The sequence below is a fragment of the Lampetra planeri genome, chromosome 72 (genome assembly GCF_965212315.1).
Source record: "Lampetra planeri chromosome 72, kcLamPlan1.2.h2, whole genome shotgun sequence".
Lineage (NCBI taxonomy): Eukaryota > Metazoa > Chordata > Hyperoartia > Petromyzontiformes > Petromyzontidae > Lampetra > Lampetra planeri.
This window is the reverse complement of record NC_136177.1, coordinates 2,190,701-2,333,748: the sequence shown is the minus strand read 5'-3', so window position 1 is coordinate 2,333,748 and position 143,048 is coordinate 2,190,701. Positions and strand designations below refer to the sequence as shown.

The following is a 143,048-nucleotide window of genomic DNA, read 5'->3' as shown; positions in this document are numbered from 1 at the left end:
CATCACGGCTTCTGCTTGGCCCTCGGCGGTCACCTGATGCGGGCCGGCCCCGCCCTCTGCTCCCACTGTCGCGATGGCGGGAAATTTGACTGCGAGCCACGTCGAAGTGGCGGGAAACGGCGCTGCACGTCGGCCGCCGTCGTCCCACGCAGCTTCTCCAGCCCCCAACTGCGTGATCTCCTCCAACGTGGCCGCCGCAGCGTAGAGCAGCTCCGCCAGGTGGGAGTGAGCCAGCCGAAGTCCCTCGGCCGACGCTCCCCATCCTTCCTGTCATTGCGGCGCGGGTGTACTCGGCCCCGGCTGCTCGGATCCGACTTCGGCCATCTCTGGTGCCGAGTCGGCCGAGGTGTCCTCCATCTCCGGCTCCCTGGTACGAGTCGTCCCTCGTGTGTCCATCGTTGAACGATCACTTCTGACCCCAGATGTAGTAAGTTGCAGGAGGCTCGGACGACGTAGTTGGAGGCATACTTATTTATTAATACCAACTTATGTACAGCGACGGGAATACACAGCACTTGAAGGGGTATCGGCCCCTTCACCCGTCTAACAGGGAGACCCAATGGCTAACCCCGCTAACCTACGCCCGGGTCCTCCACTATGGAGCTAGGGGAGGCTACCTATCCCAGCCCTAGTCAAGCTGGGATCCCGGCACCCTGAGTCTCCAGACCCGCTCTTATAAGAACGTCAGTATGGGCTCTCGGGGCCACGCCACCGGCTTGCCCTGGTCGGTCCTGACAAGGACAGCGAGCCAGGGGAGCTCCGGGGCCTATTCTAGCTGGTCTTCACTCTTCGCTGGTTTAAGCTAACACTCGACCTCGAGCCCTCCGGCTCACCAGCTTTTATATCAATCGGCCCCCGGGGGGGGGGGGGGGGGCGTGGGGGATGCAGGTGCGGACGTCGGTGTGAGCACCTCCTCTGTGTACGGCCCTAACCACGCCCGTTGTGTTTGTTACCCATCCGTGGCCATACATCTTTACAATTACACCTCTACAGAAGCACACCGTTTTTTTCTGTTTTGTCACAGCCGGGACGGCTGTTCTTTTTTACATGGGGGAGGGTGATGTAGTGATTGTAGCGTCACTATTGTGTACACACGCACACGTGTGACGTCACTATGCCGGGAGCGTCACTACCACGTGGGTCTACACACACACACGACGTCATCCCGACTGGAGGTGGGAATGACATCCGGGCTGGTTCTGAACTCGGAAGGATAAGGGGGTGGTGTGAGGTCGTGGCACGCTCTGTGATCCCGGCTGGACACGTGACCGGATCCCAGTGGGGGACCGGGGGCCCAGGGGGCACCTCGGGGGGCACGTGGGCAGCAGGGGGGCTTCGAGAGGGTTCTCGAAGGGAGGCGTGGCCGGGGTGGGGCCCGGGCACGCCGAGGCCCATATAAGTAGCCTCCTCACGAGGTTCGAGGCTGCCCATGCCTAGAATGAAAATGCATCGTGAAGACGCCAAGAAGAGTCAAGCCTCCAGTCAGCGGACCTGCCAGTAGCCCACCTGGCTGGGTCACGCTAGAGTAGCTGAGAGTTAGAGAAGTGTGTGTTAGCTAGAGTACGTCGTTGGCCACCACCCTATGTGTAATGTACTGTGTTATAATACTTACTGTTCTAATAAATGAGTGTTGCCTCCCAAGAAGTGTGTGCACCTAAATTGAATCCACTACGCATACATATTTCCTGTTTGTTTTATTAGTCATGAAAAATGTGGGTGTCTGAAATTGATGTGGTCCAAGAAGTGGCCTCCTAGCATTGAACCACTTCTTGGACCACATCAATTCCAGACACCCATCCATCAAATTCACCATGGAAGTGGAGAAAGATGGTAAACTACCATTCTTAGATATTCTGTTTGAGAGGAGAACTGACGGATCCTTTGGACATTCTGTCTACAGGAAAGCCACCCACACAGATTCCTATTTGAAACCAGATTCCCACCACCACCCATCTCAAAAGAATTATCTCATCAAAACGCTATACCACAGAGCTCATGGCATATCTGACCAACACCACCTGGCCAGTGAATTAAGGCATGTACATCGGGCCCTCAGGATGAACGGATACTCTGACCGCACCATCCACCAAGCTGTTTCTCCCACCATACAGAAACAGCTACTTGAAACTCCGATCAAATCCATCACGTTGCCATACATAGCAGGCGTGACCAAGAAGATCTCCAAAATTCTGATCCAAGTCCGATTCAGTACAGTACATAAAATCCGTGATTTAAATTCCATCTATGAAAGATGTCATTCCTAACTTACAATACCCTGGAGTCTACAAACTGAGTTGCAGCTGTGGTGATTGTTACATTGGAGAAATGAAACGTCATATGTCTGATCGTGTCCGCGAGCACAAGTCAGATTTGAAACACTGCAAAACTGATTCTTCCGCCGTTGCCGATCATTGCTACAACGCTGTGGGCTCTCATGAAATTGTCTTTTCCGAGACCAAGGTACTCTGCAAGCCTCCTGGCTACTATGAAAGGTTTGTACACGAGGCCATCCAAATATATAAAAACAGACATAATTTCAACCGTGATGGGTACAAACGTTCGTAATCATTGGAAAGATGTTATTAACCATGCAAAAAAGATTTAACTACACATTTGGGCCATCTTATTTGACAGGCACTATTCTTTAGTTACCATACATTTTCTTCTTCTTTTTTCACACACTGGTTTCCTGCTTTAAGTTTTACCACACATATTTGGCAAATCTAGAATTAATCCCAGCAACGTAGCAAAGGGATGTTTCATCTACATAACAAAGGCTCAGTCCCATTTACAGCAGCCGAACCTTTACAGCAGCCGCAACTTAACTCTTGGAACCTTCCAATTAAACCAGTCTACACAATAAAGGCTCATAACTAGCAGCGTGCTTCAGCCGCACCAACCTCATAATAATAATATCCAGGGGCCTGCTTTGGCTCCTCCCACCCTCAACCAGTATATATACAAGGACGGTTCACTTGGAATTTCTTACTTGATACAGCAATCGTGCTGTGACGGTTCCACCTGAAGACGGAAGCTTGTGTTGCCTCCGAAACGTCGTGATTTATTATTATTTTTATTTTACTTTTATTAATTTTTATTTTCTACCTACGTGACTTTACTGAAAAAACCTAAGAATATGAATCCTTGCAGTCACGAAAGCTTCAAATCTAGAATGATTGAAATAATATTATATTGTAGGAATTAATAGAAAAAGTAATTAAATCCATCTGAAAAACTAATTCCAGAGTGGACGGCACGAGATAAAAAATATTGGAAGGAACTTAAAAAATAAATGCACGAGCTAAACAAACGTGGAGGGGAAAATACCAGCGTAGACAAAATCCAATTGGATTCTGGCCAGACAACATCGGTGGCACGTGATAGCCGATCGGTTATGGATTGCGAAACATCAATTTCGCTACCACCACAGCAGGTACTAGGATCGACGCAAGTCACAACGGTCTCCTCGTGTTCACCTCCACGCGCACGTGGCAGGGATCACCAGCAGCGGTGAAGTGGAGCGCAGCACTGTCCCTCGCGATGAAGAAGCCGCAGTCCCCCTGCACAGACTCCACATCCACGGCCTCATACTGCACCGCTGGAGACATCAAGAACAAAGTTAGAAAAACCTGCATTTGGACGGATTGCGCACCACAAGTTCATATGGGCAGCGTGACAAGGAGAACAAAGTATGGTGCCAGCATCAACTCGAATAAGAAGTCTCCAGGAAACAGGATCCTCAATACACTGCTGGAGTTACGGTACTCCCAAACCTGTACAACGACCTCGTCTAATAGCTGCTAGTAAATAAGGCTGCGTGTCAGATTTAGCGACAACATCTCCCAAGCCGACAACGGAGGACTTGTGGGAAATGCCGACGATGCGAGTAGAAAACGAGAGTGACAGGAGTCACCAGGTTCAGTTTATAACAGAAGGTACCACCTTGTATGAAATGTTCCAATGAAAGAAAGGGAGAGCCCATTGCGTATGCAAGCAAAAAGGAGGCATTGATAAATAAGGAATTCAACCGTTTAGTAAACACATGCACCATTAGAACCTCGTTTGCCAGTAGCAAAATTTGATGATAATTGGCTCCAAGTAAAGCCGTCTCGGGTGTGGACCAATCAATTTCAAGGACAGTGCATACATTATCAGAGTTATGTTTTTGTTTGCATTCCGACGGCAGGTATTGTGGTCAATGCAAACATGACTATTTGTAAAAAACAAAGTGTCACTATGAGATCTCTTTTACCAGTGGCAAAATATAATGGTAGGTTTTTACCCTTTTAACTGGTACAAAACTGACACCTTTATTCAAGACATCATGTTTGCAATGACCACAACACAAGTAGTCAATAAAGCAAACAAAAAGAAGCAACTCTGATAAGGATAATAATATGCACTGTCCTTGAAGTTGATTAGCCCACACCCGAGACGGCTTTCTTTAGAGCCTAGTCCCCATTGGTGTAGGACCAGATGACACCAGAAGGCGTACAACTCAAAAACAGTGCAATATCAGAGTATTGAGAGTTCGGGGTAAACATTTACACTATGAGATCTCTTTTACCAGTGGCAAAATATAATGGTAGGTTTTTACCCTTTTTCACTGGTACAAAACTGACACCTTTATTCAAGGCATCATGTTTGCAATGACCACAACACAAGTAGTCATAAAGGAAACAAAAAGAAGCAACTCTGATAAGGATAATAATATGCACTGTCCTTGAAGTTGATTAGCCCACACCCGAGACGGCTTTCTTTAGAGCCTAGTCCCCATTGGTGTAGGGCCAGATGACACCAGAAGGCGTACAACTCAAAAACAGTGCAATATCAGAGTATTGAGAGTTCGGGGTAAACATTTACACTATGAGATCTCTTTTACCAGTGGCAAATATAATGGTAGGTTTTTACCCTTTTAACTGGTACAAAACTGACACCTTTATTCAAGGCATCATGTTTGCAATGACCACAACACAAGTAGTCAATAAAGCAAACAAAAAGAAGCAACTTTGATAAGGATAATAATATGCACTGTCCTTGAAGTTGATTAGCCCACACCCGAGACGGCTTTCTTTAGAGCCTAGTCTCCATTGGTGTAGGGCCAGCTGACACCAGAAGGCGTACAATACTCTGATATTGCACTGTTTTTGAGTTGTACGCCTTCTGGTGTCATCTGGTCCTACACCAATGGGGACTAGGCTCTAAAGAAAGCCGTCTCGGGTGTGGGCTAATCAACTTCAAGGACAGTGCATATTATTATCCTTATCAGAGTTGCTTCTTTTTGTTTGCTTTATTGACTACTTGTGTTGTGGTCATTGCAAACATGATGCCTTGAATAAAGGTGTCAGTTTTGTACCAGTTAAAAGGGTAAAAACCTACCATTATATTTTGCCACTGGTAAAAGAGATCTCATAGTGTAAATGTTTACCCCGAACTCTCAATACTCTGATATTGCACTGTTTTTGAGTTGTACGCCTTCTGGTGTCATCTGGCCCTACACCAATGGGGACTAGGCTCTAAAGAAAGCCGTCTCGGGTGTGGGCTAATCAACTTCAAGGACAGTGCATATTATTATCCTTATCAGAGTTGCTTCTTTTTGTTTGCTTTATTGACTACTTGTGTTGTGGTCATTGCAAACATGATGCCTTGAATAAAGGTGTCAGTTTTGTACCAGTTAAAAGGGTAAAAACCTACCATTATATTTTGCCACTGGTAAAAGAGATCTCATAGTGTGAATGTTTACCCCGAACTCTCAATACTCTGATATTGCACTGTTTTTGAGTTGTACGCCTTCTGGTGTCATCTGGCCCTACACCAATGGGGACTAGGCTCTAAAGAAAGCCGTCTCGGGTGTGGGCTAATCAACTTCAAGGACAGTGCATATTATTATCCTTATCAGAGTTGCTTCTTTTTATTTGCTTTATTGACTACTTGTGTTGTGGTCATTGCAAACATGATGCCTTGAATAAAGGTGTCAGTTTTGTACCAGTTAAAAGGGTAAAAACCTACCATTATATTTTGCCACTGGTAAAAGAGATCTCATAGTGTAAATGTTTACCCCGAACTCTCAATACTCTGATATTGCACTGTTTTTGAGTTGTACGCCTTCTGGTGTCATCTGGCCCTACACCAATGGGGACTAGGCTCTAAAGAAAGCCGTCTCGGGTGTGGGCTAATCAACTTCAAGGACAGTGCATATTATTATCCTTATCAGAGTTGCTTCTTTTTGTTTGCTTTATTGACTACTTGTGTTGTGGTCATTGCAAACATGATGCCTTGAATAAAGGTGTCAGTTTTGTACCAGTTAAAAGGGTAAAAACCTACCATTATATTTTGCCACTGGTAAAAGAGATCTCATAGTGTGAATGTTTACCCCGAACTCTCAATACTCTGATATTGCACTGTTTTTGAGTTGTACGCCTTCTGGTGTCATCTGGCCCTACACCAATGGGGACTAGGCTCTAAAGAAAGCCGTCTCGGGTGTGGGCTAATCAACTTCAAGGACAGTGCATATTATTATCCTTATCAGAGTTGCTTCTTTTTGTTTGCTTTATTGACTACTTGTGTTGTGGTCATTGCAAACATGATGCCTTGAATAAAGGTGTCAGTTTTGTACCAGTTAAAAGGGTAAAAACCTACCATTATATTTTGCCACTGGTAAAAGAGATCTCATAGTGTAAATGTTTACACCGAACTCTCAATACTCTGATATTGCACTGTTTTTGAGTTGTACGCCTTCTGGTGTCATCTGGCCCTACACCAATGGGGACTAGGCTCTAAAGAAAGCCGTCTCGGGTGTGGGCTAATCAACTTCAAGGACAGTGCATATTATTTTCCTTATCAGAGTTGCTTCTTTTTGTTTGCTTTATTGACTACTTGTGTTGTGGTCATTGCAAACATGATGCCTTGAATAAAGGTGTCAGTTTTGTACCAGTTAAAAGGGTAAAAACCTACCATTAAACAAAGTGTCAGTTTTGCTGCCAGATAAAAGGGTAAACAAACAATTGTCATAAACACACGCGGTTATCCTATCGAAAAATAAGGGTTGATTATTGTCGTCTGCTGTATTAGACTAGTTGAAATAAACCCAATACACTATCATGCTTTGAACCAAAGATTCTTAAATTTCCCATCTTTCATGCGAATTACATTTCACAACACAGAGTTAACCAAAAAACTCAAAATCGACGCCGAAGAGGAAAAACTGCAGAGGTCAGAGCGCATCGAAAACGAAGCAGTTGGGACCAAACAAGTGGCCAGATAATCTCAGCCCCGAATCAATTTGATAGTATCCGTGAAAAGCATCATATAGTCAATCATACAATGGATCAAGATGGTCAATTACGTCATCACGATTTAAGTGAAAGTTCGTGGACTCACTCCGTACAAAGACACATAGTCACTGTGAGAGGAGCTGCTCCATCCCACAGAAAAACCCGGGTAGAGGAGATGCATTGCTTCAGCAGACCTGGGGGGAGGCAGTTCAGAAGTTGAGACGTCAACATCAACTACACCTTATGGAGCAATTAAAACACAGCCCGTGACAGTTGCCGGGTGGGCGTACATCAGTCCCTTCACTTTTCTGTGCACACAAGTCTGTAAGGTGTTGTGTGTTGTTCTTATTTGGCGCAAAGTCAAAAGGCACGTGCACGACTCGACAATATGAACCTCATACCAGGGATCGTCAGCCTGCAGCTTCGAAGCCGCTGGTTGAAACATGATATTTTGGTAGTAGACCCCTGCATTAGACTCTTGAAATTGTAGTAGAAAGTTGCCAAGGTAGATCCTGATGAATGCAAATTATCAAGGCGAGTGGAAAGGAACAAGGTCATGAGAATTTTGCACGCGAGTGTTACGTATAGTCGTGCGCAGTCAAACCTTGTACATTTATCTCAGGAGTAACTGACAAATTAGCCCGTGTTTTGCAAAAGCAAAACATTACAGTAAGATTTGGTACAGTACACAAAATTCAACAACTAGTAACGTGCACTAAAGACGAATTACCTAAATTATCAACAGAAGGTGTATATCGGATTAATTGTGTATGTGGCAGATGCTATATTGGACAGACAGGGCGTAACGTTAGTGTAAGACTAAAAGAACACCAGATAAATATTAAACTATCGCAAACACAACTGTCGGCAGTGGCAGAACATGCATGCCAACAGGGACACTCAATTGATTTTGACAACGTTGAAGTGTTGTGTAAAACTAGTTACTACTGGCAAAGACTAATTAGAGAATCCGTTGAAATTGAGAGAAACAGAAATAACTTTAATCGCTCAGACAGCTACAGGCTTAGTGCGGCCTGGAAGCGTATTATTAAATAAGATACATTACAATTCCTTAGAAGGGAAACAAACACTAACTGATTACTAATGTAGCATAATCACAATAAAACACATTCCAAATAATTACTAATCTACAACTCGAATCGTAACAAATACCTGATTACTAATCAAGTATATAATTACAATAACCCCCCCCCTCAAATCTTTGCCCCTGATGAGTTAATGAGTTAATGATGACGTCACCCAGCTGCTGCTCTATATAAGAACGGGAGACACAGCAGAGCCTCACCATTCTGGCGAATTGCCCGATGAGAAGGGCCACGGCCGCGGCTGGTTTGTATCTACTGTGTCTCTGCTGGTGTCGTGTCTAGTCTCGGCTCCCTGGCTGCCTAGCCAGTGGCAGCCTCGCAGGCCCGCGGGGCCATGGCGACCAAGCGATCCGGGGTGGTGAGCCAAGAGGCGGAGGATGGTGCGATGAGTCGGCCTGGAGGAGGGAGACCCGCAGAGGAAAGGGACGAGGCGCGAGCGTCGACCTCGAGGCGAGCGGAGGAGGACGCCTGGTGGCAGCGGGCGAGGAAGGGAGAGGAGCCGACGAGGAGTGGGATGGTGTCGGCCAGCCCAGGAGAGGAGGCGGAGGAAGCACCGAGCTCGGCGGGCCTGCAGGCGCAAGGTGCCCAAAGCGACGCTGTCCAGGCAAGTCCTGGACCTGTGGGGGCAGGGCGACCCCAGGAGCGCGCAGGGCGGTGGCGCGGAGGTTCGGCAGGGAACTTCACCCCGCTACACGCTAAGAGGCATAACTGCGTGCGGGTGTCCTTTAAGGAGGACGTGCCAGAGGAGGTCACGATCGACAGACCGAGGTTCGTGCGGTCAGTGATGGTCGAAACTCTGAAGGTGGATCCGGCAGATCTGTTTTGCTTGATAGCCTTGCCAGGTGGCAGGGCTTTTGACGTGAGCTTTAAGACAAGCAACTTACTGCAGCGTTTTATGACTTTGTTCGAGGAGAAGGCGGGGGAACGGCCACTGTCACTGCTGAAGCTCCAACTGCTCTCTGAGCTCGATACAAAAGTGGTCACCATATTTTTGTACAACGAAGCTCTGCCAGACCACGACGTCGAGGTGTGGCTGAGGCAGCACTGCCTGGTGCTTTCGGACAGTAAGCGGGTCCAAGACTCGTTAGGGATCTGGACGGGCGCCAGGCAATGGCGAGTGAGGTTGGGAACGGCAGAAGGGGCTCTGCAACACATCCCGAGCGCCCTGAACATTGGTGGCAATAGGGGCTACGTGGTGTATGCGGGGCAGCCGAAGCTCTGCAGGCGATGTGGGGGGAGTGGCCATCTGGCTGCAGCGTGCGAGGCACGGATATGTTACCGATGCAAGGCACGGGACCACGTTGTGGCAGAATGCTGCGCCCCGGCATTGTGCAACCTATGTGGGAATAAAGACCACCTGTACAGGGACTGCCCGCTGTCATACGCAAATAAGGTCCGCGCACATAGGAGCAGGGTGTCGGATGGAGAAGGGGAGGTGGCCGAGGACGGGCTGAAGCCAACGCAGCCCGGCGGGAAGATGGAGGACGGGGGTGGAGAGGTGGGCAGGCAGGGTACGCCACTGCAGGACGAGAGGGAGGAGGGGGAGATGACATCGGAGGAAGACGCGGATCCCACTGGGCGGCAGGTGGAGCACCCTGGGGACAAGGACGAGGAGCCCGTGGGAAAACCCCCCGACCCAACGGTGGTTGACTGGGCGGAGGCGGTGGAGGCGGGGGAAGACGGAGAGGAGCAGCAGAGGGAGAGCACCAGGAGGGAGAAATTCAAGAGGGTGGTGAAAAGGAAGCAGAAAGCGCCGCGTGGCCCAGCGAGGTCGACCCGCAAACGGGACCTGGAGGCAACAGACTCCTCGATAGACGCGAGGTCGTCGGAAGATGGTGCTGTGGCGGCTAAGACCAACCAGGGAAGAGGGCTGCCCAAGGAGCCTAGGAGAGGGGAACAATTGCAGGGATTGGCTGACACAAACCTGTATGAACTATTGGACGACGGGTCTGGGTAGGGAGAGACAATTCTGGGTATGGACCTTACCGTAGCATCAGTAAACGTGAGGGGAATGTGGGGCAGGGCTAGGAGGGGGGCCATTCTACATTATCTACGGTCCCTGAAAAAGGACGTTTACTTTTTACAGGAGTGCCACTTGCCATACTCCCTTGGTCGAGAGGATCTGGCTAGGGACTGGGAGGGACACTGCTTCTGGTCCGGAAGCAATGTTAATAGGTGCTCAGGAGTGGTTATCCTCCTAGGTAGAAAGAACATAGAGGTGCAGGAGGCCCGAGAAGTGGTCCCGGGACGACTCCACTATGTCGATGTTGCATATGGTGGGGCGGCGGTCCGGCTGATCAATGTGTACGCCCCCACAGGCTCTACGGAACGTGTGGAGTTGCTAGAGAACGTGGCAGCCTTGCTGCTAACACGAAGACACATCGTCATGGGGGGTGATTTGAATTGCCCTCTAACCCTGGCGGACACGCGGCCAGTCGCCGGATGTCGAAAGTTGGACCCCTCCTCTAGGAGGCTGGGGGCTTTGGTTGGAGATTTTGATTTGATTGACGCTTACCGGTCGTTACACCCAAAGCGACCAGGGTTCACGTGGTCGAGTTGTTTGGGAACCGCACACTCGAGGATTGATTTCCTCTTTGTCTCTGCCAAGGTTAAAGTGGAGGGAGTGGAAAACGAACCTTTCTCTTTTTCTGACCATAAGATGATAGCGGGGGGGCTCAGAATCCCAGATGGGCTGAGGTTGGGAAGGGGAATCTGGCGCATGAACTCGGGACTGCTGGAGGACAAAAAGGTGGTGGAGGAATTTGTCAGGCAGTACGAGGAATGGAGGAGCCTGCGGTGCTGCTTTGGCACGATAGCTGAATGGTGGGGAATGGTGAAGGGGCGAATTAAGTCCTTTTTCCAGTCCCAGAGTAGAAGGAGGAGCGTAGGGGTTGAGTTGCGGGGATTGAATGAGAGATTGGAGGGAGCATATAAACTGATGGAACTGGGATTCCCCGTCATGGGAGAAATAAAGCAACTAAAAGATAGGATCTCTGCGGTGTGGGAGAAGCAGGCCGCGCAACTTGCATTCAGGGCTCGGGTGAAGGCGGTCGAGGAGGGTGAGCGTTGCACGCGTTTTTTCTTTAAGAAGTGCAGGAAAGCAGACAACACAATCCGAGAATTGGTTTGTCCCAGGTTAGGTAGACTCAAGAACACAGAGGGGATAACGGAGGCCGCCAGGGGTTACTACAAGGAATTGTACAGGAGCAGGCCGTCAGATGAGGGGGCGCGGAGCACACTGCTAGGGGGGGTAGATAGGGTTATTGAGGCTCCAGAGGAGATAAACAAGCATATCCAGAGGGCAGAATTGGATGAGGTGGTGGGGGGATTACGTCGGCACAGTGCACCAGGTTTAGATGGGATACCGGCCGAATTCTATGTTACGTTTTGGAGTACCCTCAGGGACGACATGTGGCAGATGTATAAGGAAATTACGGAGGAAGGCCCTGTGCCAGATTAAATGACTAGAGGGGTCATAACCCTTATATACAAGGGGAAGGGGGAGCGCAGCGACCTCGGGAGCTGGCGCCCGATCACCCTGCTGAACACCGATTATAAAATCCTGGCCAAAGTTATCGCGGCGCGTCTGGGGAAGGTGGTGGGGGAGGTGGTGGGGTCGGACCAGAAGTGTGCGGTTCCGGGCAGGCGGATATCCGATACCCTCGTTCTGTTGAGGGAGGTGGTGGAAACCACTGTGGAGAGGGGTAATTCATTGGGTCTACTCAGTTTGGATCAGGAGAAGGCATTTGATAGCATCTCGCACGATTATTTGTTCGCGGTTTTGAGGCAAATGGGGGTGGGGAAACAGCTTATAGACTGGATAGGGAAGCTATATCATAAGCTCACAGGTAGCCTGCTAATAAATGGAGTCCTCTCGGAAGGGTTTCCAATTGGGTCCGGTGTGCGGCAGGGGTGCCCGATGTCGCCGGTGTTATTCATAATGTGCGTGGAGCCTTTTTCCCAGGCTGTCAGGGGAAGTCGGCTGATTAGAGGGGTGAGCATGCCAGGGTGTGCGGAACCAGCAAAAATTGCAACGTATATGGACGATGTTGTCATTTTCTGTGGGAATGTTGCTTCAGTATGGGAGGCCCTAAGACTTGCGGATAGATTATTTTTGGCCTCAGGATTAAAGGTGAATGTAAGCAAAAGTGAGCTGCTGATATTCGGTGACCCCAGGTTATTTGAGGGCCGCCCGCCAGGTATAACGGTCCAGGGTGAGGGTATCAAAATCTTAGGAGTCACGTTCTATAGGGAGGACTCGGCGACTAAGAATTGGCGGGGAAAAGAGTGCATGGTGAGAGGCAGGCTGGCTGGTTGGGCAGACAGGCGCCTTTCAATGGAAGGTAGAGTGTTAGTTTTGAGGGTGGAAATCCTCCCGGTACTCATCTACCTGGCTTACGTGTTCCCGCCAGGGGCGCAAATGGCAAAAAGGTTGGAGCGCCTGTTTTTCAAGTTCATCTGGGGGGGAGGGATGGACCGAGTGAAGAGAGAAACAATGTACAAACGTGCTGAGAACGGTGGGAGGGGAGCCCCGAATGTCGTGTGTATCCTTAACACGATTTTTGTCTGTAATACGCTGCGACTATATTTCTCCAATGGGCTCCAGGTGAAAGCCTCATATTATGTTCGGTATAGACTGGCGTGGCTCCTGAGACGGCTAAGCATGGCGTCGTTGCCGCGCAGCACCCCCCTGGCTTGGCCTCAAGGGTGGTTGTGCACCGCGGTAAATGAATACATCACGAAGTATGAGCTGGACCGGACGCGGGGGTCGTGGGTTCCCAGGGAAGTCCTGGCGGAAATGTCGAAAAAGGAGGTCTGCACAGAGGTGCCAGGTGCTCGGGGTACCCGGGCACGACAAATTTGGGAAAACGTAGCATCGGCAGCCCTGACAAAAAGGCAGCGGGACTTATCCTGGCTGGCCGCATGGGACAGGCTGGAGTGCAGACTATTTATGTGCTCCCGCAGATTGGCCCGCTCACCTGATTGCCCGAGAGGCTGCGGCCTGGGAGAGAGCGCTGCTCATGCCCTCGTACAGTGCCCATTTGCCCAGGAGGTGTGGGAGTTAAGCCGACCCCTGCTGTCCCATTTTTGCCCCGTAAAGGCCACAGCGCCTAATATGATTTGGGGGATGTTCAGGCAGAGAGCGGGCGGGGTCTGGGCTCAGGCATGGGCCGTCATAGGTGCCGTAAAAGAGGCCCTGTGGATGGCGCGCCAGAAACTGATTAAGGGCGCCTATATGTCGCCGCCCGAGGTGTGCCGACTGGCCAGGGGCCTTTTGGAAAGGGTGGTGGCGGTGGAGCGGGCGACAGCGGGCGGAGCAGCCACGGGCGCGAAGTGGCGGTGGCCGCTGCCCAAGTGCGGGATGGGCTAATTCGAAACGACCCCCCCCCCCTTTCGAGAATGAGTGGATGAACGCACCCCCCCCCTTTTTTTGCGACGGTGAATTTTTGGTTTTTTCTGAGTGAAGGGTGTGAAAGAGGAACTTGATCGCGGCGTAGCTCGGTGCGTCGGCAGTGAAGGGGATCCCCTGTTCCCGTTACGTTTGTGTGGTTTTTCCGGGCCTTTTGGCTGTACAAAGCAGAGGCCTGCTCCCGCTTGAAAGGAAATAAAAACCTTAAATCACGGTGCCTCTGTGTCTCTGCTGGTGTCGTGCCAAGTCTCGGCTCCCTGGCCGCCTGGCCAGTGGCAGCCTCGCAGGCCCTCGGGGGCATGGCGACCAAGCGCTCTGGGGTGGTGAGCCAAGGTGAGCGGGCCGGGTTGGCTGCTGCAGAGGCGGAGGATGGTGAGGTGGGACTGCCTGGAGGAGGGAGACCTGCAGAGGAGAGGGACGAGGCGCGAGCGTCGACTTCGAGGCGAGCGGAGGAGGACACCTGGTGGCAGCGGGCGAGGAAGGGAGAGGAGCCGACGAGGAGTGGAATGGTGTCGACCAGCCCAGGAGAGGAGGCGGAGGAAGCACCGAGCTCGGCGGGCCTGCAGGCGCAGGGTGCCCAAAGCGACGCTGTCCAGGCAAGTCCTGGACCTGTGGGGGCAGGGCGGCCCCAGGAGCGCACAGGGCGGTGGCGCGGAGGATCGGGGGGGAACTTCACCCCGATACACGCCAAGCGGCACAATTGTTTACGGATGTCCTTCAAAGAGGACGTGCCAGAGGAAGTCACTATCGACAGACCGAGGTTCGTGCGGTCTGTGATGATAGAAACTCTGCGAGTGGATCCTGCGGATCTGTTTTGTTTGATTGCCCTGCCGGGTGGCCGGGCTTTTGACGTGAGGTTCAAGACAAGTAACTTGCTGCAACGCTTTATGACTTTGTTCGAGGAGAAGGCAGGGGAGAGGCCACTGTCACTGCTTAAGCTCCAACTGCTCTCCGAGCTAGACACAAAAATTGTCACCGTGTTTTTGTATAATGAGACTCTGCCAGACCACGACGTCGAGGTGTGGCTGAGGAAGCACTGCCTGGTGCTTTCGGACAGTAAACGGGTCCAAGACTCTTTATGGATCTGGACGGGCGCCAGACAATGGCGAGTGAGGTTGAGAACGGCAGAAGGGGCTCTGCAACACATCCCGAGCGCCCTGAACATTGGTGGCAATAGGGGCTACGTGGTGTACGCGGGGCAGCCGAAGCTCTGCAGGCGATGTGGGGGAAGCGGCCATCTGGCTGCAGCGTGCGAGGCACGGATATGTTTCCGATGCAAGGCACGGGACCATGTTGTGACAGAATGCTGCGCGCCGGCATTGTGCAACCTATGCGGGAATAAAGACCACCTGTACAGGGACTGCCCGCTGTCGTACGCAAACAAGGTCCGCGCACATATGAGCAGGGTGGCGGATGGAGAAGGGGAGGTGGCCGAGGACGGGCTGAAGCCAACGCAGCCCGGCGGGAAGATGGAGGACGGGGGTGGAGAGGTGGGCAGGCAGGGTACGCCACTGCAGGATGGGAGGGAGGAGGGGGAGATGACGTCGGAGGAAGACGCGGATCCCACGGGCCGACAGGTGGAGCACCCCGGGGACAAGGACGAGGAGCCCGTGGGAAAACCCCCCGACCCAACGGTGGTTGACTGGGCGGAGGCGGTAGAGGCGGGGGAGGACGGAGAGGAGCAGCAGAGGGAGAGCACCAGGAGAGAGAAATTCAAGAAGGTGGTGAAAAGGAAGCGGAAAGCGCCGCGTGGCCCAGCGAGGACGACCCGCAAACAGGACCTGGAGGCAACAGACTCCTCGATGGACGCGAGGTCGTCGGAAGATGGTGCCGTGGCGGCTAAGACCAACCAGGGAAGAGGGCTGCCCAAGGAGCCTAGGAGAGCGGAACAGTTGCAGGGATTGGCTGACACAAACCTGTACGAACTATTGGACGACGAGCCTGGGTAGGGAGAGGCAATTCTGGGTATGGACCTCACGGTAGCATCAGTAAACGTGAGGGGAATGTGGGGCAGGTCCCTGAAAAAGGACGTTTACTTTTTACAGAAGTGCGACTTGCCATACTCCCTTGGTCGAGAGGATCTGGCTAGGGACTGGGAGGGACACTGCTTCTGGTCCGGAAGCAATGTTAATAGGTGCTCAGGAGTGGTTATCCTCCTAGGTAGAAATAACAGAGGTGCAGGAGGCCCGAGAAGTGGTCCCGGGACGACTCCACTATGTCGATGTTGCATATGGTGGGGCGGTCCGGCTGATCAATGTGTACGCCCCCACAGGCTCTCTGGAAAGTGTGGAGTTGCTAGAGAACGTGGCAGCCTTGCTGCTAACACGAAGGCACATCGTCATGGGGGGTGATTTTAATTGCCCGCTAACCCTGGCGGACACGCTGCCAGTCGCCGGATGTCGAAAGTTGGACCCCTTCTCTAGGAGGCTGGGGGCTTTGGTTGAAGATTTTGATTTGATTGATTCTTACTGGTCATTACACCCAAAGCGACCAGGGTTCACGTGGTCGAGTTGTTTGGGAACCTCACACTCGAGGATTGATTTCCTCTTTGTCTCTGCCAAGGTTAAGGTGGAGAGGGTGTAAAACGAACCTTTCTCTTTTTCCAACCATAAGATGATAGCTGGGGGGCTCAGAATCCCTGATGGGCTGAGGTTGGGAAGGGAAATCTGGCGCATGAACTCGGGACTGCTGGAGGACAAAAAGGTGGTGGAGGAATTTGTCAGGCAGTACGAGGAATGGAGGAGCCTGCGGTGCTGCTTTGGCACGATAGCTGAATGGTGGGGAATGGTGAAGGGGCCAATTAAGACCTTTTTCCAGTCCCAGAGCAGAAGGAGGAGCGTAGGGGTTGCGTTGCGGGGATTGAATGAGAGATTGGAGGGAGCATATAAACTGATGGAACTGGGATTCCCCGTCATGGGAGAAATAAAGCAACTAAAAGATAGGATCTCTGCGGTGTGGGAGAAGCAGGCCGCGCAACTTGCTTTCAGGGCTCGGGTGAAGGCGGTCGAGGAAGGTGAGCGTTGCACGCGTTTTTTCTTCAAGAAATGCAGGAAAGCGGACAACACAATCCGAGAATTGGTATGTCCCAGGTTAGGTAGACTCAAGCACACAGAGGAGATAACGGAGGCTGCCAGGGGTTACTTCAAGGAATTGTACAGGAGTAGGCCGTCAGACGAAGGGGCGCGGAGCACACTGCTGGGGGGGGGGGGGTAGATAGGGTTATTGGGACTCTAGAAGAGATGAACAAGCATATCCAGAGAGCAGCATTGGATGAGGTGGTGGGGGGATTACGTCGGCACAGAGCACCAGGGGTAGATGGGATACCGGCTGAATTCTATGTTTTGGGATACCGTCAGAGACATGTGGCAGATGTATAAGGAAATTACGGAGGAAGGCCCTGTGCCAGATTCAATGACAAGAGGGGTCATAACCCTTGTATACAAGGGGAAGGGGCAGCGCAGTGACCTCGGGAGCTGGCGCCCGATCACCCTGCTGAACACCGATTATAAAATCCTGGCCAAAGTTATCGCGGCGCGACTGGGGAAGGTGGTGGGGGAGGTGGTGGGGTCTGACCAGAAGTGTGCGGTTCCGGGCAGGCAGATATCCGATAACCTCGTTCTGTTGACGGAGGTGGTGGAAACCACTGTGGAGAGGGGTAATTCATTGGGACTACTCAATTTGGATCAGGAGAAGGCATTTGATAGCATCTCGCACGATTATTTGTTCGCGGTTTTGAGGCGAATGGGGGTGGGGAAACAGCTTATTGACTGGATAAGGAAACTATATCATAAGCTCACAGGTAGCCTGCTAATAAATGGAGTCCTCTCGGAAGGGTTTCCAATTGGGTCCGGTGTGCGGCAGGGGTGCCCGATGTCGCCGGTGTTATTCATAATGTGCATGGAGCCTTTTGCCCAGGCTGTCAGGGGAAGCCGGCTGATTATAGGGGTGAGCATGCCAGGGTGTGCGGAACCAGCAAAAATTGCAACGTATATGGACGATGTTGTCATTTTCTGTGGGAATGTTGCTTCGGTATGGGAGGCCCTAGGACTTGCGGATAGATTATTTTTGGCCTCAGGATTAAAGGTGAATGTAAGCAAAAGTGAGTTGCTGATATTCGGTGACCCCAGGTTATTTGAGGGCCGCCCGCCAGGTATAACGGTCCTGGTGGAGGGTATCAAAATCTTAAGAGTCACGTTCTATAGGGAGGACTCTGCGGCTAAGAATTGGCGGGGAAAAGAGTGCATGGTGAGAGGCAGGCTGGCTGGTTGGGCAGACAGGTGCCTTTCAATGGAAGGTAGAATGTTGGTCTTGAGGGTGGAAATCCTCCCGGTATTTATCTACTTGGCCTACGTGTTCCCGCCGGGGGCGCAAATGGCAAAAAGGTTGGAGCGCCTGTTCTTCAATTTCTGGGGGGGAGGGATGGACCGAGTGAAGAGAGAAACAATGTACAAACGTGCCGAGAACGGTGGGAGGGGGGCCCCGAATGTCGCGTGCATCTTCGACACGATTTTTGTCTGTAATACGCTGCGACTATATTTCTCCAATGGGCTCCAGGTGAAAGCCTCGTATTATGTTCTGTACAGACTGGCGTGGCTCCTGAGGCGGCTAAGCATGGCGTCATTGCCGCGCGGCACCCCCCTGGCTTGGCCTCAGGGGTGGTTGTGCACCGCGGTAAATGAATACATCACGAAGTACGAGCCGGACCGGGCACGGGGGTCATGGGTTCCCAGGGAAGTCCTGGCGGAAATGTCGAAAAAGGAGGTCTGCACAGAGGTGCCAGGTGCTCGGGGTACCCGGGCCCGACAAATTTGGGAAAATGTAGCATCGGCAGCCCTGACGAAAAGGCAGCGGGACTTATCCTGGCTGGCCGCATGGGACAGGCTGGAGTGCAGACTATTTATGTGCTCCCGCAGATTGGCCCGCTCACCTGATTGCCCGAGAGGCTGCGGCCTGGGAGAGAGCGCTGCTCATGCCCTCGTACAGTGCCCATTTGCCCAGGAGGTGTGGGAGTTAAGTCGACCCCTGCTGTCCCATTTTTGCCCCGTAAAGGCCACAGCGCCTAATATGATTTGGGGGATGTTCAGGCAGAGGGCGGGTGGGGTCTGGGCTCAGGCATGGGCCGTCATAGGTGCCGTAAAAGAGGCCCTGTGGACGGCGCGCCAGAAGCTGATTAAGGGCGTCTATATGTCGCCTCCCGAGGTATACCGACTAGCCAGGGGGCTGTTAGAGAGGGTGATGGAGGTGGAGCGGGCGACAACGGGCAGAGCAGCCACAAACGCGAAGTGGCGATGGCCGCCACCCAAGTGCGGGATAGGCTGAATTCGAAACGACCCCCCCCCCCCCTCGACGAGAATGGGTGGATGAACGTACCCCCCCCCCCTTCCTCCGTTGCGACGGTGACTTCTTGTTTTTTCTGAGTAGAGGGTGTGAAAGAGGGGAACTCGATCGCGGCGTACTCGGTGCTTCGGCTGTAAAAAGGATCCCCTGTTCCCGTTACGTTCATGTGGTTTTTCCGGTCTTTTGCTGTTATTTTGGCTGTACAAGGCAGAGGCCTGCTCTTGATTGAAAGGAAATAAAAACCTTAAATCGCAATTACCAGCGAAACGTCGTACTCAAATTGTAAATGTTGTGGTTTCACGCTTCAACACACGGTGGGCTAAAGCAGTGAACTATTTGTCTTTTGTCAACGTGACGCTTTTTTACCGATTGGCCGTGTCGGGTGGTGGAGGGTTACGACACTTATAAATAACGCGATCTAAACCCAAAAACGTTGATTATGAACAATATTGGTTGCGAAAGCCTACGTGCTAAACAAACCTGTACAATTCACTTTTTTAAGTAAAGTTGCAAGGGCCGTGCCAATCAGTCAAGCCATATTTTTTGATAGTTATTATCGTAAAAAAAGGAACGTGCAAGGGAGAGTTAATGTCCCCGAACGCCCCCTTTTCCATGCGCTGGAGGATTATTAATTACCCACGTGCCGGCCCCATGCCCAGCGGCAGCCATCACGTCCAGTCACGTGACCGCTCCGGCGGCAGGCGCACAACAAATTCACCCCCCCCCCCCACAACTCATCCAGGCAGCGCTCTTGTTGGCAACTCGTGTCCGCCGGTAACGCTTTTCCAGTTCACGAGAGACGCTGCCATTATAGTCTTGTGCATGGCGGTGTCCATACACACGATAGCGGTATTGAGAAGAATGCGCGATGTGGTTGTCATGTGGCGACAGCAGCAGCAGCGCCCTCTACCACTCGGCTCCCCCAGCGTCCGCGGTCCCAGTGACTGGCGAAGCCTCGCGTGGACGGAGCCCAGGCAGAGGAAGCTGCGGGGAGCACGAGACACGTGACCGCCAAGACGAGAGAACGCAGGGGGAGAATAGAGGCAAACACCCCCCCCCCATCCCACAAAAAAATGAAATGGCCAGTAGTGATTGGAGTTGGTGCGAACAGCGCCACGCAATGCCATCTTTGTAACCCCAACCACCCACAATGGTGCAAGCGAGACATTTCAGGAGCGCACTTCCACATTTTTATCTCAATGCATTTCTCCACGCAGGTCCGTTACCCAAAGCGATATGGTCAGGAGCAAGAGAAGGACTCGCAGAGCCGCCATCGTAAAACAAATCATCGGCTGCGTCGCTTCCCTAAGGCCATGTACCCCTTTTATATGGAGAGCCCTCAGCGATCCCGAACCAGATTGGATCCGATCCGCCCACGCATTGCCTCATCAGTGATATTTTATCAGAGCAGATCGACTCACTCATTCCTATCAGTAGAGGTTTGCGCGATCTCGGCGCACGTGCATGGATAGGAGCTGCACCGTAAATCACGCGGCACGTACGCAGGAGGAGTTAATTGGCTCATTACTGAAACTGAATGAGGCCGCGCGCAGATAAAAGCCCCGAGTCGGGACAGTTGCTGCGTTGGCTCTGCTGGTGCCGTGCTAAGTCTCGGGTTTTGTTGTCCTTGCGATGGAGACCACGAGGGCTTTGTTTGCTGTCTTGGGGTTGTTATGTCTTGCCTCTGGTGAGTGGAGTTTGGTCGAAAGATGCTTTTACAAACATGTTTATTCGTCGTCCAATTCAACTGCCGTGTTTATTAATGTGAACACCATAACATACCGGTACTAACGATGGGTTTGTGAGTGTGGCGTGGTGGTTAATTTACTGTTCTATATACCTGAACACGAATTTGCGTCCTGGTAATGGTTTGCCCTAATTCAACCCGTACTGATCTGTATGGTCAAACTGATGAACGCAATGTGCGAGACTTGGTCCAGTAGTGGATTGCCAAAATTTATTCTCAACCTGTCGTAACGCGTGTATACATTTATTGAGGTAATACTGCGGAATTTGGACCCTAGTATTAGCAGCTCCGTGTGGATGATTGTGACTCGCGTCTCAGACTTTTTAAGGCTTCACTGACCACCTGTGTCAGTTTGGGTAACTCTCGCGTCTCGTCCCGTGCGGCACCGCCAGCTGCAGTGGCCACCTCCGCCACGGTGAGTGTGGTGTGTGACGAGGCGACGCTCACGCTGACCGTGAGCAGGGACCTGTTCGGCACGGGTCACCTGGCCCAGGCGAGTGACCTGTCCCTGGGAGTGCCAGCCTGCCCCGTCACTGGGAGCGACGCCCTTGCTGGGACGGTGACGTTCCTCTACGCACTGGAAAGCTGTGGCAGCAGCCTCCAGGTAACTGACTGCTAATGCTGCTGTAACATAATCTGCGCAGTCCAACTGCCATATTTTTTCGCCGAGTGTAGATGCAGAACTAAAATTCCGCATTCGAGTCGAGCCAATCTTCTTCAATAACAGCGGGGTGTATCACTTTGAAGTCCCCTTGGTATTTGTAGATCGGTTATTGCATTATTATGTTAAGGTCTGTTCTGGATGACCAGTCGTACATTAGAGCGTTTTATAATTCCATAATACATCCGGAATCTGCATCTGCCGTGGTTTTATATGGTGGACATGAGCTAGGTAAATTATTTAAACCATGGAACTGCTGCATTGGGTCTTCCACCAAGGTGTTTGAGCATGTTTTTTTTACTTCCACTAGTATTGCAATGGGTAAAAAACCCCACGTCTTCCCCTCTCCTTAGATGAGTGCAGAGCTGCTTTCTTACGAGAACTACCTCTACTACCGCCCCACGTCCAACACGGGCATTATCCGCACAAACTACGTCGCCGTGCCGGTCGTTTGCCGCTATCCCAGGCGAGTTCACGAGCAGTCTCTTGTTGACATTTGCTTAATTTTGAAGTCCAGCTAAACTGCTTGCAATTCTACCACTGTCTTTACAAACTACGTGCCGTTTCGTGTGCTTTAGCTTTGCGAGGCCTGAATTGCAATAAAGCCAAAATAACAGCGAGTTAAATTTCGATTTAAAGCTTTCGTGACTGCAGGGATTCATCTTCTTGGTTCTTTCGGTAAAGTCACGTAGAAGGGAAGTAATAAAATAATAAAAATAAAACATAATAAAACAATTCTCACGACGTTTCGGCCACAACGCAAGCAGCCATCCTCAGGCGAAGAATGAAACACCCCAAGCTTGGAGCGTATATTTAAGCTGGGTTAGAGGGGGGGGAGGTGGGAAGAAGAGCGCCTAAACAAAATAATTTGCATATCAAGAGGAATTCAGCATATGGAAAATGCGTAGGAGGTGGGCGGGGGGGGTTCCAAATCAATACTATGCCCGTGCATTATGCAGGATTAGCAGCATCAAAGGGGGGGGGGGAAGGGGGGGAGCATTAACAAAGGAAAGGAATGTTAATAGTATGTAGCTGTAGTTACTAAACAACCACGTAAAAAACTACAGTATAAACTGCATGACAAACTAAAGTATAAACTACATAGCATCATCAGTAAACTTACTATACTCTACAATAAGCTGAGTTACTAACAGTAAGTAATACATGAAAAATTCTACGTTGTAAAAAATTATATAATATGCTTCCATCTAAACTTTATTCTCTTACATCACACGCGTCTATACCGTACTATATACTTCCATAGGCAAAACCAACATTAAATTACATACTGTATTGCTATAAACCACCCTATACCTTATACATTTTTAATATAACACTATGTATTATTCTACCCACCCTAATGTGTATCAAAATGGTTTATTACGTCCTTCCAGTGATTGCTAAGCCAGAATCCATCTTCTCGGTTAAAATTGTCTCTGTGTTTGTAAATGTGGATCGCCTCATGTACGAATCTCTCATGATAGCCAGATGGCTTGCAGAGAACCTCTGTCTTGGAGAAGTCAATGTCATGTGAGCCCACTGAGTTGTAACAGTGATCTGCCACGGCTGAGGTGTTTGTCCTACAGTGTTTCAGGTCAGCTTTATGTTCACGGATGCGGTCCGAGACATGTCGTTTGGTTTCCCCAATGTAACTGCTACCACAGAGGCAACTTAGTTTGTAGACACCAGGGTACTGTATGTCTGGAACCACATCTTTTACAGACGGTACCAGATCACGGATTTTATGTACTGTGTTGAATCGGACCTGGATCTTGTGTTTAATCAGGATTTTGGAGATCTTTTTTGTGACCCCAGCAATGTAGGGTAAGGTGATGGTCTTGAAAGGCTCCTCAACAGGATCTTTCTTGGTGGTTGGAGTGATGGCTTTGCGGATTGTGTAGTCGGAGTAACCATTAGCCTTAAGAGCTTGGCGTACGTGTTTGAGTTCACTGGAAATGTGTTCATGGTCGGAGATGCATTGGGCTCTATGATATAGAGTCTTGATGAGAGAATTCTTCTGGGATGGATGGTGGTGGGAATCCGGTTTTAGATAAGCATCCGTGTGGGTGGCTTTCCTGTAGACAGAGTGGCTCATTGAACCATCAGGTCTCCTTTTGATTAGGACATCCAAAAAGGGTAGCTTGCCATCATTTTCGACTTCCATGGTGAATCTGATGGCTGGGTGTATGGAATTGATATGGTCGAGAACTTGGTCTAGAGCAGGCCGGCCATGTGGCCAGATGACAAAAGTGTCGTCTACGTATCTCTTCCATAAGGTCGGGCGTAGAGTCGCAGTCTGGATGGCGTCCGTCTCAAATTTCTCCATGAAGATGTTGGCTACAACCGGAGATAAGGGGGAGCCCATTGGGGTGCCCTCAATTTGCTTGTAGAAGGTTCCTTAACCAATACATACTTCACCTGGAATGGAACCTTCTACAAGCAAATTGAGGGCACCCCAATGGGCTCCCCCTTATCTCCGGTTGTAGCCAACATCTTCATGGAGAAATTTGAGACGGACGCCATCCAGACTGCGACTCTACGCCCGACCTTATGGAAGAGATACGTAGACGACACTTTTGTCATCTGGCCACATGGCCGGCCTGCTCTAGACCAATTTCTCGACCATATCAATTCCATACACCCAGCCATCAGATTCACCATGGAAGTCGAAAAAGATGGCAAGCTACCCTTTTTGGATGTCCTAATTAAAAGGAGACCTGATGGTTCAATGAGCCATTCTGTCTACAGGAAAGCCACCCACACGGATGCTTATCTAAAACCGGATTCCCACCACCATCCATCCCAGAAGAATTCTCTCATCAAGACTCTATATCATAGAGCCCAATGCATCTCCGACCATGAACACATTTCCAGTGAACTCAAACACGTACGCCAAGCTCTTAAGGCTAATGGTTACTCCGACTACACAATCCGCAAAGCCATCACTCCAACCACCAAGAAAGATCCTGTTGAGGAGCCTTTCAAGACCATCACCTTACCCTACATTGCTGGGGTCACAAAAAAGATCTCCAAAATCCTGATTAAACACAAGATCCAGGTCCGATTCAACACAGTACATAAAATCCGTGATCTGGTACCGTCTGTAAAAGATGTGGTTCCAGACATACAGTACCCTGGTGTCTACAAACTAAGTTGCCTCTGTGGTAGCAGTTACATTGGGGAAACCAAACGACATGTCTCGGACCGCATCCGTGAACATAAAGCTGACCTGAAACACTGTAGGACAAACACCTCAGCCGTGGCAGATCACTGTTACAACTCAGTGGGCTCACATGACATTGACTTCTCCAAGACAGAGGTTCTCTGCAAGCCATCTGGCTATCATGAGAGATTCGTACATGAGGCGATCCACATTTACAAACACAGAGACAATTTTAACCGAGAAGATGGATTCTGGCTTAGCAATCACTGGAAGGACGTAATAAACCATTTTGATACACATTAGGGTGGGTAGAATAATACATAGTGTTATATTAAAAATGTATAAGGTATAGGGTGGTTTATAGCAATACAGTATGTAATTTAATGTTGGTTTTGCCTATGGAAGTATATAGTACGGTATAGACGCGTGTGATGTAAGAGAATAAAGTTTAGATGGAAGCATATTATATAATTTTTTACAACGTAGAATTTTTCATGTATTACTTACTGTTAGTAACTCAGCTTATTGTAGAGTATAGTAAGTTTACTGATGATGCTATGTAGTTTATACTTTAGTTTGTCATGCAGTTTATACTGTAGTTTTTTACGTGGTTGTTTAGTAACTACAGCTACATACTATTAACATTCCTTTCCTTTGTTAATGCTCCCCCCCTTCCCCCCCCCCCTTTGATGCTGCTAATCCTGCATAATGCACGGGCATAGTATTGATTTGGAACCCCCCCCGCCCACCTCCTACGCATTTTCCATATGCTGAATTCCTCTTGATATGCAAATTATTTTGTTTAGGCGCTCTTCTTCCCACCTCCCCCCCCTCTAACCCAGCTTAAATATACGCTCCAAGCTTGGGGTGTTTCATTCTTCGCCTGAGGATGGCTGCTTGCGTTGTGGCCGAAACGTCGTGAGAATTGTTTTATTATGTTTTATTTTTATTATTTTATTACTTCCCTTCTACGTGACTTTACCGAAAGAACCAAGAAGATGAACAGCGAGTTAATCCACCGATGAAAGGTCTCCCTGTGCTGTCTGTCGTGGGGGTTTTTTGGTGCCAACTTTACTGATGGGTTCACATCAAGCTCCTGTATCGCGTGGCCTGCCTCAAACGTCCTGCCTTGCAAGTGTCCACGCCTGAAGTGGTGCATGCCTTGCATACTGTGAACCCCGGTCCCCTTAATTATACTCCATTGCATAGCATTCATTGCACCAAGTCTCCTACTTAATCTTATTTGGTCCTCGTCGGATATAAGTCTTGCACGTTGCGATGTTAAATACTCTGAAAATATCGTTATGTATATCTTCGCTTGTCTACTCCTTGCAAGATTATGTTAACAGCATTGCAATAAGAATCTGGTCACAATTAGTGCTGTTGAGCATCGCCCACTTCTGCTCGTTTATCGAGAATGTGTGCCTGATCTCCGCTTCACTGCAGGAAGGGGAACGTGTCCAGCAATGCCATCAAACCCACATGGATTCCCTTCAGCAGCGCCAAGGTTATGCAGCAGCAGCTGAGCTTCACGCTGAGGCTCATGACCGGTCAGTGGTGATGTGAGGACGTTGATTGCCTATTATGCACATGGCTACTACCAGGATGGCAGTTTAGACTATAAACCCTTCAAGATATTTGCTTGGTATTGAAGAATATGCCCGAGGTCCCTAAACTTTATCCGAGTTTTAAGAATAGGTTTTCCCCTGTTTGGCAACGGGTGTTAGAATGTTAAAACGCCAAACTAAACCCTTTTTACAAGGCATCATGTCTGCATTAACCACAATCCTTGGTCGGAATGCAAACACACTCTAATATATGCATTGTCTTGGAAACTGGTCCTCACCAAACGGCTTTTTTTCCAGTTTTCTTTGTTTGCATTCCGACCACAAATAGTGGTAAATGCACAGGATTCCTTGTAAAAGGTTTTAGGTTGGTGTTTTAACATCTTAACACCTGTTGCCAGAAAAAAGGAAAACCAATTCTCACATTTTGGTACTGACAAAGGAGGTCCCATGATTTATCTGGGATTCTTCCACAAGCAGTGGTGTCTTGCATCACGGCAGATGGGGAGCGTACGTTCCCAGGAAGTTACTGTTTTTTGATGCTAATGTTGGTCACGTGACCAGGAAGTGACGATGTTAGATTTCCACTGTACCACGCGGGCGTCAGCCATTACACAGATAAGTCAAGATGGCGGCACGCATCGCATCTCAGTGAGACCACAGCCGCACTTGTCCATTGTGGGAGCTTAAGAAGCATTATCTGTAAGTTGTTTATATTCCTATAATATTGGAAATGCTGTTGTAATGTTGGAATGACCGTTATAGCAATGTAAATGCCTTTTTGGTGCCGTTAAGTTGTTGTAGTAAATACGAGGCCTAGTTAGTAACGAAGCCTGTGACTTTCCTTATTGTGGATGTTACTTGTGATTTAGTAGGTCGAGTCAGACTTGTGCCTATGTTGCGATCCTGAGAGTGATGACGAAGTATCTCATCCACAGTTTAGTATTAAGTGTAATGCTGTACATTTGGGGTGCAGTGGGATGAATACACGATGTGCCTTTATGCAACACAACAGCTTGTGCCTTTGTCTAGTTGTTCAGGGGTAATGTGGGGGCCTGGTCCTTCCAGGATCTATTGTTATCTGAGACAATGGTCTGATGCTGTGGTGTTCCTTGTGTGGGTGTTTCCGAATTATAACAGATGCTGTATCTGTTTTCTCACCAGTTTTACCTGTTACAATCAATAAATGACGATCGGAGTTGGCCGGTCATCCTGGCTCCGAGGGTTTATTGAACACATGGTTATCTACTCGACTAGCGGTGCAACGCAGCGCACGGCGAGGCCGAGATAAGTGGTGTGAGCAAGCCCTTTCCTAGCTGTGCTCTTAGTCTGCACTCGGCCGTGGCAATTGTGTTTTGAAGTTGTCTAATTGTTTTTTTTGTATTGAAGACGACTGGAGTGTGGCGCGACCTTCCACCGTATACCAGCTGGGCCAGACTCTGCATGTCGAGGCAAGCGTGCAGACACTGAACCACGTTCCACTCAGGATCTTCGTGGTCAGCTGCTTTGCAACCCCGGTTCTGGACAGGAACTCTCCACTCGGCTACCAAATAATTTCTAACTCTGGGTGAGATTTCCCTCTCCTAATCCCACCTGATGAATGTGTATGCTCCTTGTGAAGGTGGCATTCCACTGCTTGAGTATATAACATCCTGACGTTGAAATGCCGCTGAATCTTGCTCTGATGTGTATAGTTAATGCTTTTTATCACGTGGTGTCTGTCGGTACACTACTGATGAGAGATGTGGTCAATGTGCGTTATTGGTGACTGCTTTGGTTTGCGGGTGGGAGGAGCCCCTTAAGAGGTGGGCTCGGTGCAGTATTATATACTTCTGCTGGCCTGCCCTATTAAAAAGCCACGTGTCATACGTCTACGGTGTCTGTGCAGGTGTCTGGTGGATGGCAAAGTCTCGTATGATGCTCACCTTACTTCTGCCTTCCTGCTCCGGCAAAGTGACAGCGTCCTTCGCTTCTTCATAGATTCCTTCCGCTTCCTTGCGACATTGACCAACAATGGCGATCAGGTGATCCGTTGACATGCAGGCCTCTACAGAAACCTCCTTTAGCCACATGGTAGGCAGTGTGGTTGTGTAAGAACCCATCTTTCTCTTCTCGGTCCAGGTTTTTGTCTTCTGCCAGCTGAAGGTTGCAGATGTTGCTGCATCTCCAACGGCTGTCAATAAAGCTTGCACCTACAGCCCCTCGGCTGCATACAGGTTGGTCTGCTTCCTTGCATTGCCCAGCAAATTGTTTTTCAGTGTCTTCCATCCAATAGCTCAATCCATGCCTTGCATGCATGTGCTCGACAAAGATCCCTGAGACGTGACTTCGGTTTCTAGCGGCAACTGGTTTTACAACATTTCCTGTGCAGTTCCACGGGTCTGCTCTTGATAATTGTTTTTTTTACCCTTCTATCTGGCAACAAAACTGACACCTTTTTTTACAAGGAGTCATGTTTGCATTTACTGCAATACCTGCAGTCATAATACAAACAAAATACATAACTCTAATGTGCACTGTCCTTGAAGTTGATTGGTCCACACCTGAGACAGCTTTCCTTAGAGCCTAGTCTCTCATGGGTTAGACCAGATGACGCCAAAAGGCGCACAACTCCAAGACAATGCACCATCAGAGTATGAGCTCGGTAAGTATTTACACCATGGGAACCTCATTTGCCAGTAAAAAAAATATTTTTCCTGGGCAAATGTGTGGACCAATCAACTTCAAGGACGGTGCACATTATCAGAGTTATGTCTTTTGTTTGTATTATGACTGCAGGTATTGCGATCTATGCAAACATGACTCCTTGTAAAAAGGTGTTGGTTTTGTTGCCAGATAGAAGGGTAAAAAACCAATTATCATATTTTTTACTGGCAAATGAGGTTCCCAGGGTCTGCTCTTGTTTAGATGTAGTCGGGTGGTTATTGGTCATAGCCTGCACTTGTCTTGCGTTTAGCAACAAGTGTAGAAGCCTGCATGAGACATCCGTAATTCGTTTGAGCTCATTTTGAAAAGTCTCCGAGCCTGGTAGCAGAGTTCAAATCTCTCGTGGCTAAATTCAGGCGCATCAACTGAGCCGCGCCTTCGTATATGTTTGTGCAATGCAGGTGGGTCTCTGCTGATGGCTCGGACTCGGTGTGCAGCTGCTGCGAGTCTACGTGCCCCAGTGGAAGAAGGCGCAGGGATGTGGCAGCAGTGACTGGTGAGTACATCCGTCGTAATCGGACATTTAGTCTTATACAAGAGACCCTTGAATATCAAGCGAGTGAAGTTCTTGGAAAGTGTCAGAAAAGCCAAACTGCGACGTTCACTATGTAAGCCTTGCCTAAATAATGGTGTTGGGTGGCAATCAAAAGTGGGAGGCATCACGATTTAAATAAGTACTGTAATGTGCCAAGTAAACTAAACAGAACTTATTTCGATTCTAAGCTTTTGTGACTGCAGGGATTCATATTCTTGGTTCTTTCAGTAAAGTCACGTGGAAGGGAAATAATGCAGAACACTAATTCGCATCAGGTGTGTATGGGCTTAAGCCTGGGCATTCGCCACATTACAAATCTGGTTCTCTCACTCAGGACCGTCGTATGCGGTGGAAGATGTGATGCTGGGCCCCATCGTAATTGCCAAGCCCTTCTCAGATGGTGCTGAGCCAAGCAGCCCTGCAAAACAGCAGCAGCCACGGGTTTCTACATCTGCATCCAAAGGTAATTCTACCAGATTATTTCATTGCACATTTTTTCCAGTCTCGGGGTTAAAATTTCTCATACTTCGATACTGGCAAAAAGGTCCCATGATGTATCTGCTCGCCCAGGGATATAAATGCTCTGATGCATGGATTGTCTTTGTACTGTTCGCCTTTTGGCGTTTTCTGGGTTGACTCTGACCAGGCCATAAAGAAGGTTGTCTCTGTAGACAATCCGTTTCAAAGACGATGCCTATATAAAAGGAGCATGTTAACCAAAAGTGCGCGAGGTTAATGCAGACTTCATTCCTTTGCAAAAGGTATCAATTTGGTATGCATATATTAACACCTGTTTTATTGCCGGAGAGTAAAACCTCTTTTCGTACCATCTCATTCAATTAAGGCTAAACCAGGACGTCCATGAGGCAATGACACTCAGGTTGACCTTGGATTGGCAGTCTGTAATACTTGATCTCTATATGGAACTTGATGCAATTTGGGGAGAACGCGATTTGTGTCTCGAAGTCTGGTTTCTTCCTCCTTTGAAAGGGCCTATGACATCCAACTACAACCCCCTTCCCCAATAACTAGTTGAAAAGGTACAAAACGCGGATATTAAAGCAGTGCCCTGAAGGTATGCCCAACAGATTGCCATGATCCTCCTTGAATGTCCTTTGGTCGTCAGATGTAAATATGTTCAAGATGGCAAGCTGTTTAACAGACATAGTATGATATTTGTGATTGGTTTTTAATAACATAAAATGTGTGACATGCGGACCAAAACTCGTCCACTATTCAATGGCAAACCTTGGTGAGTGACATATTTGAACAGTACGCTTTTCACACCTTGACCAAATACTTGAATAGGTCAAATGCCCCCACAACCTCCGGCATGTGGAAACCCTAGCTCAACGGCTCCACAGTTACCCACCAGCCCATTCTCGCAATTGTTTTTTTACAGGCGCTGTTCCCGTCCTTGGTCTGGGAGTGGCTGCACTGGTGATGGCTGTCGCAGCAAGCGCCACGGTGGCTTTGTTTGTTTCGAAAAGGCGTCGCACGACTCCTTCAAATTGATTGGAAACGAGTTTCTGATCTTCTGTTGCTTTGCTTAACCTATGAAAATAAAACTCTGGTGCATTACTTTTCTGGTCTTGTGGGGGCTTTGCTTGGTGTTGAGCACTTTGTATAACCAACATCACCCAGTTAATGAGGGGGGAGTATGGAAACGATTAGGTGGTCTCCAATTCATCCGTTGCAGGACTAGTGGGATGTACCTAATATAGGCAAATGTTGTTATTTGAACATTCCCAATTGTCCTAACTGGCAGTCATTCTTTGTCATGTACAATGGCGCAGTTGAACAATTTCACGTAAGAAATGCCTTCCTATGCCACTTTGATCTACCATAAAAATGGCCCCAGAAGTTTACAACCGTGCCAGTAATTGGGCATTGTTGGTACATTACAAAGACGGTCAAGGTGCAACAACCGTGCAAGGAAAAGTAGCCTTTAATATTGTACTTAAGCTGACGGTTGGCGTTTTACATGTGGAAAATTGTTTCCAGAGTGCCCACAGCCTTAAATCAAAATATGTATTCATCCTCGTGACATGAGCTCTGAAACTCTGTCCATTGGATGCATGTCAAAGTTACAACAACCAACAATACAAACTATGGGAGTGCATAGTATCTTGAAGGTACATAAATTACACTATACAAAGTATATACTTTCAAATGGCATGAATACACCAATTTCCATGCTTGGGCAAGTTGGTCCCAGACCAGAGAAAAGTCCCTTGCTAAAACTTAACTCCTTACATGAGTAAGGATGAAGTTACAAATCCCGTTTGCCAGTGGAATTGGCACTGAATTCGGATATGTTTTTAATGTCTAATTTACAACGTCAAGGTTCCAACACGGCACTACAAAGGCTTTGTTACATGCTCTTTGGATGGGTAGATACAGTGATTGTTAACCTGAGGTGCATTCGCCCTCTGGGTTTGCAAGATGCCCCTTTATTTATCTTGCACTAGTGGCAAGTACCTGGCATTGCCCGGGTGAAAAATATCTTTCAAAACTTATTTTAAAAACCTTGCATATACACACAGCTACTAAGGTATTGTGAAACCCCGGTGTGCCGTATGTACATTTCTCCACCAACAAAATTATAAGAAGCTTGCAAAAGTCCAAAAAGTTGTAGATATTGTGGGGTAAATAGTTGATGTAAAAGGTTTACGAATCTTCTTGGTTCTTTCGGTAAAGTCACGTAGAAGGGAAGTATTAAAATAATAAAAATAATCCCTTCTACGTGACTTTACCGAAAGAACCAAGAAGATGAATCCCTGCAGTCACGAAAGCTTTAAATCGAGGTTTACGAATATTGTGGACACCCCCCCCCCCCCTCCCCAAAGAAATATCTTTACCCCCGCGTAGGTATACATACCTACACACACTACATACAACACAGGAAGTAGTACTATTGACTCTTTAGTTGTATCTACTGACTGTACAATAGTAGCTACTGACTGGAGTATTATTTACTGATTGTATTAACGACTGACTACTAGTATCTACTGGGCCTACAGTCGTATCTACGGACTCTAGTAGTAACAACTAACTGTATAGTAGTATCCACTGACTATAGTAACTAATAACTCTATAGCAGTATCTACTCACTAACGTAGTATCTACTGACTCCACTAACTACTCACCGTAGTGGTATCTACTGACTATAGTATATACCGACTGTAGCAGTATTGACAGACTGTAGTGGTATATACTGACTATTTTAAGATCTACTAACACTATAGCCGTATCTACCAACTCGATAGCGGTATCTACTATCACTACAGCAGTGCATACCGACTGTGGTGGTACCTGCTTTCACTAGAGCAGTGCATACTTACTGTGGTGGTACATGCTATGATTACAGCAGTGCATACTGTGGTGGAACCTGCTTTCACTACAGCAGTGCATACTGTGGTGGTACGTGCTATGATTACAGCAGTGGATACTGATTGTGGTGGGTGCAGGGAGCTCTGGGTAGAGGTAGTGCCTTTGTTTTCTAGTAGCTGCACTCAATTTTTGAGTGGACGGAAACACTGCTCTTCATCCATCTCCTAAATCTCTGACGTCTGTCTCCTAGTGCCACACCCCGGTAAACCGCTTCAGCTGGCGGGCTAAACGATGTGAGGGGGTGATGTCAACACTGCATTGCTGGGCGAATGAACTCCCACGACGGAGTCACCGGCCAGGGCAGAAGGGTCTCGTTAGGACCCAACGGCCAAGTGTTCGGGACTAAGGCGTGCCACTTCGTTACTGTGGACTGCGGCTGTGGCCTACCAGCTATGGTTTGAAATAGCAGGGAAGGTGGATCTCTTCAGCCTTGGAAGGCCGTCTACCTAGGTCCTAGGAGAAGGAAACTCTGATGTAAAACCTATGGCCCGAGGACCTCGCTGTCACCGTCCCAGCTTGCTAGGCCATGGCAGAAGAACCCCGGGTTTAAAGGGTGGGGTCAGTTCTGCGCACACTGCACTCCACTTGAAAGCTCCTTTGCGCAGGCAAGAAGGAAATCTTCACGTCTACTCCCCCCTGGTCTCACTAAGTCCTGTAGCGATGGGAAAGGGGCGAACTCGGCAGGTGTAAGATGACGCTGGCAGCCGCGGTCTCAATCCTGCATGCAGGCGGTTCAGGCGCTAGCGGTCGTCTGATGATGACCTGGAGACGACATCATCACCCGGCAGCACCCTGAGCGACCAAGCAGCATTTTCTAGGGACAGCACTGCTTGCTCCACATGGAGAGGGGCCTAGAAAAGGTGGCCTAAACAAAGCTCGTCTTCTCCTCCCTTAGTTGGCTTACCGCGGTCAACGGGCATCTTCATATGCGGTCGAACTATATCAAAGAATCAACGGCGCATCCCACTCGCCTTAAAAGGTGGGAAATGACTCAAACTCGCATGTTGGAACATCAGAACCATGCTAGGACTCAGCTGACAACACTCGACCTGAGCGACGATCTGCTTTAATTGCACACGAACTCGCTCGGCTGGATGTTGACATCGCTGCCCTCAGCGAAATCCGCTTTTCAGAGGAAGGCAGTTTGAGGGAGCATGGCGCAGGTTAAACTCTCTACTGGTCAGGCAAACCAGCGACAGAGAGACGCCGTTCAGGTGTCGGCTTCATGATCAGGGACTCTATCGCTACCAAGCTTGCAAGCCTGCCAACTGTCCACTCTGACCGCATCATCTCAATGCGTCTACCACTTCGTGACCAGCAACACGCAACACTGTTCAGTGTGTACGCTCCAACTCTCCAGGCAGATACCGCTGACAAAGACAAGTTTTACTCAGACCTACGCAGCCTTCTGCAGGATATCCCAGCTGACGACAAGATTGTCATCCTTGGCGACTTCAACGCCAGAGTGGGCAGAGACTCGGAAACCTGGAAAGGCGTACTTGGAAGGCACGGTGTGGGCAGCTGCAACGACAATGGACGCTTGTTACTTGAACTCTGCGCGGAACAGCAGCTTTCCATTACCAACACCATCTTACAGCAGAAAGACAGTCTGAAGACAACCTGGATACATCCTCGGTCAAAACATTGGCATCTCATAGACTACATCCTAGTGCGCCAGCGTGACCTAAAAGATGTCTTTCACACCAGAGTAATGCCCAGCGCCGAGTGTCATACAGACCACCGTCTTGTCCGCTGCAAACTCAGCTTCCACTTTAAGCCCAGACCAAGGAAAGGAGGCGCCCCGAGGAAGAAGCTCAAAGTCTGCAGCCTTCAGTCTGCCGCGGTCAAAGCAGCTTTCCAGACAAGCCTAGGATCTAGGCTAGAGGAACCGAGCTGCCTAGCAGACTCGCTTCCGGTTCCTGAAGTGCTGTGGGACCACATCAAAACTGTTGTTCTGCAAACATCTGAAGATACCCTCGGATTCTCCACGAAGAAAAACAGAGATTGGTTCGATGAGAAAAACTTAGAAGTCCAGGAGCTGCTGTCAAAGAAGAGATCAGCACACCAGGCCCACCTGGGCCAAACATCCTGCCCGCACAAAAAATCAGCCTTCTGCCTGAAATGCAGCACCCTCCAGCGCAAGCTTCGAGAAATTCAAAACGAGTGGTGGACCAACCTCGCAGTAAAAACTCAAGTTTGTGCTGATACCGGCGACTACAGGGGATTCTACGAAGCTCTTAAAGCAGTATATGGCCCCTCGTACCAAATCCTGAACCCCTGCGGAGTGCAGACGGGAAAGAACTGCTCACCGAAAAGTACTCAATCCTGAACCGCTGGTCTGAGCACTTCTACACGCTCTTCAATGCTCGCCGCTCAGTCCAAAAACCAGCGATTGACCGCATCCCACAACAACCAGTGAAAACCGAACTGGATTTGGCACCAACATTACAAGAGACTGAGGAAGCCATTAAACAGCTGAAGAGTGGTAAAGCTGCAGGAGTTGATGGCATCCCTTCTGTAGTATGGAAGAACGGAGGCCCAGCACTGCACACCAAACTCCATGAATTATTCGTCTGCTGCTGGGAGCAGGGTAAACTCCCTCAAGATCTCAAAGATGCAGTCATCATCACCCTGTACAAGAACAAAGGGGAGAAATCAGACTGTTCCGATTATCGTGGCATAACACTTCTGTCCGTCGCCGGCAAAATCCTCGCAAGAGTACTGCTGAATAGACTGGTACCCGCAATAGCTGAAGATCACCTCCCAGAGACCCAGTGTGGCTTCAGAGCCAACCGGGGAACCACAAACATGGTGTTTGTCCTGAGGCAGATTCAGGAGAAGTGCCGGGAGCAAAACAAAGCGCTGTACGTCACCTTTGTGGACCTGACAAAAGCGTTTGACACCGTGAGCAGGCAGGGACTTTGGAAAATCCTGTAAAAGCTAGGCTGCCCACCAAAGTTCCTCACCATGATCGTCCAGCTTCATGAAGACCAGCTTGGACAAGTCAGACATAGCAACAATCTCTCGCAGCCCTTCCCTATTGCAAACGGCGTGAAACAGGGCTGTGTTGTTGCTCCCACGCTGTTTACCATTTTGTTCAGCATGATGCTCCAGCAGGCCACAGAGGACCTCGACGACGCTGATGGCACATACATCCGTTTTCGTCTCGACGGGAGCGTGATCAACCTCAGGCGTTTGCAGGCCCACACAAAGACCATGGAGCAACTGATCAGGGAGCTGCTGTTTGCTGACGATGCCGCCCTCCTTGCTCACAGAGGCAGCTATGCAGCGAATTACGTCCTGTTTCGCGAAAACAGCTCAGATCTTCGGTCTTGAAGTCAACCTGAGGAAGACTGAAGTTCTTCATCACCCCGCACCCCATGAGGAGCACCATCCACCAAGCATCTTCATTGAACAAACAGAACTGAAAGCTGTCCACCAGTTCAGCTACTTGGGGTGCGTGATCTCGTCTGACGCCAAGATCGACAACGAAGTCGACAACAGGCTGGCCAAGGCAAACAGTGCATTCGGCAGACTATACAATCGTGTCTGGAACAACAGCAACCTTAAAAGAAACACGAAGGTCAACGTCTACAAAGCTGTTGTGCTGACCACTCTCCTGTATGGCGCTGAGTCCTGGGTCACGTACCGTCGTCACCTGAGTGTCCTCGAGCGTTTCCATCAGCGCTGCCTCCGCACAATCTTCAATATTCACTGGAGTGACGTCGTCACCAACACTGAAGTCCTCGAGTCAGCGGAGGTCATCAGCATCGAGGCCATGGTCCTCAAGATACAGCTTCGTTGGGCAGGGCACATCGCCAGGATGGAGAACCACCGCTTAACTAAGATTGTGCTGTATGGGGAACTGTCCTCTGGCCATTGCGACATAGGGGCACCACGAAAGCGATACAAAGACTCCCTGAAGAAGTCCCTCACTGTTTGCTGCATCGATCACCGTCAGTGGGCAACACAAGCAGCTGATCGCAACTCCTGGCGGCACACAGTCCACCAGGCCACCTCCTTCATCGAAAATACCCGCAGGGCCCGTATGGAGGACAAAAGAAGAAGGAGGAACAACTATGATCCCTCAGCACCCATCCCAGATCAGACCTATACTTGCAGCCGTTGTGGCAGGACCTGCTTGTCCCGCATAGGCCTCGTCAGCCACCAGAGTGGCTGCAGAAGACGTGGATGTCCTTCCTAGATCTTCGTTCGCGAAGCCAAGCCATGAAGGTGATGACTGATTGTGGTGGTACCTGCTTTCACGACAGCAGTGCATACTGACTGTGGTGGTTCCTGCTATGATTACAGCGGTACATACTGCTGTGGCGGTACCTGCTATGATTACAGCAGTGCATACTGCTGTGGTGGGACCTGCTATGATTACAGCAGTGCATACTGACTGTGGTGGTACCTGCTATGATTAGAGCAGTGCATACTGACTGTGGTGGTACCTGCTATGATTACAGCAGTGCATACTGACTGTGGTGGTACCTGCTTTCACGACAGCAGTGCATACTGACTGTGGTGGTTCCTGCTATGATTACAGCAGTACATACTGCTGTGGCGGTACCTGCTATGATTACAGCAGTGCATACTGCTGTGGTGGGACCTGCTATGATTACAGCAGTGCATACTGACTGTGGTGGTACCTGCTATGATTAGAGCAGTGCATACTGACTGTGGTGGTACCTGCTATGATTACAGCAGTGCATACTGACTGTGGTGGTACCTGCTTTCACGACAGCAATGCATACTGACTGTGGTGGTTCCTTTAATGATTACAGTGGTGCATACTGACTGTGGTGGTACCTGCTATGACAACAGCAGTGCATACTGACTGTGGTGGTACCTGCTATGATTACAGCAGTGCATACTGCTGCGGTGATACCAGCAATGATTACAGCAGTGCATACTGCTGTGGTGGTACCTGTTATTACAGCAGTGCATACTGCTGTGGTGGTACCTGCTATGATTACAACAGTAGAAGCAGCTGTGGTGATACCTGCTATGATTAAAGCAGTGCATACTGACTGTGGTGGTACCTGCTATGATTACAGCAGTGCATACTGACTGTGATGGTACCTGCTATGATTACAGCAGTGCATACTGACTGTGGTGGTATCTGCTATGATTACAGCAGTGCATACCGACTGTGGTGGTACCTGCTATGATAACAGCAGTGCATACTGACTGTGATGATACCTGCTATGATTACAGCAGTGCATACTGACTGGTGGTACCTGCTATGATTACTGCAGGGCATACTGACTGTGGTGGTACCTGCTATGACTACAGCAGTGGAAACAGCTATGGTGGTACCTGGTATGATGACAGCATGACATACCGACTGTGGTGGTAACTGCTATGATGACAGCAGTACATACGGTGGTGGTACCTGCTATGATGACAGCAGTACATACCGAGTGTGGTGGTACCTGCTATGATGACAGCAGTACATACCGACTGTGGTGGTAACTGGTATGTTGACAGCAGTACATACCGACTGTGGTGGTACCTGATATGATGACAACAGTACATACTGTGGTGGTACCTGCTATAATGACAGCAGTACATACCGAGTATGGTGGTACCTGCTATGATGACAGCAGTACATACTGTGGTGGTGGTACCTGCTATAATGACAGTAATACATACCGAGTGTGGTGGTTCCTGCTATGATTACAGCAGTGCATACTGACTGTGGTGGTACCTGCTATGATTACAGCAGTGCATACCGACTGTGGTGGTACCTGCTATGATAACAGCATTGCATACTGACTGTGATGATACCTGCAATGATTACAGCAGTGCATACTGACTGGTGGTACCTGCTATGACTACAGCAGTGCATACTGACTGTGGTGGTACCTGCTATGACTACAGCAGTGGAAACAGCTATGGTGGTACCTGGTATGATGACAGCATGACATACCGACTGTGGTGGTAACTGCTATGATGACAGCATTACATACTGTGGTGGTGGTGCCTGCTATGATGACAGCAGTACATACGGTGGTGGTACCTGCTATGATGACAGCAGTACATACCGAGTGTGGTGGTAACTGCTATGATGACAGCAGTACATACCGACTGTGGTGGTAACTGGTATGATGACAGCAGTACATACTGACTGTGGTGGTACCTGATATGATCACAGCAGTACATACTGTGATGGTGGTACCTGCTATGATGACAGCAATACATACCGAGTGTGGTGGTGCCTGCTATGATGACAACAGTACATACTGTGGTGGTACCTGCTATCATGACAGCAGTACATACTGTGGTGGTACCTGCTATAATGACAGCAGTACATACCGAGTATGGTGGTACCTGCTATGATGACAGCAGTACATACTGTGGTGGTGGTACCTGCTATAATGACAATAATAAATACCGAGTGTGGTGGTACCTGCTATGATGACAGCAGTACATATTGTGGTGGCACCTGCTATGATTACAGCAGTGCATGCTGACTGTAGTTGTACCTGCTACTTTACTTAAAAACCAGGCTACAGTCTGCATTATAGACTGCCAGTACACTAACCCAGCTTAATAACTATCTGTACAGTCTACATTATAGACTGCCAGTACACTCGCCCAGCTTAATAACCAGGCTACAGTCTGCATTATAGACTGCCAGTACACTCACCCAGCTTAATAACAATTTGTACAGTCTACATTACTGACTGCCAGTACACTAACCCAGCTTAATAACGATTTGTACAGTCTACATTATAGACTGCCAGTACACTCACCCAGCTTAATAACTAGGCTACAGTCTACATTAAAGACTGTCAGTACACTCATTCAGCTTAATAACCAGGCTACAGTCTACATTACTGACTGCCAGTACACTCACCCAGCTTAATAACCAGGCTACAGTCTGGATTATAGACTGCAAATACGCTCACCCAGCTTAATAACCAGGCTACAGTCTGCATTATAGACTGCCAGTACACTCACCCAGCTTAATAACTATTTGTACAGTCTACATCATAGACTGCCAGTACACTCACCCAGCTTAATAACCAGGCTACAGTCTACATTATAGACTGTCAGTCTACTCACTCAGCTTAATAACCAGGCTACAGTCTACATTACTGACTGCCAGTACACTCACCCAGCTTAATAACCAGGCTACAGTCTGGATTATAGACTGCCAATACGCTCACCCAGCTTAATAACCAGGCTACAGTCTGCATTATAGACTGCCAGTACACTCACCCAGCTTAATAACTATTTGTACAGTCTACATCATAGACTGCCAGTACACTCACCCAGCTTAATAACCAGGCTACAGTCTACATTATGGACTGTCAGTCTACTCACTCAGCTTAATAACCAGGCTACAGTCTACATTACTGACTGCCAGTACACTCACCCAGCTTAATAACCAGGCTACAGTCTACATTATAGACTGCCAGTACGCTCACCCAGCTTAATAACCAGGCTACAGTCTGCATTATAGACTGCCAGTACGCTCACCCAACTTAATAACTATTTGTACAGTTTGCATTATAGACTGCCAGTACACTCACCCAGCTTAATAACCAGGCTACAGTCTACATTATAGACTGCCAGTACACTCGCTTTACTTAATAACCAGGCTACAGTCTACATTACTGACTGCCAGTACACTCACCCAGCTTAATAACTATTTGTACAGTCTACATTTAAAGAATCGATTCTTGGCGCGCTCGGGTTTAATTAGTAATTACGGAGTTTTATTTTCATTGGTATGTTATGTTTTTAAGTTTTCAAATATATTTTCTCCCGGGCAACGCTGGGTATATCGACTCTATAGCACAAAATCCTCGCCTGACAAGAGTGGGGTGTCGAGGCATAATATCATGCAGAGCCTCCGGCCTCGCCTAGATTGCCCAGCCGGGCGAGGCTGGGCCGCAACCCCCCCCCCCCCGCGCTACAATAATACTGTATAATCGCTATAATTGTATTATCTACCGACCCTATAATAGTAATTGCACACAATAGGGTGGGGGGGGAGATGACGTGAAACTTTGATGTATTTACCTCAGCGTCGCGTGTTAATGCGTGTGCATATTTTTAACGCGAGTGAGAAATGGCGTCCACCCTGCAGAGACAGCGTGCTGCCCGTTGCCAGGGGGCAACCCTCAGTCAGCGTTTCGTGCATGTGCAACGGCATGCTTTGTCGCGCGCTGGTCCGCAAAATTAAATAAATTAAGAGAAATCGCACTAAATCTATAATTAAACCGCTTTAAAGTTTAGAGACGAAAAAACGGAAATGCATATTCCCACCGCGGGGCTCGGGGCGTGCATCCTGGCAAAACATTTTCTCGGTAAACCCCACGGTCCGAGAGCCAAATACCCCGCAAGCGAGCGTACGCAGACAGACGGACGGACGGAAAAAAATGCCTTTTATAGGTTAGAAGAAGAGAAGATAAGTAGGGTACATGAGCAGGCAACAGATTGAGGGGTTTGGGGGCAGAGTAAGATCTGCGGAGGCGACGGGAGAGCTCGGGGGAGAGAGAGGTGGGAGGTTGCCAATGCAGCAAAAATGCCAATGAAGCAACAATGCCAATGCAGCAGCAATGCCAAACGCTGTGGATGCGGGGGGGGGGGGGGAAATTAATCTGTTTTTCCGAGTTAATATTCTTGGTTCTTTCGGTAAAGACACTTAGAAGGGAAACAATAAAACAATTATTAAATAAAGCAATTTTGTTACTTATATATACTTTATTATTATTTCATTGTTTCCCTTCTACGTGACCTTACCGAAAGAACCAAGAATATTAATCCCTGCAGTCACGAAAGCTTTAAAGAAAAAAATTATTGTTACGTTTAATGTTATGTCAGAAACACTCAATCTGGGGTTTCCACTTGATTGGGTCAAACGTGGGCCTACATTTTGCCCATTCCTGAGCAGTTAGCTTCAAAACATAAGCAAACAAAGGCGTATTACTTTTTACGCAGTTTTAACAAGACTATAGGAATGATAGAGATGGGTTTTTTGGCAGTGCGGCACGGCCTCGTTGTAGTCTGAAATTTAATGTCAAGAGGCAGGCACCTCAATTCACCCTCGTCAAGTGCTGCTGGCACCGGAGTGCACTTGAGGAGTGCGACGCTGGGCTGGCTGCAGCAGGGCGAGAGCTGCAGCCTGACGCCAAATGGAAGCCCGGCCTCGCCTGAAAAAAGCAAGCGAGGCGCCATCTTCCAGGAGCCGGTTTCAAACATCTTTATTTTATACTAACAGGAAGTACCCCTTCTTTGCCTTGGGAAAATATATATATTTTAAAACTTGTCTTCTCTCAAAAAACATAACATTTACATACAAACACTAAGCTAATATAGAAGAGCTTCCAGAAGGCCTGAATAAAAAAAGTTAATGAAAGTGGGGGGTAAAAACTCTTTTTCAAACAGGTGTCCAAAAATTGTCGACCCACCCCCCTCCCACTCAATTTTATTTAAATTTTGTAGGCATAAATACCTATGCACCCTACATGCAATAGGATCAGTAGTATTTACCGACTTTAGAGTAATAACTCCTGACTCTATAGAAGTATCTACTGACTCTAAAGTCGTATTTCATGACTCTACAGAAGTATCTCCTGACTATAGTAGTATCTACTGACTATAGTAGTATCTACTGACTATAGTGCTATCTACTGATTCTACAGCAGTATCTACTTACTCTACAGTCGTATCTACTGCCTATGGGTTGGTGGTTGTCTCAAACACCAGGGTGATGCGATGCGCCGAGTGCAGTAATTATGATGAGCGTAGGTGCATGCCCACTTGCTTGCTTACCTGCCTGCTGCTCTGCTTGCATGCTCGCTTGCTTGCTGTGTTTTGCTACCTGTGCTGCCAAATTCTGCTGATGGCTAGCCATCATGGTGAAACAGGAAACCGAGTGCGTAAGTTTTGCTTGCCAGTACAGAGCCTTTCCATCACCAAGACTCCTACTATGCCTCCCCGTTGGCAGCCCATGGAAACTGGTGTCCCACGACACCAGACCAAATCAGTAGGGGATCTTGGAGCTGCAGTGGTCCCCAGAGGCATCTACAACTTGCGAACCACTGCCCCACTGCCTTATGGGTAAGCTTTGGTGATGGGGAAAAACTCTGACTCCAAATCTGTGGTGGGGACCTGCAACGGCGGTATTCAGCAAATCAAATCTCCGATTGTCCCCTATAGCTCCGGCCAGATGAAGGTCATCGTGAGTTCCTCATGCCACCTCAGTCTGTTTGGCTTGACTGAAGATGGTGAGCGTATGGACTGCGCACCCCTACCCTCACCTTAATCCACTCCTAGTGCAGGCTTCTTGATCCAACCACCCAGCCCCCACCCCGTGTTTTTAAGCGCTGTGGTGATAGCAAATAGCGGAAGGTGCAGGTCAAGAATGTGACTGGAGTATCTATCCATACTCTGCACATAGACGGCGATGGAGTGTAGGTCGCTGATATACGGGTGGGCCAGTATGTCTCTTTGGCAGCTTCCATCGTTTCTGAACAGCCCCGCACTGCTCATCCCTAATGGGAAAGGACCTAGAAAATGTGATCTAAAAATGATCGGTTTCACTCACTCTGGGTGTTTAGCCGCTACCACCGGAGCATCCCATTCAGTGTCCGAAACTCAAGGAAATCCAAAACTTGTTTACCCCTTAAAGATGCTTCATGGAACGTCCGCACCCTCCTGGACTCTTGACGAAAAAAAACGACAGACCGCATAGGACAGCCCTCATGGTCCATGAAGTCAGAGAATACAACATCGATATTGTAGCGCTTAGTGAAACCCTCTTACATAGAGAAGACTCTCTCACAGAGGTTTGTGAGGGCTACACCCTCTTCTGGAACGGTGATCCAGAAGATGCTCGCCACCTCCAAGATGTGGGTTTTGCTGTGCAAACCTCAATCATCAAATGCGTCGCTGAATTCCCTGTTTGCATTAGTGAGGGAATGATGATGTGGCGAATTCCCTTGGCGGGGGGCAGTCTGCCACACTCATCAGTGATTATGGGCCGACACTGTACGCAGACAATGATGCCAAGGAGGCTTTCGACAAAGCTCTCATCACTGCCATTAAAAACACACTGCGTACCGACAAGCTATTCCTCATGGGAGACTTAAATGTCAGGGTGGGCTCGGAATACCAGATCTGTGACCGTGTACTAAGCCGACATGGGCTGGATAAGCAGAACAGCAACGGGCTGCGGCTACTTTCCCTATGCTCCGAAGAACACCCTGTTCCAGTTGAAGCACAAACACAAGAACTCATGGCAACACTCCTGCTCTAAACACTGGCACCTGGTAGATTACATCATCATCCATCAGTGCGACCACAAGGAGGTGCTAATATCCCGAGCTATGCGTCAAGTGGAATATTGGACTGATCACCGTATGATCAGAGCCAAGTTCCGCGTTGAGATCCGTCCACGCCATCCAAGGAAGGCCCCAAATAAGAGACTGAACTGTAATGCTCTATAACATCCAGTTGTCACAAAAAAACTTCCCCCAACTCTCTCGACCCAAACAACACATGGATTGAGTTGCACACATTCATCCGAGAGGCAGCCTCCGAATCAGACTGGGTACACAAAAAGCATCACTAAGACTGATTTGAGGCGAACGCTGCCAACATCCACACACTACTACAGATCAAATGCCAAGCCCATAGCATGTTTTCTCGTTAACAAAATGGCCACCAAGTCTTTAGCGCCAGAGAACCTCCCGTCAACACTAAGCAACCGTTTGCATTGCTCGAGGCAACCACGCATGTGCAGATGCGTGTTGTGGCTCAGTTATCATTAATATCATCGTACATTGTAGCTTGATTTACTTCATATTGGACCAAGGATACAAACAAATAGCGAATGTTCATTCTGGGACTGAGTTTGTTGGCTTTGTGTACCTTGTTGAAATGTAAACAAGTTTGTTTAAAGTGTTATAAGGCAGACGATGACGTTTAGGCAGAGGGAGTGCGCGTATATGGGTGCTATAGACATTAATACAGGTAGGAACAGTTCCACACTGCCGACCAGGGATTGGCTCGGTCTTGCATAGCCACGCCCTCGATTTGTATTTCATAAAACGCTTCGGTCGGGCTCAGCACCACATGACACGCCGCCCCACGTAGCTTGCGCCGCGTGACACGGATCGCACGAATGCGCTATCCAACCAAGTTCCTACCAGCTCACTCCGAAGTAACTTGTTATTGCAAATGTTATACTGGTAGGAACGAAGTGAACCAGCCTACAATAGATTATATCGTCCGTCCGTCCGATGTCCGATTAGGTGTAGCAACATCGCCCCCTACTGCAAACACTTGGCAGGACCCTACAAAAACCTTTAGACTCAGTGAGGCTTTCCTGGCTAAACAAGTAATAATACATTATGTTTATATTCTTTGGTTATTCGTTCCTACCAGCCCACCCCGCAGGGACCTGTTCAGTTCAGGACAAAGTAACTTTATACCATGACATTTCAGGCAATAGGTCACGTAGATGTTTCGTGTGTTTTTTTACTTTAACAGGTATGACTTAAAAGGAACATTCAAATCGCCCCATGCGTCATCATGTCAGCTATTATGCAGGATTGAGCAAGTCCAGGAGAAATGGTCTTTACAGGTTGTCCGTCCTTCATACAGTTCGAGGAAGTTGAGGAGAAACGCCAAGGTAGAAGGGAGGAGGTCAATGATTTCCAGGCCGTGTTTGAGGCAAACTGTCTTCCTAACATCTTCTTGGTTCTTTCGGTAAAGTCACGTAGAAGGGAAGTAATAAAATAATACAAATAAAACATAATAAAATCAAATAATTCTCACGACGTTTCGGCTACAACGCAAGCAGCCGTCTTCAGGTGAAGAATGAGACACTGCCAAGCTAGGAGCTTATATACAAGCTGAGTTGGAGGTGGAAGAAGAGAGCCTTAACAAAAGAATGTGCATATCAAGAGGAATTTAGCATATTCATGGGAAATGCGTAGGAGGTGGGCGGGGGGGTTTCAAAGTCCTATTATGCCCATGCATTATGCAGGATCAGCAGCACCAAAGGGAGGGGGGTAGCATTAACAAAGGGAGGGCATGTTAATAGTATGTAGAAGCAATGAAACATGTGAATGGGAAAACGGTGGCAGGAGATCCGCAGCGGAGCAAATAATGCATTCCCTGTGGAGAACACAAGATACACAGTTAATGCAAGTGAGTGGACTGCGGTCTGAAAGTCACCATAAACGTGAACAACAATCAGTTAAGATCCGAAGTGGTTTATTACGTCCTTCCAATGATTGCTGAGCCAGAATCCATCTTCTCAGTTGAAATTGTCTCTGTGTTTGTATATGTGGATCGCCTCATGAACGAATCTCTCATGGTAGCCAGATGGCTTGCAGAGAACCTCTGTCTTGGAGAAGTCAATGTCATGTGAACCCACTGAATTGTAACAGTGATCTGCCACGGCTGAGGTGTTTGTCCTACCGTGTTTCAGGTCAGCTTTGTGTTCACGGATGCGGTCCGAGACATTTCGTTTGGTTTCTTCAATGTAACTGCTACCATCTTCTTGGTTCTTTCTTTACCAAAAGAACCAAGAAGATGAATCCCTGCAGTCACGAAAGCTTTAAATCGAAATTTAACCGCCTCTACGGGGAGGGTTTCCACATAACTTTGAGATCCTTCAACAAGCTCCGGGATAAGAAGGCTCAGCTAATCGAGTCTCTCACCTTTCTGAAGAGATGCCGCGACTCTAAGGTAATACCAAACGCATTTACACTAACATCTGCTGCTGTAACTTCTTCTAATGCAAAAAGAATTCTGTCTAGTACTAGCTTAGCTCTTATCTCAGAGAAAATCAGACTTTCGCGCACCGAACTAGATCAGTTAGACAAGACACTCTACAAATCACACTTATCTTTGAGTGCAACAATGTCCACATCGGATTGGGAACATGTAGATAAAATGACTGCCTCTTCGGCTGCTGCTATGTCGACTAAATGTAAGGACAACTTGATTTCCAAATTCAACCGCCTCTCAAACAAGAAACCGGACCCACACATTGAAAAGCTAGATGTTAACAAAGTCGTAATTAATCGCAGTAACAGTTCTATTTCTGAAGGTCTGAAATCCGTTCTAGCTAAAGGACTAAACTTTGCAGTCACACCTAGACACATACCAGTTAATGATATCATTGCTAGAGTAGATGTAGCTCTCAAGGGCCTGAGTCACATCGCTGCAGACGTAGCAAGATCTGAAATCTCTGCAACCCTCAAAAACGCTAAGATGCCAGATAGTAACATCAGCAAAGATGAGCGCTTTGAATTAGCTCAATTAAAAAAGAGGGACGACATTGTCATCCTCTCAGCCGACAAAGGCAATGCCACTGTCATCATGGACAAAACAGAATACAACACCAAAATCCAAGAACTACTCAACGATGGCAGCTATTCAAAAATAAAAAGAGACCCCACTAACAGCCTCGTCACCAAAACCAACAAAATCATTTTTGCTTCAACCGCATTAATTGATCAGACCAAACAGTTCTCGTTGAAACCTTCTGCAGCCAGGCCACCAAGATTGTACGGCTTGCCAAAGATACATAAAGAAGATACACCGCTTCGTCCCATTGTCTCTACTATCAACTCCCCCACTTACAAACTGGCTCGTTTTTTGTCTGAAATCCTACGGCCTTTCACTGGAAAAACCACCTCTGCGGTACAAAACTCTACTGACCTGGTATCGACAATCAAGGGGATTTCCCTGTCCCCAGACGACCTGCTTGTCAGTTTTGATGTGGTTTCCTTGTTCACCAAGGTTCCTGTGCCTGACACCATCGCAATCATTGAAGACTTGGTTCATCAAGGACTGAATACTGGGGTACCCCCCTGGTGAGACACTGCTTAACCAATACATACTTCACCTGGAATGGAACCTTCTACAAGCAAACTGAGGGCACCCCAATGGGCTCCCCCCTATCTCCGGTTGTAGCCAACATTTTCATGGAGAAATTTGAGATTGACGCCATCCAGACTGCCACTCTACACCCGACCTTATGGAAGAGGTACGTAGATGACACTTTTGTCATCTGGCCACATGGCCGGCCTGCTCTAGACCAATTTCTCGACCACATCAATTCCATACACCCAGCCATCAGATTCACCATGGAAGTCGAAAAAGATGGCAAGCTACCCTTTTTGGATGTCCTAATTAAAAGGAGACCTGATGGTTCAATGAGCCATTCTGTCTACAGGAAAGCCACCCATACGGATGCCTACCTAAAACCGGATTCCCACCACCATCCATCCCAGAAGAACTCCCTCATCAAGACTCTATACCATAGAGCCCAATGCATCTCCGACCAGGAACACATTGCCAGTGAACTCAAACACGTACGCCAAGCTCTTAAGGCTAATGGTTACTCCGACTACACTATCCGCAAGGCCATCACTCCAACCGTCAAGAAGGATCCTGCTGAGGAGCCTTTCAAAACCACCACCTTACCCTACATTGCTGGGGTCACAAAAAAGATCTCCAAAATCCTGATTAAACACAAGATTCAGGTACGATTCAACACAGCACATAAAATCCGTGATCTGGTTCCGTCTGTAAAAGACGTGGTTCCAGACATACAGTACCCTGGCGTCTACAAACTAAGTTGCCTCTGTGGTAGCAGTTACATTGGAGAAACCAAACGACATGTCTCGGACCGCATCCGTGAACACAAAGCTGACCTGAAACACGGTAGGACAAACACCTCAGCCGTGGCAGATCACTGTTACAATTCAGTAGGTTCACATGACAGACTTCTCCAAGACAGAGGTTCTCTGCAAGCCATCTGGCTACCATGAGAGATTCGTTCATGAGGCGATCCACATATACAAACACAGAGACAATTTCAACCGAGAAGATGGATTCTGGCTCAGCAATCATTGGAAGGACGTAATAAACCACTTCGGATCTTAACTGATTGTTGTTCACGTTTATGGTGACTTTCAGACCGCAGGCCACTCACTTGCATTAACTGTGTATCTTGTGTTCTCCACAGGGAATGCATTATTTGCTCCGCTGCGGATCGCCTGCAGCCGTTTTCCCATTCACATGTTTCATTGCTGCTACATACTATTAACATGCCCTCCCTTTGTTAATGCTACCCCCCTCCCTTTGGTGCAGCTGATCCTGCATAATGCATGGGCATAATAGGACTTTGAAACCCCCCCCCCCCCGCCCACCTCCTACGCATTTCCCATGAATATGCTAAATTCCTCTTGACATGCACATTCTTTTGTCAAGGCTCTCTTCTTCTACCTCCAACTCAGCTTATATATAAGCTCCTAGCTTGGTAGTGTCTCATTCTTCACCTGAAGACGGCTGCTTGCGTTGTAGCCAAAACGTCGTGAGAATTATTTAATTTTATTATGTTTTATTTTTATTATTTTATTACTTCCCTTCTACGTGACTTTACCGAAAGAACCAAAAAGATGAATCCCTGCAGTCACGAAAGCTTTAAATCGAAATGTCTTCCTAACAGCCGAGTTTTCCAGGCAGATGGTTTAACACAGGTCCCAGAGTTCAGGTAGTTGTAGACAGGAGACTCCGGGGCTATCAGCGTGTGTGGTGGTCAAACCCAAGAAATTATACGTTGAGGAACCGAGTGGAGGTAGAGTTTATCCAGCATTCACCCCAATGCAGATAGACGGATGCGTCACTGCTTCAAACCCCAGGGATCTGAAGACCACAAAGAATGTCTAGTCAAGCCTCCATTCGCATTGTGGTTGTCTTTTCCAGGGGAAGAGCACTTTTGGCAATGTAGACAGACGCTTTGTAATGCTACAACCAAGGTCAACCCAACCTTTACTTAAAGCTAGTTAAAGTTGGCATTCCGTTTTTCCCCCCTTGCCCCACACATTCTTGATGTTCCTTTGAAACAGTTTGTTAGTGCGACGGAAAAAGGTCTCTCGAACATAATGTCCACATTTGCGTGTTTGGGGAAAAAGGATTCATTAGGTCATAAATTTAAGTAACCTGGATTCAGATTCTTTAAGCATGGCAAGGTGCTCTTGTTTGAAGCCAATGGCCTAAACCTTGGTACACGTTGCTGCTATCGAGGGACTTGCCTTGGGGAGGAAACGTGGCCAAATGCAGCACTAATACTTCCTACATAGTGCACACAATCCTCGTAAAAAGGTCAAAACAGCAGTAGCGGATTTCAGAATTTTATTTTTGACAATGGTCAGCAAGACATGCAAGTGCCAGCAATCACAAGTAGTCATCAATAGCCACTCCCGTCAAGCGCCACAGCCCGGCTCCTGCGCCTCCGGACGGCAATGGCAGCAGACAGGAGAGCAATGACGGCTGTGGCAATGACGAGGAGAAAGGACAGAGTCCCAGCCGAGGCCCACGATGAGGAGGGAGCCTCCAGCAACAGCAGAGCAGCGTCGTTAACAGGCGCTTCTTCAAAGAGCACGGGGCCCTGCAGCGACACCACGTGCTTTTCTACCACGCTGGAAGCGTCAGAGATTGCGTTGCGCTCTGGAACAACAGAAATCGGTCGATGACCACTGGCCCATACGAAAGCACATCATATGCTGCAGGTCAAGTTCCCCAGAAAATCAAACGACTAGGTAATTATGGCATGCACGGGTTGTCAAACCAGTCTGCAAAGGTCACAGCAAATGCACTCTAAATATAAACGATAACATAGCAACATTAAAGCCCCTTCGTCCTGACAAATCGTTACTCTGCGAGGCTTTTCTGGGTAAACAAGCACAAGATATTCAATAGGTCGCGGTGGTGCTCACGGTAGCGCCTGGTCTGTCCACACTGCCGATTGCACTCGGTGACGAAGTTGGGGCTGGAGCTGTCGCACACCACGATAGAGCAGTGCAGGTAAACCTGTGGCAGACAGAATGCATCGCTCCGGTAAGTAAAGTTTCCCCATGTTTTTAGGTAGTCCTTTTGCCCTCTCCAGTTGTACACCGTAAACGTCATCCCTCCATGGTGACCTGGTTTTTAATGGATGGAAAGAATCGGGCACTCACGAGGTCACGGGTGGTGCTGCGGTCAGAGTTCATGAAGGCGAAGGCCTGGAGTGCCAGACGCTTGTAGTGAGAAGGCAGTGGCAGGTCAGCAACACCAGGGAAGAACACACTGCAACAAGGAGACTGCACGGGGCAGCTGCACAGGAAAAGGTGCCGTTTACCCTCAATTCAAAGCAGATTGAATGCACGCATCTTTATTGAAATCTGCACGCAAGGATGAAGGTCAGCTTTAGTCAAGACATGCTCACGACTAGCAAGGCAGCCCAAATGCCAATATGCAGTGCATCCGTGCAATGCAACCATCATTGCATGTAGTCGGGCCTTGTACAAACCACCAGCTCTGGGAGGCAGAGGGTGGCTGTGTTAACATCAAGAACAACCCAAGGAGCGGAGGATATCGACATTTGGGGATGGCACTGCAATCTTGCTTAGACGCCAGTACTTGATAGTCACCATTCCACAAACCGTTGTCATTGCTTGGGGACGTAATTAGCACAACTCTGCTTACGTGGGAGAAGAAAAAGAGACAACCAATGCCTCAAACCAGGTTGCCTCTGCAGGCCCTGCTGTGGCAGTGAGAGAGCACTACCCCACCCAGCCTCACCCATCCACCACAAGCTTCCACTGCGTGCGGTCGGTGGCATCTGCCGTGGGCGTGGCCCAGCAGTCCTTCAGGAAGAGCACCAGCGTGGGGTCAGAGCGGTGCAGCAGTGACGCCTGCACGTAGAGCGGCGTTCCCAGATGCGTTACCAGCGGGTACTGCCAGGGCTGGTACGGCGTGGTGTAGGAGTTGTCTGGCAGTGTGCAGACATGGTTCACAAGGCATGTGGATTAGTGATGTAAAGGACCTGTTTAGAGCACATTGGATAAGGCAAAGCACAAATCCCCCAAAACGTGCGCATTACTTTTGAATTGAACTATTGCACATCTCAACATGTTCCTGGCATAAACCGTGGTTTATATTTCATTTGTATTTTCAGAATATAATGCTGTGACCCTCACCTACATACGGTGTTATACAACGGCATCTCTAAATGTCTGTAGATGTTGTAAGGGGCACGTTTTCACACGGAGGGATGGGAATCGGGTGCTAACAGTTGGCCAAGTTCAAGTCCTATTTTTAGCCAATTGGTAACCAATGAAGCTATTGATAACAATTCGTTCAAGCAATTGTGACCTGACAAATGAGGCTAGGAAAGCCAGTCCAATTGCCCTGTAAGCAATGCCCTCAAGGATACCGTTTTGATTGATAGGGGCCATTGTCATTCCGTTCAATGTCGGCCCCACACCAACATGGTTTTAAGCTAATAGCTGCTAGATCAAAACCTCAGCAGAAATTAGCATTTGAAGTTACACGTCGTTCTAGTTCCCTTATGGCCAATTATGAACAGTTGGCAGGTTTACAATACTGGTAGCACAGCCTAGCACGTCATCCGTTTGCATTTCAAGTCCAGCAGCCATGCCGATTAATGTTGCAGATGCATTCAAAAAGCGCATGCAGCCTGCATCAGGCGAAATTAAACCAGGGCTGAGCTGCTAGCTCCGCAAAGGATAAAATAAGCACGACTTACAGCTGGCTTCGAGGCAGAGCTAATACAGAGAATACCGACTCAAGCCTTCCCTGGGCAGAGCAACATCACAACCCGTGTTCCCTTGAAGTGCCATTTGTCCGCTCAGCTGCACAGGGTGTGGGAGGGCAGTACTCACCAGTGAAGACCTGGAGCAGCAGGGAGAGGGGCCCAGTGGCTGTGGCTGGAGGTGGCGGTGGGAGAGTGCTCACCTGCACTCCAATCTGCAGGTCTCCACTTCCAAGGAAGCGGCATTGAAGAACCATCCTGGTAAACAAACACCACCCATCAAAAGGTCATGCACAACGTCCTCACGGCAGCAAGAGATTGCAGGAGCCACACACAGCAGACAGGGTGCTTTGCAGTCGTACCAGTCAAGGGACAACTTTGGTTAATACCGTGTTTAAATTAGCCATAAACCATATTCCTCCTACTTCAGGCGATGTTAAAAAGATCCTGTGACGAAGAAGTTGCCCTTGTGCGTTGAATGTCCCAATTTGAAAATTAAATCGTTGAATATGGAAGCAGATTGGTCATGGTTCTGCAGGGAAATGCTGCAAATATTTCCTGTTTCGGTGACAGTGGCCATCGATTGGGGTGGGTCTCTCCTCTGCAATCTCGTGCTTGACCCTCATGAGCACAGCACGTGCAGAGGGGTGGTGGCAGTGCTTACTTGTACGTGGACGACTTGGTGATGGCGACGTTTCCATCGACGCAGAGCTCTCGCTCGGAGACCAACATTAACTCGTACACGAGCTCCTGTCCACTCCACTGGTCACAACAAAAAGTAGTTTACACAACGATACTTCCATTGCGTGATCAAGCAGAAGACTAATAACTGGTACTGTCAAAGAGTCCAAATTAGATATTAGGATCCTCCTAAATTCTGCTTTGACACGCAATCAGTGACCACGCTGTTCTTTATCAACTTGTGCATGATTGTACTCGGGTAGTTGTACATCGTGAAGGGTCCGATGTAGCACTTCAACAAGGCCAAACAACAACCATCAGGATGGCGGCAGGGCAAAGCAGAGTCCAGGAGCCCATTACCTGTACAGTGGCACCACACGCTGCCATGGGTATGTCAAAGACTGCAAGGTCTGCAGACACCAGCACGGGGCTGCACTGCGCACTGCTACTGCCAGTCAGATGCACGGTGCTCAGGTCCAGCGGTGGAGACGTTAGGTTCCGAGACACAGGCACCACAAAGCGCCCATCTGTGGTGCACACTGGGTGGAGCATGGTGGGAGGGTAATGGAGAGTTCGGTGAATCACGAAAGATGCCCTATGTAGCCCGTGGTGATGCAACAAGTTCAGAGAACCAGCACAGCAGGATGCTGCTGTGCAAACATTGAACCTCGCAGTAAGAGCCTAGTTTAGGTAGTAAATTATGGAATCTCTGTTTTGAGTCAGCTACGTACCAGCTTCACTGTAGAAGCAGCGGCGTTGAGTGGGGTCGAAGCAGCAGCCACCCTGTGCACAGACGTCCGCGCTCGGGACACTCTGCACAGAGTTGCATGGGAAGTTCCTGCTCTGACCAGAGCACGTGGCGATCTCTAAAAAACAGGAGCACAACAGGTCATCGTACAAAACGACACGTACTTAAATACAAGTCATCGTTTGAGCCACGTGTCAAGTATGTGAATGAATGTTGCTTGGCACATGACAAAATCACCCGGGCAACACACCCAATCTCAGAAGCGGAGCAGGGTTGAGTGTACAAGCAAAGATGGGCAAACAGTGCTCACTGGCTGTAAAAGGCTATGGCAGTGCAGCACAATGTGTTGTATTGCAGGTCAGTGCTACTCAACCTTTGCCAACAAGGAGCGGCGTTGTAAAGCATGGTCAAATTAACCCTCAAGACCCAGGGCCGCACCAACCAGCAGTGCATTAGGAAAACGCGTTTATAATGGTGCAATTATTGCAATCAGCCATTGGGGGGGGGGTTAGTGCATCGGAAAAGGAGTCCAGCTGCAAGTTTGTCCAGTAAAAGCCAAGGGCATGAAACGCATTTGCATGAAATGCAAAAGCACCAGGAGAGATGATCTGGGTCGATACAAAAAGGCAGCCGTTGACCCAGCAGACCCATTCTAGAGCACCAAGTCAGAGGTAGTGCAGTCTGTGGGTCCGATTAGCAGTCAAGTCAATGGCACTAACCTCCAGCCCTCGCAGATCTAAGGTTCTCAGGGCAGTCGATGGTGAAAGCCCAGACGAGCCCATTCAGCCCCTGCCGCATCTCCTGCAGCTCCACCTGGATCTTCCTCCTGCCGTCCTGGGGAAATCAGCAGGCCTCAAAATCGGACTCGGGGGACAGTGCTCCAGGAAGGCTCAAATACAATCAGATTTCGTGCATTCTTAAGGTTTGGGTGAGGTCAGGTTAATGACAAGTAAAACTGTCAATAGGAAACACGCCACCACCTGCCACCCAAATTATGACAGGCAGACCCCGCACGTGGGGGTTGCATTCCTGGGTCCGAAATAACTTTCCCAGTTTAACCCTTGTTATTGTACAAATGGATGCTGCGTTCTACGTGTAATACATTTTCCATATTGACCTTGCCACAAAACTTCCATTACTCTTCCCACAAAACAACCGTACTCACAAATTCTCACCCTTTACACGGGCATCACGATCCCTGGGCAGATAGTCCATTGTGTCAACTACACATTTATTATTAGTTTCCACTTTCATGTCTTGTGCAAGTAACCTCAAGTAGTGCAGTCTTTCTGGCACAAAGCTCGTATGTTGGTTAGGTCTGCCAAAAGTTAAATTTTCTTGTTGTAGATAATACATGTGCAATATTTTTCTTACATCTACGTTAGTGCCTTACAAGCCAGCTTGGATAGAGACTCTGCAGCAACATAGTGCTGCTTATTCTAAACCAAGCAAACTGCTCCGATTTCCATTGAATAGTACTGCGAAAGCTGCATCCATTGGCAGGCGTGAAATACATTAACTGAACGCTTGTTTTGCAGTGTTTTTGTGCGATGGAAACAGTTAACTGTTCACACATTGCCTCTATTAAGGTGACCACTTGGGTGACATGCACGTCTAGATGGCAAATCCTTTACCGTCAAGCACAGGAAGAACGATTATGCTAGAGATAAGACCGAGGAGACTGAGAATAAAGAAACAAGCAATGCAAGGCGAGGCAAGGACATGGGCAAGAAAGGATACTTAGGAATGGCTGGAAGAGTAATGTAGCAACATGGCATAGAGTGAACAAGAGCACAAATGCAAAGCGCAAACAAAAGGTAAACTGATTAAAAAAAACAAGGATGGCAAGATCTTGATAACAAGACATATGGAATGAGCACTGCATCGATTGTACAGGGATACCAGTCGAGAGAGCTGCTGTATAAACTAGAAACAAAGTCGATACCACCGAGGGATGATCGAAATAATTACATTTTGTAGGAATAAATAGAAAAAGCAATAAAAACTAATTCCAGGTTGGACGGCATGAGCTAAAAAAAACAATATTGGAAGAGACTTTAAAAAATAAATGTACAAGCCAAGCAAACGTGGAGGGAAAAATACCAGAGTAGACAAAATTCAATTCGATTCTGGCCAGACAACATCGGTGGCACGTGATGGTCGATTGGTTATGGATTGCAAAACATCAATTTCGCTACTGGCACAGCAGTCCCAGCGGGTACTAGGATCGACGCAAGTCAACGGTCTCCTCGTGTTCACCTCCACGCGCACGTGGCAGGCATCACCAGCAGCAGTGAAGTGGAGCGCAGCACCGTCCCTCGCGATGGAGAAGCCGCACTCCTCCTGCACAGACTCCACATCCACGGCCTCATTCCGCACCGCTGGAGACAAAGAACAAAGTTAGAAAAATATGCATCTGGATTGCGCACCACAAGTTCATGTGGGTAGCGTGACTGCAAGAGAACAACAAAGTATGGTGTCAGCGTCAACGCGAATAGGAAGTCTCCACAGTACCAGGAACGTCTCCAGGACACAGGATACTCAATACACTGCTGGAGTTACGGTACTCCCAAGCATGCACAACGACCTGCGTGTCAGATTTAGCGACAAGAGCGCCCAAGTCGACAACGGAGGACTTCCGGTGGGAAATTACGTACGTTGCAAGTAGAGAACCAGAGTCTGACAGGCGTCACCAGGTTCAGGTTATAACAGAAGGTACCACCTTGCATGAAATGTTCCAATGAAAGGAAGGGCCTATTGCGTAGGCATTGATAAGGTATTCAACTGTTTAGTAAACACATGTACCATTGGAACCTTGTTTGCCAGTAGCAAAATATGATAATTGGGTCTAAGGAAAGCCGTCTCGGGTGTGGACCAATCAATTTCAAGGACAGTGCATACATTATCAGAGTTATGTTTTTGTTTGCATTCCGACTGCAGGTTAAATGGTCAATGCAAACATAACTCCTTGTAAAAAAAAAGTGTCAGTTTTGTTGCCAGATAAAAGGGTAAAAAACGAATTGTCAAAAACACCACGCATTTATCCTATGGAAAAATAAGGGTTGATTATTGTCGTCTGCTGTATTAGACTAGTTGAAATGAACCCAATACAATATCATGCTTTGAAACAAAGATTCTTAAATTTCCCATCGTTCATAATAATTACATTTCACAATGGAGAGTGAACCAAAAAACCTAAAAAGCGACACTGAATAGGAAAAACTGCAGAGGTCAGAACGCATCGAAAACGAAGCAGTTGGGACCAAAACAAGTGGCCAGAGAATCTCAGCCCTGAATCAAGTTGCTAGGATCCTTGAGAAGCTTGATATATTCAATCATGCAATGGATCAATATGGTTAATTATGTCATCACGATTGAAGTGAAAGCTCGTGGACTCACTCCGTACAAAGACACGGTAATCACTGTCAGAGGAGCTGCGCCATCCCACAGAGAAACCCAGAGTGGAGGACAGGCATTGCTTCAGTAGACCTGGGGGAGGCAGTTCAGAAGTTGAGACGTCAACATCAACTACACCTTAGGGAGCAATTAAAAACACAGCCCGTGCCGGTTGCTGGGTGGGCGCACATCAGTCACTTACCTTTTCTGTGCACACAAGTCTGTAAGGTGTTGCAGTGTTCTAATTTGGCGCAAATTAAAAAAAGGCACGTGCACGACTCGACAGTATGAACCTCATACCAGGGATCGTCAACCTGCAGCTTCGAAGCCACAGGTTGAAACATGATATTTTGGTTGTAGACCCCTGCATTAGATTCTTGAAATTGTAGTGGAAAGTTGCCAAGGTAGATCCTGATAAATGCAAATTATCAACGCGAGTGTACAGTTCGTTGTTACTACAATGGAAAGGAACAAGGCCATGATGATTTTGCCACGTGAGTGTTACGTATAGTCATGTGCTGTCCAAGTTGTACAACTCACTATTTTAAGTACAGTTTCAAGAGCCGTACCAATCAGTCAAAAGCCGTATTTTTCGAAAGGGTTATTATTGTAAAAAGAAACGTGCAAGGGAGTTAATGTCCCTCCCTGAACGCCCCCTTTTCCATGCGCTGGAGGATTATTAATTATCCCCATGCCGGCCCCGTACCCAGCAGCAATCATGTCGCGTCACGTGACTGCTGCAGCGCACAATACAGGCACCCCCACTTCGTCCAGGCAGCGCTCTTGTGGGCAACTCATTTCGCCGGTAACGGTTTTCCAGTTCACCGAGAGACGCCGCCCTTCTAGTCTTGCGCACGGCGGTGTCTGTACACACGAGGTGGTATTGAGCGAATGCGCGATGTGGTTTTGTGGCGGCAGTAGCGCCCCCTACCACTCGGCTCCCCCAGCGTCCGCGGTCCCAGCGACTGGCGAAGCCTCGCGAGGACGGAGCCCAGGCAGAGGAAGCTGTTGGGAGCACGAGACACGTGATCGCCAAGACCAGAGGACGCAGGGAAAGAGGAGAGGCAAACACACCCGCCGCCCCCCCCCCGCCTTCCAAAAATAAAATAATATTAAGTGGCCAGTAGCGATTTTAGGGAGCACCTATTCAAGGCCAGCACGGTGCACGATGGATGGAGTTCGTGTGAACAGCGCCACGCAATGCCACCTATGGAACCCTTACCACCCACAAATGGTGTAAGCGAGACATTTCAGGACCGCACCTCCACATTTTTATCTCAATGCATTTCTCCATGCAGTTCAGTTACCCAGAGCGATATGGATACGCTCGCTCTTACAAACGTACAAATGACTTCATTATCCAGAGATGTTGAGTAACATCCCTGAAAACCACTCAGCACGCTCCTCCACCTCCTCACCTGGTCAGGAGCAGTAGAAGAACTCGCATGGTCGCCATCGTAAAACAAATCGGCTGCGTCGCCTCCTTTAGGCCACGGCCCCCTTTTATATGGAGAGCCCTCAGCGATCCCGATCCAGATTGGATCAGATCCACCCACGCATTGTCTCATCAGCGAGATTGTATCAGAGCAGATCCACTCACTGATTGTCTCATCAGTAGAGTTTGCTTGATCTCGGCATACGTGCATGGATTGGAGCAGCACCGCAATCACGCGGCACGTACGCAGGAGGATTTAATTGGCTCATTACTGAAACTGAATGAGGCCGGGCGCAGATAAAAGCCTCGAGTCGGGACAGTAGCAGCGTTGGCTCTGCTGGTGCCGTGCTAAGTCTCGGTTTTTGTTGTCCTTGCGATGGAGACCACGAGGGCTTTGTTTGCGGTCTTGGGGTTGTTATGTCTTGCCTCTGGTGAGTGCAGTTTGGTCGAAAGATGCCTTTATGAGCTTGTAGTTTTGTTGTTCAATGCAACTACCGTGTTGACTGATGTGAACGCCATAATATACCCGCACTGACCATGGGTTTGGTAGTGTGGCGTGGTGGTTAATTCACTGTTCTATATACCTGAACACTAATTTGCGTCCCGGTAATGTTAACATCGGCGACAAGTGTGTAGACCTGGGCTTTGCCCTAAATCGGCCCGTTCTGATCTGTATGGTCAAACTGACGACCGCAATGTGCGAGACTTGATCCAGTAGTGGATTGCCAAAACTCATTCTTAACCTGTCGTAACGCGTGTATAAATTTATTGAGGTGCTACTGGGGAATTCGAACCCTAGTATTAGTAGCTCCGTGTGCATGATTGTGACTCGCGCCTCAGACTTTGCATGGCTTCACTGACCACCTGTGTCACTTTGGGTAACTCTCGCGTCTCGTCCCGTGCGGAACCGCCAGTTGCAGTGGCCACCACGGTGAGTGTGGTGTGTGACGAGGCGACGCTCACGCTGACCGTGAGCAGGGACCTGTTCGGCACGGGTCACCTGGCCCAGGCGAGTGACCTGTCCCTGGGAGTGCCAGCCTGCCCCGTCACTGGGAGCGACGCCCTTGCTGGGACGGTGACGTTCCTCTACGCACTAGAAAGCTGTGGCAGCAGCCTCCAGGTAACTGGCTACTAATGCTGCTGTAACATAATCTGCGCAATCCAACTGCTTTCTTTTTTCACCGAGTTTAGATGCAGAACTAAAATTCAGCATTCTAGTCGAGCCAAACTTCTTCATTAACAGTGGGGTGTATCACTTTGAAGTCCCCTTGATATTTGTAGATCGGTTATTGCATTATTATGCTAAGGTTTGTTCTGGATGACCAGTCGTGCATTAGAGCGTTTTTATTCTTACATAATAGATTGGGAATCTGCATCTGCCATGGTTTGTGTGGGTGTGGTTTTTATGGTGGACATGCGCTAGGTGAATTATTTAAACCATGGAACTGCTGCATTGGGTCTTCCACCAAGGTTTTTGAGCATGTTTTTTTACTTCCACTAGTATTGCAATGGGTAAAAAAACCCCACGTCTTCCCCTCTCCTTAGATGAGTGCAGAGCTGCTTTCTTACGAGAACTACCTCTACTACCGCCCCACGTCCAACACGGGCATTATCCGCACAAACTACGTCGCCGTGCCGGTCGTTTGCCGCTATCCCAGGCGAGTTCACCAGCAGTCTCTTGTTGACATTTTCTTAATTTTGAAGTCCAGCTAAACTGCTTGCAATTCTACCACTGTCTTTAAAAATAACGTGCCGTTTCGTGTGATTTAGCTTTGCGAGGCCTGAATTGCAATAAAGCCAAAATAACAGCGAGTTAATCCACCGATGAAAGGTCTCCCTGTGCTGTCTGTCGTGGGGGTCCACGCCTGAAGTGGTGCATGCCTTGCATACTGTGGACCCCGGGGTCCTTAATTATTCTCCATTGCATAGCATTCATTGCACCAAGTCTCTTATTTGGTCCTCGTCGGATGTAAGTCTTGCACGTTGCGATGTTAAATATACTCCGAAAATATGGTTATGTATATCTTCGCTTGTCTACTCCTTGTAAGATGATGTTAACAGCATTGCAATAAGAATCTGGTCACAATTAGTGCTGTTGAGCATCGCCCACCTCTGCTCGTTTGTCGAGAATGTGTGCCTGATCTCCTCCTCACTGCAGGAAGGGGAACGTGTCCAGCAATGCCATCAAACCCACATGGATTCCCTTCAGCAGCGCCAAGGTTATGCAGCAGCAGCTGAGCTTCACGCTGAGGCTCATGACCGGTCAGTGGTGATGTGAGGACGTTGATTGCCTATTATGCACATGGTTACTACCAGGATGGCAGTTTAGACTATAAACCAGTGGCGGCTCCTGCAAAATCTCTCGGAATGTCTTGATTCTCTTTAAGGTTGAGAAACGCCTCTCAGCTTCAGCAGTTGTCATGGGAGTGGTAATGCGGATGTTCAACAGAACAACAGTCTCTGAAAAAGTATCCTGGAGGTTGTACCTCAGCAAAACCTGGTATAGCGCTCGTGCACCACAACAGCCCTTGAATTCTGGATTCTCATAAATGACAGACAGTTCAGTCTTCAGCGTTGCCTTATTTAACATAGGGTATGCTCTGACAGTGATGTTCAGAGCCTCCACAGGGCATGTATGGCCATGCTGTTGAAACATTGTTCCTTGTAGCAGCGTGGCACTTACAAGGTGGTCGGTAAAGGAGAACCTTTCTTTGGTGTGGACCAAGATTGTGTCGCAGACCTGACAAAATAAATACATTTATTTTAGTTATAAAATAAATTATTTATTATAATATAAATATTGAGATACAAGGTTTCCATCCCGACAGCAACAATGTATCAGGCAGAATCCATATTTTATATCTCCATATTTTTTCAAAAATTACCCTTTACATATGTCAATGTGTTTTACAAATATTTAACCAATGAAAAGCATTAAAAGAGCTTGGAAATTATTTTGGGGAAAAAACAGGTTTCTTTCGTTTCCTGAAAAGTAACAGTTTTGGACATACAAGGCTTCCGTCCGACAGCGATGATTTGTGTGTGTGTGTTATTACGTTAATTAACATTTTACCAAAATTCAAGCTCAAATGGAGTTTGATAAGGGTTTTTTACCAGTAAATTAAAGATTCCACTAGGTGGCGACAAATAATATTGACTGAAACGTGCTTGCGTATGATGACGTTAGTGCGAGCCCTCCCGGAAGCCATAGAGAATGCATTGCAGCGCCTGCCGTTCGAAAAAAACACATCTTTGAATGTAAGTCTATGGGAACACTGGGCGATTCTCAGCCAGAGTGAAATCGCCCAAAAAGAGGCGGTACTCCACAGAACGTGACATGACACTGATTGGACTATATCCAGAGGCACAGTAACTGCGAGCATAACTCTGTGGTTGAATGAGATTGTTAATGTGATTGAAAAAGTCCCTTTCACACTTTGGTGCGTCGCCCAAATGAAGAAACCGCCCCTGCTATAAACCCTTAAATATGTTTGCTTGGTATTGAAAAATAGGCCAGATATATATGCCCGAGGTCCCTAAAGAATAGGTTTTCCCCTGTTTGGCAACAGGTGTTAAGATGTTAAAACACCAAACTGAAACCTTTTTCACAAGGAATCATGTCTGCATTAACCACAATCCTAGGTCAGAATGCAAACAAAGACTCTGATAATATATGCATTGTCCTTGAAACTGGTCCACACCAGACGGCTTTCTTTCGAGTTTTTTTTGCATTCCGACCACCAATATTGTGCTTAATGCACAAGATTCCTTGCAAAAGGTTTCGGTTTGGTGTTTTTAAACATCTTAACACCTGTTGCCAGAAAAAAGATAAACCAATTCTCATATTTTGGTACTGGCGAAGGAGGTCCCATGATTTATCTGGGATTCTTCCACAAGCAGTGGCGTGAGCAAGCACTTTCCTGGCTATGCTTTTAGTCTGCACTCGGCCTTGGCAATTGTGTTTTTTGAAGTTGTCTAATTGGTTTCTTTTTTATGAAGACGACTGGAGTGTGGCGCGACCTTCCACCGTATACCAGCTGGGCCAGACTCTGCATGTCGAGGCAAGCGTGCAGACACTGAACCACGTTCCACTTCGGATCTTCGTGGTCAGCTGTTTTGCAACCCCTGTTCCGGACAGGAACTCTCCACTCGGCTACCAAATAATTTCTAACTCTGGGTAAGATTTCCGTCTCCTAATCCCACCTGATGAATGTGTATGCTCCTTGTGAAGGTGGCATTCCACTGCTTGAGTATATAACATCCTGACATTGAAATGCCGCTGAATCTTGCTCTGATGTGCATAGTTAATGCTTTTTATCACGTGGTGTCTGTCGGTACACTACTGATGAGAGATGTGGTCAATGTGCGTTATTGGTGACTGCTTTGGTTTGCGGGTGGGAGGAACCCCTTAAGACGTGGGCTCGGTACAGTATTATACTTCTGCTGGCCTGCCCTATTTAAAGCAACGTGTCATACGTCTACGGTGTCTGTGCAGGTGTCTTGTGGATGGCAAAGTCTCGTATGATGCTCACCTTACTTCTGGCTTCCTGCTCCGGCAAAGTGACAACGTCCTTCGCTTCTTCATAGATTCCTTCCGCTTCCTTACGACGTTGACCAACAATGGCGATCAGGTGATCTACTGTCATGCGGGCCTCGACAGAAACCATCTTTAGCCAGGTGGTAGGCAGTGTGGTTGAGTAAGAACCCATCTTCCTCTTCTCGGTCCAGGTTTTCGTCTTCTGCCAGCTGAAGGTTGCAGATGTTGCTACATCTCCAACGGCTGTCAATAAAGCGTGCACCTACAGCCCCTCGGCTGCATACAGGTTGGTCTGCTTTCTTGTATTGCTCAGCAATTTGTTTTTCAGTGTCTTCCATCCTATAGCTCAATCAATGCCTTGCATGCATGTGTGCTTGACCAAGATCCCCCGAGACCTGACTTCGGTTTCTCGCTGCAACTGGTATTACAACATTTCCTGTGCAGTTCCACGGGTCTGCTCTTGTTTAGATGTATTCAGGTGGTTATTGGTCATAGCCTCCTGCACTGGTCTTGCGTTTAGCAACAAGTGTAGAAGCCTGCATATGATGTCCGTAATTCGTCTGAGCCTGGTAGCCAGAGTTCAAATCTCACTCGTGGCTAAATTCAGGAGCATCAACTGAGCCGCGCCTTCGTATATGTTTGTGCAATGCAGGTGGGTCTCTGCTGATGGCTCCGACTCGGTGTGTAGCTGCTGCGAGTCCACGTGCCCCAGTGGAAGAAGGCGCAGGGATGTGGCAGCAGTGACTAGTGAGTACATCCGTCGTAATCGGACATTTAGTCTTATACAGGAGACCCTGGACTATCAAGGGAGTAAAGTTCTTGGAAAGTGTCCAAAGCCAAACTGCGACATTCACTATGTAAGCCTTTCCTAAATAATGGTGTTAGGTGGCAATCAAAAGTGGGAGGCATCACGATTGAAATAAGTACTGTAATGTGCCAAGTAAACTAAATATAAATAATTTCGATTTTAAGCTTTTGTGACCTGCAGGGATTCATATTCATGGTTCTTTCAGTAAAGTCGCGTAGAAGGGGAAACAATAGAAATAACACTAATTCGCATGACGTTTCGATTGCAACACAAGGAATCGTCATCAGGTGTGTATGGGCTTAAGCCTGGGCATTCGCCACATTGCAAATGTGGTACTCTCACTCAGGACCGTCGTATGCGGTGGAAGATGTGATGCTGGGCCCCATCGTGATTGCCAAGCCCTTCTCAGATGGTGCTGAGCCAAGCAGCCCTGCAAAACGGCAGCAGCCACGGGTTTCTACATCTGCATCCAAAAGTAATCCTGCCAGATTATTTCATGGTACATTTTTTCCAGTCTCGGGGTTAAAAGCTATTACTCATACTTCGATACTGGCAAAAAGGTCCCATGATGTATCTGCTCGCCCAGGGATATAAATGCTCTGATACATGGATTGTCTTTGTACTGTTTGCCTTTTTGGCGCTTAATGGTTTGTCTCGGACTAGGCCATAAATAAGGTTGTCTCTGGTGTAGACCAATCCATTTCAAAGACGATACCTATATAAAAGGAGCATGTTCACCAAAAGTACGTGTCGTTAATGTAGACTTGATTCCTTGTAAAATATATCAATTTGGTATGAATATATTAACACCTGTTTTATTGCCTGGAAGAGTAAAACCTGTTTGCATACCATCTGATTCAATTAAGGCTAAACCAGGACCTCCATGAGGCAATGACGCTCTCAGGTTGACCTTGGATTGGCCGTCTGTAATACTTGATCTCTATACGGAACTTTCTGCAATTTGGGGAGGAAGCAATTTGTTTTTCGCACTCCATCTTCTTCCCTTATGAAAGGGCCTATGACATCCAACTACAACCCCCTTCCCCCAATAACTAGTTGAAAAGGTACAAAACACGGATATTACAGCAATGCCCTAAAGGTATGCCGAAGATGTATTGCTATGCTCCTCCTTAAATGTCCTTTGGTCGTCGATGAAAATATGTTTTAAGATGGCAAACTGTTTAACAGACCTAATGATATTTGTTATCGTTTTTAATAATATATAATGTGTGACATGCCAAATTAAACCCATCCACCAATGTTATATGGCAAACCTTCGTGAGTGACATATTTGAACAGCACACCTTGACCAAATACTTGGATTGGTCAAATGCTCTCACAACCTTCGGCATGTGGAAACCCTAGCTATATGGCTCCGCGGTTACCCACCAGCCCTTTCTCTCAATTGTTGTTCTACAGGTGCTGCTCCCGTCCTTGGTCTGGGAGTGGCTGCGCTGGTGATGGCTGTCGCAGCAAGTGCCACGGTGGCTATGTTTGTTTCGAAGAGGCGTCGCACGACTCCTTCAAAGTGATTGGAAACGCGTTTCTGATCTTCTGTTGCTTTGCTTAACCGATGAAAATAAAATTCTGGTGCATTACTTTTCTGGTCTTGTGGGGTCTTTGCTTGGTGTTGTGAGCACTGTGTAACCACCATCGCCCAGTTAATGAGGGCGAGTATGGAAACGGTTAGGTGGTCTCCAATTCATACGTTGCAGGACTAGTGGGATGTACCTAATATAGGCAAATGTTTTTTAAACATTCCCAATTTGTCCTAACTGGCAGTCATTCTTTTTCATGTGCAATGGAGCAGTTGAACAATTTCAGCTGACAAATGCTTTCCTATGCCTCTTTAATCTGCCATGAAAAATGGCCCCAGAAGTTTGCAACCGGGGCAGTAATTGGCCATTGTTGGTACATTACAAAGACGGGTAAAGTGCAACAACCGTGCAAAACAATAGGATCATTTAATATTGTACTTAAGCTGGTTGGAGTTTTACATGTGGAAATTAGTTTCCAGAGTGCCCACAGCCTTAAATCAAAATATTTATTCATCCTAGGGACGTGAGCTGTGAGCTCTGAAGCTCTGTCCATTGGATGCATGTCAAAGTTACACCAACCAACAATGCCAACTATGGGAGTGCATAGTATCTCAAAGGTACCTAAATTGCACTACAAAGTATCTGGGTGGGGGGAGGGTTGGGGCTGGGTGGGGAGGGGCTGGTCACCCTGTGGTACGCTTATAAAACTCAACGTTTAACCTACTCGCGCCGGCTTGTGCCCGCCCTCAGTCGGCCATAGTTGTGGAATACACCACGCCGCCGTTGACCCTGGCCATTGACCGAGCAACCCAACGTTCCTACCAGCTCCCTCCGCAGGAATGTGGTGTCTAATTTACAACGTCAAGGTTCCAACGCGGTGCTGCAAAGGCTTTGTTACATGCTCTTTGAATTGTTAGATGCAGTGATTGTTAACCTGAGGTGCACTCGCCCTCTGGGTTTGCAAGATTCCCCTTTCTGGGTGTGAGACATGCCAGTTTTTTAGGAAGTAAATTTTCCAACGAATTATTCACAGGCGTGTAAGTACAACTACTTTGTTTCATTATTAACATTATACGTGTTTTGAACGATTGAGAACCACAGGGGTGCAAGGCTGCAGTAAGGGTTAAACTGGTTCAGTGAATTTTATTAGGTTTCTTGATTAGAATAGGGTTAATTCGTAATTTGCAGATTTACCAATGAGTATTGTGGCTGAATGTGACCAAATTTCTCTTACATCAAGTGACTGTCGAAAAAAGTAATTGCCTGGCTTTTTTTTTTTACCAAACGAGGGCCTGATGGAGCACAGCTCGCCGTAACCGTATCGTGTCCTGGAGAACAGTTTTAACGCAACTGGACCATGTGTTGTGAGTTCAATGAGACGTAGACGACGTAGTCGGAGGCAAACTTATTTATTATAACTTTATACTCAGCACAGGCCAATGTATACAACACTTGAAGGGGTAGCGGCCCCTTCACCCGTCTAACAGGGAGACCCCACTAACACTAGCCCGGCTAGCCTACTCCCAGGTCCTCCACTCGAGAGCTAGGGGAGGCTAGCTGATCCAGCTCTTGCCAAGCTAGGATCACGGCACCCTTAGCCACCAGACCGCGTCTTACAAGAGCATCGGCTCTGGGCTCTCGGGGCCACGCCACTGGCTTGTCCTGGTCGGTCCTTGGAAGGACAGCGATCCAGGGGAGTCCCAGGGCCTTTCTAGCCGGTCTTCACTCTTCACTGGTTAAGCTGAATACTGAACCCCGAGCCCACTGGCTCACCGCCTTATATAGCAACACCCCCCCGAGGGGTGGGGCCGTGGGGGATCACAGCGCCGTTACAGCCCCCCAGGGCTAACCGATGCGGACGTGAATGTAGGCATCCTTCCGCGTGTGGGCGTAACCACCCCTTGTGTGTGTGTTCGCCCTCCCGCAACACCCCTACATCACCCCCCCCCATCCCCCGTACAGCCCGCAGCCGTCCCGGCTGCAACAAAATTCAACAATAAAGATGAATTCCCCCAAACCCGTGTGTGCCTCGCATTAATAACAACAACAATAACAAGAGCAACAACAACAACAACTCTAACGACAGTAACAACAACAATGCCGAGAAAAAAAACGATGTACCCCCAATAAATACCCCATTCCGTAAGAAACCAACATATGTACAATTACAAGTTTCCCTACCCCGAACGGATTTCCCCGTCCCCCCCGCGACCCCAGCAAGGGCTGCACAAGAGGCCGACCTCACAACAGCCTGCGCGTTTTGGCGCGCGTTCTTGCAGCGGGACCGTCACAAGGGCCAACCCCGGCTGGCCCAGCGGTGGGTGTCAATAGTTCGGGTGTGAGAGCGTCCGGCTTCACGGACGAGCGACCCCTGACCATCCTGGGAGGGGTTGGCAGTCGCGAGTGCGTCAGTCCCGGTGCACCTGGAAGCAGAAGAGTCGTTGGCAAATCAGGCGCATGCAGCGAAGTCGGACTCCGGAAGCAGGTGGACCCCTCACATGTTCGGCTATGTGTGTGTGGAGTAGGAACATGGGGCGCAACGAACGGTTTCAACCGCGAGGGGTGCACGAACCACCGACGCTTCCCCCACTGAATACGGACACATTGTGGCCGCAAGACCTGCACCACTTCCACGGGCCCCCTCCACGGCCACAACAGCTTCGACGAGGTTGCCAGCGGAACTTGGGGACAGTGCAACCACGCTTTGTCGCCCAGTTTCCACTGGAGCACATGTACCCGGCCCAGCTTGAGCCTTTCATTCGCCTTCTGGCGGAGGTCATGGTCGCGACAGGCGGTTCAGCCACACGACCGTACATTAAGAAGAAGGGCGAAAATCCGGTCGCCGCATGAGGAGCCATCCTGTAGGCTGCCAAAACCCCCGGGATATGAAGGTCCCAGTCGGTCTGGAATTCAGACACCTGGTGAGACAGCATGGACGTGATAGTCCGATGCAGACGCTCCACCATCCCGTCAGTTTGCGGGTGATATGGGGAGGAACGAAATTTTTTCGTACCCAGGAGCTCGCACACCTCGTGGAGAAGTTTACCAGAGAAATGTTTGCCTTGGTCGGTCAGCAGCCGCTTCGGAGTACCCTTGTCGAGGACGTAGCCCTGGACAAAGGCCTCCGCGATGGCTGCTGCCGACTGGTTGGCGAGGGGCCAGGCCATAGGCCATCGCGTAAAATATTCCACGCCAACCAATAGGTATTTATGTCCCCTAGGTGTAGCGGGGAATGGACCCAAAATATCAAGCGCGACGAGTTCGTTAACCCGGGTAACCTTAATAGACTGCAGCGGTGGGTTGGACCCCCTTTCTGGTGGCTTCCGTTGTGCGCACTGAGTACAGGACCCTAAGAGATCATCTACGTCCCTTGCCATGCCCGGCCAAGAAAAATCCAGCTGGAGCATGGCAAGGGTTTTTTGAGTCCCCAGGTGCAGGAGTCACTCGTGAGCAGCCCACACCACCCTACCCCTCAGTGTGGAAGGCACCACCAGCCGGTGGCGGCGGTATCTCCCATCCCAATGCATCAGGAGACCCTGGAACAACCCCCATGAGTCGACATTCGCCGCGCCCCGAACAGATCCCCCGATGCGACGGCGCAACGCGATGAGGGAGGTGTCCTCCATTTGGAGGCGCCCCCACTCCGCAACAGACAATCCCAGCAAGGAATCCCTCCCTTCTTGCTCAATAGGACCCGCAATTGAAGGCGCATCAGCGGCGGCTGCAAGGACCGAATTAGAGATTTCATTCGGAGGTCTGCAACGCCCCGAACCCAGGAGGCAAGCTCAATCGGAAGTGGGCGGCAAACGCGACAGAGCGTCTGCGTTCGTGTGGCGAACGCCCTTACGATATGTAGTCTCGAAATCGAAATCTTGGAGAATCTCCAACCATCGGGACAATTGTCCCGATGGCTGTTGAACCCGCAAGGCGTACTGTAACGCCGCATGATCTGTGCGGACGGTAAAATGGCATCCGTACAGATATGGGCGATATTGCTGAATGAAGTAAACGATTGCCAATAGTTCCCGACGAGTGACACAGTACCTTTGCTCCGCCGGAGACAAAACTCGACTGCCATATGCCACAACATGCTCTACGCCCCCAACAACCTGGGAAAGCACGCCACCAATGCCCGTGTTGCTTGCGTCCGCATCGAGCAAGAAGGGTTTCGAAAAGTCAGGATAACTTAATGGCGGGGCTCCCACTAGGGCGTGCCGGAGGGAGCGAAAAGCAGCATCCTCCTGGCCCCAATGAAACTTGACCCCCTTTGATGTCAAGGCATGTAAGGGCTTAGCGATCATCGCGAAATCGGTGACAAACCACCAGTAATACGACGCGAATCCAATGAAACTCCTGACCTCCCCCACCGAGGTGGGAGTCGGCCAAGAGCTGACACATTGAGTTTTGGCGGGATCTGTGGAAATACCTGACCGTCCGACAATGTGGCCCAAATACCGCACCGATTCGTGGAGCAAATTACATTTTTGTGGCTTGAATTTGAAATTAGCAGCAAGCATCTTGAGAAAAACAGCCCGCAACCTCTGGAGGTGTTCGTCGAATGTTTTACTAAAGACGATGATATCGTCTAGGTAAATCAGACAAGTATTCCATTGCAAGCCAGCAAGAACCAATTCCATTAAGCGCTGGAAAGTTGCCGGCGCTGAGTGGAGCCCCATCGGCAAGTGGTTAAATTAGAATAGGCCGTGCGGCGTTCGGAAAGCCGTTTTTGGTTTAGAATCATCATCCAGAGGGAGCTGCCAGAACCCTGACAGTAAATCCAACGTGGAGAAGAATCGCGCCCCTGCCAGGGCGTCAAGCGATTCATCCATCCGATGGAGCGGCTATGCATTGGCCACCGAGATCTTGTTAAGCCGACGAAAATCGACACAGAAGCGCAAAGAACCATCGTGTTTTTTAACTAACACGATGGGTGCAACCCAAGGGCTGGTAGAAGGGGATATAATGTCCGCAGCTAGCATGTCATCTACAGCCGATTTGACATGATCCTTTTCAGCGGGACTCAACCGAAAAGGATTTTGGCGGATTGGCGCGCTGTCACCCGTGTCAATATGGTGTCGCAGCAGTTTAGTACAGCCAATATCATATTTGTGTTGACTAAAAACATCGGAAAAATCGCGCAGAAGGGTTCGTAGTTTTTCACGCTGTGAGTCGGACAGGTCCGATGATCCCGCACAAAGCGCATCCAGCCACCCCTCATCACAGTCCAAATGCGGTTGCGACGGAGAAGCGGTGCTCACATGGCCAATGAGCGGTTCCTCACAAGGTACTGGCGTTGTGTGCACAAGCACGGTCCCTTGAGGAACAACAGCCGTTCGCAACCCAACATTGAGGACAGCGATGAAGGGGTCCCCGTTCCCTTTATCAATGGTCTGTGCCGCTATCAAATCGGGTCCATTTACCCCGTCCCTACACGGTCACAACAAAACACCCCGATCCGCAATCCCCTCAGCGAAGGGTCGACGCAACCGAAGAGGCACGAGCATCTGAGCTCCCGGCGGTACGCGTACCATTCGCGTAACGAGCGCATGTACCGTCGCAAATGCCGTACGAAAAGTAGTGGGGGAGAACAGGAACATCATACGTCGGCCCGAAGGGAGTTCGATGCAACCTTGGTCGATCAATATTCGAATTGGCATTTTTGGCCAAAAAGCGCGTGAGTGTGTCACAGGTGTGTGCATAGGCCAAACATGTGGTGTGCCACGACTTGCCGGAGTTCGCTGCGGAGCCTTGGGAAGAGGAGCGTCGTCCAGCCGAGGTGTTGCACCGCGTTGCCGAGGAGCCCGGCATCCAGAAGCCACATGGCCCCGGAGGCCACAGTTGTAGCACCGTGTGAGTGCCCCAGTCGGCTTTGGCTGATCCTGGTGGCACGGCCTGTCCCGAGCCAGTCGGTCCCCAGATCTCCACTCCGTCGGGCGACCCACAGCGCAGACTTCTTCCGGTGAGAGGGTGGTTGCAGCCACGGTATGCCTGGCTGCCGCCTTGCTAGCCTTACGACGTTGTGACGGCAAGTTAGCGTGGATGTGCCGTGCGGCCCACAGGGAACACATCTCCTTGTCGTCTTGCGCCAAGACGATGATGTTCAAATCGTCCGCCAGCAGCAATATCTTTTCTGCCACCATAGCGTCCACCCCTTCCTCGTCCATCCACGGGAAAGCCGTCTTTGCCAAGGCCAGGAGAGCCGTGCGGTACGCCAGGGGCGATTCCTTGGCGCCCCGCTGACGATCGCAAAATAGCTGTCTGCAGTCGGAGGGTGGTCCGTAGACTGCAGACAGGAGTCGAAGCGTCACCTGCAGCGTGGCGCGCGACGATCTCGGCGCCGTAGTGAGGGTGGCGAGAGCGTCGCTGTCCAGCATCGCTGGGAGCGCGCGTAGCGCCTCGTCGTCCATCCATCGCGACATTTCTTGGTGGGCGAGGAACCATCTTTGGAACGCTCCCCAGTCGCTCTCTTCCACCACAAACTCTTTGAGGACCGGCAACCGCTGCTGGAATGAGGACTCCGCAGCCGAAGATCGCCAACCGCCGTTCCCGCCATTCTGTACAGTATCGGCGGGAATGGCGGACGCCATCAGCGTCCGCACTGCTGGTGACGCGCTGTCCGCTGATTGGCGTTCGCCGCCGTCGGCCGCTGTTGATGACGTGGCAGTTACTGGTCGGTGACCATCGGCCACATGACGTGCCCGGGCCCTACCCTCAGCACCCACTGTACTGATGGTGGCAAATTCAACCTACAGCCCCGTTGAAATGGCGGGAACTGGCGCTGCGTGTCGCCCGTCGTCGCCCCGTGCTGCTCCTCCAACCCCAGGCGAGTGATTTCCTCCAGCGTGGCAGCTGCTGCGTAGAGTAGCTCCGCCAGGCGGGAGTGAGCCACCCGCAGCCCGTCAGCCGACGGCCCCCACCCGTCCGGCTGCTGCGGTGGTGGTGGACTTGGCCCCGGTTGCACGGACTCGCCCTCGGCGAGGTCAGGCTCTGAGTCAGCCGAGGTGTCATCCTCCCCAGGTCCCCTGGTATGAGCCGTCCGTCTTGTATCCATCTTTAGAAGACCACTTCTGATGCCAGTTGTAGTGAGTTCAATGAGACGTAGATGGCACACTTATTTATTATAACTTTATACTCAGCACAGGCCAATGTATACAACACTTGAAGGGGTAGCGGCCCTGTCACCCGTCTAACAGGGAGACCCCACTAACACTAGCCCGGCTAGCCTACTCCCAGGTCCTCCACTCGAGAGCTAGGTGAGGCTAGCTGATCCAGCTCTGGCCAAGCTAGGATCACGGCACCCTTAGCCACCAAACCGGCTCTTACAAGAGCATCTGCTCTGGGCTCTCGGGGCCATGCCACTGGCTTGCCCTGGTCAGTCCTTAGAAGGACAGCGATCCAGGGTAGTCCCAGGGCCTATCTAGCCGATCTTCACTCTTCACTGGTTAAGCTGAATACTGAACCCCGAGCCCACCGACTCACCACCTTATATAGCAACACCGCCACGAGGGGTGGGGCCGTGGGGGATCACAGCGCCGTTACAGCCCCCCAGGGCTAACCGATGCGGACGTGGATGTAGGCATCCTTCCACGTGCGGGCGTAACCACCCCTTGTGTGTTTGTTCGCCCTCCCGCAACACCCCTACACATGTACAGGGGGGCTGCTGCCTGAACCACGTGAGGATACCACGTCGGGGGGGGGGGGGGTGGCAGTGGGGCAGATGGACATTTTAAATTGAGGGGATGACGGGGGAGGGGACATATAGCAAACCGAATGTGGGAAACCGAGGGGGGAGAAGGAAGAGTGGAAGGGGGGTGGTCAAAGAAGGCCCCTAAGATCAAAACATGTGGCTGATGGGCGTATTATACTATCCTTACACCTAGATTTGAAGCTTTCGTGACTGCAAGTATTCATAGTCTTAGGTTTTTTCGTTAAAGTCACGTAGGTAAAAAATTAAAATTAAAAAAAGTAAAATAGAATAAAAGTCACGACGTTTCGGAGGCAACACAAGCTTCCGTCTTCAGGTGGAACCGTCACCGCACGCTTGCTGTATGAAGTAAATGAGAGATTCCAAGAGATACTACCCCGTATATATACTGGTTGAGGGGGGGGGGGATGGGCCAGGACAGGCTCCCTTTTAATTATTATGGTGAGGTGCGGCTTGAGACTATGCTAGTCTACATAACAAAGGACTGAGCATTTATTATGGTAATGATAAGCCGCACTTACCATAATAATAAAGGCTATCACTGGTGACAAAGGGGAACCCATAGGGGTATCCTCATTCTGTTTGTAGAAGGTGCCATTCCAGGTAAAATAAGTGTTGGTGAGGAAATGCCTAACCAGCGCAGGTACATCCGAATTCAATCCATGTTGGTCCAGGTCTTCAATTATTGTTAGGGTGGCAGGTACTGGGACTTTGGTAAACAGAGATACCACATCAAAACTGACAGAATGAGGATACCCCTATGGGCTCCCCCTTGTCACCAGTGATAGCCAATATGTTCATGGAAAAGTTTGAATCAGGCGCCATCCAGACATCCACCCTTGCGTCCTTCCCTGTGGAAGAGGTATGTGGATGACACTTTCGTAATTTGGCCACATGACCTCCCAGCATAGAACCACTTCTTGGACCACATCAATTCCAGACACCCATCCATCAGATTCACCATGCAAGTGGAGAAAGATGGCAAACTATCATTCTTAGATATTCTTTTTGAGAGGGAAACGGATGGATCATTGGGACATTCTGTCTACAGGAAAGCCACCCACACAGATTCCTACTTGAAACCTGATTCCCACCACCACCCATCTCAAAAGAATTCTCTCATCAAAACGCTATACCACAGAGCTCATGGCATTTCTGACCAACACCACCTGGCCAGTGAATTAAGACATGTACATGGGGCCCTCAGGATGAACGGATACTCTGACCGCACCATCCGCCAAGCTGTTTCTCCCACCATACAGAAACAGCCACTTGAAACTCCGATCAAAACTATCACGTTGCCATACATAGCAGGCGTGACCAAAAAGATCTCCAAAATTCTAAACAAACCTAAGATCCAAGTCCGATTCAGTACAGTGCATAAAATCCGTGATCTAATTCCACCTGTGAAAGATGTCATTCCTAACTTACAATACCCTTGAGTCTACAAACTGAGTTGCAGCTGTGGTGATTGTTACATTGGAGAAACGAAACGTCATATCTCTGATCGTGTCCGCGAGCACAAGTCAGATCTGAAACATGGCAAAACTGATTCTTCCGCCGTTGCCGATCATTGCTACAATGCTGTGGGCTCTCATGAAATTGTCTTTTCCGAGACCAAGGTACTCTGCAAACCTCCTGGCTACCATCAAAGGTTTGTACACGAAGCCATCCAAATATACAAACACAGACATAATTTCAACCGTGATGATGGGTATAAAGTGAGTAATCATTGGAAATATGTTATTAACCATGCAAAAAAGATTTAACTACACATATTTGGACAATCTTATTTGACAGGCACTATTCTTCAGTTTTTTCACACACTGGTTTCCTGCTTTAAGTTTCACCACACATATTTGGCAAATTTAGAATTAATCCCATCAACATAGCAAAGGGCTGTTTCATCCACGTAACAAAGGTTCAGTCCCATTTACAGCAGCCGCACCTTTACAGCAGCCGCACCTTAACACCTCTGGTATTTCCCAGTTCAACCAGTCTACACAACAAAGGCTCATTCCTAGCAGTGGCTTCAGCCGCACCAACCTCACAATAATAATACAAAACTCCGATCCAGGTGCCTGCCTTGGCTCCTCCCACCTTCAACCAGTATATATACAAGGACGGGTCTCTAGGAATTTCTCTTACTTGAGATAGCAATCGTGCTGTGACGGTTCCACCTGAAGACGGAAGCTTGTGTTGCCTCCGAAACGTCGTGATTTTTATTTTATTTTACTTTTTATTAGTTTTAAACTTTTTTACCTACGTGACTTTACCGAAAAAACCTAAGAATATGAATACACATCAACCCCACAGACCCGCTCATCCTCGAGACACTGTCTGATGTCCCGCCCATTAATGAACTCGACAATCCACCACCATTTTCTGAGGTCGACCAGGCAGTCAAAGGCCTGAAAAACAATGAAAGTGCTGGACCCAACGGCCTCCAAGCTGAGATGCTGAAGCAAGGGGGATACCTCCTCCTTCACTGCTTGCAACTTCTCATCAAGTCCATCTGGCTGTCCACAACCATCCCACAGGAATGGAAGGACGCGAATATTGTAGTTATCTACAAAAAGAAGGGTGACAAAGAGGCTTGCGGCAACACACAAAAACCAGACCCCTACAGTCCTTTGAACTGCAATATGCAGACGACTGTGCACTCATGGTTCATTCCCCAGAATCCATGCAACACGCCCTCAACCGGGTCTCCTCCTAGCGCTCTGTCGGCCTCCAAATCAATACTTAGAAGACAGAAATAATTGCCCAACTCTCATCCACATGCACTTCACTCCCTATCTTCAATATCGGTGGTATTCACCTTAAAATGGTTACCCCATTTCACCTATCTCGGTTCTGCCCTCTCCCCTACGTGCTCCCTTAACGATAAAATTGACACTCACGCCAACAGAGCCTCCACTTCCTTTGGATGCCTCCAGGCCAGGGTCTTCAAAAACTGTCAGCTCAAGACCCACACCAAGGTGGGAGTTTGCAATGCCGTTTTTGATTCCACCCCGCTTCATGGCTCAGACAATTGGACCTCATACAGGTGGCAAATTAACATCCTGGAAGCCTTCCACATCAGATGCCTCCAGCGCATCCTAGGGATAACCTGAGAGGACAAAGTTCTACATATTGAGATCCTCACCAACACCACGTCGTCCTGCATTGAGGTGACCATGGCCACATGGACACCTCCACTGGCTTGGCCATGTGGTCCGCATGCCTGATCGCCTGCTCCCCCGTCGAGTTCTCTAACGCCAACTCAGCACAGCCAAACGCTCCACGAGAGGACAGAAAAAGTGCTTCGAGGACCACAGCAAGGACCTGCTGAAGCACTGTAACATCAATCCCTTCAGCCTGGAACCCCTGGCGCTGGACAGGTCCACCTGGTGGTCCACTTGTGCCAGAGGGGTTCAGCACCTGGAAGACGCCATCTCACAGTAGAGATGCGAGAGATGCACCCAAAGACACCCGCAGACACCAACGCACAGCTGGGATAACGCCATCCGAGACCCAACACACGTGTCCGATCTGCAGCAGAGTGTGCGGCTGTCGCATTGGCATCCACAGCCACATGAAGTGGCACTAACGCCAAAAGTCCTAGCCCATCAACAAGAGGAGCAATCGTCATCATCTTTTTTCGATAGACAGCCAAGAGAGAGGTCTAGTAACTATATTATTATTTTTCGATACTCTTTGGTTCTTTAGGTAAAGTCAAGTAGGTATACAAATACAAATAAATAAATTAAATAACGACATTTCGATCGCTTACACAAGCAATCATCATCAGGTGTTAAAACCACAGCAAGAAAATGTTTTGCTGAAGTGGGAGAGAGATATGGTGGTAAGAGGTTAAAAAGGTAAGAGAGGGGGAAGGGGGAGGGGGGTAGAGAGAGGGGAGCGTTGCGTGAACGCTAAGAGAGGGAGACGTGAAGCGAGGATGCGGGGAAGTGGACGGAGCTGGGAGTGGGATGCTGAGAGTGCTCATGATACACGGGAGGGGGGGGGACGCTACTAAAAAGCAGCAACAGTACCAATAAAGGCAACAACTCCCATGTAGTAGCAATGCCAAACGCTAGGGATGCAATTAACTCAGCAAAATAGACTATTGCCCGGTAAATATGGTGCTGTGGTTTTCCCACCTGAAGATTTGCATGTGTTGCGATCGAAACGTCCTCATTTAATTGATTTATTTGTATTTTTATACCTACGTGACTTTACCAAAATAACCAAAGAGTATGAATCCCTGCAGTCACGAAAACTTAAAATCTAGTATTTTTCGACTATAGTAGTGACTGCACATTTCAAAGGGGAGGGAGGGGGGGGGAAAGGACATCAGTGGGGGCGACAGGTGAGGCACAAAGCACCAAAAAGCCTTCCAAACGAGCTAAAAAGTGTTTTCTTAGCCCGTTCTGCAGACGTAATTGTGCCGTCTGGCTTGTCTCCATGCACGCTGTCCAGGATTATCATCAGCGTGTGCTCTTGCAACAGTAACGGTGCAGTCTCCTGCTTGTCTTGATGCAGGCTGCTCTGCAGTTTACTCAGCCTGTGCTGCCAAACTGCCTTCATTGATTGGTTGCTGTTGAGAGCCGCAGCTCCTCCTTTTGTTTTGCACGCCACAATGCTGCCACTCTTTGTTTTTTCATCGCATTTTTTCTCGTTAACAAAATGGCCACCAAGTCTTTAGCGCCAGAGAACCTCCCGTCAACACTAAGCAACCGTTTGCATTGCTCGAGGCAACCACGCATGTGCAGATGCGTGTTGTGGCTCAGTTATCATTAAGACCAGCGTACATTGTAGTTTGATTTACTTTATATTGGACCAAGGATACCAACAAATAGCGAATGTTCATTCTGGGACTGAGTTTGTTGGCTTTGTGGACCTTGTTGAAATGTAAACAAGTTTGTTTAAAGTGTTACAAGGCAGACGATGACGTTTAGGCAGAGGGAGTGCGCGTATATGGGTGCTATAGACATTAATACAGGTAGGAACAGTTCCACACTGCCCACCAGGGATTGTCTCGGTCTTGCATAGCCACGCCCTCGATTTGTATTTCATAAAGCGCTTCGGTCGGGCTCAGCACCACGTGACACGCCGCCCCACGTAGCTTGCGCCGCGTGACACGGATCGCACGAATGCGCTATCCAACCAAGTTCCTACCTGCCCACTCCAAAGGAACTTGTTATTACAAATGTTATACTGGTCGGAACTAAGTGAACCAGCCTACAGATTATATCGTCCGTCCGTCCGTCCGATGTCCAATTAGGTGTAGCAACATCGCCCCCTACTGCAAACACGTGGCAGGACCCTACAAAAACCTTTAGACTCAGTGAGGCTTTCCTGGCTAAACAAGTAATAATACATTATGTTTATATTCTTTGTTATTCGTTCCTACCAGCCCACCCCGCAGGGACCTGTTCAGTTCAGGACAAATTAACTTTATACCATGACATTTCAGGCAATAGGTCACGTAGATGTTTCGTGTGTGTTTTTACTTTAACAGGTATGACTTAAAAGGAACATTCAAATCGCCCCATGCGTCATCATGTCAGCTATTATGCAGGATTGAGCAAGTCCAGGAGAAATGTTCTTTACAGGTTGTCCGTCCTTCATACAGTTCGAGGAAGTTGAGGAGAAACGCCAAGGTAGAAGGGAGGAGGTCAATGATTTCCAGGCCGTGTTTGAGGCAAACTGTCTTCCTAACAGCCGAGTTTTCCAGGCAGATGGTTTAACACAGGTCCCAGAGTTCAGGTAGTTGTAGACAGGAGACTCCGGGGCTATCAGCGTGTGTGGTGGTCATACCCAAGAAATTAAACGTTGGAGTAACCGAGTGGAGGCAGAGTTTATCCAGCATTCACCCCAATACAGATAGACGGATGCGTCACCGCTTCAAAACCCAGGGATCTGAAGACCACAAAGAATGTCTAGTCAAGCCTCCATTAGCGTTGTGGTTGTCTTTTCCAGGGGAAGAGCACTTTCGGCAATGTAGACAGACGCTTTGTAATGCTACAACCAAGGTCAACCAAACCTTTACTTAAAGCTAGAAGCATTCCATTTCTCCCCCCTTGCCCCACACATTCTTGATGTTCCTTTGAAAGAGTTTGTTAGTGTGATGGAAAAATGTATCTGGAACATGTCCACATTTGCGAGTTTGGGGAAAAAGGATTCATTAGGTCATAAATTTAAGTAACCTGGATTCAGATTCTTTAAGCATGGCAAGGTGCTCTTGTTTGAAGCCAATGGCCTAAACCTTGGTACACGTTGCTGCTATCGAGGGACTTGCCTTGGGGAGGAAACGTGGCCAAATGCAGCACTAATACTTCCTACATAGTACACAATCCTCGTAAAAAAGGTCAAAACAGCAGTAGCGGATTTCAGAATTTTATTTTTGACAAAGGTCAGCAAGACATGCAAGTGCCAGCAATCACAAGTAGTCATCAATAGCCACTCCCGTCAAGCGCCACAGCCCGGCTCCTGCGCCTCCGGACGGCAATGGCAGCAGACAGGAGAGCAATGACGGCTGTGGCAATGACGAGGAGAAAGGACAGAGTCCCAGCCGAGGCCCACGATGAGGAGGGAGCCTCCAGCAACAGCAGAGCAGCGTCGTTAACAGGCGCTTCTTCAAAGAGCACGGGGCCCTGCAGCGACACCACGTGCTTTTCTACCACGCTGGAAGCGTCAGAGATGGCGTTGCGCTCTGGAACAACAGAAATCGGTCGATGACCACTGGCCCATACGAAAGGACATCATATGTTGCAGGTCAAGTTCCCCAGAAAATCAAACGACTAGGTAATTATGGCATGCACGGGTTGTCAAACCAGTCTGCAAAGGTCACAGCAAATGCACTCTAAATATAAACGATAACATAGCAACATTAAAGCCCCTTCGTCCTGACAAATCGTTACTCTGCGAGGCTTTTCTGGGTAAACAAGCACAAGATATTCAATAGGTCGCGGTGGTGCTCACGGTAGCGCCTGGTCTGTCCACACTGCCGATTGCACTCGGTGACGAAGTTGGGGCTGGAGCTGTCGCACACCACGATAGAGCAGTGCAGGTAAACCTGTGGCAGACAGAATGCATCGCTCCGGTAAGTAAAGTTTCCCCATGTTTTTAGGTAGTCCTTTTGCCCTCTCCAGTTGTACACCGTAAACGTCATCCCTCCATGGTGACCTGGTTTTTAATGGATGGAAAGAATCGGGCACTCACGAGGTCACGGGTGGTGCTGCGGTCAGAGTTCATGAAGGCGAAGGCCTGGAGTGCCAGACGCTTGTAGTGAGAAGGCAGTGGCAGGTCAGCAACACCAGGGAAGAACACACTGCAACAAGGAGACTGCACGGGGCAGCTGCACAGGAAAAGGTGCCGTTTACCCTCAATTCAAAGCAGATTGAATGCACGCATGTTTATTGAAATCTGCACGCAAGGATGAAGGTCACCTTAATCAAGACATGCTCACGACTAGCAAGGCAGCCCAAATGCCAATATGCAGTGCATCCGTGCAATGCAACCATCATTGCATGTAGTCGGGCCTTGTACAAACCACCAGCTCTGGGAGGCAGAGGGTGGCTGTGTTAACATCCAGAACAACCCAAGGAGCGGTGGATATCGACATTTGAGGATGGCACTGCAATCTTGCTTAGACGCCAGTACTTGATAGTCACCATTCCACAAACCGTTGTCATTGCATGGGGACGTAATAAGCACAACTCTGCTTACGTGGGAGAAGAAAAAGAGACAATCAATGCCTCAATCCAGGTTGCCTCTGCAGGCCCTGCTGTGGCAGTGAGAGAGCACTACCCCACCCAGCCTCACCCATCCACCACAAGCTTCCACTGCGTGGGGTCGGTGGCATCTGCCGTGGGCGTGGCCCAGCAGTCCTTCAGGAAGAGCACCAGCGTGGGGTCAGAGCGGTGCAGCAGTGACGCCTGCACGTAGAGCGGCGTTCCCAGAAGCGTTACCAGCGGGTACTGCCAGGGCTGGTACGGCGTGGTGTAGGAGTTGTCTGGCAGTGTGCAGACATGGTTCAGAAGGCATGTGGATTAGTGATGTAAAGGACATGTTAAGAGCACATTGGATAAGGCAAAGCACAAATCCCAAAACGTGCGCATTACTTTTGAATTTAACCAGTGCACATCTCAACATGTTCCTGGCATAATCCGTGGTTTATATTTCATTTGTATTTTCAGAATGAAATGGCTGTGACCCTAACCTACATACGGTGTTATACAACGGCATCTCTAAATGTCTGTAGATGTTGTAAGGGGCACGTTTTCACACGGAGGGATGGGAATCGGGTGCTAACAGTTGGCCAAGTTCTAGTCCTATTTTTAGCCAATTGGTAACCAATGAAGCTATTGATAACAATTCGTTCAAGCAATTGTGACCTGACAAATGAGGCTAGGAAAGCCAGTCCAATTGCCCTGTAAACAAGGCCCTCAAGGAGACCGTTTTGATTAATAGGGGCCATTGTCATCCCGTTCAATGTCGGCCCCACACCAACATGGTTTTAAGATAATAGCTGCTAGATCAAAATCTCAGCAGAAATTAGCATTTGAAGTTACACGTCGTACTATGGAGAATGTGCAAGTCGTTCTAGTTCCCTTATGGCTAATTATGAATTGTTGGCAGGTTTACAATACTTTCAGCACAGCCTAGCACGTCATCCGTTTGCAGTTCAAGTCCAGCAGCCATGCCGATTAATGTTGCAGATGCATTCAAAAAGCGCATGCAGCCTGCATCAGGCGAAATTAAACCAGGGCTGAGCTGCTAGCTCCGCAAAGGATAAAATAAGCACGACTTACAGCTGGCTTCGCGGCAGAGCTAATACGGAGAATACCGACTCAAGCCTTCCCTGGGCAGAGCAACATCACAACCCGTGTTCCCCTGAAGTGCCATTTGTCCGCTCAGCTGCACAGGGTGTGGGAGGGCAGTACTCACCAGTGAAGACCTGGAGCAGCAGGGAGAGGGGCCCAGTGGCTGTGGCTGGCGGTGGCGGTGGGAGAGTGCTCACCTGCACTCCAAGCTGCAGGTCTCCACTTCCAAGGAAGCGGCATTGAAGAACCATCCTGGTAAACAAACACCACCCATCAAAAGGTCATGCACAACGTCCTCACGGCAGCAAGAGATTGCAGGAGCCACACACAGCAGACACGGTGCTTTGCAGTCGTACCAGTCAAGGGACAACTTTGGTTAATACCGTGTTTACATTAGCCATAAACCATATTCCTCCTACTTCAGGCGATGTTAAAAAGATCCTGTGACGAAGAAGTTGCCCTTGTGCGTTGAATGTCCCAATTTGAAAATTAAATCGTTGAATATGGAAGCAGATTGGTCATGGTTCTGCAGGGAAATGCTGCAAATAGTTCATGTTTCAGTGACAGTGGGCATCGATTGGGGTGGGTCTCCTCTGCAATCTCGTGCTTGACCCTCATGAGCACAGCACGTGCAGAGGGGTGGTGGCAGTGCTTACTTGTACGTGGACGACTTGGTGATGGCGACGTTTCCATCGACGCAGAGCTCTCGCTCGGAGACCAACATTAACTCGTACACGAGCTCCTGTCCACTCCACTGGTCACAACAAAAAGTAGTTTACACAACGATACTTCCATTGAGTGATCAAGCAGAAGACTGATAACTGGTTCTGGCTAAGAGTCCAAATTGCTCAAAAATAGATATTAGGATCCTCCTAAATTCTGCTTTGACACGCAATCAGTGACCACGCTGTTCTTTAGCAACTCGTGCATGATTGTACTCAGGTAGTTGTACATCGTGCAGGGTCCGATGCAGCACTTCAACAAGGCCAAACAACAACCAGCAGGATGGGGGCAGGGCAAAGCAGAGTCCAGGAGCCCATTACCTGTACAGTAGCACCACACGCTGCCATGGGTATGTCAAAGACTGCAAGGTCTGCAGACACCAGCACGGGGCTGCACTGCGCACTGCTACTGCCAGTCAGATGCACGGTGCTCAGGTCCAGCGGTGGAGACGTTAGGTTCCGAGACACAGGCACCACAAAGCGCCCATCTGTGGTGCACACTGGGTGGAGCATGGTGGGAGGGTAATGGAGAGTTCGGTGAATCACGAAAGATGCCCTATGTAGCCCGTGGTGATGCAACAAGTTCAGAGAACCAGCACAGCAGGATGCTACTGTGCCAACATTGAACCTCGCAGTAAGAGCCTAGTTTATGTAGTAAATTATGGAATCTCTGTTTTGAGTCAGCTATGTACCAGCTTCACTGTAGAAGCAGCGGCGTTGAGTGGGGTCGAAGCAGCAGCCACCCTGTGCACAGACGTCCGCGCTCGGGACACTCTGCACAGAGTTGCATGGGAAGTTCCTGCTCTGACCAGAGCACGTGGCGATCTCTTAAAAACAGGAGCACAACAGGTCATCGTACAAAACGACACGTACTTAAATACAAGTCATCGTTTGAGCCACGTGTCAAGTATGTGAATGAATGTTGCTTGGCACATGACAAAATCACCCGGGCAATACACCCAATCTCAGAAGCGGAGCAGGGTTGAGTGTACAAGCAAAGATGGGCAAACAGTGCTCACTGGCTGTAAAAGGCTATGGCAGTGCAGCACAATGTGTTGTATTGCAGGTCAGTGCTACTCAACCTTTGCCAACAAGGAGCGGCGTTGTAAAGCATGGTCAAATTAACCCTCAAGACCCAGGGCCGCACCAACCAGCCGTGCATTAGGAAAACGCGTTTATAATGGTGCAATTATTGCAATCAGCCATTGGGGGGCGGGGGGGGGAAGTGCATCGGAAAAGGAGTCCAGCTGCAAGTTTGTCCATTAAAAGCCAAGGGCATGAAACGCATTTGCATGAAATGCAAAAGCACCAGGAGAGATGATCTGGGTCGATACAAAAAGGCAGCCGTTGACCCAGCAGACCCATTCTAGAGCACCAAGTCAGAGGTAGTGCAGTCTGTGGGTCTGATTAGCAGTCAAGTCAATGGCACTAACCTCCAGCCCTCGCAGATCTAAGGTTCTCAGGGCAGTCGATGGTGAAAGCCCAGACGAGCCCATTCAGCCCCTGCCGCATCTCCTGCAGCTCCACCTGGATCTTCCTCCTGCCGTCCTGGTCAAATCAGCAGCCCTCAAAATCGGATTCGGGGGCCAGTGCTCCAGGAAGGCTCAAATACAATCAGATTTCGTGCATTCTAAAGGTTTGGGTGAGGTCAGGTTAACGACAAGTAAAACTGTCAATAGGAAACACGCCACCACCTGCCACCCAAATTATGACAGGCAGACCCCGCACGTGGGGGTTGCATTCCTGGGTCCGAAATCACTTTCCCAGGTTAACCCTCGTTATTGTACAAATGGATGCTGCGTTCTACGTGTAATACATTTTCCATATTGACCTTGCCACAAAACTTCCATTACTCTTCGCACAAAACAACCGTACTCACAAATTCTCACCCTTTACACGGGCATCACGATCCCTGGGCAGATAGTCCATTGTGTCAACTACACATTTATTATTAGTTTCCACTTTCATGTCTTGTGCAAGTAACCTCAAGTAGTGCAGTCTTTCTGGCACAAAGCTCGTATGTTGGTTAGGTCTGCCAAAAGTTAAATTTTCTTGTTGTAGATAATACATGTGCAATATTTTTCTTACATTTACGTTGGTGCTTTACAAGCCAGCTTGGATAGAGACTCTGTAGCAATACATAATGCTGCTTATTCTACACCAAGCAAACTGTTCCGATTTCCATCTTTACATTGATTAGTACTGCGAAAGCTGCATCCATTGGCAGGCGTGAAATACATAAACTGAACGCTTGTTTTGCAGTGTTTTTTGTGTGATGGAAACAGTTAACCGTTCACACATTGCCTCTATTAAGGTAACATGTACGTCTAGATGGCAAATCCTTTACCGTTAAGCACAGGAAGAAAGATTATGCTAGAGATAAGACTGAGGAGACTGAGAATAAAGAAACAAGAAATGCAAGGCGAGGCAAGGACATGGGCAAGAAAGGATACTTAGGAATGGATGGAAGAGTAATGTAGCAACATGGCATAGAGTGAACAAGAGCACAAACAAAGGTAAACTGATAAAAAAACAAGGATGGTAAGATCTTGATAACAAGACATATGGAATGAGCACTGCATCGATTGTACAGGGATAGCAGTCGAGAGAGCTGCTGTATAAATTAGAAAACAAAGTCGATACCACCGAGGGATGATCGAAATAATTACATTTTGTAGGAATAAACAGAAAAAGCAATAAAAACACATTCCAGAGTGCACGGCATGAGCTAAAAAAAAATATTGGAATAGACTTTAAAACATAAATTTACGAGCCAAGCAAACGTGGAGGGGAAAATACCAGAGTAGACAAAATTCAATTCGAGTCTGGCCAGACAACATCGGTGGCACGTGATGGTCGATCGGTTATGGATTGCGAAACAATTTCGCTACTGCCACAGCAGTCCCAGCGGGTACTAGGATCGACGCAAGTCAACGGTCTCCTCGTGTTCACCTCCACGCGCACGTGGCAGGCATCACCAGCAGCGGTGAAGTGGAGCGCAGCACCGTCCCTCGCGATGGAGAAGCCGCACTCCCCCTGCACAGACTCCACATCCACGGCCTCATTCCGCACCGCTGGAGACAAAGAACAAAGTTAGAAAAATATGCATCTGGATTGCGTACCACAAGTTCATGTGGGTAGCGTGACTGCAAGAGAACAATAAAGTATGGTGTCAGCGTCAACGCGAATAGGAAGTCTCCACAGTACCAGGAACGTCTCCAGGACACAGGATACTCAATACACTGCTGGAGTTACGGTACTCCCAAACATGCACAACGACCTGCGTGTCAGATTTAGCGACAAGAGCGCCCAAGTCGACAACGGAGGACTTCCGGTGGGAAATTACGTACGTTGCAAGTAGAGAACCAGAGTCTGACAGGCGTCACCAGGTTCAGGTTATAACAGAAGGTACCACCTTGCATGAAATGTTCCAATGAAAGGAAGGGCCTATTGCGTAGGCATTGATAAGGTATTCAACTGTTTAGTAAACACATGTACCATTGGAACCTTGTTTGCCAGTAGCAAAATATGATAATTGGGTCTAAGGAAAGCCGTCTCGGGTGTGGACCAATCAATTTCAAGGACAGTGCATACATTATCAGAGTTATGTTTTTGTTTGCATTCCGACTGCAGGTTAAATGGTCAATGCAAACATAACTCCTTGTAAAAAAAAAGTGTCAGTTTTGTTGCCAGATAAAAGGGTAAAAAACGAATTGTCAAAAACACCACGCATTTATCCTATGGAAAAATAAGGGTTGATTATTGTCGTCTGCTGTATTAGACTAGTTGAAATGAACCCAATACAATATCATGCTTTGAACCAAAGATTCTTAAATTTCCCATCGTTCATAATAATTACATTTCACAATGGAGAGTGAACCAAAAAACCTAAAAAGCGACACTGAATAGGAAAAACTGCAGAGGTCAGAACGCATCGAAAACGAAGCAGTTGGGACCAAAACAAGTGGCCAGAGAATCTCAGCCCTGAATCAAGTTGCTAGGATCCTTGAGAAGCTTGATATATTCAATCATGCAATGGATCAATATGGTTAATTATGTCATCACGATTGAAGTGAAAGCTCGTGGACTCACTCCGTACAAAGACACGGTAATCACTGTCAGAGGAGCTGCGCCATCCCACAGAGAAACCCAGAGTGGAGGACAGGCATTGCTTCAGTAGACCTGGGGGAGGCAGTTCAGAAGTTGAGACGTCAACATCAACTACACCTTAGGGAGCAATTAAAAACACAGCCCGTGCCGGTTGCTGGGTGGGCGCACATCAGTCACTTACCTTTTCTGTGCACACAAGTCTGTAAGGTGTTGCAGTGTTCTAATTTGGCGCAAATTAAAAAAAGGCACGTGCACGACTCGACAGTATGAACCTCATACCAGGGATCGTCAACCTGCAGCTTCGAAGCCACAGGATGAAACATGGCTCTTGATATTTTGGTTGTAGACCCCTGCATTAGACTCTTGAAATTGTAGTGGAAAGTTGCCAAGGTAGAGCCTGATAAACGCAAATTATCAACGCGATTGTACAGTTCGTTGTTACTACAATGGAAAGGAACAAGGCCATGATGATTTTGCCACGTGAGTGTTACGTATAGTCATGTGCTGTCCAAGTTGTACAACTAACTATTTTAAGTACAGTTTCAAGAGCCGTACCAATCAGTCAAAAGCCGTATTTTTCGAAAGGGTTATTATTGTAAAAAGAAACGTGCAAGGGAGTTAATGTCCCTCCCTGAACGCCCCCTTTTCCATGCGCTGGAGGATTATTAATTATCCCCATGCCGGCCCCGTACCCAGCAGCGATCATGTCGCGTCACGTGACTGCTGCAGCGCACAATACAGGCACCCCCACCTCGTCCAGGCAGCGCTCTTGTGGGCAACTCATTTCGCCGGTAACGGTTTTCCAGTTCACCGAGAGACGCCGCCCTTCTAGTCTTGCGCACGGCGGTGTCTGTACACACGAGGTGGTATTGAGCGAATGCGCGATGTGGTTTTGTGGCGGCAGTAGCGCCCCCTACCACTCGGCTCCCCCAGCGTCCGCGGTCCCAGCGACTGGCGAAGCCTCGCGAGGACGGAGCCCAGGCAGAGGAAGCTGTTGGGAGCACGAGACACGTGATCGCCAAGACCAGAGGACGCAGGGAAAGAGGAGAGGCAAACACACCCGCCGCCCCCCCCCACCCCCCAAAAATAAAATAATATTAAGTGGCCAGTAGCGATTTTAGGGAGCACCTATTCAAGGCCAGCACGGTGCACGATGGAGTTGGTGTGAACAGCGCCACGCAATGCCACCTTTGGAACCCTTACCACCCACAAATGGTGTAAGCGAGACATTTCAGGACCGCACTTTCACATTTTTATCTCAATGCATTTCTCCATGCAGTTCAGTTACCCAGAGCGATATGGATACGCTCGCTCTTACAAACGTACAAATGACTTCATTATCCAGAGATGTTGAGTAACATCCCTGAAAACCACTCAGCACGCTCCTCCACCTCCTCACCTGGTCAGGAGCAGTAGAAGAACTCGCAGGGTCGCCATCGTAAAACAAATCGGCTGCGTCGCCTCCTTTAGGCCACGGCCCCCTTTTATATGGAGAGCCCTCAGCGATCCCGATCCAGATTGGATCAGATCCACCCACGCATTGTCTCATCAGCGAGATTGTATCAGAGCAGATCCACTCACTGATTGTCTCATCAGTAGAGTTTGCTTGATCTCGGCATACGTGCATGGATTGGAGCAGCACCGCAATCACGCGGCACGTACGCAGGAGGATTTAATTGGCTCATTACTGAAACTGAATGAGGCCGGGCGCAGATAAAATCCCCGAGTCGGGACAGTAGCTGCGTTGGTTCTGCTGGTGCCGTGCTAAGTCTCGGTTTTTGTTGTCCTTGCGATGGAGACCACGAGGGCTTTGTTTGCGGTCTTGGGGTTGTTATGTCGTGCCTCTGGTGAGTGCAGTTTGGTCGAAAGATGCCTTTATGAGCTTGTAGTTTTGTTGTTCAATGCAACTACCGTGTTGACTGATGTGAACGCCATAATATACCCGCACTGACCATGGGTTTGGTAGTGTGGCGTGGTGGTTAATTCACTGTTCTATATACCTGAACACTAATTTGCGTCCCGGTAATGTTAACATCGGCGACAAGTGTGTAGACCTGGGCTTTGCCCTAAATCGGCCCGTTCTGATCTGTATGGTCAAACTGACGACCGCAATGTGCGAGACTTGATCCAGTAGTGGATTGCCAAAACTCATTCTTAACCTGTCGTAACGCGTGTATAAATTTATTGAGGTGCTACTGGGGAATTCGAACCCTAGTATTAGTAGCTCCGTGTGCATGATTGTGACTCGCGCCTCAGACTTTGCATGGCTTCACTGACCACCTGTGTCACTTTGGGTAACTCTCGCGTCTCGTCCCGTGCGGCACCGCCAGCTGCAGTGGCCACCTCCGCCACGGTGAGTGTGGTGTGTGACGAGGCGACGCTCACGCTGACCGTGAGCAGGGACCTGTTCGGCACGGGTCACCTGGCCCAGGCGAGTGACCTGTCCCTGGGAGTGCCAGCCTGCCCCGTCACTGGGAGCGACGCCCTTGCTGGGACGGTGACGTTCCTCTACGCACTAGAAAGCTGTGGCAGCAGCCTCCAGGTAACTGGCTACTAATGCTGCTGTAACATAATCTGCGCAATCCAACTGCTTTCTTTTTTCACCGAGTTTAGATGCAGAACTAAAATTCAGCATTCTAGTCGAGCCAAACTTCTTCATTAACAGTGGGGTGTATCACTTTGAAGTCCCCTTGATATTTGTAGATCGGTTATTGCATTATTATGCTAAGATTTGTTCTGGATGACCAGTCGTGCATTAGAGCGTTTTTATTCTTACATAATAGATTGGGAATCTGCATCTGCCATGGTTTGTGTGGGTGTGGTTTTTATGGTGGACATGCGCTAGGTGAATTATTTAAACCATGGAACTGCTGCATTGGGTCTTCCACCAAGGTTTTTGAGCATGTTTTTTTACTTCCACTAGTATTGCAATGGGTAAAAAAACCCCACGTCTTCCCCTCTCCTTAGATGAGTGAAGAGCTGCTTTCTTACGAGAACTACCTCTACTACCGCCCCACGTCCAACACGGGCATTATCCGCACAAACTACGTCGCCGTGCCGGTCGTTTGCCGCTATCCCAGCAAGTTAATCCACTGATGGAAGGTCGCCGTGTGCTGTCTGCCGGTGGGTTTTTGGTGCAAACTTTACGGATGGGTTCACATCATACTCCTGTATGGCGTGGCCTGCCTCAAACATCCTGCCTTGCAAGTGTCCACGCCTGAAGTGGTGCATGCCTTGCATACTCTGAACCCCGGTCCCCTTAATTATACTCAATTGCACCAAGTCTCTTATTTGGTCCTCGTTGGATATAAGTCTTGCACGTTGCGATGTTAAATATACTCTGAAAATATGGTTAAGTATATCTTCGCTTGTCTACTCCTTGTAAGATGATGTTAACAGCATTACAATAAGAATCTGGTCACAATTAGTGCTGTTGAGCATCGCCCACCTCTGCTCGTTTGTCGAGAATGTGTGCCTGATCTCCTCCTCACTGCAGGAAGGGGAACGTGTCCAGCAATGCCATCAAACCCACATGGATCCCCTTCAGCAGCGCCAAGCTTATGCAGCAGCAGCTGAGCTTCACGCTGAGGCTCATGACCGGTCAGTGGTGATGTGAGGATGTTGATTGCCTATTATGCACATGGCAACTACCAGGATGGCAGTTTAGACTATAAACTTTCCAATATGTTTGCTTGGTATTGAAAAATAGGCCAGATATATATGCCCGAGGTCCCTAAAGAATAGGTTTTCTCCTGTTTGGCAACAGGTGTTAAGATGTTAAAACGCCGAACTGAAACCTTTTTTTACAAGGAATCATGTCTGCATTAACCACAATCCTTGGTCAGAATGCAAACAAACTGTAATGTATGCATTGTCTTTGAAACTGGCCCACAACAGACGGCTTTCTTTAGAGTTTTTTGCATTCCGACCACAAACATTGTGGTTAATGCACAATAGTCCTTGTAAAAGGTTTCGGTTTTTGAGTTTTAACATCTTAACACCTGTTGCCAGAAAAACGTTAAACCAATTCTCATCTTTTGGTACTGGCAAAGGAGGTCCCATAATTTATCTGGGATTCTTCCACAAGCAGTAGCGTGAGCAAGCACTTTCCTGGCTTTGTCTTTAGTCTGCACTTGGCCTTGGCAATTGTGTTTTTTGAAGTTGTCTAATTGATTTCTTTTTTTATGGAGACGACTGGAGTGTGGCGCGACCTTCCACCGTATACCAGCTGGGCCAGACTCTGCATGTCGAGTCGAGCGTGCAGACACTGAACCACGTTCCACTCCGGATCTTCGTGGTCAGCTGCTTTGCAACCCTGGTTCCGGACAGGAACTCTCCCCTCGGCTACCAAATAATTTCTAACTCTGGGTGAGATTTGGCTCTCCTAATCCCACCTGATGAATGTGTATGCTCCTTGTAAAGGTGGCATTCCACTGCTTGAGTATATACCATCCTGACGTTGAAATGCTGCTGAATCTTGCTCTGATGGTTATGCCTAACCAGATGTATAGTTAATGGTTTTTATCATGTGGTGTCTGTCGGTACACTACTGATGAGAGCTGTGGTCAATGTGTGTTATTGGTGACTGCTTTGGTTTTCGGGTGGGAGGAACCCCTTAAGACGTGGGCTCGGTACAGTATTATACTTCTGATGGCCTGCCCTATGTAAAGCCACGTGTCATACGTCTACGGTGTCTGTGCAGGTGTCTTGTGGATGGCAAAGTTTCGTATGATGCTCACCTTACTTCTGGCTTCCTGATCCGGCAAAGTGACAACGTCCTTCGCTTCTTCATAGATTCATTCCGCTTCCTTGCGACGTTGACCAACAATGGCGATCAGGTGATCTACTGTCATGCGGGCCTCGACAGAAACCATCTTTAGCCAGGTGGTAGGCAGTGTGGTTGAGTAAGAACCCATCTTCCTCTTCTCGGTCCAGGTTTTTGTCTTCTGCCAGCTGTAGGTTGCAGATCTTGCTACATCTCCTACGGCTGTCAATTAAGCTTGCACCTACAGCCCCTCGGCTGCATACAGGTTGGTCTGCTTCCTTGCAATTTGTTTTTCAGTTTTCCATCCAATAGCTCAATCCATGCCTTGCATGCATGTGCTCGACAAATCCCTGAGACCTGACTTCGGTTTCTAACTGCAACTGGTATTACAACATTTCCTGTGCAGTTCCACGGGTCTGCTCTTGTTTAGATGTATTCAGGTGGTTATTGGTCATAGCCTCCTGCACTGGTCTTGCGTTTAGCAACAAGTGTAGAAGCCTGCATACGACGTCCGTAATTCGTTTGAGCTCATTTTGACAAGTCTCAGCCTGGTAGGCAGAGTTCAAATCTCACTCGTGGCTAAATTCAGGAGCATCAACTGAGCCGTGCCTTAATATATATTTCTCAAGCTAATCACTAGGGCTGGTGTGTAACACGACATTGAAAGTGGTGCTGGCCACAGACTGACCCTTGATGCTACAAATACTTTCAGTACTTTTCCTATAAAGCTCTGACTCTACAGGTCGCGTGGCATCATACAGTTAAACAAAACTATGCCCAGAGTTGTATTCCTGGTGTTCTGCCTCAGGACAGGGATCTTGCCTCACGGCAGATGTGGAGCGTATGTACACAGGAATTTCCTGTTTTTGATGCTAAGTTTGGTCACGTGACCAGGAAGTTGCGATTTAAGATTCCTGCTCAGCCATGGCGGGCGCTGGCAATTACATATATAATTCAAGATGGCGGCACACATCGCGTCCCAGTGAAGCCAGCCGCAATTGTCCATTGTGGGACTTTAAGAAACATTGTCTAAGTTCGTTTATGTTTTTTATAATATTGGCAATGCTGTTATAATGTTAGAATGACCGTTATAATGATGCAAATGCCTTTATAATGCTGTTAAATTGTTGTGATAAATACGAGGCCTAGTTAACGAAGCCTGCAACTTTCCTTATTGTGAATGTTACTTGTAATTTAATAAGTCGAGTCAGACTTGTACCCAAGGTAACTATTGTGATCCTGAGAGCAAGGATGACGAAATATCTCATCCACAATTTAATGTTAATACTGTACATTTGTGGTGCATAGTGATGAATATACGATGTGCCTTTATGTAACAGCAGCTTATGCTCTTGTATAGTTATTCAGTGGCAATGTAGGGGCCTGGTCCATCCAGGATCTATTGTTTAGAGACATGTTATCTAAGACAATGTTATGATGCTGTGATGTTCATTAATCGTGTTGGTGTTTCCAGTTTTACCTCGTTAAACTAGATAAATGACGTTTGGAGTCGGACGTTCACCCTGGCTCTGAGGGTTTATTGGACGCGAGATTAACTACTCGGCTAGCGGTGCAGCACACAGCGAGGCCGAGACACCTGGCCACTGCTCCCATCGACTGGTGTTGTCGCCATCGGTCTGGTCGAGTGTGGTGCTGACCAAATGGTACATTGCTGTACGTTGCTTGCCCTAAACGGGTGCTCAATCGTCACTTTCCTCAAATGTGATGGGATACGAGTGAGCATTGCCTGTGTAACTACAGACGAGGTTTGTGTGCAATGCAGGTGGGTCTCTGCTGATGGGTCGGACTCGGTGTGCAGCTGCTGCGAGTCTACGTGCCCCAGTGGAAGAAGGCGCAGGGATGTGGCAGCAGTGACTGGTGAGTACATCCGTCGTAATCGGACATTTAGTCTTATACAAGAGACCCTTGAATATCAAGCGAGTGAAGTTCTTGGAAAGTGTCAGAAAAGCCAAACTGCAACATTCGCTATGTAAGCCTTTCCTAAATAATGGTGTTAGGTGGCAATCAAAAGTGGGAGGCAGGCATCACGATTGAAATAAGTACTGTAATGTGCCAAGTAAACTAAATATAAATAATTTCGATTTTAAGCTTTTGTGACCTGCAGGGATTCATATTCCTGGTTCATTCAGTAAAGTCACGTAGAAGGGAAATAATACAAATAACACTGACGGTTCGATTGCAACACAAATAATCCTCAGGTGTGTATGGGCTTAAGCCTGGGTTTTCGCCACATTACAAATGTGGTTCTCTCACTCAGGACCGTCGTATACGGTGGAAGATGTGATGCTGGGCCCCATCGTGATTGCCAAGCCCTTCTCAGATGGTGCTGAGCCAAGCAGCCCTGCAAAACAGCAGCAGCCACGGATTTCTGCATCCAAAGGTAATCCTACCAGATTATTTCATGGCACATTTTTTCCAGTCTCGGGGTTAAAAGCCATTTCTCGTTCTTCGATACTGGCAAAAGGTCCCCTGATGTATCTGCTCGCCCAGGGATATAAATGCTCTGATGCATGGATTGTCTTTGTACTGTTCGCCTTTTGGCGTTTTCTGGTTTGACTCGGGCTAGGCCATAAACAAGGTTGTCTCTGATGTAGACTAATCCGTTTCAAAGACGATACCTATGTAGTGGTGATACGCGCTGGGGTAGGGATCGCGTGCCAGCGCGTAGTGATTGGCTGTGTGTGGTGACGCGCGCTGACGGTGAAGGATCAGGGGTCAGCGCGGGGTCGTGGGTTATGTGGTGCTGATTGGCTGTGTGCCGGTGATGCGCTTGAGAGGGAGTGATCGGGTGGCAGCGCGGCGTGATTGGTTGGGTAGTGGAAACACGCGCTGGGGAAAACGGATCGTAGGAACAGCGTGTCGTGATTGGTTCACTAAGGAGCGATGCTCACGTCGAGGTCCGCATCCGCTCCGTCTCCCGTGAGCGGGGACTATATAAGGTGATGCACACAGGCGCACGGGGAGTGTAACCAGCGAAGACTGAAGACGGAGAGGAAGAGATAGGGCGCTGTGGTACCTAGTCCCGCTGTCCTGTAGGGACCGGGACTCTGTAACCCAGAGGCGGAGTGCAGGGTGAGCATGCAGTGTGAGCATGCGGTGTGTAGCCAGAGGCATAGGCTCTACACGAGTTAAGTGAAGTGTGTAGTCAGAAGAATAGAGACCACACGTTGTATCGAGACAGTAGTCAGAAGAATAGAGACCACACGTTGTATCGGGACAAGTCAAGATTTAATAAAAAGTGTTACCCGTCAAGGAGTTTCCTGCCGTCATTTCCAATACTTCACCTATATAAAAAGGGCATGTTCACCAAAAGTACGCGAGGTTAATGCAGACTTCATTCCTTTGCAAAAGGTATCAATTTGGTATCAATATATTAACACCTGTTTTATTGCCAGAGTAAAACCTCTTTTTGTACCATCTGATTCAATTAAGGCTAAACCAGGACGTCCATGAGGCAATGACTCTCTCAGGTTGACCTTGGATTGGCAGTCTGTAATACTTAATCTCTATACAGAACTATGCAATTTGGAGGAAGCAATTTGTTTTTCTAACTCTGGTTTAGACTCCTTTTGAAAGGGCCTATGACATCCAGCTACAACCCCCTTCCCCAATAACTAGTTGAATAGGCGTACAAAACACTGATATTACAGCAGTGCCCTGAAGGTATGCCCAACAGATTGCCATGATCCTCCTTAAATGTCCTTTAGTCGTCGGATGTAAATATGTTTAAGATGGGAAGCTGTTTAACAGACCTAAAATGATATTTGTGTGTGGTTTTTAATAAAATAAGATGTGACATGCTGAACTAAACCATCCACTGTTAAATGGCAAACCTTGGTGAGTGGCATTTGAACAGTGCCTTTCACACCTTGACCAAATACTTGTGTAGATCAAATGCCCGCACAACCTCCAGCATGTGGAAACCCTAGTTTTATGGCTCCGGTTACCCACCAGCCCTTTCTCTCAATTGTTGTTTTACAGGTGCTGCTCCCGTCCTTAGTCTGGGAGTGGCTGCGCTGGTGATGGCTGTCGCAGCAAGTGCCACGGTGGCTTTGTTTGTTTTGAAGAGGGGTCGCACGACTCCTTCAAAGTGATTGGAAACGAGCTTCTGATCTTCAGTTCCTATACTTAACCTATGATAATTAAACTGTTACATTACTTTTCTGGTCTTGTGGGGTCTTTGCTTCGTGTTGCGAGCACTTTGTAACTACACCATAGCCCAGTTCATGAGGGTGAATATGGAAACGATTAGGTGGTCTCCAATTCTTGTGTGCCAGGACTAGTAAGATGTACCTAATAATGGCAAATCGTTTTTTAAACTTTCCCAATTGTCCTAACTGGCAGTCATTCTTTGACATGTACAATGGAGCAGTTGAACAATTTCACGTAAGAAATGCCTTCCTATGCCACTTTGATCTACCATAAAAATGGCCCCAGAAGTTTACAACCGTGGCAGTAATTGGGCATTGTTGGTATATTACAAAGACAGGCAAGGTGCAACAATCGTGAAAAAGTAGCCTTTAATATTGTACTTAAGCTGTCGGTTGGCGTTTTACATGTGGAAACTTGTTTCTAGAGTGCCCACAGCCTTAAATCTAAATATTTATGAATCCTAGTGACATGAGCTCTGAAGCTCTTTGTCCGTTGGATGCATGTCAAAGTTACAACCAACAATACAAACTATGGGAGTGCATAGTTTCTTCAAGGTACATAAATTACACTATACAAAGTATATACTTTCATATGGCATGAATACACCAATTCCCATGCTTGGGCAAGTTGGTCCCAGACCAGAGAAAGTCCCTTGCTAAAATTTAACTCCTTACATGAGTAAGGATGGAAGTTACAAATCCCATTTGCAAGTGGAATTAGCACTGATTTCGGATATGTTTTTAATGTCTTAATTTACAACGTCAAGGTTCCAACGGTACTGCACAGGCCTTGTTACATGCTCTTTGGATGGGTAGATGCAGTTATTGTTAACCTGAGGTGCACTCGCCCTCTGAGTTTGCAAGATGCCCCTTTCTGGGTATGAGACATGCCAGTTTTTTTAGGAAGTGAATTTTCAAACGAATTATTCACAGGGCACGTAAGTACAACTACTGTTTCATCATTAACATTATGCATGGTTTAACGCTTGAGAACCACAGGGGTGCAAGGCTGCAGTAAGTGGTAAGAACCACTGGTTGGGTGAATATTAAGTTTCTTTATGACAATGGGGTTAATTATTTCGTAATGTGCAGATTTACCAAATGAGTATATTGTGGCTGAATCGGGCCATATATTTATCTTGCATCAAGTGATTGTAGAAAAATTATATTGCCTGGCTGTTTTTTAACCAAACGAGGACCTGATGCAGCACAGATCTCGTAACCGAGTGTCATGTCCTGGAAAACAGTCCCAACGCAACTGGAGCATGTACAGGGGAGCTGCTGCCTAAACCACGTGAGGATACCACGTTGTGGGGGATCAGGTGGGCAGATGGACATTTTCAATGGAGGGGATGACGGAATCGGGTTTCAGATAGGAATCTGTGGGTACCTTTTCTGTAGATGGTGTCCCAAAGAGCCATCGGGCCTCTCAAACAACATCCAGGAATGTTAGCTTGCCATTCTTCTCCACTTCCATGGTGAAATTGATGGATGGGTGTATGGCGTTAATGTGGTCAAGAAACTGGTTCAATGCTGGCAAGCCATGTGGACAAATGACGAAAGTGTCATCCACATCTCTTCCACAGCGAAGATGGATGTCTGGATGGCGTCTTTCAAATTTCTCCATGAAAACATTCGCTACCACTGGTGACGAGGGGGAACCAATGAGGGTACCCTAATTTTGGTTGTAGAAAGTACCATTCCAGGTGAAGTATGTTGGTAAGGCAGTGCCTAACCAGAGCAGGAACATCAGTGGTTCAGTCCTTGTTGGACCAAGTTTTCAATTATTGCTATGGTGTCAGGCACTGGAACCTTGGTGAACAGAGAAACCACATCAAAGCTGACGAGGAAATCATCCGGGGACGGTGAAATGTCATTGATTAGAGAAACCAAGTGAGCCGAGTTCAGTACTGCTGAGGTAGTCTTGCCAGTGAAAGGAAGCAAGGTATCTGACAGAAAACGGGCCAGCTTGTAGGTAGGTGAGTTGATCGTGGACACGATGGGCCGAAGTGGAGTGCCTTCTTTATGGATCTTGGGAAGACCATATAATCTGGGTGGTCTAGCAGCCGAAGGTGTTAGGGAGAGCCGTTTGACTGGTTCCATTAGAGAAGTCGAACTGGTAATGATATTGTTGGTTTTTGTGGTTAGGCTGTTAGTAGGATCTTTATTGATTTTGGAGTAGCTACCAACATTGAGAAGGTCCTGGATTTTGTTGTATGTGGTTTTATCCATGATGACAGTAGCATTGCCCTTATCGGCGGAGAGGATGACTCATCCCTCTTTTTCAAATTTGCGAGTTCAGAGCGCTCGTCTTTGCTGATGTTGCTAATGTGTCCCAAGCCTTTGAGGGCTACCTCGACCTGGGAGATTATATCATCCACTGGGATATGTTGAGGGGTAACTGCGAAATTCAGTCCTTTAGCTAGTACCGATTTTAGGTTGTAGGAAATTGGGATGCTACTCTGATTGATGACAATCTTGTTAACATCGAACTTTTTAATATGTGGATCTGGCTTCTTTTTTGACAGGAGGTTGAATTTAGCGATCAATGTAGCTTTGCATTTGGTTGACAATGAATTATCAGAAGAGACTGTCATGTTATCAACACAGTCGCAATCAGAAGGGGACATTTTTCTGTTAATGTTAAGTGTGATTGTTAGATAATCTTGTCTAAATTATCGAGTTCAAATCGGAGCAATCTTATTCTCTTTGAGATTAGTGATAGGCTAGCTTTAAACAAAATCCGTTTAGCGTTCAGTGAAGTGACAGCAGCAGATGTGAGTGTAAATGCGATAGGTATTACCTTGTTATGGCGGCATCTCCTTGAGGAAGAGATGAAAACTATGTTATTAACCAAGTAAAATGTAACAGTTCATAGTTGTTCCATCTTATTTACCGGACACTAGTCTATTTTACCGAGTTAATTACATCCTCAGCGCTCAGCAGCGTGGCTATTTTGTTGTGAGTGCCACCATCCGTTTAGGCAGCAATTGTTGCCCAGTAAAACCCTTTGACTCCGGCTTCTCTCCCACTTCAGTAAAATGTTTTGCTGTGATTGTCACACCTGATGATGATTGCTTGTGTTTCAATCGTAACGTCGTGATCTAAAATGTTTTAAATAGTTTTTTTTACTTACGTGACATTACCGAAAGAACCCAGAGTATGGATCCTTACAGTCAAGAAAACTTCAAATCAAGTTGAAGGTACCCCCATGGGTTATCCCTTATCTCCACTTGTAGCCAATGTTTTCAAGGAGAAATGTGAGACGGATTCCATCCAGGCATCCACCATACGTCCTTCCTTGTGGAAGCGATACGTAGATGACAGGTTCGTCATCTGGCTACATGGCCGACCAGCTCTAGACCAATTTTTCAACCACATCAATCCCATACACCCAGCCATCAAATTCACCACGGAGGTGGAAAAGGATGGCAAGTTACCATTCTTGGATGTTTTAATCGAAAAGAGACCTGATGGCTCAATAAGACACTGTCTCCAGGAAAGCCACCCATACGGATTCCTACCTAATACCTGACTCCCACCATCATCCATTCCAAAATAATTCTCTCGTCAAAACTCTACACCAGAGAGCTCGTTATATTTCTGACCATCACCACCTAGCCAGTGAATTGGAGCACGTACACCAAGCCCTCAAGATGAACTACACAATCCGTAAAGCTATCACCCCAACCGTTGGGAAATAACCATTTGAGGACCCAATCAAAACCATCACTTTGCCGTACATAGCAGGGGTCACCAAAATATTTCCAAAATCATGAGCAAACACAAGATCCAGGTTAGATTCAACACAATACATAAAATTCGAGATCGGATCCCATCTGGGAAGGATGTGATCCATGACATGCAATACCCCGGTGTCTACAAACTAAGCTGTGTCTGCGGCAACAGTTACATTGGGGAAACTAAGCGACATGTCTCGGACCGGGATCGTGAACATAAGGCAGGTCTGAAACACGACAGGACCATACCTCAGCTGTGGCTGATTATGTTTTAACGCTGTGGGCACACACGAAATTGATTCTTCCAAGACGAAGGTACTCTGCAAACCTACTGGCTATCAATCTTAATTTGAAGCTTTCGTGACTGCAGGAATTACTCTTTGGTTCTTTCGGTAAAGTCACGTATAAAGATAAAATAATAAATAAAAAAATAGCATACGACGTTTCGATTGCAACACAAGCAATCATCATCAGGTATTAATGAAAGAAAATGAAATAGCAACAAAAATCTAACCAGAAAACTATAGACAGACATATAAGCAGACAGATATCACCAAGATACATAGAGAGAGAGAGCAACACATAGGCACACAGAGAGAGAACGTCTCTGTGACGAGGCCTTAAATAGAGAGGGGGCGGGAGTGGAGAGAGGAAGGGGGTTAGAGAAAAAATTAGCATGTCAATGGGTAGGACGACGGGTGGTAAAGTACGCAAGCTTGAAAATTAGGAAAACGGGAGAGAGACGCATTAAATTAAATAACCTAGCAAAATATCGTAATGTAATGCAACACAGAGTCGGTCAACACACAATTAACGCATAGACTGGTCGATTACGTTTTTCAAAGATTGCTAAGTTAGAATTTAAGTGTGAAAATTCCAAAGAGAGACAAAACACAAAACACGAGGAACGGAGACACACAGACAGAGCAGAACATAAGAACGACAAAAAAACGAGTGGAGACAGAAAAAGTACACTAAATACACAGGCAGAGAGAGAAAACAAAAAAACCCAGAGAGAGAGAAAAAGATAAACTTAAAACTTCCCCGTAGAAGTGGTTCAATTTTAATTTGGAGCTTTCGTGACTGCAGGAATTACTCTTTGGTTCTTTCGGTAAAGTCACGTATAAAGATAAGACAGCGTCTGAATGAACGCCACCAAGCTTGGCAGCGTATATTTAAGCTGGGTTAGAGGGGGGGAAGAGCGCCTTGACCAAGGAATTTGCATATCAACAGAGGAATTTAGCATATTAATGAAAAATGCAGATTGGTCACTACTTGTGGAATGCGTAGGAGGGGGGGGGGTGTCTCAAAGTCATTTTATGCCCGTGCATTATGTAGGATTAGCAGCAACAAAGGGAGGAGGTAGGGTTAGCAGTAATAAAGGGAAGGAATTTTAATAGTAAGGAGCTGTAGCAGCTAAACCACCACGTAAAAAACTAAAATATAAACTGCATCAATATCAATATACTAAATTTACTCTCCAATAAGCTGAGTTACTAACAGTAAGTCATACATTACAATTCTTTGTCGCAAAAAATATAATATGCCTCGAGCTAAACTTTTTTCTTACATCACACGGATCTACCCCGTACTATATACTGCCATAGACAAATCCAACGTTAAATTATATACTGCATTACTATACACCACCTTAGACTATACATTGTAATATTACACTGCATTATTCTACCCACCCTACTGTATACCACACTGCTGTATATTCACTATACAATTACGATACTATATTACCTTATACATAATGGTAACAAGTACCCGTCTCTTCCCCTGGCTCGGTGCACCTCAAAGAAGATTACAGCAGCATCAAGACCTTGCTGGATGCCTTGAAGTATGATGAGTACGGCTGGGAGGTCATCGGAGACTTCAAAATCGTGGCATTCCTGATGGGTCTCCAAGGCGGTCATTGGTATATTTGCCTTTGGGACAGCAGGGACACCAAGGCGCACTACCACAGGCGGGACTGGTCACAGCGGACAGAGTTCTCTGTGGGAAGGAATAACGTCAAGTGGGTGCCGCTGGTGGACCCTCGGAAGGTACTGATGCCACCACTGCACATCAAATTGGGCCTTATGAAACAATTTGTCAGCTGTAGATAAGGAGTCAGCAGCTTTCAAGTACCTTAAAGACTTCTTCCCTATGCTGTCTGAGGCAAAAGTCAAAGCCAGTGTCTTTCGTCAGACCACAGATAAAGAAGATCCTGGAGTGCAATGAATTCCCCAAGAAGCTCTATTAAGGAGAAAGTGTCTTTGGACAGCTTTGTCGCCATGGTTCATGGCTTCCTGGCCAATCACAAGGTCAAACTATGTGGAGCTGGTTGATTCTCTGGTCAAGAACTACGGCATAATGGGCTGTAGGATGTCGCTCAAAGTCCATATCCTTGATGCTCATCTTTATAAATTCGAGGAGGAGCAAGGTGAGCACTTCTACCAGTATATACTGGACTGTGAACGCCGCTACCAAGGACAGTATAACGAGAACATTATGGGAGACTGAGAATGAATTTTTCGCCTTTTATCTTGCAACAAAACAGGAATCATGTCTACATTAACCACAATACTTGTGGTCAAAATGCAAACAAAAGACATACTCTGATAATATATGCATTAAATCTTGACTTAAAGCTTTTATGACTGCAGGAATACATATTCTATGGGTCTTTCGGTAAAGCCACGTAGATAAAAATAATAATAATACATATCACGACATTTCAATCGCAATACAAGTAATCGTCTTCAGGTGAGAGAGAGAGAAAGCTGCTGAGATAAGGTCTTTTTTCAGCCTGAGAGGGGTGCATCAAGGTAGGTGGGTGGAGCTAAAGATGGTCCAACCACAGAGGCTGGGGCAGTGGCCTTTGTATTGTGAGAGATTAGCCTGTAAGGCGCCACCAAAGCTGTGGAGGTGGCCATTGTATTGTGTGTAGCCCAAGGGTAAGTGGGCGGGGCTAGAGATGGTATTTGATGGAAATGTAAGAGCGGAGGACGCCCTGAGGCTGTGGAGGTGGCCATTGTGTTGGGAGAGATTAGCATGTCAATGTAAGAGAACCACCGCAATGGTGGATGTGCTAGTGAGACATTCAGCCCATTGAAAAACAAGTAAACCCGTAAAAACAACGTTTTTCACTATAAATCCTTTATATGCGTGGCGGCTAGAGTCTTCTCGTCCTCTGGCTTGAGATGGCTGCCACCTATGGGTCAGATGATTGTCTGCCAGTATTAAGCAATTGGTAATTAAATATTTAATTTGTTTTCCCTAAACAGTGTAAAATTTTGCACGGTCCTAAGCAAGCAAGCGAATTTAATATAAAGGATTTAAAAATATATTCGCCTGCGGAGGACGCGGGGATCGATCCCGCGACCTTTGGCATGGGAAGCGAGGGCGCTACCAACTGCGATACTCCGCCACGGCCTGTGGAGGGGTTACGCTCTGGGCTCTTACACTGTGACGTTCAGCCAAAGCCATGAATGAGTTCTATTTGAATATATGTAAAATAATTTTTTTTTGCCTAAAAAGTGTAAAATTTTGGGAATTTTTTTTCACGAACATTAATTGTCTCGCACAACGAGTCTGTTTTGGAAAATGTCAGCTCGATTGAATCACGGGAAGTGGGTTAAAAAACGACCGAAAGATTTTCACGGTCGCAAGCAAGCACGCAAGCAAGCAAGCAAGCGAACTTAATATAAAGGATTTAAAAAAAAGAGCCACCGCCACATTGAGGGAAAGGAGCATCGGTGACTGTGCTAGTGAGACATCCAGCCTGTCAAAACAAAGACATCGAACCTGGCAATGCAACTCAGAGAGTCGGAAATAACAGCTTAGATTGACAGGTAGGATGGAAACATCATAGTCAGCTATGACTTAAACTGGTTAATAACATCCTTCCAATGATTGCTCAGCTTGTACCCATATTCTCGGTTGAAATTGTGTCTGTGTTTATATATCTGGATGGGTTCATGAATTAATCTTTGTTGATATCCAGTAGTACCTTCGTCTTGGAAAAATCTATTTCGTGTGTGTCCACAGCGTTAAAACAATGATCAGCCACGGCCGAGGTATTTTTATTTTCAAGAGGATGAATTTTTGCAGACATGATTCCTTGTAAAAGGTTTAAGTTTGGTATTTTAACAACGTAACACCTATTTTGTTACTCTTTGATTATTTTGGTAAAGTCACGTAGGTACAAAATAAATTAAATCACGACGTTTCGGGCGCAACACAAGTGCCCGTCATCAGGTGGAAACAACCACAGCAGGGGGGGGAGGAGCCAGGGAGGATAGATAGAGAGGGTGGGGGTGTGGGGTAGAGGGAGATGCACTTGTGTTGTGCTAAAAACGTCGTGATTTAATTTATTTTGTACCTACGTGACTTTACCGAAAGAAAACTTCAAATCTAGACCTGTTTTGTTGCCAGATAAAAGGGGAAAAACTCATGCTCATATTTTGGTACTGGCAAAGGAGGTCCCATGATGGGAAACTACATTTGGAGGCTGATTCGTGAAAGTGATTCACAGAAAATCGCAAATCTCGAAAAACTACTCGCTTCGAAATCATTTTTTTAATTACTTTAGTATAAATACATGTAAATTTTTATTCATGTTTTTTTTCTGACTTTATATGAACGAAAAGACACAAATTTGCCCGTTTTCTCATTGAAAATAGGTAAATATCCAGAAATGTGTGTAACACGCGTGACGTCACTCCACATGCCCCCCCCTCCCCGTCATTAATAATAAAATAATCATGAGCGAGTGGATTTTTATATTCATGTGGAAGATGGTCGAGCGGAAAGATATTTTTACTCGATCTTAAATTTGGAGCTTTCGTGACTGCAGGAATTACTCTTTGGTTCTTTCGGTAAAGTCACGTATAAAGATAAAATAATAAATTAAATAATAGCATACGACGTGTCGATTGCAACACAAGCAATCATCATCAGGTATAAATGAAATAGCAACAAAAATCTAACCAGAAAACTATAGACTGACATATAAGCAAACAGATATCACCAAGATACACAGAGAGAGAGTAATACATAGGCACAGAGAGGGAGATCGTCTCTGTGGCGAGGCCTTAAATAGACAGGGGGGGCGGAGAGAGGGAGGGGTTAGAGAAAAAATTAACATGCGTGGTCAATTACGCAAAGTCGCCTCAAATATAACGTTTCTTTACAGAGGGTGACGGTAAATAAGTATAACCCGTAAAAACTAAGTTTTTCACTATAAATCCTTTATATGCGTGGCAGCGAACTTAATATAAAGGATTTAAAAATATATTCGCCTGTGGAGTACGCGGGGATCGATCCTGCGACCTTTGGCATGGGAAGCGTGGGCGTTACCAACTGCGCTACTCCGCCACGGCCTGTGGAGGGGTTACGCTCTGGGCTCTTATACTGTGACGTTCAGCCAAAGCCATGAATGAGTTCTATTTGAATATATGTAAAAAGTGTAAAATTTTGGGAATTATTTTTTTCACGAACATTAATTGTCTAGCACAACGAGTCTGTGTGGAAAATGTCAGCTCGATTAGATCACGGGAAGTGGGTTAAAAAACGACCGAAAGATTTGCACGGTCGTAAGCAAGCAAGCAAGCACGCAAGCAAGCAAGCAAGCGAACTTAATATAAAGGATTTAAAAATACATATACGCAGCACAGTGCTACATCCGTATGTGATGTCACTGCAAAAGCGCCACGCCCCCTCATTAATAATCATGAGGGGGTGGAATTTTACACTCCCGCAGGTTGAGCGGAGAAACATATTTTTTTTACGCAAATTCGCTTTAAATTTGACGTTTCTTTATAGATTTAAAAAAAAAAAATTCAGCACTTGAAACAAATGTAAGTCGATTTTTTGCATCTAAATTATGATAACATTTTTACATTTCTCCGTGATTTTCCAATATTGTATCGAATTCAAATTGATTTGAACCCCAGCGAGTTAAAGCAGAAGAAAATAAAGTATCAGAGCAGTGATTTTGAACTAATTAAAAGTGAGTTAAATACAGTGCTACAGTGGCATGAATTTACGTGTTTTATGACATGGTTTCGTGCAAAAATAACTGCCATTAATACGGTACTACAGTGAAATGCAGTGAAATGTTTGATTACATCGTTTTGTGTAAGATTCACTGCCAATAAATGACACAAGATACAATAATACTCTGGTATTTTTTTGTAACTTTAATGGTTATGTTTGGTCTTTTTTTATATAGAAAACTTACTTCTGACAGTATCAGCAGTCTACTTTCTTGACTCTTCGCTATCAATCGTCCATCGGGGAAGAAATATTTTTCAGTTCAAAGTTTCAAGTGCGTTCAAAGTAGTGCTAAAGTTACGTGAAGTGTTTATTCAAATTCTTTTGAGACAGATATTGTTTGCCTTTCAAAATTTCACAAGATACACAAGAGTCCGCGCTCAAATAATGAACAAATTTTAATGCTTTTTTGCAAAATTTGACATGTCTGGCGATCTCACCGCCCATATACACTGTCAAAAACGCGAGAGGAAACTTTATTCGCAGTTCCAGTCCAGGATTGCCAACCATCATGGAAGACGAAGATACTGCAGCTAAGAAACGGCGTTTGCAAAGAGAAAGAACGCAGAGATGCAGAGCTCGCCAGAGCCAAGAAACTTTGGACAGAATTCTGAGAAAATTCTGAAAAGCAAGCAAATCGATGAGAACAAGAAACTCCTGATCAAAAACAAGCTCGCCTCGCTGTAAATACTGATTATCGTCTTGCAGGACAAGAACGTCGTAGTCAAGCTATTCGTGCTGAGGCAAATCACTTTGTGGAAGCTGAAGTGATTGAACACAACTGCCAGTTCAGTGGTTCACGAAATTTTGCTGCGGAGCGGCCATCAGATGAAAAATTTACAAGTTGCTGTTGGAAAGGCAAAGTGAAAGTGGAAAAGCCGATCGACTAGAATGGAATCGTGGTCCAATATCCTCCATTTCTCCGTGAGCATCTATCAAATCCTGAGCATCCCGACTATAGAAATTTTCGTTAAAATGTTCGCTCATACAACAGCGTATTGTCGTTTGCATCGATGGGGGCTAAGGTTGTTGACTTTAATAGAGGCGGTCCTTACGTGTTCAAGGTTCATGGCCAAATTTACCATAAGACAAGCCATCTTCAACCAACTAACGGTCAAGCAAGACAATATGCTCAACTTTACGTTGTCGACAGCACACAAGCAATAGAAATTCGAACGAATCATCCTGTCAACGCTCAGTACAATCCACGGCTTCTGGATCAAATCGACCGCTACTATCGAATCCACGATTGACTCGCCAACACATACACCATGCTTCGCGAAGCACAAGATCGAGCTGCACAACAAGCAAATGCTGCAGGCGAGGCGACGCCGATTGTGAAATTGGTGTTTTGGCGAGATCGTCATTCGGATAAGCGTCCCTACAATGCATCAACTGCCAACGAGATCGCTATGGTGTTTGTGAACAACGATGGTGAGCCGCCCTTTGAACGTGACATTCACGTGTATCCGAAGAATCCAGACAACTCCCAACAGACTTTCATTAATCTTAACATTCTGAGCCCAAATTTGGAGCCAATGTCCTATCCGCTGTTGTATCTGTTTGGTGAAGCTGGATGGCAACCAAATTGGCAATGGGAGGCTTATGCTGGAGCTCAAGTCAAGACAACGAGAGTGAATGTCACCATATTACAGTGTTGCAGCGCTAACGGCGATCAGAGGCACATTCAACCCACGAATCAGTGCTGGAAAGTTCACGCAATAGTGGATTGTCGATTCGTACCTGCCGGTTGAAGCCAATAATTAGAATTACATTCGCCAACATAAGCAGAAATTACGAGTTGGGCTCTATCAAGGACTTGCCGATCACATGGAAAACGCTGGAGGACAAGCCGGAGCACAAGCCGGAGTTCCTGTTATTCTGCCGTCATCTTTTGAAGGTTCACCGCGGAACATGAAAGAGCGAAGTACGGACGCAATGTCAATTTTCGCGAAGCAAGGCGCTCCCGATCTCTTCATTACATTCACTGCGAATCTAAGGTGGCAAGAAATCACCAACAATTTGCATCAAGGTGAACAAGCATCTGATCGACCGGACTTAGTGGCACGTGTTTTCAAGTTGAAACTTAAAGCGTTGATGCAGGATCTCACTGTACATGTTTTTTTGGGAATCTCAACGGCTTTCGTCTACACCATCGAGTTCCAGAAACGCGGACTGCCTCACGCACACATCTTTATAACATTGCGAGTTGATGATAAATTCACTAGCTCTGAGCGCATCGATCAGGTTGTGTCTGCTGAAATTCCCGTTGCGACTGAAAATCCGCGGTTGCACGAAATTGTGACTAGATGCATGATGCATGGCCCATGCATAGCTGCGAATCCTCGAACACCCTGCATGCAAGATGGAAAGTGCACAAAGGCGTTCCCGAAGCAATTTGCTACCACGACAGCGCACAATGTGAACGGATATCCTCTGTATCGTCGGCGACAAGGAATTTCAGCAGAAGTTAGTGGATCGTCAATGGATAACAGATATGTGTTACCGTACAATCCCTATCTGCTGCTGAGGTACAATGCTCACATCAACGTCGAAGTCTGCAAATCAATAAGAACTGTGAATTATATTTATAAATATATTTACAAACGATTCGACTGTGCCAATATGACGATCACTGCCGGCGAGAATCCTCAACTTCGACACGACGAGCTGTCAATTTCATCAACGCAAGACACGTGAGTGCACCAGAAGCTATGTGGCGTTTGCTCGAGTCGCCAATGCACGATCGTTCGCATGCCGTGATGAGATTACCCGTGAATTTGCCAAATCAGCAAGGCGCTGTGTTTCAAGAAGGTCGAGAAGAAGAGGTGTTGGAAACCGCGCGAACAAGTCGCACTAAGCTCGAATCTTGGTTTCAGCTTAACGTGATTGATCCAAACACCCAATATTTTCTCTAGAACGACATTCGCTACAATTATGTGTATGTCAACAACAACTGTAAGCAGAGGAGGCACTAAGATTGTTGCGAGATTGTACACTGTTGGAATCAAAGATGAGGAGCGATTATATCTTAGGATGCTCTTGCTGTATGTAAAAGGCGCTACCAGTTTTGAATTCCTCAGAACCGTCGATGGCGTAGTTTAAACCACATTCAAGGAAGCTGCCTTTCATCGTCATTTGCTGGACTCGGACAAAGAATGGGATCGATGCATGCAGGAGTCCGCGACATATCAAATGCCGAAACAAATGCGACAGACGTTTGCGTACATTTGCTGCTTGTTGTGGAACAAGCATTCACTTGAAATGTCGCTGGATTATCTACGAGGTCATGACGAAAATGTTGCATTGAACATGGCTCTGCACGACATCAACGCGATTTTCAAACAACATGGATTGTCTTGCGCATAAATTGGTATTCCGCAACCAATAGGACATGCAATCGAAGCTCGGCTACATGACGCAGTGCAAGAAGCTGAATTTGCTCACTAAATGGGAAACAGTTTGAAGCTTTCACAGCAATAATGAGAGCTGTCGATGATGAGCATGTCCACAACAGACTTTTCTACTTAGATGGTCCTGGCGGCTCTGGAAATACTTTTTTTGTACTCCACGCTGCTCTCATTTGTTCGTGGAAAAGGTCAAATCGCTCTTCCTTTTGCGACAACTGGAATCGCAGCGACTTTACTGAAAGGTGGACGAACTGTGCACAGCGGATTCAAGCTTCCAGTTCCACTCCTCGACACATCGTCTTCATCGATCAGACTGAATTCGCCAGAAGGCGAAACTCTACGACAAGCTTCACTCATCATCAACTCTTGTACACAGAAACCTGTTTTTTTTATCATCACCTTCAAAATATTCACATAGTTTCGTTTGTGTGCTCACAACTATTATTTTATTATTCACTTGCTCTGCATTCTTTTTTTTTGGTGTCAAATCACCTTCATAGAAACCTTTTTTTCAATAATCACCTTGATAATATTACATTCATAATGTTTGTGTGCGGACAAATTATATTTCTGTTCCAACCTTCTTCCACTAAACTCATGTACAAAGAAAATGTGTGTCAGTCCATGCGTGTGTCTGTCTTTTTCTCCCGGGCAACGCCGGGTACTGACCAGGGGCGGTTTCTTCATTAGGGCGATTGGGCGACGCACCACCAATGCCATTCAACCACAGAGTCACGCTAGCCGTCACTGTGCCTCTGGCTATAGTCCAATCAGCGTCATGTCACGTTCTGTGGAGTACCGCCTCTTTTTGGGCGATTTCACTCCGGCTGAGAATCGCCCAGAGTGATCCCATAGACTTACATTCAAAGATGTTTTTTTTCGAACGGGGGGCGCTGCAATGCATCCTCTATGGCTTCCGGGAGGGCTCGCACTAACGTGCTTACGTCATCATACGTAAGCACGTTGCATCCAACAATATTATTTGTCGCCACCTAGTGGAATCTTTAATAAAAGAAACTTGAGTGGATTGTATTAATAGTGAGTGTAGAAACAAACAAGATGTATTGTAAGAGTCACTTTATTTTTCATTAATATTGAAGAAGTGAAGTTGCCTTTACATGCTTAAGCTATTAATTTATCCTTTGCATGGGTGGACCTTATCCTTATAAATCATCCAGACATTTGCCCCCCCTGAGAGATTTTGCAGGAGCCACCACTGGTACTGACCGCTAGTACCATATACTATGAGCATGTCTGTTTGCACGTTTCACCACAGGACCGGTTCAGATAATCGTCACCGGTGCCGGTAGCGCCGTGAGCAGGGGCGGGGGGAGGGGAATCGACCTCGGGTATCCTGCCCCCGCGGTTCGAGGCGGAGTGCAGCGCTAACCACTGCGCCACCGCTCTCCCCGGGCCGCTTTGTGGCCACGCCCCTTTGTCGGCCACGTGGTTCTGGGGTTCCGGCTCGCACGAGAGTCCGAACCACAGCGAGCAGCGGCGTCAACATCGCGAACATCAACAACATCATCACTAACATCAACAACATCACTAACATCAACAACATCATCACTAACATCAACAACATCACTAACATCAACAACATCACTACCAACATCAACAACATCACTAACAACAACAGCAACAGCGGCGCCAGCAGCGGTGAGTGGCCGAGAGTTTACTCGCTTAGACAGCTCTCTGTGTGTGTGGCTCTCTCTCTGTGTGGCTCCCTCTCTGTGTGGCTCCCTGTGTGTGTGGCTCTGTGTGTGTGTGTGGCGTCGTGGTGACGTCACCGCCACTTAGTGGCGAATGGCGGTTGTTGTTGTTGTGTGTGTGGGGATCTCTGTGTGTGTGGCGCTCTGTGTGTGTGTGGCGCTCTGTGTGTTTGTGGCGCTCTGTGTGTGTGTGTGGCTCTGTGTGTGTGTATGGCGCTCTGTGTGTGTGGCGCTCTGTGTGTGTGTGGCTCTCTGTGTGTGTGTGTGGCACTCTGTGTGTGTGGCGCTCTGTGTGTGTGTGGCTCTCTGTGTGTGTGTCTGGCTCTGTGTGTGTGTGTGGCTCTTTGTGTGTGTGTGTGGCTCTGTGTGTGTGGCCCTGTGTGTACAGTATCTCTCTCTGTATGGCACTATATGTACAGCATTGCTCTATGTATGGTCCTGTATGTACAGTATTGCTCTAGAATACTGGCGAAACTTCGTACTCAGATTATAAATGTTGTGGCTTTGCTCTCCAACACCGGTGTGCTGTACTAGTAACGAATTGGCATGTTCTGTTTCCATGACAAACCTTACTAATTGGCTGTGTCTGGTGGTGGCGGGTTTAACGGCACATGTATATATTTACGTAATCTAACCCAAACAACCTGTATTATGGATGATATTGGTTGCAAAAGCCTGCGTGTTATACGGCATTGCTCTATGTATGGCTCTGTATGTCTGTGGGTCTCTATGCGTGTCTGAGTCTCTGTGTGTCTCTGCATGTCTGTGCGTGTCTGTGGGTCTCTGTGTACGCCTGTGGGTCTCTGTGCACGCCTGTGGGTCTCTGTGTGTGTCTGTGGGTTTATATGTGTGTGTCTGGGACTCTGTTAGTAGAGGGGGTCTCTCTCTGAGTCAAATGAAAAAAGATGAATCCTTGATTCCTTCCATAACGTAGTCGGGGTTAACATTTTCAGAATCGGAATCTGCTATTAGTAGCGAGTAGCAGCAGCACCTATGAAGGCCGTCTCTGCACATGAGGGTATGGAGTGGCCAGCACCACGCCCGACCGCCTTTGTCTCCCCAGGGGTGTTTTTTTACGCACCCACACCAGGTACTAATTTGAGGCTGAGTCGACCTCGAGGAGGCCCAGGACCGATTCAGATTATCGTTACGTGTTGGTGGCCGTGAGTGGGTCGCTGGGTTCGTAGCGCAAGCGTGCTAACCACTACACTACCGCTCCCGACAGACTTGGCTATACACACACTCGCACCTTCGATTAGCATGGTTGGCTACGTACGGTGTGAAAGAAGTTCAACATATATACAGAACACGCAAAATCCACAAAGAACGAGTTGGGAATAAAACCCAGTCCCCTTGCTGTAAGGCACAGGTGTTACCACTTGTGTAGTGACTGTACTCGTCACTGGATGGTGCCTGGGCTTGCGAAGTCACGGCCGGTAATGTCATTACGGGCAGCCCGGGTTACGGGCTGCAGTACCAACCCTAGCGGTGGTTGGTTGAGCGCTGGTTAGCGCGAAGGCACCGCGAGCAGTGTGCGAAACTGGCTCCCAGTGAGGGAGCGAGAGGGAGCGTCAGCCAGCCAGGCTTACTCTGGGGCATGACACTCTGGCTGACCTGTTGTTACGTGACCGGACGATACTGGAGGAGGGCCACCGGTGGACGGGGGCCGAGGGGCGGTCACGTGGTCCCGAAGGGCTCTCGGGAACATTCGAGAAGGAGCTCGAGAAGCCTGGAAAGTGGGCGGGGCTAAGGGCGGAGCCAGCCCCAGCCCGGGAGCATATAATGAGAGCTGCATGACGAGCTCGGGGTTCTTCAAGTGTTGGTGTTGGAAGAAGAAGCCTCGAGCCACACGGTCCAGGACCCAGCTTGTGGTCCATTCCGGGATAGCGAACCGTGTCTAGTTCAGCCGTAGCATGGTTAGATGGGCATTCCAGACCCGAGCGTAGATTGTGTTGTGTTACGTGTTAATGCAGAATAAATAGTGTTGCTCCCAAGATAACGTCTGCGACTCAGTTGGACTCGCTACACTTGCACCACCTCCCTACCCACATGTATGTACATTTGTTCAACTTCTTTGCACCATATGTAGCCAACTGTGCTAATCAGAGTTGTGAGGGAAGGGTAACAAACTAAACACATGAAGCAGTTCTAAACATATGATTTTTCAATCTTGATTTAAATGTGCATATCTCCAGGGGCTTCCGAATATGGGAAGGAAGAGTTATTCAGATGGCCACATCATCAATATCACCATCATCACAATCAACGTCAACATCCCCCACTTCATCGTCATGAAGGTATCTCATCAATATCACCAGCATCAACAGCATCACCAGCTTCACCACCATCATGTATGTACACACACCTCCTCTACTTACAAACGAGTTAAGGTCCAGAGGTCTGTTCGTATGTCAATTTGTTTGTAAGTACAACTTTACTCCTGTTGATTCCAAACCTGTTGTACGACATGTACACTAAATAGAGTGAATGGCTTTAAAAGTTGTATAATCTCCTGTAGATGTAGAAGCTACTGGTTCTTCATGTTCTGCGGATGTAGATTCCATCACCGCCATCTATTATTGTGCAGCGGTTGAACTTACGACTCTCAGTCTGAACAGGAAACTGGACATACGGACAGGTTTTTTCGTTTCTCTGAAGGTTTGTAGTGTGAATGTTCATAAGTAGAGGTGTCCCTGTATGTATGTTGAACTTATTTCGCAGCGTACGTAGCCAACCGTGCTAATCGGAGGTGCGGGAGATGGACAACAAACTTGACACAAAAACGTTCTAAAGAAATTCGTTTTCAATCTAGATGATTTAAAAGTGCATAGCTCCAGTGGCGTCCTAATCTCAAAAGGAATATTCCAGACAGCCGCAGAAGCACATCTGAAAGTGTACGATGCAGTAACCATCTTTGTTCTATGGCTACCCAAAAGCCACTGCGAGGATGACTGCAGTTTGTGTGATGGCTGACGTTCCTTGACAAGATCAGCTGGGTTATGATAATCTGGACGGGTGCTGGACTTGAATGGGAACCTCTGCACCAAGCGGCGATCATGTTTCTTCTTCTTAGGTATAGCTGCTGATGTAGAGAATCTATTGAAATTGATATTCTAACTCTTCTCATAGCTACAGACGTATTGCTGATTGGAAGCGTATTATCAAATAATACACAGGTCACCATACATGATGGTGATTAACTGTGAGCAACCAGTAACAGGTATTGTTCTTTATTTTACCCAAAAACAGCAGAATGTACATACATAATATACATGCATAATGTACAGGCATAACATGCATGCATAATGTACGTTGATTACAATATGAACAACCTGACTAATTTATATTAAGACATTAACCCCCCCCCCTCTGGTCTTCGCACCTGATTGGCTCAATCAGGCTGCCGCCTCATGATGTCGGTTGTAATTACTGGTGAAACATCCTACTCAGATTTTAAATGTTGTGGATTTGCTATCCAACACACCGGTGTAGTGTACTAGTGTAGAGGAGATAAATGTGCGGTGCGCACAGTTAAGCGGGTGCAACTGAGGGGAAACAGGTGTGCATGTTGCAACATGAGGTTTGCACCGACAAACCGACAGTAGTTAAGGGGAGAAGCGGGTGCAACCGAGGTCGAACAGGTGCTACGATGTGACCAGAGGTTGTTGTCAAAGAGACGGGAGATGGGGGTTGATAGATGGGCCAACAGGTGCTGGCCTGGCGGCATCTTAAGTGAAAGCACGTGAGGATTCGAAATGAGCAGGGGGATATAAGCAGGAGTGTGTGTGAGCGAGGGGGGTGTTGCCGGGAGCCAAAAGTGAAGACATCTCGCCGCTGCCGCTCCAGCCGTCAATGGGACCCTCAACCCTCATGTCGTCGCCGGGCGGGTGTTGGCTGAACCCCCTGCCTGGGACAGACGGGTGAGCGGGTCTGAGGGAGCGTAGGTGAGGGCAGCGGTGGAGATGCGGAGTTGCTGTGTGCAGAGTCGCTGTGTGCGGAGTCCCTGAGTGTGAAGACGCTGTGTGCGGAGTCGCTGAGTGCGAAAACGCTGTGTGCGGAGTCGCTGAGTGAAGACGCTGTGTGTGAAGTCGCTGTGTGCGAAGACGCTGTGTGCAGGATAAGTGAGGTGCAGATAGATAAGAGGGAGGAGAAGTTAAGTATATGTGACCATACAGATAGTTATAGGAGTGCCTCTAACTGGCGCAAGAACAGGTGAATAAAGTGTAAGCAGATGACTTGTTACAATGTGTCGGTGCGAGTAATTTTTTAAGGCACTACACTAGTAACGAATTAGCATGTTATTTTTACGTGACAAACTTGACTAATTGACTGTGTCAGGTGGTGGCGGGTTCAGCAACACATATTTACGCGATCTCACCCAAAAAAAACCTGTTATGGATATAGTAGTGCAGTGTTTAGTAGTGTGGTGTATATAGCATCTGAAAGCACACCATGCCGAGTGACCGTCTTTGTTCGATGGAAACCAAAAAGCCACTGCTGACAACTGCTGTTGAATGCAGGACTCTGGTAATGTGGTTCCCTGTCTCTCTCTCTTTCCCCCCCTGTCCCCCCCCCAATAGCCATGGAGCCTGAGGCGTCGCTCAAACTGGAGGACGAGGGACGCCACGTGGGCGTGGATACCTGGGCTGGCTTGAAGCTGGAGGTCGAAGGTAGTGGTGGAGGCTTCCGGTGGGCCTGGGGCCATGCAAGTCACCCGTCTCTTGCTGTAGTTCTTCTCCTAGCAAGCAGCAGCACATGTAGAAAATTATCTGGCATGTGTCATGACGGGTACTACAAGAAACCTGACCATCTCTGTCCGGTGCTCGCTGAGCTACATTGACTTGTGGTTGCGGAACGAATACATTATAAGGTCACGCTCATTAGACACAGTGCTTGCCACAAATTAACCACAATATCTTGCTCATCTCATCAAGGGGCATAAACCATCATGCGAACTCCGGTCATACTTGCAGCTACTTTTGGCTGGCCATCAAACAAAGGTGATCACCGCATTGCGCGCTTTCAAATGCACTTCTGCGGCTGTCTGGAATGCTCCTCCTGATGTTAGGAAGCTACTGGAGCTGTGCACTTTTAAATCATCATCTAGATTGAAAACTCAATCTAGATGTGCCTCCACGTAGCTTCACACATGGCATTGGGATGCTGCTGGATCCTTCTGGATGCCACCCACGTGCCTCAGTCTTTGTTCAGCCTGCATACGCATCTCACATGTTATCGTTATAGGAGAACAGACTGCACATATGTTCGCGTGTGCAGTGGGAGCGAGTTTCAGACGGCTGCCGGTGAAGCCACAGAGAAACGCCGCTTGGCCAGTACGGTCCTGGTTCTGGGCTCGATGAGCCATTTGTTAGATTAATGACTTTGTAGGATGCGGCGATTTTGCTGGGGTCAGTAGAGTACGGCTGATGTAGATGCAGGGCAACAATTACAATTTCACATACTAGCTGCCAAGACAGGAAACCGCGTCAGGAGCAGCGGAGTGTATCGCTGTGTTGTCTTTTTCGTATTTGTGGATCGGAGGTCTCTCTGTCTGCGTGACGCATGCCTCCGTGTCTGTGTGATGCGTGTCTGTGTGACGCGTGCCTCCGTGTGGCAGCGCTGGTTGTCGGAGCGGATGACTGGAAACCGGAGATCGGTGACATCAGAGTGAAGACCGAACCGGACGATGGTGAGACGTCCACCACAACCACTATAACGACCACCACAACTACCACCACAACTACCACCACCACCACAACCATCACAAGCATCACAACTACAGAAACCACCACAACCACCACCACAATTACTACAACCACGATCACCACAACCACCGCAACCAAAGACAAAGATCCCCCGTATAGCCTTAATAGACTGTTGGTGCTCTTGGCGAGCACCTATGAAGGCCTGTACGGTACAATAGGGGGTGGGTGGCCAGCACCACACCCAACCGCCTTTGTCTCCCTAGTGGCGATGTTTGCACACTGCACCAGGTACTCATTTGAGGCTGAGTTGACCTAGGAGAGGCTCAGGACCCATTCAGATAATCTTCACCGGTGTTGGCCGTGAGCGAGAATCACACTCGGGTCGCCGGGTTCGTAGCACCGCGCTAACCACTGTGCCACCGCTCCCTACTCAACCTCCACCACAACCACCAAAACAACAACCACCACCACTACAACTACTACCACAAACACCACCACAACGTATGTATATTGAACTTATTTTTGCACCAAGCGTAACCACCACCACTACAACCACTACTAGTATAACGACCACCACAGAAAAACAGTTGTGAGATGTGAGACGCTGTGTGTGACTTGTGCCTCCGTGTCTGTGTGGCACATGCCATCGTGTCTTTGTGACGTGTGCCTCCGTGTCTGTGTGATGGCCCAACTCCGTGTTGCCAGTGCCGGTTCTCGGAGCGGGTGACTTGAAGCCGGAGGTCGGCAACATCAGAGTGAAGATCGAACCGAACGATGGTGAGATGACCACCACAACCTCCACATCCACCGCAACATCACCACGGCACTTGTGCCAGGCTAGGTGCAATCTGAGGCCATGTGAAGTGTCGAATGCTCGCTGAGAGAAGGTTACAGGACAGACCCAGGTGACATCGGTTGACTGACTGAAATGACTGGCAGATGCACCAGCTGTACCCCCTACTGTGCCAACTTGCTGCGTTTTAACTGCTCTGCCCTCTTACTGCTGGAGGGCGACTGCCTCCAGCTGTCCAGTAGAATCCTTAACGAGCATCCTCCATAGAGGCCGATTTTGACACTGCAGGTACCGCTCATTGACAAGTCCAATCGGCTTCCACATCCTTCTGGACCCCATTGGTCCATCTCTTCTCTAGCCCATGCCACGCCTATTTAGCCTCATCTGTCTGGCCAAACAAAAGGTTATTCGGCATGTGGTGGCTGGGCATATGGGCTACATGACCCAGCCAATGGCCACCTTGCCTGCTGGAGCTCACTGATGGGACTGTGTCCAGATCTTTCACGGATGTGTGAGCTCCTCACACAATCTAGTTTGGTTAAACCCTGGATCTTAGGCAGGCTAGCCTGAATGTTTCAAACTGGCTCTTCTTTTAAGAGGGCGCCATGTCTCATAAGCATAGAGAAGGGAGGGCATAACAGTAGCCGAGAAGACCGGAAGCTTCGTGCAGAGACCCTGCTGCTGAACCTGGAGTGTGCCACTAAGAGGTGGGGTCTTACCATCAGTCCCATTTTAAACTAAGCACCTGCTTGGGTATTTTGTGCCATCAAACACTCCACCCCCCAGCTCCCCATTGGTGATGGAGCAGTTGTGGGGAAAGTGGAGAGTTTCCCATACCTGGGCAGTGTGCTTATGACCAGTTCTGGTTTGACAGCAGAGGTCTCACTTCAAATCAGTCGGGCGGCATTATCTTTTCATCGGCTGCGTAATGCTATGTGGAAGCTACCTGGTCTATCACTCCCCACTACACCACAACTATTACAATCACCACAACCACCACCACCACAACCAGCCGTGTGAGGATGAGGAGCCGTGAGAGAGGCGGTTTTCTGTGTCTCACTGTCAGGCGGGGAGGGTGAGGAGGGATGCTGGGCCTTCGCTCAGCCCTGCGCACAGCGGCTGGAGGTAGAGGTGATGATGGATGACCCATTGAATGGTGAGAGTCCTGCTCACACCCCCATCCTCCTCCCCCTCTTCTCATCTCAATGTCTCACTGCTCCCTCCGTCTTCACACGCACAATCTTGGTGGTCCTTTTTAAGTTTAACTTTTTTAAATTCACGCTTATTCACCCAGGAATGCGTTGCAGAGTCTCAAGATTATTTTTCAGTTGGCTGCATTTTGCTGCTCCCGTGCGTAATTCCCAATGGGAGGTTTTGTCTAACACTAGTTACGTTGTGAGTGCAAGCATTTAAGTGTAGGGAAGAGTGACTCCGGAGGAAACCCATGCGCTCCACTCACACTCTATTTTAAAACTATATATATTTTTTATCAGTCAAGGCCCACTGAGCTATATAATAATAATACGCACTTATACAAAGCGCCTTCCATATTGAATTATCTGAAAGCGCTTTACGTAAAAATAAAACTCCACTCACAAATATAGATACAATCTAAGCAAAATAGAAAGCTGATATTAATATCAATGACTACTCTCAAAATTGTAATAAAATAAAGAACTATAATAGTGAATAATTATTACAGAGTAATCCGCTCTTTTTCAAAAGCTACTTGCGCAAAAATTATAGCTCCACCAAGTGGCTTATCAACATGTGGAAATGTATAGCAGCCAAATACTCCAAACGCATGTTGATATTGATTCTAAATTTGGAGGGAAAAAGCGGAGGACCCGGAAAAAACCCATACGCAACCACGGGGACAGAGAGAGACACGCAAACTCCAAATATCCAGCAGCAGGCATCACCAGGGTCGGGATCGAACCCACGATCTCCTGCGCAACAGGCGAGGAAGTTAACGTCTCCTAGCCACCGCAGCTCGAGTAACTTCACAGGATCTCTAAAGTCTGCTTGTTAAGCAGACGGGGCCACATCACATTGTATGGTCAAAACGCAATGTAGCATTGGCCAGGGCGACTTGCAGGATTGTAAGCGTGAAGCTCTTGCTCAACTGCTCTCCACCGTCCCAGAGATTGAGCAGTGAATGGGTAGTACCACCCTCGGTGTCCACTGGGAAACTTGTCGGGGGCAGAAACGTACCCACGTAGGCCGTCGCGACCAATGTTATCCACCATGAAGGTTCGTTATACCTGCCACCCCTCGACAGCTGATTCTGACTAATCACCTGACGAAGCTGGTTGTTGTTGTAATCTCCGGCGAAACGTCACGATACTCGAATTCTAAACGTTGTAGTGGGTTTACGCTCCAACACAACCAGTTTGTACTAAAGTATTCACTAATTGTCACGTTTTGTTTAGGTGACAAACCTCACCGATTAGCTGTGTCGGGTGGTGGTGGTGGGTTTAACAACAACATGTATATCCACGTAATCTAGCCCAATACAAAAAAAAAAACTTTTATTGTGCAGAGATGTCCCCATTGCAGACTGCACAGATTCAAGCGCTGAGGCATCGTTGGCTTTCATAAGCCCCTCTGGGGGTTCGCAGGAGGTCGCATTAAGCCTTTCCCACGCGTGTTTATTTGCTTCATGTTTTACAAAAGATGGGTTCGACACCGCCGACTATGCTTTTCTGTTGTTTGATATACAGGGTGACCCAAAAAAAACGGGCCCCAACTCTAATTAGGCCCCGTTTCTTAGTGTTTTGTCCGAATGAAATGAAACTTTGGTCATAACTAGTTTATTATATTCAAAACATCAAATCAAAACACTAGGGTCTTTGGCCTTTTTTTCTCCGTTCTACAGCATGTGCTCTAGATGGCCTCCATTTAGCTCCGTGCATTTCTTGAGGCGCAGCACGAAGTTGTCCATGACGTTCTTACAGACTGAATTGGTAATGGCTCTCATCTCCTCCCTGATGGTTTCCTTGAGTTCCGTGATGGTTCTGGGTTTCCCTGCGTAGACTCTGTCCTTAAGATAGCCCCAAAGAAAAAAATCTGGGGGGCTTAGGTCCGGGCTATGGGGTGCCCACTCAAAATCAGTCTTGAGACTGATCACTCGGCCTCCGAAGTTCTCTTTCAGCCAATCTCGGGACAGGTTTGAGGTGTGAGAACTTGCTCCGTCTTGCTGGAACCAGAACTTGCTCATGAGCGACGGGTAGAGGGTCTGGAGCTCACTCTTGAAGGTTTTGAGGACCTCCACATACCGCTCCTTGGTGACTGTCACTGCTGCGCCAGATTCTTCGATGAAGATTGGTCCGATGATGCCTCTGGCCGAGATTGCAGCCCACACCGTGCACTTAGGAGAGTGCAAGGGCTTGGTGGCTACTTCATTGGGTCTGGAGGACCCCCAGAAGACATTTGTCTTGGAGTTCGCCTTTCCGTCAAGATGGAAGTGGGCTTCATCTGAGGTCCAAAGGAGGTTAAGGAAACTTGGTGTCTCCTCGATCTTCTCGAGCATCTTGACTGCCATAGCGCTCCTCTGCTTCTTGTCTGAGGCTGTAAGGGTCTGCAGCGTCTGTATTTTGTATGGGTAAGCCCTGATATCGTTCACCAGCACTCTCCTGCAAGTCTCACGGGACATACCGAGGGACTGACTTCGCTTACGCACAGAGCGTTTCGGACTCTGCTGGAGAGACTCTCTCACACTTTCGACCAGCTCGGCTGTTCGCTTCTTGGGACGTCCCGAGTGGCTTGGACGGTTCTCACTGGCAGCGTTGAGGTTCTCCACGGTCCCATACTTCTCGAAGTGGGCCACCCAGTTCTGAATTCTGCTTTTGGATGGAGCCTTTTCACATTCGAACTGACGCATTAAACTGTCCTGGGTTTTCTTAAACGAGCCTGTCTTGTAGTAAAATTTAACACAGTGTATTCTTTGTCCCAGCTCCCACTGGGGTCTTGGTGTACTCACGGTCGTTGATTCTGCCATGTCCTGTAAAATAAGGGCAATCGGTGAATAAATAAAGGAGATATCACATAAAGTGTACACGGGGCCCGTTTTTTTTGGGTCACCCTGTACATGTGTACTGTAATAGCGCCGGCTGTTTGACAGCAGCGGCAACTGTGGTGGACAGACAGTACACACGCTGGTGAAAGTGTGCATGGTGTGTTGGCAAAGAGGAGGAACTAGGGTAAGGGTTGCAGAGGACCCCATCTGAAGGCCCCTGGAACCTCTGCTAGCAGGTTCGAGAAGGGAGGCGCGGTCAGGGCAGAGCCAGGCCGCGCTGGTAGCATAAAAGAAGCCGAGAGCGGGGCTTGAGGCTGTTTTGGGATGGACTCATCTCGTCGTTGCTGTCGTCTCGTCGCCGTCGTTGCTAAACGTCTCTGCTATATATTGTGCCATGAAGGATAGTAGTTGGCTATCTCAGTCAGCGCCGTGAGTGTTAGATGGCTCGTGTAATGTACAAGCTAGGCTGAGCTACTGCGGAGAGTGTGTGGACGAGACCGGGAAAGTTTTTAATAAAGAAAGTGCCTCCTAGAAACTCTCTTTGAATTGTTGACACTACATATGTAATGTATGTTTCATCTTCTTGGTTCTTTCGGTAAAGTCACGTATAAGGGAAATAATAAAATAATAAAAATGAAACATTAAATACAATTCTCACGACGTTTCGGCCACAACGCAAGCAGCCGTCCTCAGGTGAAGAACAGGTATGTCGGAAACACAGCGTCTGAATGACCTGTTCTTCACCTGAGGACGGCTGCTTGCGTTGTGGCCGAAACATCGAGAGAATTGTATTTTATTATGTTTTATTTTTATTATATTATTATTTCCCTTCTACGTGACTTTACCGAAAGAACCAAGAAGATGAATCCCTGCAGTCACGAAAGCTTTAAATCGAAATGTAATGTATGTTTGTATGTTTTTATGTTTGTATGTTTATTTGTATGTATGTTTGTTGTCTAACTGGTGTGATCCTGCCAGTTAGACTCAATTACTCTATTGTGGGATGGAAAAAGTGAAGAGTGAAATTATATATTTTCTTTTATAGCTTACTTCCACTCTAAAGTACTTCATATGCTCGTGTTATTTAGTTATGAATTTGCATGTTACGCATATGTTAATCATTAATCTCCTTTCAAAACTGCAATCACCTCGACTGGACCGCTTACCCTGCATGTGTCACATGGCTCTATAGCTATGTGGGCTGACGTCGAATCACATAATATGAAACGTGCACGCGTATGCAATCAATGATTTATTTTCATTGTGCATTTGGTGCTCTTGCTGTGTGAAAGTCACATGTCATAATGCTTCGCTAAATCTCTCTGCTAACCCCCCTTCCTCCTCCATTCCCTCTCTGCTCTGCTGTCCCGGTGGCCGCAGCAGGTGCACACGACGTGAAGGTCGAGCGTGACGGTGAAGCGAGCGTGGACACGAGGACATTTGTGGACGTGGAGGTGGTGGTGGATCACATCGGCCGCTGCGGTGAGTTTGGGCATTCGTCATCGGTTTCGGAGTGGCAGAGCTCACGGAGGTTCACAGCGTGGATCTGTCCAAAGTGAGATCTGGCACTCATTACACACAAAGTTTTGCCACAAATGAACCACAATAGCTTTTTGATCTCATCAAGGAGCATAAACCATTGAACAAAGACAATTAGCGCATCACACGCTTTCAGATGCACTTATTTGGCCATCTGCAACACTCTTCCAGCAGTAGGAAGCCACTGGAACTACACTTTTATACATAATTAAGATTGAAAATGTATTTTTTTAGAGCTGCTTTTTGTTCTTCGTTTGCTGTCCTGCCAATTATCACGGTTGTCTAGGTATGGTGCGAAAAAAGTTCAACATACAGTGCATCACAATCACTAATTAGCTGTATGTAATCAATAAATCATACCTGTTAAAACTATTAATACAATTACAATCATACAATTACTCAAAATTTTGAACTTATTTCTTTCTAATTGCAAATAAGTTCAACGTACAAACATCCACACTACAGTCTAATTAAGACCATATGCACGCCCACACCTAAATAATGCATAAAAGAACAGATTATGCATACACACATCAAAGCAGTAGTGTAACAGATCAACGTACATACATACATGTGTAGTGACACAGGCGGAGACAGTAGTAGTTGGAGGCACCTTCTTTTCTTACACATAGTGAGGACTTCACACACCCTACGTGGGTGCACACTATATGTATACTTTCAGACACACACACAGTCGTCTATCTTCGGCGGCACCTAACTAGCTAGAACAATTGGCAGGCTCTCTAGCTAGACGGCAGCGACGATGGTGTCGAGACGACAGCACGGCGAGATGTTTTATCCCCTGTATATACTGTCGTCCCTTGACGTGTGTACTGCCGTACCTTGTAGTTATGCGCTATTGCGCTACACATGCATACGAAGTGCCCACCCGAAATCACCTGCCCCGCCCCCATCCCACTGTGTGCCCCTCCCCTTTGCTTCCACGCTCCGGCCCCAGGAGGTGACGTGAAGGTGAAGCGCGATGACGGAGAGGCAGACGTGAGCACGAAGGCATGGATGGATGTTGGGGCGCCCGTGGATGACAACGGCCACGGTGAGTTTGGGCAGTCGTTGGTTGGGATACAATTCACGGAGGTCAAAAAGGTTGCTTACTACAAAACGTGTGCAAAACTCCCTGGCACGTGTCATGATGGGTCCTGCAAGATCTGACCATGTCCGTCCGGTGCTCGCTGAGCTGCATTGGCTACTGGTTGTCAAGGAGCTTAAGCCATCATGCAAAGTCCTGTCATTGCATTGCGCGGCACTTTCAGATGTGCTGCTTCTGCGGGCATCTGGACCGTTCTTCCTTCAGATATTAGGAAGCCGCTAGAGCTATGCATTTAAGTCATCATATAGATTAACAAACTCTTTTCTCCATAATAGAGGTTTTTTTGGATTTGATTGCGTAAATATATAAATGTGTCGTTGAAACCCGCCACCACCCAACACAGCCAACTAGTAAGGGTTGTCACGTAAACAGAACAAGCAAATTAGTCACTAGAACAGCACACCAGTGTGTTGGAGAGCCATTTTGCCAGTAATTACAACTAGCTTCATCAGGCGACAGCCAGATTTGTGGAGAAGTTCCACCTGTTTCGTCACTTATATAGAGGCGTAGATGTGGTGACCGCACTTCTGCGCTCTTCCGCAGAAGTTTGAGTCAACGTACATTATGCATGCACATTATGCGAGCCCTTTGATCTTTTCCTTCCTGTCCATTGCGTGTATTGAAATAGCCGTACCAACGCTAACCCCTATTGAGGTATGGTGGACTGTATAGGCATGCATTTAAACAATGTATTATTTGATGATTCGCTTCCACGCAGCACTAAATTGGTAGCTATCCGAACGGTTAAAATTATTATTTTTTCTTTCAATTTTGATAGATTCTCTAGTTAGTCTTGGCCAGTAGTACCTAGTTTTGCACAGAACTTAAACATCAAAATCAATTGAGTTCTTGTTGGCATGCGTGTTCTGATACTGCTGACAGTTGTATTTGGGAGTGTTTAATATTTCTCTGATGTTCTTTTCGTCTCGTGTTGACCATTCGTCCTGTTTGCCCAACATAGCATTTTCTACAAATGCAGTTAATCCTGTACACACCTTCTGTTGATAAGCAATACTTTATTTTGGTGATTTCGAAAAGTGTATTGGTTTAGCCATGTTTGTTTGTTGTAGTACAGAGTTAGACTAATGGCCTTAATCTAAGTTGTCTTGTGGTTGTTGTTGGTTGTTTGACTTGCATCCCACTGGGATTTTTGCACACAGCGTTGGTGTACGGTGTTTTTTCTGCAATATTTTGCTGTCTTTAATTGGATTTTCTGTTTGCACTCAGTCACATATTCACTTTAAGATGTTTTTTTGTTCATGTTTTTGTTTTTTGTTTGTTGCGGTTGCACCCGATTCAAGAGCCGAATGGCTCATAGGGCTGTACCTAATGAATGAACTTGAACTTGAATACATCTTTTATACCAGATATTAATTTCTATATTTTATGTACCGTGCCAAATCTGACTCGGATGTTTTGTTTTTCCAAACATCTGGTTAGTTTATCAGTTACTCCCGCAATGTATGGTATTTTGATCATTTTTATTACTCGGGCAGTTTGAATGCTCGTGTTATTTGATTTGGTTTTGGCATTCAACGCCCTGTTGATTTGTGCATCATTGTAACCGTTCATTTGCAGCGCTTCTGTAACATGTTTAATTTCACTTCTCAGACTGTCACCATCTAACACTTTCTTAGCTCGATGGATGAGCGTCTTGATAAGAGCGGATTTCTGTGCGGGGTGAATTTCGACCCCGTCCGAGCAGAATATCCAGAAATGAGTTCTGTCAGCTTCCACTTCCATCGTGAACTGGATGAATGGGTTTTGCGAGTTGAGATTATTTAGAAATCCATTAAGTGGATCTTTGCCATGTGGCCACACCACCAATGTGTCATCCACATATCTAAACCAAGCAGAGGGTTTTAGTGTGCTTGAAGCTATTGCTTTTGTTTCAAAATCTTCATTGTACAAATTTGCTATCACAGGAGACAAAGGAGAGCCCATTGCTGCTCCTTCCTTTTGTTTATAGAAGTCACCTTTCCACAACAAATAGGTGTTTTTTTAGACAGTGTTCAGCTAGTCTTGGAATATCTCTGGTTACCAGAGTGTCGAGTAATTTAATTGACTCGTTGACCGGAACCCTCGTGAACAGAGAAGTCACATCAAAACTTACGAGAATATTATTAGGGTTAAGCTTAATATCTTTAATTATATTTCCGAGATGTTCAGAGTTTTTGATGAACGAAGAGGTCCTACCAATGTAGGGCTGTATTTGGTTCTTTAAGTATTGTGCTAATTCGTATTTGGCAGAGCCTATTGTACTAACTATGGGTCTTAATGGGACATTAGGTTTGTGAATTTTTGGTAGCTCATCAAGTCTTGGTGGTTTTGATGCCCTTGGTTTGGTCAGCTATTGCTCTTCCTTGGAAATTGATGACTTGGCAATGATTGCCGTTGTTTCACGTTCCAAGCTGCTGGTTGGGTCTCGTTTAATTTTAAGGTAAGTACCTTCATCGAGTAAATCTTTGATTTTTATTATCGTAGTCCTCACGGGGCATCACAACAGTTGACAGGCCATTATAAGCAGCAAGGAAGGTGTAGCAATGGGCTCTCCTTTATCTCCTGTGATAGCGATTTTGAAACAAAAGCAATAGCTTCAAGCACACTAAAACCCTCTGCTTGGTTCAGATATGTGGATGACATATTGGTGGTCTGCTTGGTTTAGATATGTGGATGACATATTAGTGGTCTGGCCACATGGCAAAGATACAGCCACTCGGTTGTGTATTGTTTTACTCTTAGCTGGTTATTTTAACAGTTTCAAAACAAAATGATTATAAAAATGTATTTTTTACTTAAACTAAAGTCTAAACTAATTTTTTATTTCATCAGGTAAGGCCCACTGAGCTATGTAGATATTTTTCAGAAGCGACCTGGCCACAAATTATAGCTCAACGAAGCGGCTTTTCACGTGGAAATGTATTGCAGCCAAATACTCGAAACTCCTGTTTCTAAACATAAATTTGAGGACCCGGAGAAAAATCCATGCAGCCATGGGGAGAAAGCCATGCAAACTCCCAATATACAGCAGGGGTCAGTGGATTGAACTCACGAACTCCTGTATACTAGGTGAGGTAGTTAACATCTTGCCACTGTGGTTCCCCACTACCACTTCCACCAGGTCGACCTCCTCCATCGGCGTGCGAGACGGCGTCAGGCACTCGCGTGGTCTCTGGGAGCGAGCAGAGGCCGGTGCTGCGCCCGTGCTCCGTGGTGCTGCGACTGCTGCGCACCGACGAGGGCCGCCGCCCTGCGCCGCGCCCTCGCGGCGGCGCCGACGACATCATGGCCACGCATGCTTGCGACCGCTGTCCGTACCGCGCGCGGCAGCGCCGGCAGCTCGTGGCGCATATTCTTTCCCACACAGGCGAGAAGCCCTTCAAGTGTGCCGCGTGCGGCAAGTCGTTTGCAAGCCTCAACAATGTCAGGAAGCACCACAACACCGTCCACCTCGACCTGAGACCGTTCAAGTGCCCGCGTTGTGGCAAGTGCTTTACCTCCCGGACGTTCCTGCGGATGCACATGCTCAGGCACACGGGGGAGCGGCCTCATGAGTGCGCGCGCTGCGGTAAGCTGTTCCGGCACAGGTCCTCGCTGGATGTCCATAAGCGCACGCACACGGGCGAGAAGCCCTTTGGGTGCGCCCAGTGCGGCAAGATGTTCTCCCGGCGGCACCACCTCCACCACCACGAGCTCACCCACACGGGTGAGAAGCCTTGCAAGTGCACATACTGCGGCCGCACGTTCTCCCACGCACACAACCTCAAGACCCACATGCGCCTCCACACGGGGGAGAGGCCACATGCCTGCTCGTTCTGCGCAAAGACGTTTACCGAGACGGGCACCTTGAAGAAGCACCTGCGCGTCCATACGGGCGAGAAGCCCTTCCGCTGTTCGGAGTGCGGAAAGGCGTTCGCGCTGGCAACCAGCCGCAATGTGCACGTGCGCAAGCACACGGGCGAGAAGCCCTATGGCTGCCCCGACTGTGGCCTCGCTTTCACCAAGTCCGGCGCAATGAGGTCCCACCAGAGGAAGATGCACAACAGGACGGGGGGAGCACCATGCATGCGCTTAGTGCAGCAGGAAGTTAGCGTGCCTGGGCCACCTAAAATGCATGAGCGCAGCCAGGAGCGGAAAAATAAGTGCCACCGCCCATGACAGGAGAGCTGAGGTCGCGGTGCAGGGCGGCCGGTTTAGTGCTGCGCTTGGCCAGCTCACAGAGCCGTGGCGCATCCACGATCTGTTCACACTAACGTGCGGTCCCCATTGATATCGGCACTTGTGGACGACATCACCGGTGTTGGCCGTGAGTGGGAATTTAACTCGGGTCGCCGGGTTCGTATCGCAGCACGCAAACTGCTACACCACTACTCCACACACTCTGTCACTGACAACACGTCCCTCCTACCTGCCCCACCAGTCACACCCTCGCTCAAACACGCAGTCGCCGATTACTACCCCGTGAGTCACCGAACCTCCACGACACTCTACACCCTCACTCATTTGCCTCCCCCAACATTCCGTTGTGTCTCTTCCACTTAATCAGAATGTCCTTAAACTAGAGGGGAGAAATCCGATGAGCTTTAAAGCTCTCTTTCACAGATGTCCAGTAGGGGCACGGGGTCAGAAAGTTACAACAACAGTACACACATCATTGGACCTCCAATGATGTAGATGCTCACCCCGAGCCCTGATTACTTTGATATTGCATTGTCTTTGAGCTGCACGCCTTTTGGCGTCCTCTGGTCGAGCACCAATTGAGTCGAGGCTCAAAAGAAAGCCGTCCCTTGGTGTGGACCAATCAGTTTGAAGGACAATGCATATATTATCAGAGTGTGTTTTTTGTTTGCATTTGACTGCAGGTATTGTGGTTAATGCAGACATGAATCCTTGTAAAAAGGTTTCAGTTTTATTGCCAGAAAAAAGGGGAAAACCCCTATTATAACAGTACACACAAACACGATAAGAGTGCAAGGTATAGGAAAGGTAATGACATCACTTAAATAATACATTCTTTTTTTTCAGGCAAGGCCCCATTGAGCTATTAATTTTTTTTTTTCAAAAGCGACCTGGCTATCACAAATGATAGCTCAACGAAGTGGCTTATCATCATCGCGTGGACATTGCAGCAGCAGCCAAATACATATACATAATCTAAACGCACGTTTCATTCTATAATGTGATAACGTTCACCTCCTGTGTGGGACCCTGAAGGTGTTATTCCCCTACGTGTTACCCCTAAAAGTTATTCCTCGTGATACCCATCACGTTACCAAACCCAGCACCATACTCCTGGTAAACAATGGTAATCCGTAAAATAGCTTAAAATGTAATTCTCATCAGACCCCATGGTGTATGTATGTACTGTACGTTGAACTTGTTTCGTACCGTACCTAGCCAACCGTGCTAATCGGAGGTACGGTAAACAACACTGACCCACACTGCTAACACTCACGCTGACATTGGCAGATATAATTTACGTTACAATTGTGTTGGACAAAATTGCTGAGATGTATCATCCGGCGTATAAGAAATCCTGTGGCGTCAAAGAAAAGTTATTTATCTCTGCTCAAATGACCATCGAGGCATTGCCGCCCATCGCCTGTTTACAGCCCTGCAGAGCCAGCGGTGGAAAATCCACATTCCTAGGGCGGGTGGAAGTGAGGGGGGGATTCTCCTACACAGGAGGACGACCACTGCCGATGCCTCCCTCAAAGTGGTACTCAGAATCATATTTGTACTGGATTAATCCGATGAGCTATAAAGCTCTTTTTCACAGATGTCCAGGAGTTCACATGTTGCCGGAGGGAGGGATGATGATGGGCTGCGTCAACCTTGCAATCAGCATTTGTTGAACTTGCAACCCTCCCGATGCGCGAGCCGCCCCGAGTGAGTCGGTGGACCGGCAGGGCCGGGTCGGTGAGTGGGTGAGTGGGTGGGTGGGTGAGTGGGTGGGTGGCCAGGCGAGGCCGGTGGGTGAGTGGGTGAGTGGGTGGGTGGGTGAGTGGGTGGGTGGGCAGGCGAGGCCGGTGGGTGAGTGGGTGGACGAGTGAGTGGGTGAGTTGGTGGGTGGGTGGGTGGACAGGCGAGGCCGGTGGGTGAGTGAGTGAGTGAGTGAGTGGACGAGTGGGTGGGTGAGTGGGTGGGTGGGTGGACAGGCGAGGCCGGTGGGTGAGTGGGTGGATGAGTGAGTGGGCGAGTGAGTGGGTGGGCAGGCGAGGCCGGTGGGTGAGTGAGTGGGTGAGTGGGTGGACGAGTGAGTGAGTGGGTGGACGAGTGAGTGAGTGGGTGGACGAGTGAGTGAGTGGGTGGGTGGGCAGGCGAGGCCGGTGGGTGAGTGAGTGAGTGGGTGGGTGGGTGGGTGAGTGAGTGAGTGAGTGGGTGGGTGGACAGGCGAGGCCGGTGGGTGAGTGAGTGGACGAGTGAGTGGGTGAGTGATTGGGTGGGTGGACAGGCGAGGCCGGTGGGTGAGTGAGTGGGTGGACGAGTGAGTGGGTGGGTGAGTGAGTGGGTGGACAGGCGAGGCCGGTGGGTAAGTGAGTGGGTGGACGAGTGAGTGGGTGGGTGAGTGAGTGGGTGGGTGGACAGGCGAGGCCGGTGGGTGAGTGAGTGGGTGGACAGGCGAGGCCGGTGGGTGAGTGAGTGAGTGGGTGGGTGAGTGGATAGGCGAGGCCGGGTGGGTGAGTGAGTAGACTGGTGGGGCCTTGGACATTCACCCGCCCACGGATGACCTCACCACTGTAATTGCTTTCACAACACGCGACGTGTCTCCTGTCTGCCCTGGGAACTAGTTTGGTGTCACAATGAACGAGGAACCCCCCCCCCCAATCATCATCACCACTCGGGACTAATATTGTTAAATTAACCACGAATTATTTAGATTAATTTGCTGCTATAAATTATCCACGTGATAAGCCACTTTGCTGGGCTATCATTTGTGGCCATTTCGCTTCTGAAAAATAAGTTCACATCTTAGTGGCCTTTACCTGGTAAGAATTAGTTTTTTCTCATATTTTTGAGTGATTTGTTTACATTTCCTATATTTTTTTACTCCGATCGAGTTTGTGTTTGTTGTAACTTTCTGACCGTGCCCCGGCTGGACATCCGTGAAAAAGAGCGTTATAGCTCATCGGATTCCTCCCGCATTGTCAATAAACATTCTGATTGTGAATTCCCTGAAGTGTTGCGTGCTGTGCTTAAGACGTCATGAAGTCCAAGTTCAAGACTTACCCGGGTTGGAACAATTGTAAAGAAGAATATCGAGCACAACGCCTTAATCTGATGTGTATTAACCCTTTCCCGTTCAGAGACGTCTGCAAGTTGCAGGGTGGGTGTCTCGTTCACCGCTGAATCTCGGAACGCGCAAGCGACTCCGCTTTAATTTTATTTAGAGAGGTGCAGCGCCGTTGTTTTAAAGACACCGTAGAGAGCCGTGCGATACGACCGTGCCGGGGGAAGGACAACAAACTAAACACAAGAAGCAGTTCTAAGGAAATGTTCTCAATTTAGTGTAGTATATAGTGTATAGTCTAGTAAGCGTTATGAATTCGACGCCGATGTTGTAACCGTCGGAGATAATTGCAACAACACCGAGCGGGCGGTCATTCCTTGTGCCGCCATGAATCACGGTCACGCATTGGGATTGCAGCGTCATCCGCACCCGATCGTTGAATGCGTTAACGAGGAGGCCCTTGTTAGGAGCGCATGGAGGTAATGGACGAGGCAGAGCTCTCATTTAATCACCAGCTCCTCCACTCCTATTTGTGGCAGTGACCTCACATTGGCGCTTTGTGGGCTCACGCGCACGCAATAACCACAACAACAACCATTGTGCCAGGCTGGGTGCACCTTGAGCCCATGTGGGGGTGGTGAAGGGTGCGACGTAAAACTAGAGACTACATCTCTGGTCTGTGCGTGTGTGCTATAGAGAAGGGGCATTTCCCGAAATGTTGCCTGCTATATACTTTTTATATTGTCACACGGACTTGTTGACGAATCCGTGTTGATTTTATTTGACTTAACGAGATGTGCCACGTGTGTGCGCGTGCTTTACACTGCGCCAGCTATCAAAGATTCCCCAAATAGCCTGTAACAGACTGTTGGGGCAAGTGCTGTTAGCGAGCACGAGGGGGGTAGGTGGGTGGGCAGCATCGCACCCGGCCGCCTTTGTCTTCCGAGTGGCCGTGTGTACACAACGCCCAAAGGTACTAATTTGAGGCTGAGTCAACCTAGGTACAGGCCAAAGACCGGTTCAGATAATCGTCACAGGTGTTGGTGGTCGCGAGCGGGAATGGAAATCAAGGGTCGCGGGGTATCGTAATGTAGTCGCGCTAACCAGTGCGCCACCGCTCCCCACATCGCCGTGTGACCCCACATGGTGGGGTCACACGGCGGTTGGGGAACCGCCCACGTGGTCACACAGGCGGTTGGGGAACCCCCCACGTGGTCACACAGGCGGTTGGGGAACCCCCCACGTGGTCACACAGGCGGTTGGGGAACCCCCCACGTGGTCACACAGGCGGTTGGGAAACCCCCCACGTGGTCACACAGGCGGTTGGGGAACCCCCCACGTGGTCACACAGGCGGTTGGGGAACCCCCCACGTGGTCACACAGGCGGTTGGGGAACCCCCCCAAGTGGTCACACAGGCGGTTGGGAAATCCCCCAAATGGTCACACAGGCGGTTGGGGAACCCCCCACATGGTCACACAGGCGGTTGGGGAACCCCCCAAGTGGTCACACAGGCGGTTGGGAAACCCCCCAAATGGTCACACAGGCGGTTGGGGAACCCCCCACGTGGTCACACAGGCGGTTGGGGAACCCCCCACGTGGTCACACAGGCGGTTGGGGAACCCCTCAAATGGTCACACAGGCGGTTGAGGAACCCCCCACATGGTCACAGGCGGCTGGGGAACCCCCCACATGATCACACATGCGGTTGGGAACCCCCCAAGTGGTCACACAGGCGGTTGGGGAACCCCCCAAATGGTCACACAGGCGGTTGGGGAACCCCCCACATGGTCACACAGGCGGTTGGGGAACCCCCCACATGGTCACACAGGCGGTTGGGGAACCTCCCGGAGCCGCACGTGGCTCTTTTAAAGACCGCCGCTTCCGTGGCGTTATTCACACGCGATTGCAGCTCTTGAAATATTTCGATGGGCTTCTTTTTGTCGTTTAGGCAACATGTGAGACACAACGAGGTGCCCGCGACGTCCGGTGACGGCCCGATATGTCATGAGCGACCGATCAGCTATCGGACGTGGTGGGGGCAGCTCGAGCTGAGAGAGCGAGGAGGGTGTGAGATGGGGTGTCTGTGTGCGAGTGTCAGTGGAGAGTTGTCCATACCTGGGCAGTGTGCTCATGACCAGCTCCCGTATGACAGCAGAGGTCTCACTCCGAATCAGTCGTGCGGCATTATCTTTTCATCGGTTGCGTAACGTTGTGTGGAAGCTACCTGGTATGTCGCTCCATACGAAGCTTCTAGTCTTCTCGGCCACAGTCATTCCCTCCCCTCTCTACGCTTGCGAAATGTGGACCACCCTAATGGAGCATCTTCGCCGGTTAGAAACATTTAGGGTGGCCTGCCTACGATCAATCCTGGGTTTAACCAGTCTGGATTTTGTGAGGAGCTCACAAATCTTCCAATGATCTGGACAAAGTCCCATCGGTGAGCTCCTCCGGCAGACAAGGCTGCGTTGGCTGGGTCATGTGGTCCGGCCGGATTGAGGAGCTAAACGGGCGCGGCACGTGCTAGAGAAGGGATGGAGTGATGTGCTACAGGAGGACGTGGAGCTGAGTGGACTTGCCGATGACTGGTACCAGCGGTGTCAAGATCGGCCTCTGTGGAGGAGGCTCGTGAAGGACGCTACTGGGCAGTTGGAGGCAGTTGCCCTCGAACAACAACAGAGGGCGGAGGAGCGACGCTCACAACAACGAGAGGAGCGCCGGGTGCCTAAAGCACAGCAAGTTGTCACAGTAGGGGGCACAGGTGGTGCATCAGCCAGTCATCTCAGTCCTCTCAGTCAGTCGGCCCGTGGCACTTTGGTCTGCCCCGTGACCTCCTGCCAGCGGGCGTTCGACACTTCACGTGGCCTCAAGGTGCACATAGCCTGGTACAAGTGTTGTGGTGACGTCACCGCCACTTAGTGGCGAATGGCGGTTGTTGTTGTTGTGAGGGTATCTGTGTGTGTCTTTGTGGCTTGGCTCTCCAATACACCGGTGTGCTGTACTAGTGACGAATCGGCACGTTCTGTTTACGTGACAACCCTTACAAGTTGGCTGTGGCGGGTGGTGGAGGGTTTTAACGACACATTTATATATTTACACGATCTAACCCAAACAACCTCTATTATGGAGTCTGTCACAGGTTACAGAGGTGGATCTTTGTCATCGTGTCACGTGCGCGTGTATTTATGACTAATCGCTCATTGCCCGAGCGTGACTCGCAGCGGCTATTCGCGTCTCGCCGTCACCCGCGCCCACCACGGCTCACGGCAGCTGCTGCCCTCGTACCTCTCCGAGTTCACTCCTCTGCGTGCGTCGCGCCGATCACCGACCATCGTCTGCGTCGCCATCACCACCACCGCCAATATCACCATCAGCATCGCTGCTCAGTCCACACCGCCTCATCTGCTCTACGCCTTTTAAAGGTGCTCGCGAACATCACCGCCATAGCTGCTCGCGACTGCAGAGCTTGGGTGAGGGGTTTAACATCTTGCCGCGGTGTTACATCCCTCGTCTGGTACACAGGAGGTAGTGGGTTCGATCCCCACCCTGACGATGCCTGCTGTACATTTGGAGTTTGCATGTCTCTCTCTCTCCCCGTATTCGCGTGGATTTTTCTCCGGATTGTCCGGTTTTCCCCTACACACTTAGAAACATTCGTTTCGAATGTTTGGCTGCTGCTATATAATTTGCACGTGATACGCCAATTTCGCTGAGCTATCATTTGTGGCCAGGTCGCTTCTGAAAAAAATAACGACACAGCTCAGTGGGGCCTTACCTGGGGAAATACAAAATATAGTTTAGTTTTAGTATACTTGTACAGTCTGTTAAGGCTGTATGGGGGAGGGATATTTTTGGCTTTGTGTATGCGAGCGTCTTTTAATTGGTATATAAGTGTAAATCATTGTGTGCATTCGTGTTAATGTAAGGGCATGAATCGGTAGTGTAGCGGTTATCACGCTGCGCTACGAACTCGGCCAACAACACCAGTGATGATTATCTAAACCGGCCCTGGACCGCCCCTAGGTCGACTCAGCCTCAAATGAGTACCTGGAGCAGTGTGTAAACATCACCACTGGGTAGACAAAGGCGGCCTGGCGTGGTCTTGGCCACCCACCCCCTCGTGCGTTGTGTCGTCCTTCATAGGTGCTACTCGCTAACAGCACTTGCCACAGTCTGTTCAGGCTGTACGAGGGATCTTTGCCCTTTTCACGATGCGCGTGTTGCGTTTTAAACAGAGCTGGACAGCAGCCGCAGCGGGAGCTCAGCCCGATGCAAGTGCGAGTGGAGTTCGCGTCGCCGCCAGTGACGAGGCAAGGGGTGAGTGCCGCAGAGGGCCACAACAGACGCGAAGGCTTGCACATATGTGCGTGTATGTTGAACTTAGTTTTCACCGTACGTCGCCAACCGTGCTAATTGGAGGTGCGGGGAAGCACAGCAATCGAAATACAAAAATCAGTTCAAAAGAAATTATATGTCAATCTCGATGATTTAAAGCTGCGTAGCTCTAGTGGATTCCTATTATCAGAAGAACGTTCCAGACAGTCGCAGAAGCGCATTTGAAAGCGTGCAATTCAGTGACCGTCTTTGTTCGATGGCCAGCCAGAAGCTACTGCTGCGAGGATAACCGGAGTTCGCGTGATGATGGATTATGCTCCTTGACGAGATCAGCAAGGCATTGTGGTTCATTCGTGGCAAACACTCCGTGTGTGTAATCAGTCAGACCTGATACAATGTATTCGTCCGGAAACTGGAAGCCAATGCAGGGGGCTACTCATGAAGACCGGTCCCCTATCCACGCAGAGGAGCCAGAGGCGATGTTGCTTTGGGGAGATCGCTGTCAAGCCACTGTCGCAGGTTATCTGACTAAATATGGCAGGGAACGGGTCACTATGGAATGTCTTGGAGACAAAAAACTGTAGAACAGTCAAATTGTATTGCTAAAGAATAACCAAATGGACCCAGTTTATTCCATCACCTATGTTGTTAATTTAAATCAGGATGTGTGTTGTCATCTGCTGTATACCTCCTGCTGATTTTGTGTACAAGGGCCTCTGCAGTGTGATGCGGCTTTCAAACTATTTTGGTCAAAGACAAAAAAAATGGCTCTTTTTCTTCTTTGAAAGGTTGACGACCCCCTGGTCTAGAGGCGCCATTAGAGGCTGCTCTATCATTGTCTAGAACCCCCTAATCAAAGACATCTGTGTAAAAAGGGCTTTATAGCTTATCGGATTACTCCAGTATAAATTCTGATTCTGGGATGGAGGTGGTTAGTGCTGAATTCCGCGTGATTCTGTAACGAGTAGAAGCAGAGCCCTAGCTCACTCACAGACGCACGCAGGTGTCACCCGACTAGGCTCAATCGCTCGCTCCACTGCTGCTGCAGTTGACGATGCTGTCTCCCTAGTTGTCGCTGTTAATTGATTTGTTCTGCTCGTCTGTCTTTAGACGAATTCCATCATGGTGGACTCCTTCTCCATCACGTCAGCCCAGCCCGGCCGACACAGGGACACGAGGTCCGACCTCGTGGCGTTGAAGGTAACATGTCGCAGTGAGGTGCCCTGATCCCCCCATGACTTCATTTTATGGGGCACGCAATTTCATTTGCCCCATGAAATAAAGTAATTTCATGGTCCCACTGTGGCGAGACGTTAACTCCCTCGCCTGGTGTACAGGAGGTCGTGGGTTTAATCCTGAGCCTGGCACCTGCTGTATATTTGGAGTTTGCATGTTCTCCGCGTTATCGCGTCTATTTTTCTCTGCGTCCTCTGGGTTTTCCCTCCACATTTAGGAACATGCATTAAGAGTATATTCTTTGAATCTTTCGGTAAAGTCACGTAGATAGGTTAAAATAATAATAAAATAAACATTTGTTGACCTATCTTCGTGACTTTACCGAAAGACCCAAGGAATATGAATTGCTGCAGTCATGAAAGCTTTAAGTCAAGATTTATGCATTTAGAGTATTTGTCTGCTGCTATAAATATCTACATAATAAGGCACTGCGTTGAGCTATCATTTGTGGCCAGGTGGCTTCTGAAAAAGAGTTATATAACTCAGTGGGTCTTACCTGGTAAAAATGTTAAAAAATTAACACTAAAAAATATTTTATACGGCCCGCGTTTCAGATGCAAATGTTCGTGGGCAATCAAATCCCGGGCCCAATGCTGTAAGCAAAGGTGACTGAGGGTGCCAATGCATTGGATTCTTAGTGTGGGAGACTGAGGGAATCCTGCTGGGCATGAGAGACCAACACTGTGGAGGTTCCCTTTGCTGCGCACTGCGTGCAGGAGGCACTGTCCCGCACCGAGGTCGCGTTGGCGGCTCTGGGAAGCAGCCTCCAGAAGGAGGCGGCCACGACACGGGACACTGCAGGAGGGCCCCGGGTGAGAACGCCGCTCCACGCGAAGTGAGCGAGCGAGCACCGCGGCCCATCTCTGCACACACACACACACTGACAGGCCGGACTGGCCATAGGGCAGCAGTCCATATCGTAAATTTCCGATGGGGGCGGTCCATTCTGAGGGCTGGTGGTCCAGTCTGTGGGGAAATTGCAAATGTGTTCAGAGTAAAAACATATTTGTTTTATTAAATTATTTCATTCCCTATAATCTGTCCACTCCATTGCTTATGTACGCTCTCAGTTGGCATTATGTCCCCATATTCAGCAGCCCTAAAGATTATTCCTCACTGGCCCCCCATTCGCTTTTTGGACCAGCCCCAAATGGGCCAATGAGATCTCACGGCAAAATCGTGCTCATACATCACATCGCAAATCTAGCGACTAGTACTGTACAGTTTGCCGCACAACCCATTAAAAATAGTCAAACATTGCCCAAATTTTGGCTGGTGTATTTACAAATGCTTGGGCCGATTTTTAGTCCCAGTCTATCACTGAACACGCACAATATTACGACTATGGGCTCACAGTGATGACATCACCTTACTCTAAATAAGACCGAAGCAGGAGGAGGACGTATTCACAATTCTGGATAATTGCCTTATAAAGTTGGTTGTAATCACCAACGAAACATCATACTCGAATTGTGGTGGCACCTGCTATGATTGCAGCAGTGCATACTGTGGTGGTACCTGCTATCACTACAGCAGTGCATACCGACTGTGGTGGTACCTGTTATCACTACAGCAGTGCAAACCGACTGTGGTGGAACCTGTTTTCTTTACAGCAGTGCATACCGACTGTAGTGGTACCTGCTATCACTACAGCAGTGCATACCGACTGTGATGGTACTTGCTTTAACTACAGCAACGCATACTCACTGTGGTGGTACCTGATTTCACTACAGCAGTGCATACTGACTGTGGTGGTACCTGCTATCACTACAGCAGTGCATACCGACTGTGGTGGTACCTGCTTTCACTACAGCAGTGCATCACGACTGTGGTGGTACCTGCTTTCACTACAGCAGTGCATACTGACTGTGGTGGTACCTGCTATCACTACAGCAGTGCATACCGACTGTGGTGGTACCTGCTATCACTACAGTAGTACATGCTGACTCTATCTATATTTTCTATAAAAGGGAAATGTGTGAATGTGTGTGTCTGTTTGAAATGTTTAGCATACTTCCCAATATGCAACCAACTTATATTAAACGGGAATAGGCCGATTCTAAAGAAATCTCCAACCTTCGATTCCTTTGCGTGATTTAAAGAATCGAATCTTGGCGTGCTTGGGTTCTATTTTATTTTTAATTAATTAGTTTTCTTTTCATTTGTATATGTTATGTTTGTAAGTTTTCAGAAGTTTTTAAATATATATTTTCCCCCGTGCAGAGCCCCCGGCCTTGCCTAGATTTCCCGGCCGGCCGAGGCTAGGGGTTGGGCAACTACCCCCCCCCCCGCGCGATAATAATCCTATCTAAGCACTATAATTATAGTATCTACCGACCAGATAAAAGTAAGTGCACGCATTGGGGTGGGGGGGGGAGAAAAGTGGACGTACACTTTGACTAATTTAATTCAGCGTTGCGTGTACATTTTTTTGCATTTTGAACGCGAATGAGAAATCCCCCCCCACCCTCCAGCGATGGCGTGTGCGCGTTGCCAGGAGCAACTCCTGTCAGCGTTTCGCACATGCGCAATAGCGTGCTTTGTCCCACGCCGGGCGGCAAAAGTAAATAAATAAAGAAAAATCGCACAAAAACGCTATTTTAGCTACTTTAAAGTTTACCCATGGGAAAACGGAATAGCCTATTCCCACCGCGGGGCTTAGGGCGTGCTGCTCGGAAAATATTTTTCGACGTCAACCTCACCGTCTGAGAGCCAAATCCCTTGCAAGCGCGTGTACGCAGACACACGGACAGACAGACGGACAGACAGACAAAGATAGCTTATTATAGGTTAGATGTGAGAGTCATCGATAAATAATCGTGTATGAATCTGCCAATATGAAATTACTACGATTAAAATTTTAAATCAATATGGTAACCTAGAACGCTATAAAATACCATTCAAAACTCGTTGATCCTAAACGATGCGGGTTTCCAAGAGTAACGGGCGAGGACAAACAGATTACGTCACGCATGCAGGGCATCCAATTATTATTTTTCATTCACTTGCAGTTACTTGGCTCGTTAGGATATACCTCACAAAATGGACAATTGGTTAAAATATTGATGTTCATTATTCATACTTTTATTTCTCAGAACCTTGTTTGGTAAGGGAAGGGGGTCCAATAGGTTTAAATTAAATTCAATTAGAGGGTACAGTCCCCAAAACAAGGGTTGAGAACCACTGTGAAAGGGGAATGCATGTGTGTGAGGGGTTGGTGAGTGAGTGGAAGTGTTCATGTAAATGTGGGCATGGCTAATTATAGAGTCCCGCTGGGAGATCTCCATGAGTCCTGGCTGAGCCTACCTGATATGCGGTAGGTATAGCTGAACAGCTTTTTTTGGATGATGCAGAGCAACGGGTGCATTCAACTCTTTTTAAAGTTGTTTTTTTTATTAATAAACGTATTCGCTGTTTTTAAATGTTTTTATTGCATTACAAACAATAAATTAGCTATGTCCGTTTGTAACGTTCAAGCAGCAAGCAGGAGTGACATTTTATGATACATTTCTGTCGCTCTAAGGGACATTAACCCTAAAGACAACTGCGAAAATCAGAAAATGGTTGTCCGAATCTCAGCAGAAAACAGAAGTGATAAGCCAATTCACTGAAGTCATACCTAGCCCCGTGGCGTAAGTATGCATGATGTCACATATAATATTTCCCTGCTTGGGGCAGGGAAATATTAGGTTTGGAAAGGGTAGTACCCCTAGGAACATACCCGAATCGAGATCGTGGTTGGACCAAGTTACTCATTACCATGGTGGCGGGATGTTTACTACATCGCCTGGAATACAGGAGGTCGTGTGTTTGATCATGATCCTGACACATGCTGTATGTTTCGAGTTTGCATGTTCTCCCCATGTTCACATAGATTTTTCTCGGGGTCCTCCGGTTTTTCCCTCCAAATCTATAAAAACGCGTTTTCAGTATTTGGCTGCTATAAATTTCCACGATGATAAGCCACTTCGTTGAGCTTTCATTTGTGGCCAGATCGCTTCTGAAAATTGCCTATTTAGCTCAGTGGGGCTTAACCTGTTTATAGATTTAACGTTTATTATGTTTGGTCTGTCCACTGCTGGATGAATACCAATACGATGTTTATTTTGTTTGTTGTCTGATCTTTGTGTTGAGGCATCGTCTCCGAGTGTAATTCAAAGAAAGCATCTCTGAACTCCTTTATCATTATCATGTTATCATGATGCTGCATGAAGATTACATTATGTATTTAACTTGGTTATGTCCTCTAATCCTTGCCTTACACTTTCCTTCTCGATGTGTTGGAATTCAAGTGTACATGTTTTTACTCTTTTCAGTGTTCAGATGTTTCCAATTGTCGATGGTTCTGATCCATGTCATGGCAGTTCATACATATTATTTAAAACATGTCCTCTATAGGCACATTAATATGGTGCTTTTAATGAATAAACTAAGCTTCTAAAAAACACTCCACCTTGTGTTTATCGGCCTTTCAATATCATACACACGCTGTTATAGTTTCCAGTTGTATCCAGTATTTGCAAGCGAAATATCATTATAGGAATGGACCATTGTATGAATACATAAGACGTATCACTGGGAACAGGGAGAAGACAGCAGTGAAGACGAGTCACTGGTGACGGAGATGACGTCAGTGAAGATGAGTCACTGGGCGTCTCGGGTGTCGCGCCCACGCATGAATACAACGACGATCATGCAGGTGGCGCAGATCAACAGCGAGGCGATGGTGGCGAGTGAGGCGAGAGCCACCGTGTGGACACATGCCGCAAGCCCAGGCGGCTGGGATGGTTGCCCGCTGTCCTCTGTGTAGCCGGGGAGAGTGGTCGGCTGGGATGGTTCCCTGCTGTACGTCGGGAAGTTTGGGGGAGTGGTGCTCTGCATGTTCCACCAATCGTAGCCTAGGAGAGAAATCGAGAGAATAACCAAAGGATAACCCCCAATCTAGATTTGAAGTTTTCGTGACTGCAGGGATCCATACTCTTTGGTTCTTTCGGTAAAGTCACGTAGGTATAAAATTAAATAATAATTAAATCACTACGTTTCCATTGCAACACAAGCAATCATCATCAGGTGTGAAAAGCACAGCAAGAATTTTTTTTTCTGAAGTGGGAGAGAGATGCCGTAGTAAGATGTTATATCGGTAAGAGAGGGGGGAGGGGGCAAGGGGGGAGAGAGGGGGGTAGGGTGTGAGGAGCGTTGCGTGGACGCTAGAAGAGGGCACGTGAAGCTGGACGGGGGGGAAGTGGGCGGGCTGGAAGTGAGAGGCTGAGAGAGCTGGGGATGCTCGGGGGGAAGATGCAACAACACCGCCACTGCAGAAACAATGGCAATGAAGCAACAATGCCAATGCAGCAGCAATTCCCAAACGCTGGGGCTGCAATTAACTCGGCAAAATAGACTAGTGGCCGGCAAATATGATGGAACAACCATAAACAGTTAAGGTTTTACCTGGTTAATAACATCCTTCCAATGATTGCTCAATTTGTATCCATCTTCTTGGTTGAAGTTATATCTATGTTTATATATCTGTATGGCTTCATAATATATATGATAGTAGCCCGAAGGTTTGCAGAGTACCTTGGTCTCGGAAAAAAAACAATATAATGAGAGCCCACAGCGTTATAACAATGGTCAGCTACTGCAGAGGTATTGGTTCTGCCGTGTTTCAGATCTGCCTTGTGTTCTCGAACATGGTCCGAGATGTGTCGTTTCGTTTCCCCAATGTAACAGCCACCACAGGTGCAACTTAGTTTGTAGACTCCAGGATATTGCATGTCAGGAATGACATCCTTCACAGATGGGATTAGATCACGGATCTTGTGTACTGTATTGAATCGGACCTGAATCTTGTGTTTTTTAATATTTTGGAAATATTTTTGGTAACGCCTGCTATGTATGGTAACGTGATGGTTTTGATCAGCATCTTAGGGGGTTGTTTCTCCATGGTGTTCCTACTCGCTGCCCACCCGAGGGCAAATACAGGGCAAAAAGTCAAGAGTCTCCCTCGCTGTTTCACTCTCGGAAGTAAACAAACACTGGTGCTTGGAAAGTCAAAATGTTCCAATGCCAACCATGCATATTAACATTTTTAAGCATCCTGGCATTAAACATTAACTATGGTGATAGGATAGATTGTTACGTGACAATACAGCAAATAGTCAGGAGGTTTTGAATACGACGAGTTGAATGTTTTATTAATATCCACATATCTATACATATGTAATGCGAGCAAGGAAAGAGGGGGCGGAGTCTGGGTCACGTGAGGAGAAGGA

General features: G+C 48.0%; 5 protein-coding genes and 1 pseudogene across 6 annotated transcripts; 4 read left to right on the top strand and 2 right to left on the bottom strand.

Moving 5' to 3' along the window:
- Window positions 1-20,663: 20,663 nt before the first annotated feature.
- Window positions 20,664-31,085, top strand: LOC144737636 (zona pellucida sperm-binding protein 3-like). The gene is made up of 10 exons (XM_078620403.1): window positions 20,664-20,814; window positions 21,267-21,478; window positions 21,889-22,001; window positions 26,145-26,248; window positions 27,653-27,830; window positions 28,152-28,287; window positions 28,385-28,479; window positions 29,371-29,465; window positions 29,839-29,967; window positions 30,907-31,085. The coding sequence occupies exons 1-10, from the start codon at window positions 20,760-20,762 to the stop codon at window positions 31,017-31,019; spliced, it is 1,230 nt and encodes a 409-aa protein (XP_078476529.1). The 5' UTR covers window positions 20,664-20,759; the 3' UTR covers window positions 31,020-31,085.
- An 18,976-nt stretch (window positions 31,086-50,061) lies between these two features.
- LOC144737607 (zona pellucida sperm-binding protein 4-like) lies at window positions 50,062-58,856 on the bottom strand. The gene is made up of 13 exons (XM_078620371.1): window positions 58,720-58,856; window positions 58,233-58,306; window positions 57,305-57,394; window positions 56,165-56,286; window positions 54,625-54,739; window positions 53,889-54,023; window positions 53,518-53,696; window positions 53,141-53,238; window positions 52,607-52,734; window positions 51,504-51,693; window positions 50,900-51,035; window positions 50,660-50,753; window positions 50,062-50,390 (listed from the first exon to the last, which is right to left on the bottom strand). Exons 1-13 carry the CDS (start codon window positions 58,755-58,757, stop codon window positions 50,131-50,133), a joined length of 1,659 nt encoding a protein of 552 aa, XP_078476497.1. The 5' UTR covers window positions 58,758-58,856; the 3' UTR covers window positions 50,062-50,130.
- A 158-nt stretch (window positions 58,857-59,014) lies between these two features.
- On the top strand, window positions 59,015-65,679 carry LOC144737608 (zona pellucida sperm-binding protein 3-like). The gene is made up of 10 exons (XM_078620372.1): window positions 59,015-59,167; window positions 59,651-59,856; window positions 60,282-60,394; window positions 60,895-60,998; window positions 62,736-62,913; window positions 63,232-63,367; window positions 63,465-63,559; window positions 63,926-64,020; window positions 64,428-64,556; window positions 65,501-65,679. The coding sequence occupies exons 1-10, from the start codon at window positions 59,113-59,115 to the stop codon at window positions 65,611-65,613; spliced, it is 1,224 nt and encodes a 407-aa protein (XP_078476498.1). The 5' UTR covers window positions 59,015-59,112; the 3' UTR covers window positions 65,614-65,679.
- Window positions 65,680-79,695: 14,016 nt separating this feature from the next.
- Window positions 79,696-88,495, bottom strand: LOC144737691 (zona pellucida sperm-binding protein 4-like). The gene is made up of 13 exons (XM_078620517.1): window positions 88,369-88,495; window positions 87,887-87,960; window positions 86,952-87,041; window positions 85,812-85,933; window positions 84,293-84,407; window positions 83,552-83,686; window positions 83,181-83,359; window positions 82,794-82,891; window positions 82,262-82,389; window positions 81,137-81,326; window positions 80,534-80,669; window positions 80,294-80,387; window positions 79,696-80,024 (listed from the first exon to the last, which is right to left on the bottom strand). The coding sequence occupies exons 1-13, from the start codon at window positions 88,404-88,406 to the stop codon at window positions 79,765-79,767; spliced, it is 1,659 nt and encodes a 552-aa protein (XP_078476643.1). The 5' UTR covers window positions 88,407-88,495; the 3' UTR covers window positions 79,696-79,764.
- Window positions 88,496-88,683: 188 nt separating this feature from the next.
- Window positions 88,684-95,867, top strand: LOC144737693 (zona pellucida sperm-binding protein 3-like; annotated as a pseudogene). The gene is made up of 10 exons (XR_013589054.1): window positions 88,684-88,816; window positions 89,300-89,511; window positions 89,937-90,052; window positions 90,466-90,569; window positions 91,160-91,337; window positions 91,672-91,807; window positions 91,905-91,999; window positions 93,518-93,612; window positions 94,013-94,135; window positions 95,737-95,867. The product of XR_013589054.1 is annotated as a zona pellucida sperm-binding protein 3-like (transcript).
- Window positions 95,868-110,499: 14,632 nt separating this feature from the next.
- LOC144737593 (uncharacterized) lies at window positions 110,500-129,927 on the top strand. Its single transcript, XM_078620351.1, has 8 exons — window positions 110,500-110,760; window positions 115,394-115,483; window positions 116,431-116,502; window positions 117,224-117,295; window positions 118,378-118,467; window positions 122,710-122,811; window positions 123,827-123,922; window positions 127,098-129,927. Exons 2-8 carry the CDS (start codon window positions 115,396-115,398, stop codon window positions 128,132-128,134), a joined length of 1,557 nt encoding a protein of 518 aa, XP_078476477.1. The 5' UTR covers window positions 110,500-110,760; window positions 115,394-115,395; the 3' UTR covers window positions 128,135-129,927.
- Window positions 129,928-143,048: the final 13,121 nt, after the last annotated feature.

What these genes read in the sequence shown, in the direction of transcription:
- LOC144737636 (XM_078620403.1), top strand. Translation starts at nt 20,760, where the DNA reads ATGGAGACCACGAGGGCTTTGTTTGCTGTCTTGGGGTTGTTATGTCTT. An exon ending in GGATGTGGCAGCAGTGACTG is followed by an intron (nt 29,466 to 29,838) that starts GTGAGTACATCC and finishes TCTCTCACTCAG; the next exon opens with GACCGTCGTATGCGGTGGAA. An exon ending in TTCTACATCTGCATCCAAAG is followed by an intron (nt 29,968 to 30,906) that starts GTAATTCTACCA and finishes GTTTTTTTACAG; the next exon opens with GCGCTGTTCCCGTCCTTGGT.
- LOC144737607 (XM_078620371.1), bottom strand. Translation starts at nt 58,757, where the DNA reads ATGGCGACCATGCGAGTTCTTCTACTGCTCCTGACCAG. An exon ending in CTTCTACTGCTCCTGACCAG is followed by an intron (nt 58,307 to 58,719) that starts GTGAGGAGGTGG and finishes TGCTCCCAACAG; the next exon opens with CTTCCTCTGCCTGGGCTCCG. An exon ending in GCAGCACCACCCGTGACCTC is followed by an intron (nt 50,754 to 50,899) that starts GTGAGTGCCCGA and finishes TGTCTGCCACAG; the next exon opens with GTTTACCTGCACTGCTCTAT.
- LOC144737608 (XM_078620372.1), top strand. Translation starts at nt 59,113, where the DNA reads ATGGAGACCACGAGGGCTTTGTTTGCGGTCTTGGGGTTGTTATGTCTT. An exon ending in CACGCTGAGGCTCATGACCG is followed by an intron (nt 60,999 to 62,735) that starts GTCAGTGGTGAT and finishes TTTTTTATGAAG; the next exon opens with ACGACTGGAGTGTGGCGCGA. An exon ending in AGCCCCTCGGCTGCATACAG is followed by an intron (nt 63,560 to 63,925) that starts GTTGGTCTGCTT and finishes TGTGCAATGCAG; the next exon opens with GTGGGTCTCTGCTGATGGCT.
- LOC144737691 (XM_078620517.1), bottom strand. Translation starts at nt 88,406, where the DNA reads ATGGCGACCCTGCGAGTTCTTCTACTGCTCCTGACCAG. An exon ending in CCTGCCACGTGCGCGTGGAG is followed by an intron (nt 84,408 to 85,811) that starts GTGAACACGAGG and finishes TGATTTGACCAG; the next exon opens with GACGGCAGGAGGAAGATCCA. An exon ending in CGTGTGGTGCTACTGTACAG is followed by an intron (nt 82,892 to 83,180) that starts GTAATGGGCTCC and finishes TGTTGTGACCAG; the next exon opens with TGGAGTGGACAGGAGCTCGT.
- LOC144737593 (XM_078620351.1), top strand. Translation starts at nt 115,396, where the DNA reads ATGGAGCCTGAGGCGTCGCTCAAACTGGAGGACGAGGGACGCCACGTG. An exon ending in GAAGATCGAACCGAACGATG is followed by an intron (nt 117,296 to 118,377) that starts GTGAGATGACCA and finishes TCTCACTGTCAG; the next exon opens with GCGGGGAGGGTGAGGAGGGA. An exon ending in CGTGGATGACAACGGCCACG is followed by an intron (nt 123,923 to 127,097) that starts GTGAGTTTGGGC and finishes CACTTCCACCAG; the next exon opens with GTCGACCTCCTCCATCGGCG.